This window comes from Lethenteron reissneri, chromosome 19, assembly GCF_015708825.2.
Source record: "Lethenteron reissneri isolate LAM-NWPU_2019-01 chromosome 19, ASM1570882v1, whole genome shotgun sequence".
Lineage (NCBI taxonomy): Eukaryota > Metazoa > Chordata > Hyperoartia > Petromyzontiformes > Petromyzontidae > Lethenteron > Lethenteron reissneri.
This window is the reverse complement of record NC_083797.1, coordinates 2,830,678-2,974,856: the sequence shown is the minus strand read 5'-3', so window position 1 is coordinate 2,974,856 and position 144,179 is coordinate 2,830,678. Positions and strand designations below refer to the sequence as shown.

The following is a 144,179-nucleotide window of genomic DNA, read 5'->3' as shown; positions in this document are numbered from 1 at the left end:
TGGAAGAAAGCACGCACGCACACATACACGCATAGGCCTCAACAGTGATTGATTTGACAAAGTGCTCCATATTATATGATGCTCTGCTAAACTAATTTGATCACTTCCAGGATTCACTATAATATTGCTCGGCTTTGCCACTCTAAAGGCACTCAATAGACAGCATTTCCCCCGCCCCCCCCCCCCCCAAAAGTTATTTTTCATGCAAATGAAAAGTAGGAATGTCAACGTTTATCGCCTTGCAACAATTGCCTGAATAAAACTAATGGTGATTTCCGTGTGCTTAATGGCTGAGCAGGTGGATGTTTTTTTTTATATACATCTTCCAAAAATTCAGCTATGAGATTCTTTTATGGCCCATAACCTCTAACATGGAAGCCTTGGATGCAATTAAGTTGTCAACAAGAAGATAACGAGTGAGCAACAATGAAATCGTCACGCTTTTGGATGAGTTGCTTGCTCGTGAGATTTGCGATCTGTCTACGATAATTGCAAATTAAATGTTATTAATGCAAGCGTTATTCAAATAAACGCCAGCATTAGAAATCCAATGGTTTTAAAGAGTGGCTGCTTTTTTTAATGATGGTCAAAATTGGACGTGTTCATTTTAGCCTGTGACGTCCCAGCAAAAAGGACTATCAGTAAGACGATTCACCTTCCTGGTCTCGTCCAAAATAGACTGCAGGTCTGATGAATGAGAACCACTCCTCCCCCCAACTCCCCACCACCACCGCCACTCCTCTACTCGCTCCCGCTACCGCAGGGCCCAGACTGAGGTCAAACACCCAACTCTCTCTCGAGCTAAATCAGATGTAGCCTTTTAATGAGCAAGCTGCCAGACCTGACCAGCCGTTTAACATAGGGATGGCCTTGCGGACTAGTAATACGATAACAACATAATGCATCGCCCAGCGTCAGCCAGAGGGGAAAAAAAAACTTTACTCGAAACGGAATTCGTGGAAACGATTTTATTTATTGAGACCAAAAATGAGATAATGTCAAAGTTTTCATGTTCACATAATGAGCGTCCTTCAGATAGTAAACGCATTATCTCAGACTATGACCCCGACAACCTTATTCACATTCTCAAATACTGCAACATTGGTGGGCGTTTTTTTTTCATTGTAGCAATTGCATAACATTTAATCCAACCGATCTCAAGGAGAACTTGTTATAGGTTGCATTGCAGACCAAATATATTTAACGAACAAACAAAGTGAAACTAAATGCTTCCCATTGCCCATGACAACATAAGTACGAAGCAATAGATCAAATCATTCTGCCAGTGCCTCTGATGGGTTTCTCAAATATAATGATAGTGCCACAGCCTTCACACAACGAGCTCCAAGCTGGCAGCAGTAAATGAATCGCTCGGGACAACATTGTCCTGTCGTGTCTGCCTATAACACTCTGTTACGTTGCCAAGAGACACATTTGTGTTTATCCCTTTTTTGTTTTACCACCGTGGATATTTGACAGCTGGTTAGCGTGTGTACGCGGGGCGGAGTTGTGGTGCTCCAGCACGTGCCGTGACGGGTACTGCGAGATCCGACCGTGTCCGTCCAGTGCTCGCCAAGCTGCCGTTTTGCCGAACGAATACATTATGAGGTTCGCACTCATTGCACAGACAAAGGGGCCGTTCATAAATGACGTCACGCACCTAGGGGGGGTCAGACATTTGTGACGCCGCGTGAAAAAGGGGGGGGGGGTCAAAAATCGTCCAAAATTGCATGACGTCATTTATGGACGGCCCCAAAGTGCTTGCCACGAATTCACCACAATACCTCGCCGATGTCGTCAAGGAGCGAAAACCATCATCACGCAAACTCCGCTCATCCTCGCAGAAGCAGCGGCTTTTGGCGAGCCATCGGACAAAGATGGTAACCGCGTCGGGCGCTTTCATATGCGCTTCTGCGGCCGTCTGGAACGCTCTTCCCTGATATATTAGGAAGCCACTGGAGCTATACACTTTTAAATCATCTAAATTGAAAACTAATTTCTTTAGAACTGCCGTTTGTGTTTAGTTTGTTGTCCTTCCCCTGCACCTCCAATAATAACGGTTGGCTGCGTGCGGTGCGAAATAAGTTCGGCATACACATACATACATACAAGCACGCTGCACTATCAACTCGGCCTGGCCATGGCTGACATCATTGGCAAGCGAGGTCTAAACTGGTCCTAGCCAGAGCCACCTCCTCCTGCCCCTCCAACCTCCAACCACCCCCCCCCCCCAAGTCCATCAACCAGCTCTGACCAACGTGGTGAAGTATGGTCAAACAACCTGCATGGCTGACATGGCCTTCTTCTAGCAGTGCGTTGACTAAGGGCCGGTAATGAGTGTATTATGTTTACGTGTGCGTGTATGTACGAGTACATAATGCACATCTTTGCAAATGCGCTTTACCCATTAAATTGTGTATCCTTATTTAATTATTTGCCTCCCAACGAGCATTCCTCAAACTCTCTCTCTCTCTTCCTTGAAAAAAACTGCCCTCCTGCGCCACGTTGCAACAAATCGCCCACCGATTTTGACAGCCTCTTTGCAGCCAGTCACTCGTGTGCGGTGGCAGCACTAAAGACTTCTTGACTTTTAAACAACTTTTATTGCCGCCAGCAGCAAAAGCACTGGAGACGATTTCAATATGAAATACACAAAGTCACCAGCAAACAAGAGAAAACAAACGTTACCAATCGTTACAAATCCACGCGCTGTGGTGCTGAAAGCACCGCGCACAATACAAAAGAAAAGTCACGTGGTTGTGGTGTCATCGCGCACGCCACGGTGACGAGCGAGCGCTTCAGAAGGTGAACACGAGGGTGCCGTCCACGCTGGTACAGAGAGCCTTTCCGGCTCCCCAGCGTCACTAAAGAGAGCGGTCGTGGCAAGCTGGTGGGGTTGGGTCAGGGGCGGTTTCTTCATTAGGGCGATTGGGCGACGCACCACCAATGTCATTCAACCACAGAGTCACGCTAGCCGTCACTGTGCCTCTGGATATAGTCCAATCAGCGTCATGTCACGTTCTGTGGAGTACCGCCTCTTTTTGGGCGATTTCACTCCGGCTGAGAATCGCTCCGAGTGGCCCCATAGACTTACATTCAAAGATGTTTTTTTTCGAACGGCGGGCGCTCCAATGCATTCTCTATGGCTTCCGGGAGGGCATGCACTAACGTGCTCACGTCATCATACGTGCTAACGTCATCATACGTAAGCACGTTTCATCCAACAATATAATTTATCGCCACCTAGTGGAATCTTTAATAAAATAAACTTGAGTGGGTTGTTTTAATAGTGAGTATAGAAACAAACAAGATGTATTGTAAGAGTCACTTTATTTTTCATTAATATTAAAGAAGTGAAGTTGCCTTTACATGCTTAAGCTGTTAATTTATCCATTGCATGGGTGGACCTTATCCTTATCAATCATCCAGACATTTGCCCCCCCTGAGAGATTTTGCAGGAGCCGCCACTGGGTTGGGTGGGAGGGGGTCACAGAGATGGAAGCTTCCTTACACCCCCCCCCCCCCCCCCCAGCAAATGCATCGTTGAGTCTTCACGCTATAGAAAACCAGCCGCATTGATCAAGGGTCACCCAAAAACACTTGGAAGACCCAAACCAGAGCAAAAAAAAAGGACCGCTTGCCAAGGCTGCTCGCGAACGCATTTGCCGTGACAGGTACCCGTCAAGCTGCCGTACTGCTAATTTGATCAGCGCGAAGACGAACTTGCAGTTGAAGAGCGTTGCGTTAATCCACGCGTGTGCACGGTTTTTCTTCCTTATCCTCCCTCCTCCTCCTTCTCGATCACTCCATGGCAGCCATTCCCTATGGGTGACCCTCCTTCCCACCCCACTCGAAACGCGACTTTCGCTGCCTCAGAGAAGTTATGGTTTCTGTCGCTCCCTGTTCACGCTGACCCAGCGCTGATCGCAGCACTGCAGATTAAATCCCCCATTGTGCGGAGCATTATTTACAATGTTTGCGTCGACGCCTTATTTGCAAGTGCCCTCCACCCTCCTCCTCCCCTTCCTCCCCCTCCTCCTCCTACCCCCACCCCTAATATGCGTTAAATCACGGAACGGCTCATTCCGTAATTGGGTCAGTTTCGCTCCCCCCCCCCTTCAGGGGATTCATTCGTTGACTTCCGAGTGCTCTCAGTGCTCGGAGACCATTTGGGAGATATATTACCCCTATAAACCTATAAAATATGTTTAAAAACAAAAAACGGCGAAACAACAGCCGTATATGCGATGGAAATCACCAAATGAATGCAAACAAAGTCACGACGGATACTGTTGTACCGCAGTCTCCTTTTTTTTACTTGAACTGACGATGCTGCTATTTGACACGGGGCGCTTTTTTACATGATATTGTAATGATGGCGCCCATAAAGTGTCTTTTTTTGGGAAAATGTTTTGAAGGTTGCATTGGGTTGTTTTTTTCCCCAATCGCTACACCAAGGCTTCCGAGCTATGAGAATGCAGTGCCACGCGTTACACGAGCCGGCAAAGAACAATATCTGCACAGTGGCATGCGTCTCTCCCACCAATGGAATCGTCACAGTGATGGTCACAGTGAACGTTTGCAACACAAAAAGAGATCATTCCATCTCCTACCAATTTCGCCTTTTCTCCCGTAAGGCTTGTTGCGTGTGCTTGTGGGGGGGGGGGGACAACAAGCGTATTTATTCCCTACAGGACATATTTATAAATATACCGTATGCCATATTCGGAGAGAACTTCTCTTTGCAAACTCTACATAGTAAAGATATTCATTTATATATCTATTGTTTTGATACGTGAATGATAAAGGTGAAGCCCTGTCATCAAAAAGGCCTCTCCGGAGGGAGCTCTAGAGGGCCTCTTTAGAGGGTATCTTGGCCTCCTCTTGCACACTGGCCAGACTCATCGAATAAAATGGGAACACCCACTCTTGATCCCACCACACACGACCCACTGATGAACTAAATGTGCCTGTAAGCATTTATACTGACCGGGTGGACAGAGGCGGCGCGATTTCAGAAATTTGGAAATGTTTGCGCTCCAAAGATCAAACCGGCGACCTCTGAATTAACAAGTCGAAGTGTGCTTCCCGTTACATCGTGGCAGCATCCCCAGCATCACAACGGATATCGTTTTCATTTTAATTTGCAGAACCGTAGAGGGTGGCGATAGAGTGATAGAGGTAACCGCTTCATCGGCGCGGTGGTTTGTGCAAATGCGCTCTGAATTCGGAAACCTGAATTCAATTCTGAGCCACGACCAACGCCAGTGGCAGAGTGAGACCCAAGCTGGTCCTGGGGCCTCCCTGTCCCCTACGTCGTGCGAACTCATTCGTTGCACGGTGGCGACCTGAGTCTCAAGACCCCAACTAATTTCAACATCAGTGGCGAGTGTTGTCTGAACCGGTCCTGAGGATCCCTCCCCTGCTTCCTCGATTAAAGTGCATTAAGCAATAAGCACGTCTAGGTATGGTAACAAACAACTGAGATGGCATGGAGATGCATCTGTCTGACAGTGAATGGACATTAACCTGAAAATGAATGAAATACTTGTTTTTAAGGTAGAGCATTGATAAAAAAAAACAGGCGCGGCAAAAACTAAAATAATAATGCCAGCCGTTTTTCATTAAAATCGGGAGTAATTTTTTATGATCATTTAAGTACTGCTCATCTCTTAAATATTAAGCTAACACAAAACTACGCTCTAAACAAACAAAACTCCAATGTCCGCACTAGCACGATTTTCTTTTTCACTTGGATCGTGCCCAGGAATAAAAAAAAAATTCTCAATGACCAAATCACCCGTCTTTAAACACACTCTGAGCCACCTTATTCAAAGCAGAACAAATACGCGGTGACAGGCCCTGTCATTGTTGTCGCCGTCTTTGTACTTTCTCTCCGGGAGTTATGCGCAGAGGAGAGAGCCGCGGCGAAGTAGAGGATTGCTATAGCGCATTGCAGAGACAGCCCTTTGTGTTTCGACAAACGAGGCACGTCACCTGGGTTCAATTCTACAAAGGGGAGGGAACCCCCATTATTTAACACGTAGGTGGGGGGGGGGGGGGTTAGATCGACAACTCTGGCAGTCGCCTGATGAAGCAAGCTGGTTGTTGTAATCAACAGCGAAAACGTCGAACTCGAATTGTAAATGTTGTCGTGGGTTTACTCTTCAGCCATGGTTCTGTCTTGGGGTGAAGCAGAGAAAGCTGCTCAAGACCGTCCGGCATGACGTGGGCTTGTTGCGGCCTTATGCTCCACAGCGAGCTAAGAGGAGTAAGTGGGTTACTCTCCAACACACCGGTGTGCTGAACGAGTCACTAATTTGTATGTATTGTATTCTGTGACAAACCTTACTAATTGGCCGTGTCGAGCGGTGGCGGGTTTAACGACACATTTATATTTACGCGATCTAACCCAACATTTTTTTTTATTATGCACCCTCATTGCATTGGAGGTGTGGGGGGGGGGGGGGCTGGAGAGTGTTTAAATGTTAATTACCTCGCCTGGTATGCAGGGGGTCGTGGGTTCGATCCCAACCTTGACGCCTGCTGTGTATTTGGAGTTTGCGCGTCTCTTTTCCCCATGGTCGCGTGGATTTTTCTCCGGATCCTCTGGTTTTCTTCTCTACATTTAGAAACGTGCACTTAGAGTGTTTGTGCTGCTATACATTTCCATGTGGTAATTCACTTCGTTGAGCTATCATTTGTGGCCAAGTCGATTCTGAAAGAGAGCTAGATAGCTCAGTCGGCCTTACCCACCATAAGAATCTTTATTTACACTGGTGGAATCCGATAAGCTATGAAGCTCTTTTCACAGATGTGCCCCCTTGCTAAAGGTTCGGCCAATGACTGTGTTGCCCCCCTCCTACACGTTTAGTTTTTTTTTAATGCCCTCCATGTAATACGGTAATGTCACGTGATATGCTAGGCATGATGACCAATCGAATGGTCACAATCGCACCCTTTGCTGTCTAGAAACCACATTTTTAATCTATAATTATTATTCATAATAAAGGTTTTTGGGTTAGATCGCGTTATTTATAAATGTGTCGTAACCCTCCACCAACCGACACGGCCAAACAGTAAAAAATGTGTCACGTTTACAAAAGGCAAATAGTTCACTATTTTAGCCCACCGGTGTGTTGAAGAGTGAATCAAAATCATTTTCATGGTGGAGGGTTACGACACATTTATAAATAACGCGATCTAACCCAAAAACCTTGATTATGAATAATATTGTTCGCGAAAGCCTCCGTGTTAAACTATAATAATTATAATTACCACTACAGTAGCCTCATTTGCTTCCAGCCTGCATGTTCATTCCTGTCTGATGATGAGTTTCTGCATAATTTACAGAAGGTGTTGGGATTGGTTTAGAGGCGACGACTTCCTGCCTTCTGCCTGCTAACGGGCCTCAACACAGATGACGGCTCTGCTCAGCGGCACAAGAATTAGCCTCCAAGACCATTTGGCCAGTCCAGTGCATGAGCACCACATTAGTTCTGACTGGTGCAACTAAATATACGCTTACAATATAATTTGCATCGTAATTTTCTTCAGGGACCAGAATGTGCAGTTCACTGTGTCGAAGCTGTAAGTTGGCAGAGCTGCTGCCTAATAAACAAATGCACAACTACTTTAGCATTTTTATATATATAATCAGACAAACTACAGCTGGGAGGATTATGTTTAAACACCATCATGAACGACCTTGGTCCATCCACCGCTTGGATAAAGGCTTCCCCAAGCTGCCACCATCTCGCACCATCCAACAATCTACCCTCAACACCCCGCCCGAGAGCGGATTTCGTCGCTCCATCTCCTTAGTGGGGGTTCCTCTGGGACGAGTTGAATTCCTTTGCGGCCGCCTCTCCGTCATTATTCTTGACCAAGTGGCCTGACGTGCAATTAAAGAATAAAACAAAACAGCACCGCAGTAGAAATAGCTGCGTCAGCATACAATTAATAATAAACAGCAATATAATAACAAGGTCCCACGCCAGTGGTTTTTGAAATTGGTGAGATGTCTTCAACACTTTGGGGGGGGGGGGGGTCACGTGTCCCCAGCAGAACGGTGAAGACTACGACTCTGAGCATTAAACAAAAAAATCTACATTTTACGCTGGCATATGATACGGTGATTTTACATTTTAAACTAATTATGAATTTCACCATCTCACGTCTAACCCGGTGTCAGACAAAGAAGTGTAAAATGGCAACAGTAACAGTAACACGCGCTACATTTATACCCTCCTTGACCCTGTACTCAAAGAATCAGCCTGTGCCTTGAATTGAATTTTATGCTTCTTGACTGCGGTGGAGCAGTACGAAGCAGCCTCTCATCGTGTGTGTGTGTGTGAAGAGAGCGGTGGTGCAACAGTTCGCGCGCTGTGCTACAAACCCGGCAAACCGAGTTCGATTCCCGCTCACGGCCAACACCAACCGGTGACGATTATCCAAATCGGTCCTTGGCCTCCCCTAGGTCGACTCAGCCTCAAATGAGTACCTGGTACAGTGTGTAAACATCGCCACTAGGAAGACAAAGGCGGCCGGCGCGTGGTGCTGGCCACCCACCCCCTCGTGTGCCGTGCCGGCCTTCATAGGTGCTGCTGTTCGCTAACAGCGCTTGCCCCAAGAGTCTGTTGAGACTAAACGGGTTCGCACACAACGGATAGGAAGGACCCGGGACCAGTTCGGATGACACTCCGCCACTGATCTTAGTCGCAGCTCAGAAATGAACTCCAGTTTGCCGGTTTCCGAGCAGCACGAACCATCACGCGTGGAGAGGTCGTCCTCGCAGTGGCTTTTGACTGCCATCGAACAAAGACGGTGGCCTCACCGCGCGCTTTCAGATGCGCTTCTGCGGCCAATCGGGGACATTCTTGCTTCTGATATTTTCAAAACACAAAAAATTGAAAACAAATTTCCTTTGAAATTATTTTAACGTTTGGTTTGTTAGTCCTTCCCCTGTACCTCTGCTTAGCACGGTTGGCTTTGCTACGGTACGGAACACGTGCAACATTCATACATATACAAACCACTGCAGAATGAAGTGGACACCTCTGTGGCTCCACCTCTACCATTTACTGTTCCCCAAATAAAGCACGTATTCACATGATAGAATATCTATTCACAACCGTGTTGTGTAACATTGATTGATGCTGCCGTGGTGTGACCCTAAGCACATTGGCCTTGCAATCCAGATGTGGCCAGTTCCATCTCTTCACACAGCTGTTTGAACAATGAGCAAGTTTCTAAAATTTCTCACCTTTGTCCACCCAACAGCATGAGTGTATACACCGCAGTTAGTCGACCTGCAGGCTCCACGTGGTGGAATAGAGTGTGGGCACTCCAACCTCTTTTTTATCTTCAGTTTATTGTCCTTCCCCGCACCTCCGATTAGCATGGTTGGTTACGTATGGTGCGAAAGAAGTTCAACGTACATACATTAAAAGACAAACTGTCCGGCACGGAAAGAGCAGGCCAAAATATCCTCTAGAGCAGGGCTCGGCAATCAAAATAACAAGAAGAAACATTTAATTATTTCGAATTAGGTTAAAAAAAATCAACATTTCAGGAGCTGCAATGCACTGTAGTGAATGCCAGTTGGGGGTCCTAAATAATAAAATGTCACGAAGCAGTCCACGAAGAGCCACAGGTTGCCAACCTCTGGTCTAGATGAACTCTCTGCAGTGGAGGCCCTTCCACCGACAGCTTTGCATGAGTAATCAATTGCAGGGCTGCACCTTTACCGTTTCATTATGGTGCCAAGAAGCCATTAAAAACCCATGAGCGTGGAGAGGTGAGCAGGGATTATGCACAAGCAGCCCCTGCCTTTGTCGATCGAGAGTAGTGCTGTGAATGTGTTGGGTGGCTTTAAGTGCATTTGGTTCCATAAGGTGATACACATTGGCAGCTCTATTCAAATGCATCCAAGACCGTGGCTACTGCATTCCACGCAAACAACTGGCGATAGCAAAATGCCGAACCGAACCTGTCTTTTTGTTTGTTTTTTCGACAAAAAAAAATCCAGAAGAAGCCATACCCAGTAAACTTTTCGTCAAAGCCTGACCCACCAAGAACATTTGAGGAAGATCTATGAAAAGACAAAAGACCAGGAGGAACCAGAAACTTCTGGACACGAGTTGGAGAGCAGGCACGCAGGCACACACACACACACGCTCTGTGCTGTTAACTTTGACTTATTGTACTCAACAGGAGAGTAGTGTGCTCACATTTGCCACACCAAGCAACTGGACATCGTCTTCAACACCTCAACGAGGAATGTCACCAGCACACGAAATTCAATACCTTTCACGCTGGCTATCTGCACCATCAAATATCTCTCCTCCTAAACACCTGCAGACAGCAAAGAGCGTTCCATGAATGCAAGCCAATCTAAGTCTGCTCATCCATGGAGCTCTACAAAAATCTAACAAACCACCACCTGAAATTACGCAAATAATTGTTTTCTTTCAGCCCAACCGATACCTTTGTAAAATGTGAGTTTCATCGGCTCAGAGAAACGGCGACAGATTTTGGTGCGAGCACAAATATCCCAAATGAGCCCATTCCGCGAAAAGAACCTCCGAGATTTCACGTAACTCAAAAAAACAACGGAAAAACATTAAACCGAATCCACACGTTTCACAGCACACCCATGGTGACCTTCACAGGTGGCAGTTCAAAGAGAGGCCCCACGTGAGATTCCCGAAACTCCGACCAGGCCATCGGGCGCACAGCGCACCACCGTGAATCTCCGCAAATGCAGTGGAAGCATTGAAGCAATCCACCGCACATCCACCGGAGCCATTTCCTGGCCAAATGATTTTAAGGCGTAGATTTATGAGTTGATATTCATGAAGCCGTACACGCGCAAGAGAGATATGATCATGAACCCATAGACAATGGATGTGGCACAGTTGTTTATATGCTTTCATTGATATTTGCTTCTTTGCTGTACTATATTGCACTTCTTTTATTTTTGATATTTCAGTGACCCGTGTTGCTCTTGCAAAACGAGACTCGTCCTGGTCTCTCTGGTTCTCACCGGATTAAACAAATAAACTCGAACGTGAACCTGGATGGTCATTGCATTGAGAGCGCAGTGCTGCCCATGTGAGCTTCGGCATGCGTGTGTCTTGAGACCACGCTGAACCTCATTGTCACCAAATACACATACGTTTACGTATCAAAAACTATTACAATTAATATTATCCAAACAGCCGACCCCCCCCCCCCTCTTACCTCCCCCCTCCCCTACCCTAGCGAATCATACTTGCAGTCTCCCGCACAAAAAAGCAGGCCTGGCGTTTATTAAGCGGTTGATCTTCTACACCAGGGGTCCCCAACCCCCGGGCCACGGACCGGTACCGGTCCATGGCCTGTTAGGAACCGGGCCGCACAGCAGCAGGAGGTGAGAGCGGTGAGTCCGCGTGTGTACACACTCTACACACCGCATAGTGGTGAGCGGTGAGTCCGCGCGTGGCCCGCCGCCATTATTTTATTATTTACCACTTCCGTCCGCGCCTCTTTCCCGCACTGCGCACTTGTCTCAGTCACAGTGTTGGTAAGCCCACAAGCTCTAACCCCTAGTAGCCACAATGAGTAAAAAACAAACGTCGCTGGAGAGCTTCTTTGAAAAGGGGGAAAGACCCAATGATGAACCCCCCCCGCCCCCGGTCCGTGAAAAAATTGTCTTCCACGAAATCGGTCCCTGGTGCCAAACAGGTTGGGGACCGCTGCTCTACGCATCGAATGGTCTGGGCCATGGCGCCTCCTGCCTGCCGCAGGGGAGGGGGGCACGATTTGTGTAATCGCCCCCCCACACTTCCACCTGTCTTCACGATGTTGACTGAAGCGTTTCGGGCACAAACGAAACGGGACAAACGCTGGTCACCAACCGCTGCCTGCGCCTCTCAAAGATGTCCCCTTTGCTGGTGCCTTTCGTAGGCAGAGCTTTCATGAAAACCCATTGCTCTTTGGTTCTTTCCGTAAAGTCACATGGGTAGAAATTAAATAAAATAAAACAAATCACGACGTTTCGATCGCAACACATGCAATCTTCTCATGAGGTGGAACAACCACAGCAAGAAAATGCAAGAAAATGCTGTGGTTGTTCCACCTGATGAAGATTGCTTGTGTTGCGATCGAAACGTCTACCCACGTGACTTTACCGAACCAACCAAAGAGTATGGATTCCTGCAGTCACGAAAGCTTCAAATCAAAATTGAAAATCCATTGCTTTCACAGAGGTCCTTCGTCTTCAATCCATGTGCGATGCTGAGTTTGGGGATGACCCTGATGTTTTGTGAGTGACAGAGGTTATAGGCATTGTCGCCGCGTCATTTTGCATGCGGTCCTGAGACTTTTGACAGACTACCGTCTGTGACGTTTCTTTGCATCGTGACCCAGCCATTGTAATCTTAAAGCGCGCTGAATATATTTGCAAAAATGTTTGTTTATACCGAGTACATTTCCAATGCAATTCAACGTTTCCCCACCGATATATGTCCAGTTTACAAGCTGGTTTCACAAACAAAAAAAAAGCAATAAGTACCAAGGCTGTTTTGTTCACAAACAAAATGCATGCTTTCGTTTATAAATTGCAGGTTTTGCAAACAAAATACCTTTTGGAATGTAACATCACGTTCGTTCCACGGCACACCATGTATTCAACTCGGGCCTTGAGACACGAAAATAATTTTTATATATATATAAAATGAGGACATCACGGTCTCCGACCAAGATTTGTGCACACTACACACTGCCGTGTAACAGAATCAGACGGGAGTTATACATTATACTTTCGTTTTCCTTTTTTCGAATGTTCTTGCATCGGGAGCACCTGAAGCCCGTAAATGCCAAAGCTCCCTGCTAAGGGGCTGTCCATAAATGACGATTTTGACCCCCCCCCCCCTAGTCACACAACGTCACAAAAGTCAGACCCCCCCCCCCTCAAATATGACGTCACAAAGCTCTGCCCCCCCCCCCAAAAAAATAAAACTTGCTTCAAATCGCTTTAAACTATTGTCATTGTAGTGCGTATTGAATGTGGCGCTGCACTCTGATGTTGTAGAAGAAAACATTTATTAAAAAGTCTATTTGATTAAGTAGAACGTGTTGTCTATATTTATTGAAAGTTGCGCATTTTGATGTGACGTCACATTTCTCACCCCCCCCCCCCCCCTCGTCACACATCGTCACAAATGTCTGACCCCCCTCCCCCCCCCCCTAGGTGCGTGACGTCATTTATAGACGGCCCCTAACGCAGCATCTATTATTGTGTACAAGCGCCTTCACGATGCCGATAATGATGAACAACCACTCGCAGAACAACAGGGTTCCAAGCGACACTGTTGGAATCACGATTGGACGTTGTGTCGACTCGTCTGCTGATCTCCGATTCTGAGAGGCCCTTGTTTTCCATTGCCCGCTGGTATGAATCCATCAGTTCTCGATTTGAAGTTTTCGTGACTGTAAAAAAAAACACTTAAGCCGTTGCGCTTTCGCTACGTTGTCCCCACTCGAAGAAGGATGCTTGTGTTGCGCCCGAAACGTCGTGATTTTATTTAGTTGTTTTTTTCATTAATTTGTTTTATTTATTTATTTACCTACGTGATTTTTTAAATTTCGATTTAAAGCTTTCGTGACTGCAGGAATTCATCTTCTTGGTTCTTTCGGTAAAGTCACGTAGAAGGGAAATAATAAAATAATAAAAATACAACGTAAAAAAATTGTTTCTCACGACGTTTCGGCCACAACGCAAGCAGCCGTCTTCAGGTGAAGACCAGGTCTGTCGGAAAGACAGCGTCTGAATGTGACTTTACCGAAAAAACCAAAGAGTATGAATCCATATATTGTTTATAACAAAACAAATATATAAAATATGTTGCATCCAATCTGTACTGTACGTTAGACACAAGTTTGTAAATATTTTTTTTTGGTTTTGCAAAAAATTCCAGATTCGATGTGAGCTGAAAATTTCCGTCAGAACGATCCGGCCACATTTTTTTACAGAGTTTTTTTGTTTGTTTTTATAATCTTGATTCATAATTACACGCTTTGTTGGGTTAGATCACGTAAATATAAATGTGTCGTTAAACCCGCAACCACCCGACACGGCCAATTAGTAAGGAATGCCAATTCGTCACTAGTACAGCACGCTGTTGTGTCGGAGAATAACTCCACAGAATTTACAATTCGAGTACGACGTTTCGCAAAGTTATTACAACCGGCATCATCAGGCGGCTGCCAGATTTGTGTCGTGATTCTTGGGTGGAAGTCCCATCTCACGAAACAACCCCCACAGCAAATCAGAGGCCGGGGGAGAAGTGCCGATGGGAATTGGGGGGGGGGGGGCAAACGATGTGACGTCATCACCCCCACCCAATGCCTTGAGCTGACAAAACGAGGCCCTATCCATGTCATAGACGCAAACACGTGTCTTAGTGGGGGGTTTTATTGTATTTTATTAGGTAAGGCCCACCGAGCTATATCGAGCTCTCCTTCAGAAGCGACCTGGTTATCACAAATGATAACTCAATGGAAGTGGCTTATCGTCATTGGGAAATTTAGAGCAGCCCAACACTCTAAACGCGTGATGTCCATTCTAAACGTGGGGGGGGGGGGGGGGGGGACCGGAGGACCCGAATCTACGCGACCACGGGTTGAGAGAGAGGGAGAGCGAGACACGCAAACTCAAAATATGCAGGCGTCAGGGTTAAGATCGAACCCACGACCTCCTGTATACCAGGCGAGGTATTTTACATCTCGCAACGTGGTGTATGTGAGAGATTTTCTGTGACCCTCCATAGGACCGTTAAACCAAAGACAGATTTATGATGATGGCAGTTTCAATGGTCATTTCAATTATGATGATGATGGTAAAGAAGTTAATGATGATTGATGATGATAGAATTAGTGATAGCGGTTTCGATAATGGTGATGATAAATGACGACGATGAATTATGATATGCTGAAAAAAATGACGGCACTGCTGCTGTACCAAGCCACACACATCTCTATTCTCTGGCGATCCACCAAATCACATGGTGCAGCATTGAATTACATCGCACAATGAATCTTAACCATTGGCCGCAGCATGGCAGTCCCGAGAAGCAATAGGTGGTCCATCGAACATCCGCAGCGGGGTCTAGAATCGCCAAAAACTATGACCACCCCGTCCTGTTTCTCACGCAGGCGCCGGGAAGACATCGCAGGCTGCACATGGGGCATCTCATTGCGAGACACAGAAGACACGTGTGGCTCGAACGCAAGCGACATTGGCCCCCTCGCGCACAAACTAGATTGTGGGAGTGAGCTGTTCGCTTTTCGCGCACTGCCCGAATTCACTGTGCGCATGCAGCGGGAGACGCGCTTCGTTCCAAAGTGCGCCGCGCCTATTTCATCCTCTGCTCAAACAGTTCCACTGAAAGAGTTAAATGTTTTCCCGTGAGACATGCCAATCTAAATCAGTCTGACAGGCCATCCCTGGAGTGCCAGCTGTTCTCAGCTATTAATGCCTTAATTAGCTTGTTTCAGCCTTCACTGATCACCAATTCCCTCCCTGGGGAAGCATGCGGCAGCATTAAACGAAGAAGGCCTATCATTTGCATTTCATGGATATTACAGCAAGGTTAAAGAAACTCCAAAGTCATGAGGCTGCAGAAAACAAAAGTAAGACGGAAAGCGGACGAAGCACTAAGAAGCAATCTTTAAACAATTCTGCCATTGCTAATAATGATGATGATGGTAATGATCAAATAAAAAAAATGGAGATATACTCTGAACGATGTGGCGACAAGATCGACACGGCCGGCTTGCGCACGCTGAGTCGCAACTGCTCTCCGATGTGTTTACGGCTTACGGGATGTACCTTGCCACGTGGTATGTTCGGCGCGGTTGTCTGACATTTCGCTCCGCGCGCTGGTAGCGTCTTTTTCGGGAATGTCTCATTGTGATTCAGTTCATGAAGAAGCTCCCACCACGCGGAACGGCGCCGCGTTCTTCGTTGCCCGGCGGCGTAGCACGGGGCAAGAAGAGTGAGCCAAGCGGTTGTGTTTCGCCACCGTGGGTGTCGCGGTGGCGAAATGTTAACTCCCTCGCCTGGTATACAGAAGGTCGTTGGTTAGATCCCGACCCTGACGCCTGTATATTTGGAGTTTGCGTGTCTCTCTCTTTCTCTCTCTTTCTCTCTCTCCGTGGTTGCGTGGACTTTTTTCCGAGTCCTCCGGTTTCCCCCCCCCCCACATTTTAAATCAACACGTGTGTTTAGAGTATTTTGCTGCTATAAATTGCCATGTGATAAGCCACTTCGTTGAGCTATCATTTGTGGCCAGGTCGCTTCTGAAAAAAGAGCTACATTGCTCAGTGAGCCTTACCTGGCAAAATAAAAAAAACACAGTTTATAGTTGATAAGTTTCCGACTTAAGGGCTGGTTAAAGGTTCCAGGGCTTTTGTCACGGCAGGGCAGATAATTATGAGACAATTAAAATAATTGGAAACTCAGTCTGTGGGTTGGGATTTGAAAAATGGATCACTGTGATATTTGAGAAACACTGCACGCAAAAGCAATGCTGCCATTCCACCCACTCCCTTTGGAAGTTGATGAACTTAATTTAGAATGAACACACTCTTCTCGATTCCTCGTTAATTCTTATTTAATTAGTTTCGTAATATAAACAAGCATTGGATTCTATCCAATTTTTTAATCGAATGATATTATATTATTAGTACACATTGAAGTACAGAAACGCGATTAAACTGTTCCTGGGGAATATGTGATACATTAAAGACTGTTAGACAAACGTCCATTACAATTGTTGCTAGGAAACAGTTTAGGCCTGCTAACTATCCCTCCCCAAACCATTATTTTGAGTCGGGCAAAAAAAAAAGAACGCACATTTGTGTTAATCTGCTGATAATTTAAGCGTTCTCTTTCCTAAGAATAAATGAGTGAATGCACATTGGTATTAATTAACCGCCATAAATGAACAACATTTCATCCACTCTCCAATGAAATCTCATCCTTGAAGCCAATTTGTTTCAGAAAACCTGCTTCGGCTCAAATTCTCAGGGGGCTTGCGAAGCACAAAAGGGACATTAAGCAGTTAATGGCTTCAGCAATAGGCTATGAATGTCATTAATAAAATGTTACCATTAACTGTTTTTATAACATAGTTGTATTATCACTTTTACATGTATTATTTATATATATAATATTTGCATTTGTGGTGAGCATAATGGCAGGAAGTAACTGCATTGGTGTCCGCATTTAATGTTTCTTGGACTGGCATCCAATGAACAATGTAGCTTCGCGTACACTGATTAAATATGAAATAAATATTCCAAAAAGATGTCATTTATTGTCAATATCACTCCCCTGTTTATATCTAATCATTGAAAACAGTGGGAGTAGTCATGCAGATAAAAGTGCGTTTAATTGAAAAAGGTGTCGACTTTAAATCGGGGAGCAAAAAAAGTTATTATGGATTTAGTAAAAAAAATATTTATATAACAAAGTATTTTTAGGTTTTTTTCGGTAAAGTCACGTAGGTAAAAAATTTAAATTTATAAAAATAAAATAAAACAAAATAAAAATAAAATAAAAAATCACGACGTTTCGGAAGCAACACGTGACTTTACCGGAAAAACCTAAGAATATGAATCCTTGCAGTCACGTAAGCTTCAAATCTAGAATTATATAACAAAGATACAATAATAAGATAAAGGTGCAGCCCTGCAATTGCTGTGCCCATGCCACTGCTGGTGGAAGGGCCTCCAACTCGACGAAGCTCTTTGAGAGCCCCTCCAAGGGGGGGGGGGGGGATGGTGGCCCACTCTTCCACACTGGGCAGACAAACCACAGATCGTGCCAATACACGATCTGTGGTTTGCCCATGTACACTACTGGGTGGATAGAGGTAATGGGGGATTTAAAAAACTTGCACCATTAGTTCAACTGCTATGCCAAGCGACCTCTGGATCGCACGTCCGTTGTGCTAACCCTACATCATGGCAGCATCAACAATACAGTAAGAAGCCAGTATTAACTGAGATTACAGGATTTCAGCGCTGCCATAATGATGTCTGTATATATATTTTAAAAAGTTTTTTTATCGCTTATTTAGCCCACATAGGAACTAACCCGTAGCAATTGTATTCCCCTGCACACTAGCAGACAGCAGCGGTAGACTTTCAATATGTAATGCAGGTGGCTCGCAAGTTATTGCCTACACCTGCAGTGTAATAGCATCACTTAGCAATGAGCAGAAAAGCATGCGATTTTGTGAGCTTTACAGAGGCATTACTTAGTTCCGTTGGTGTGCACGTGTGTGCAATTACATGATCAAGAGGATGATGTGTATCGCCACTCAGTATTCTCGCAAGGAATTGCCCGTCCATCTCAGAAGGCAAGAGTCCCGTTTCACGTGTGTTTATGTGATTCTGAGATTGTACTGTGCATGTGTGGATCATATATTCTTCTTCCCACAAATGCTTGATTCTAATCATTTCCCCCGTTTGTAAATGTCACTTCCAGCAGTCACAATGCATGAGTGCCAATTTTATTTAAAGTTTCATGCGCGTCACTGCAAATTGTCGGCATCGCATTTGCAGAGTGGCAGGCGAGGAGAAAGAAAAAAAATAATCCGCTAGATTTGGCACAGGTCACTGCATAATAACGCGAGGCACAAATTGTCGTCCAGACTAATCTCTTACCCCAGATTGTGAAATCATCGAACGCATGCACGTTCACGGTTTGAAACTCAATCATGGCATTGGGATAGCATTTTAACCTCCTGACACTCGCAGTCTCACTTCATTTGTTGTCGGGTTTTTTTTTACGTATTGCTGAACAAATTGACTTGTTAAAAAGAGAGATTTAATTACTTTCAAAGGCAACCCAAAAAATTAAATAAGTCTCGCAAATGTAAACCACAGTAAGCGTGACATTGACAATTTATGTAGAGATGCGTTTTCGGTATTGACATTGTATCATGGGGTGCTGCATTGGAGGGTAAGCTTCTCTGAGTACTGCACAGAAGAGATAAGGGTAATTTACAGTCACTGTTTAGCTGAGAAATCACTTGGTGACAGTACCATTACAGGAACCTATTTGTATCGTTACTGTGTGGATTTTAAATGTGTATTAAACTATTTATCGAGCTGCAAGAACCCTCTTGCAGAATCCACTGCGACTTCCATTCAACCTCCGCTAAAACCCACGAGCAAGGAAAATATGGGGTAGGATTATTATATTTCCCCCCATCACATCGCGGAAACAAAATATTGCAGCCCCGTAATATATTGCTCATGCCACTGCTGGCAAATAGGGCGACCAATCCCTCCGAAGAGGGCACTTGGTTGACTCATCCGTGCTGGCTAAGAAGAGGTGGAAGTACGCACACTTTACTCCAGCGCACGAGACCTTCCAATCGACTGCGATGTAACCATTTATACTGCTGCGTGGACAGATCAAGATCAAGACGTCATTGTGGACTAAATCCGTTGACGCCACCACATCTCTCCAACATTTCGATTTAAAGCTTTCGTGACTGCAGGGATTCATCTTCTTGGTTCTTTCGGTAAAGTAACGTAGAAGGGAAATAATAAAATAATAATAAATAAAACATAATAAAATAATTCTCACGACGTTTCATTCTTCACCTGAGGACGGCTGCTTGCGTTGTAGCCGAAACGTCGTGAGAATTATTTTATTATGTTTTATTTTTTTAATTTTATTATTTCCCTTCTACGTGACTTTACCGAAAGAACCAAGAAGATCTCTCCAACACTTTCCAACCCTCTGCCAAAATTCGCAGCTACTGCACAAGTAGACAAGATCTGGTCTGACAGTCTCCCACCATCTGGTCTTCTTCTTGGTCACCAGACTTCTGGAGACCATTCCAATGTCTAGCCTTGGCACCATCCTCCACACATATGTCGTTGTTGATCTTTATTGTATCTAAAACTCTGGCCTGTCGTGTCCTCTTCTCGACTTCTGTCTTGTTTATGCTATCTTGCCATACCATTCCAAGCATGCGTTTCAAACACCTGTGCTAAAATACCAACAGCTGGTTTTCGAGCTGCTTAGATAGGCTCCAACTTTCTCTGAGCCATTCAAAAGTACAGACAGACAGCACTCCGACCCGAAACACTATTTTCCTTACACTCGGTCTCATCTCTCTTCTCTCCCAACGTGGTTTACATTTCCCAGAAGAAGAAAAAAAATCTGACCTACTAAAGCAATATGCCTCTTGACCTCCATCTCCCAAACCCCTGCATTATGGACGTTACTGGCTAAGTACAAAGTCCTCTACCACTTAAATAATTCCTCCTTCCATGACTTTCGGACCTACTATGGGAGTCCCATTTATAAAAAAAAAAACCACCATCAATATTGTCTTCGGAAAAAAAAATTGTACCTTGAGACCCCAGTGTCCACTCTCGGTGCCTAAGAATGCCAATAGCATCGCCATTCCAGCTAAAATCATCATCAACAAACCTGCACCAACAGCGTACTTCAAGTCCCAAACATTCATCTTTCCCGTATTCATTCGTGGCTTTTGAAGTGTGCTAACCCTATCGAATGTGTCTGTATATGCACAATCGATGATAATATTCAACAATGTGGAAAAACAAAATACAACCTTGATGAATGCCCGTCCTAGCGTTAAACCATTCTCAACTTCAAGTCACGTAGGTAAATGAATAAAATAAAATAAATGAAAAAACAACTAAATTAAATCACGACGTTTCGGGCGCAACACAAGCGTCATTCTTCAGGTGGGGACAACGTAGCGAAAGCACAACCACACACTTAGTTTTTTTTTTCGATTTAAAGCTTTCGTGACTGCAGGGATTCATCTTCTTGGTTCTTTCGGTAAAGTCACGTAGAAGGGAAATCCTAAAAAAATAAAAATAAAACATAATAAAATAATTCTCATAATATTTTATTATATTATATTTGTATTATTTTATTATTTCCCTTCTACGTGACTTTACCGAACGAATCAAGAAGACACACACTTAGTTGTTTTCCTTTATTTTATTTTTTACCTACGTGACTTTACCGAAAAAAAAACAAAGTATGAATCCTTGCAGTCACGAAAGCTTCAAATCTAGAGTTATTCCATTTATTTGTTAACCCGGACATAAGGGCCGTCCATAAATGACGTCACGCACCTAGGGGGTGGGGGGTCAGACATTTGTGACGATGTGTGACGAGGGGGGGGGGGGGTTGAGAAATGTGACGTCACATAAAAATGCGCGTCTTTAAATAAATATAGAATTGTTATAACAACACGTTTAATATTTTCAAGTGAATTTTATGCAAAATTTAAGCTTTCCAACGCCTCCTTTTTAATACGTGTTTTCTCCGACAACATCAGAGTGCAGCGCCACATTAAATACACACTACAATGACGATAGTTTAAATCGATTTGAAGCATGTTTTATTTTAAAAATGGAAATATGGTTTGGGGGGGGGCAGACCTTTGTGATGTCATATTTGAAGGGGGGTCTGACTTTTTGTGACGCCGTGTGACGAGAGGGGGGGGGGGGTCAAAAATCGTCCAAAATCACATGACGTCATTTATGGACGGCCCCATAGCATATAATAAAATATAAAGGGCATATCTCAATTCAAAAAAATAATGAAAGTTTCCTGTTTAAAAAAAAAAGTTTTTATTTTTTTTGTCACCACAATGTTCTTGTCAAACTCAGGAGAAAGACTACAGATAAGGTCAAAAGCATCTTTTAGTTAAAGATTTATCACACGCGCCCACACCAAGTGCTATTTATCTCGCAGTATAAGCCTGGGACATTTGATTTTAGGTTTTTTTTTATCCCTCGGGAGTCTCCCCATTTTATGCCGCGCAAGATTGGCTCGCCCGGAATCAGAAATGCACCGCCACCAAACACCACGACCACAACCCTCCCCCCCCCCCCCCTCCCCTCGAGACAATTTTTATACAAGAGATTGTTCCGTTTGCACGGTTTGTAATACATTTTTTTGTAAAAATCGATGCGTCGCCACGAGTGTGCACGCGTCTGTGGAGTGTCCTTGTGCTGACGACGGCGGCGGCGGCGATGGCGATGGAGGCACAACCGAGGCCCCGCTCGTGGGCTAACCTGAGTTCAACGGTGTCAGCGCAGCGATAACAAGAAGGGACTGGGATCGATTCCCGACTCGGGCACTTTCCTCACGTCGTGTTTGTCTGTTCTCTGCATCTCGTATGTTCTCTTGCATGTATGTTGTATGTTCTCTGCAGCTTGTATGTTCTCGGTTTCTTCTTCATGGGGCTTTCTCGGGTTGCTGTGGGTTTTCCAAACAGCACGGTTGGCTACGTATGGTGCAAAAGAAGTCGACCATACAGATTGAAAGAAATAGAGCAATGTTTTTTTTCTTCTTGGTTCTTTCGGTAAAGTCACGTAGAACGGAAGTAATAAAATAATACAAATAAAACATAATAAAATAATTCTCACGACGTTTCGGCCACAACGCAAGCAGCCGTCCTCAGGTGAAGACCAGGTTTGTCGGGGAGACAGCGTCTGAATCAGGGGAGACAGCGTCTGAATCAGATGCTGTCTCCCCGACAGACCTGGTCTTCACCTGAGGACGGCTGCTTGCGTTGTGGCCGTAACGTCGTGAGAATTATTTTATTATGTTTTATTTTTATTATTTTATTACTTCCCTTCTACGTGACTTTACCGAAAGAACCAAAAAGATGAATCTCTGCAGTCACGAAAGCTTTAAATCGAAATTTAGAGCAATGTTTTGTTTGTTGAGATTTTGAACCAGAGGGCAAGGATCGGGCAGGGACCATTGCCTCTGGTCTCCCAGTAAACCCCAATGACGACAAACAATTACATATATATGTAAGAAAGCGCAGAGTTTAAAACACTGGAATGTCGGCGGCATGCGGCCGTCTTATTCTGGCTCCTGCCTGCCAGAGAAATCTGGACTCTATTGTAAGCATTGTGTGGATGCATCTGTGCCTACAAAATACATTACGGGTTTTGTGGGGAGGGAGGGGGTCGACAATTGTTGTTAACCTGTTAGATCAACTTTTTACCCCCATATCTGTGGGGGGGGGGGGGGGGGGGGGCGGGTTCCACTTTCTATAACTTTGTTATTCAGGCCTTGTGAAAGGCTCTCTTATAATTTAGTTGATGGACAAATGGAACGCTGGGCTTTCATAAAAAAATACAATTGAAAAGAAGAGTTAAAATAACGTATTTTTTTACTACAAATCTCATGAATTATTCTCATACTGTCTGGAACACTATGTCAATGTAATTGGAATTGGCCAAACATCCCAAAACTAAATAAAAAAAATTACCTGCAAATGCTTCAATTGGAATGACACGTAACAACATGAAAATTGAAAACATGGCAGGACCCTCTTGAAAATAAGTTTCGAGACTCAACGAGACTTCCCTGGGTGAACAACCACAATAATAAACTATTATCCATAATAGAGGTTTTTTTTTGGGTTAGATTGCATAAATATATAAATGTGTCGTTAAACCTGCCACCATCCGACACAGCCAACTAGTGAGGTTTGTCACGTAAACAGAACGTGCCAATTCGTTACTAGTACAGCACACCAGTGTGTTAAGTTAAGAGAGCAAAGCCACAACATTTACATATTAATCATTATTATAACACTGACGGGTCACCTGAAGGGAGGCAGTGGTTGGCTCACATCAAGATGTGAGCCCTGTCACTGCACATCAATGGCGTGCTGTTGGGAGTGACGCGTGATCGTAAATCACATCATAGACGTGAACCAATGTCTTACGGAGCACCAATCAGCATTCAATGCACCCGACCCGAACACCTTTTAACCCCCAGCGGCAGACTCCTTCGATTCACCTTCCGATTAGGACGGTTGGCTACGTACGGTGCGAAAGAAGTTCAACATACAACAACAACCGCCATTCGCCACTAAGTGGCGGTGACGTCACCACGACGCTTGTGCCAGACCATGTGCACCTTGAGGCCACGTGAAGTGTCGAACGCCCGCTGGCAGGAGGTCACGGGGCAGACCCAGGTGCTACGGGTCGACTGACTGAGATGACTGAGATGACTGGCTGATGCACCACCTGTGCCCCCTACTGTACCAACTTGCTGTGCTTTATCCACCCGGCGCTCCACTCGTTGTTGTGAGCGTCGCTCCTCCGCCTTCCGTTGTTGTTGTTTTGTCCGTACAAAGATCCCCCCTATAGCCTTAACAGACTGTAGGGGCAAGTGCTGTTAGCGAGCACCTATGAATGCCAGCACGGCACACGAGGGGGTGGGTGGCCAACACCACGCCCGGCCGCCTTTGTCTCCCCAGTGGCGATGTTTACACATCGCACCAGGTACTCATTTGAGGCTGAGTCGACCTAGGGGAGGCCCAAGACCGGTTCAGATAATCGTCACTGGGTGTTGGCCGTGAGCGGGAATCGAACCCGGGTCGCCAGGTTCGTAGCGCAGCGCGCTAACCGCTACACTACCGCTCCCCACTTGTCCGTACACACACACACACATGCATGTGAACGATCCGCATGCGTTTACTGGCTGTACCGCGCGCTGTTCGGCTCCACGTCCGACGTTTCGCTCCACGTGCTGGCGGCTTCGTCGGGAACTGGGATGTTGAGTTCCTGCGTAAGCTTTCAGCGCAATCGCAAACTCGTGTGCGGTGCGGTGTGGTTGTACACGACTTTGGAGATGTCTTACCCTCGCGAGTTCAGGAAGGAAACAGGCAGAGGTGCAGCCCTGCAGCTGCTTGCTGACACCACTGCTGGTGGAAGGGAGACTCGTATCAGAAATGGGCTCGGGCGGATATTTGACCTACTCCCAAACGCTGCCCATGAACTCACATTTTATCCCACCGCGGGCCACCTGCGGATACCATTAACTGCTGCGCGCCGACAATCGACGACCTGTGGGTGTCGATGGGTGCCTTTGACGATAATCACTGCGAGTGTTTGGATCCGTCACGCACAGTCTGCTTCGGAGTGGGACGTTAATGGTCCCGTGACGTCGGTCGCATTGTGTGCAGCCGTTGGAGTCCAAGTTTTGGCAAAAATTTCGGAAATTGCCCACAAATTGCTCAATCGGAATTACATAAACGCTCCCCTCGCTGGCAGACTAATTGCACAGGTCACTCTTGCAAATGAGTCAAACGTGATCTCTTAATTTCACAAAATATGCTTGAAACGTGTACCCCTTTATATACTGCTGGAGGTAGGGGAGAGCGGGGGGGGGGAATTTAAAACTGAAATAATGTTCCATTGTTTTGATTGCTGTGCCGTGGAATGAAACTGAACCGACGACCCCTGACAGTGCGAGCCCCGTGTGTTAACAGCATGGCAGCATCCAAAGTTCAGGTCCTTTGATCGAAATCTGGCACTGTTGAACCAGAAAATCAGCATGTGCCCTATGTGTAATCGGTTCTCGTTTTAGGGGCATTGAATGCCATGCTGCTGTTATTCACACGTTTTACAAGAGCAAGGGTACCAAGACTCACCACGAACAAAAAATATCTGTTCAAGTCTGAGTCCATTTTATTGCTGAGTATACAAACACAATTGTTCGTGAGAAAACCTAATTTAAGAGGTACCAATAGGCGATACAAACAAGATGACAGTGTGAGGTTTCAAACAAATTAGATGTCATTATGGCTGGTGCTGCACAATGGAATGACAAATGTTGTAAGGGACACGTGCTTTTTTTTTATAAAAGGCGAAACAGTGTTGTGTTATCTTGCGTTACCAATAATGCATTTATCTTCGAAACGACGGTGCTGTTTCTCATTTCTTTGTTAAGAAGTAATATTTGGGGAGTGAGACCGAAATAGATTAATCGCCGTGACATGAAAACTGCTTCGATGTTTATCAAATATCGTAGACGATCCATGACCCTGTGTGCAATGATTTCTGCTAAAAGATATAAATACAAATGGACTCGGCTTTTAAGTTATTGTTATTCAGTGATAATGTATTGGCCATTCCTACATGCATCAAACTGTCCTCCAGTTCCTTACAAGGAATTCCACGAGCCATTGCTTTTACAAATGACTGGCCGAAGCCCTTCCCATCTGTGTGTTTGCACAACGTTTGCAAATTTGCAATAACGTAAATGGTTTCATGAAAAATGCATGCTATTTGCGGATGCAGATTTGCAAAATATTTACCAAAAACACACCTAATCTTGTCCCCGCCAATTTACACACGTGCTTTGTGAGGTCATGCGGTTCGTGATTATTTTTTTGCTCCGTGTAAAAAAAAAGGAAAATAACAGTTTCTAAACGTTCCACATGAATGTGACCTGTATTCCGTTATCTTTTTTTCTGAAATTGCTTCTGCTTATTGGGGGGGATTTGTCTTCGAAATCTTACCAACATTTTACAAAAAATGCTAAAAATGAAAAACCAGGATATTTAAAATCAAATAAACCACTGCAAAACACATTTAAACGTACACACATAGTTATCTAAACGTGAACAATATTGCCTCATAATTAGTCAGTGTTACCAAGTGAGCAAAACAAACTATGTGACCATTTGTTTCAGTCTTTAATACAAAAAACACCCATTTATTTTATATTGGCGGTCACGTGTAGGAGTACATAACTACTGGTGAGTACAATCTATATTAAGTGGAAATTGTGTGGGAACACGGCACTGTGATACCCACACATACAAGAGCACAATCAGAAGTCGGTATCTCCAGGTGAGTCAGTGTGGTCAGGAGGTCAGAAAACCGACATACCATTCTAAATGTCAATAGTCAATATGCTCGCGTACTGAGGAGGATTATTTCAGCGTGGTGACTGGTCAAGGAAGAAACAGAATTTAAATCAGATGTTGAATAAATGACAGCTGACATATAGATTTTGTGTCATCAAAGTCCATCTGCGTACCCTGATATAAAATACATTTTACTCATTCAGGCAGGAACTTTGACACTGAGATGTGGACAGCTGCTGCACTGGGTTTTTTTCTTTACATTTTACATAAAACCAAGGTTGACAAGCCAGTCAATGTAATGGGCCCTCTTTTTTTACACGGACATTCAAGTTAAATTGAGTGCAGGTTACGGTAACCTGGAAACCCGTTAACATTGTTCGAACGGAGCACGTCATGCTAACAAACATCATCAGTGACACGGCCGTCCAATTAATGCCAGACGTAAATTTAGCAATCACTTTTTAAGGCGTACAACATTACTCGACTAAATTGTGATCGGTTTGTAAATGCACACCTAGCTTGGCAAGCGTGCCACGTGCCACACCACTCGGCTGAATCTTTTGGCCGGCTGCTGTTGTGTGACACCGTTAAAACAGCTCTCACAAAGCAGACTGACAGCCATTGTCATTGCCGAGTCGTGTGGCTTCGCATTATATAAGCAGGCCCAATTTTAGCGGGACTGAATGAAAGGATCACATCCACACTGCGGTGGGCAGTGTGAAGCTGATGGCACCATTTATTTTGACATCACCATCAGTTAAATAATAACCTATTCCCCCTCCCCTCTCTCTCTCTCTTCCAAATGCGTTGTCTAATGTTGGCACTCTTGGAAACAAAACACCTAGCTATCAATAACGAAGTGAACACATTTATATAAATACGTGCGTTTAGAGTAGTTGGCTGCTCTATATTACCACGTGATGATGATGATGGACGACTTCGTTGAGCCTCATTTGTGGCCAAGATACTTTTGAAAATAATCTACGTAGCTCAATGGACCTTACTTGGTAAAATAATAATAATAAAAGTTTAGTTTTAAATAAACACATTTGTCATTTCCGTTATGAAAACTTTTCGTTATATTTATCATATGTTAAAATGTGTAGCCCTGCAATTGCAGTACTTGTGGCAGGACCTTCACGAGAAGGAATTCTACAGAGCCCCCTTACAGCACTAAAGGGTATTTGGCCTACTCGACGTTTTGAAAGCGGATGGGAGTACCCACACACAAGACCTTCGGACCGACAAACTGTTGCTGACCCACTTCATACCGCCATGCTGGACAGAGGTGAGCCCCCATGACAATTGCAACGTTGTTTCAACCGTCGTGCCAGCAGGTCGAACCAGCAACTAAGTCAAGTGCGCAAATATATAAACAATGCCGTGGCGGCATCCATCTGTTTTAACGATTTAACAAAAGGGCGGGGGGTCCAGAGTCAGTAATTCTGTTTCAGCTTTAGAGATGAAACTAACGAACTAAAAATCCTCATCGCCAGTGTGGACCCTGTCGCGTTCATACTGCTGGCAATGCAAGCTCGTGTCCCTCGAAGCCATCCATGACCGTGCCCTCATTTCTGTTTTTTGAGAACGTTCAAACACAATACTCCACTATATAAAAAATAAACTCACACAGACACCCAAACATTCTACACTGCTGTCGCAGAGTTGGCTGGGGCGTTGCACTGTGACCTGCGTAGACGACACCGAGACACACCGACGGAGTCCAGGAGAGCAGTCAATAACAGAACGGAGACGCTCCCCTTGTCACGGCTGCATGGAAGTTACGGTACATTAGCGGCTGGCAACTTCTCTGTACACGTTGCCGCATAAACAGGTCGAGGAACAGAGTGCCGCTTGGAGAGCATCGGCACCATTCGGGCAGCGGGAGTTACTCATGCCGCGTAAAATCGAATCGTTCGGTGCGCCTCGCGCGATCAATAACTAATGTGCGCCTAGTTAGGCTCGCTTGCTGGCCCTTTAAATGGCACCAATTGATCACGGGGAAGCCAACAGAAACGCGGGAACTTTGGACGCACGCGGCTGGGTCATCGTGACTGGAGCCGCAGTGGCGGGAGGGCGGGCGGCACATTGACCCATCGGCGGAAGAGTGATGAGCGGCGGTGTGGTCGTGACAGTTCAGGTTGTAATCGTAATTCAGACGATTCAATAGAAGAAGAAGAATATCACTGAGATGTATTTCTCGCTCCCCTTGACTCATAACAATGGGAGAAAGCGAGCACTGGGATTTAGCAAAATCGTTGCGTGCAGCACGCTGCACAGAAAAAAAAACACATGACAGAGGGCTGTAGATGTCGTTCACAATTGATGTTTTTGAGTTAGATCGCATTTAATAAAACGTATTGTGAACCCTCCTCCACCGGGCACAGCTAATTGATAAAGTTGTCACGTGAACAAACGTGCCGATGCAATGCTGCTTCAGCATCGCTGCCGCTGTTGGTGAGTAATGTCACAATGTTTACATAGGTACGGACGTTTTGCTGATAGTTGCATCATCAGACAGTGGCCACTATTGTGGGTTTACGACGCGCATTTGATTTCCATTATCTGACCCACGAAAAAATAAATATATTTTATGGATCATAACATTGGTCACGAAAGCCTAGGTGTTACATTTAACTGTGGATATCGTTCGTGGGGAGGTGAATGTGGAGGCCTAACTATGAGACAACAACAAAAACCGCATACCTACGGATATCAATATGTAAATATTGCTTGTAGGCAACAAATATTGAACGTCACTTTCCTCGCTTTTTCCATGCATCGAAATAGTTTGAGCTTGAGAAAAAAAAACACAGCGGTTTAAAACACAATACAAACCATTGTATGACTACTATTGTGAGAGAGATACAGACGGGGGGGTTGGAGGGCGAAAGAGATGTGAACATGGGTATTGAGAGTCGGGATGGTTGTCGTTTCATCCGTTGCCGCATTACCTTTTCAAAACTGAACGTTTTAATTTCACCACGAAAGGCCCACTGAGATATATAGCTCTTTTTCAGAAGCAACCTGGCCACAAATGAGAGCCTAATGAAGTGGCTTATCATGTGGAAATGTATTGCAGCCAAATACTCTAAACGCGTGATGTTGATTCTAAATGTGGAGGGGAAAAAACAGAGTTCCCGGAGAATAATCCACGCGACCACGGGAGGAGAGAGTCACGCAAACTCCAAATATACAGCAGGCGTCGGGATCGGGATCGGGATCGAATCCACAACCCTCCTACTTTACCCGGCGAGGTAGTTAGCATCTCGCCACCGCGGCGGGAACAAAAGCCCCAGTGAATGCGTGCGTCCAAAGTCCTCGCAGAGAAACCCACGCATCCCGGTGCGAATACGCAGCACGGCTGCCATCTACTGGCCCACGCACTCAAAAAAAAGGGGGCTCGACTTTTTTCACTGCCAAATGTTCTCATTTTTCTCCGACGCGTCTTTCGGATCGCACCTGCATACGTGCGGCAAGTGGCTACGCGCGTAATTTGACGTTCCGCTCCACGTGCCACGCGCGGGGTAGGAGTCTCCGGTCCCAACTGTCTCTCACGTTGCTCGTTTATGTACCGCTCACCAAAAAAAAAGTCACGGCCGCTCCACTTTGATTTGTTGCAAAACCACCCTTGCTCGGACATCAGACGAACAAAATAAAAAAAATACGACAACAAACTCCAGGGGGCTTTAATAACAACCCTGTCACGCGCCGTATTGGGCATTAGGGCACAAACGGATGGCTTCCGCGGCTCCGCTAAAATCCTTGCGATGGCTCCACATAAAATCGAGGATGCAGTACACAATCACTATCCTGTGCCAACTTGCTTTCGTTCAGTGTCTCCCCATTAGCGCATTCCTCGCCCCCTTCTTCTCACTCCAAACTGGCCAGAGCAAAGAGCCACTTCCTACGGAACACTTCAACAAATCTGCTGATCGTCCCCAGAACCAAGACCGTTCTTGGCTGAGTTGAGTTTTTTCTGTAGCTGCACCAGTCGTCTGGAGCTCTCTCTCCACTGCACAACACGCAGCAGAATGCAAACCACATCCACATTTAAGCTGAAGTTCAAGGCCATCACCTGCTCGGGCTTTCACCTGTGCGGGCTATCACGTGTTCAAACCCTCACCTGTCCAGGCTGTCACCTTTTTTCGATTTAAAACTTTCGTGACTGCAGGGATTCATCTTCTTGGTTCTTTCGGTAAAGTCACGTAGAAGGGAAGTAATCAAAAAATAAAAATAAAACATAATAAAATAATTCTCACGACGTTTCTGCCACAACGCAAGCAGCCGTCCTCAGGTGAAGACCAGGTCTGTCGGGGAGACAGCGTCTGATTCTTGGTTCTTTCGGTAAAGTCACGTAGAAGGGAAGTAATAAAATAATAAAAATAAAACATAATAAAATAATTCTCACGACGTTTCGGCCACAACGCAAGCAGCCGTCCTCAGGTGAAGACCAGGTCTGTCGGGGAGACAGCGTCTGAATCAGACGCCGAAACGTCGTGAGAATTATTTTATTATGTTTTATTTTTATTATTTTATTACTTCCCTTCTACGTGACTTTACCGAAAGAACCAAGAAGAGGCTGTCACCTGTTCATGTTCTCATCTGTCCAGGCTGTTATCCGTTCAGGCCCTCACCTGTTCAGACCCTCACCCGTTCAGGCCCTCACCTGTTCAGACCCTCACCTGTTGATACTGACGTAGGATAGACTTTTGAGCTTTGCCTTCGTGCACGCGAGTTCTCGATCGATCATTGCGCCAGATACGAGATATATGGGCGTGTTAATGTTTGCATTTTTTATTGTTCTTTCGGAACTGAATGAAGCAGCCGAAGTATGAGCACCCATTGCTACACTACAGCCATTGCTACCCTATTGTTTTTTTCTTATAAAATTCTAAAGCTACCTTAGAGTATTGATATATATATACACACACACTGCAACAGTCCTTGAAGTGTTACACTGTTTATGCTCTAAACTAAGGTTGAAAGCTTAAAAGTATCGGCTCCATCCATCTGCCTGTCTGCAACATGGGGTCATAATAAAATCTCATAAAGATGGCCCATTATGAACACGACTCTAACTCAATGTTGTGTTGATAGTAGTGTCTTACTCTTTCGGGGGAAAAAACCGGCCACGTGGATCGAAGGCTTTTCTGCGTCCTTCCCGACACAGCCGCTATCCAAACCGCATTCGTTTCATCACAAGGCAAAGGATCTGCTTGCTTTCTGTGCACCAATTATATGCTTCCAAGGACAAATGCATATTGGAAAGCATCACATAATCCACGCGCATGCAATGCCTTTTCTTCATTTGCATTAAATATGTAAACTATTTCATTGTACGTTTCATGTGATTATTGTTATTGTTGATTTCATATCTCCCATTGGGCAACGTCCGGTAATTTGCAAATGCAGGTGATGTTGCTTCCCTTTGAAGCTGCAAAACTGCTCTAAAGGAGTTGTACACCCCGTAGCTGCCACTGCAATTTAGTGGCCAAAAATACAATGTTTCGCTCCGGATGATCGCTGCAAAGTATGCAAAGTATGCAAAGTATGATCTGTGTTTTGATTTAGTGCGCTGATCTTAAAGGTGCATTGAAAAATGTTGATACTCCGACTGGTGCTCCTGCTGTTGTGGAGTGACTCATGCAGCCAGCTATGGCTGCAGAGTTTGATAGTACATGGTGTTTACGTCATTTATTGTGAAAATTCGGTCACAGTTCCTATGACCACTGTTTCATTGCTTTTATGGCTTTATTTTGGTGATTTTCGAAAAGTTTTTTGGTTTGGCCATGTTTGTTTGTTGTAGTAGAGAGTTAGACTGATGGCCTTAATCTAAGTTGTCTTGTGGTTGTGGTTGTTGTTGTTTGACTTGCATCCCACTGGGATATTTGCACAGGGTTGGTGTACGGTGATTTTTTCTGCAATATTTTGCTGTCTTTTCTTGGATTTTCTGTTTGCACATAGTCACTTTAAGATGTTTTCTTGTTCATGTTTTTGTTTTTTGTTTGTTGCGGTTGCACCCGATTCAAGAGCCGAATGGCTCACAGGGCTATACCTAATAAATTAACTTTGAACTTTGAAGCGGTCCATTGTTTGTACAATTTGGTCCACGCGATCGGCGAAGGGCTATTCACGAATTCAACATAATAAAGTAAACTTTCATGATAGAAATAATATTTAAAGATCTGTATTGATATAACATATCATAGTACAAAATACTACTTGGCAATGGGTATAAAGTCAGATTTTATTCATCACAAATAATCCAAGGAAACTACGGCACTGGTTTTACATATTTTATTCAAGGATCATACGTAAATGAAGCTCAAGTATGCACACATGGAAACAAACAATCTCAATAACTCTATCCTTAAGGACCTTTGCACGCAGTTATGTTAGCGAGCACCTATTAAGGTCGCTGTAGAACGTGAGGGGACACGTGGCCAACACCACACATACCCGTCCACTTTTATCATTCAATCTTCTGACATTTACACAGCAGGTACCCCCATTTCAGAGCAAGTTAATATAGGGGAGCACCAGATCAGCTGAAGGCATGATTTACTCTGTCGTGCATCCTATTTTACCATGATTATAATGCAGTGTGCTAACCAACGTATCAACTAACAGAGTCCATTGGTCATTTCATAAACGGTCTCACCTTTAGCTTAAAAGAACCAGCTATTATGAAAATTGGCGGCCAGTTAAGAAAAAGAGCATTTGTTACTACAAGCAGTGATATTTAAACGATCAAGGCACCGCATGTTACTAGATTCATTAATGCTACGCGAAAATAACTCGGAAATATTTCAAATACAAATTTGACCTTTTTTTTAATTTGCATTCAAAAGAAATGACATTTGCTCTCACGTTTTATGAATGTTATCTCTGGCAGGCCATGTAAAATAATAATAATAATAATAAAATGAGCCACACTGGTGGAAATGTAGAACGGTCCATTGTCTACAAACACGAAAACATAAGGACACACTTTTTTATAGGACCTCGTCGTAAAAATAAAAAATATATATATATACACGACTATAATGGCACTTTTTACAGGTGTTGGCTTGTAATAGGTATTGGATTTTAACGAATTCCTCGATTAAGAGGGAATTGTTTCATGCACACTACAGCAGGTAAAATATTTGCAGTAAGCATCACAAACGCTGCAGAGAAATATCATTACTATGCTACACGGTTTAAGATGACGCAGATTGATATGCTGTACGATCCATTTTAGGATATTGTAAATATATAAAACTCTGCATGAATATCATGATTTATATGAGATTTGTCACCTTACAATGACTGATGTAAGCACGCTACGTTTTATCAGATAAGAGTGGTTCTTATTTGTTTTTATACCAACTTGTACAAATTGTATACATCTCATAAACACGAAACAAACCAATCTCAACACTAGAGGCATTAAGCTCATTTATCCACTTTATTTAAAGTGAAGCAGACATAAATGGGTGGATAAATCAAGTACCCAGCATGTTACTGAATTTAATAGAAGCACTGTGTATACAAATATATTATCCCTATGTTTATATATGAAAACAAACGATTTGTATATTTCAAAGAAACACATGCAGGACTCGAGCATTTAGACTGATGTGCTGACGTAGATTCATGATCATATCCCCATGTTATTTTGTATATTGCAGAGGGTCGTTGCTTGTGAATAATAATGTTCATCTTCTTGGTTCTTTCGGTAAAGTCACGTAGAAGGGAAGTAATAAAATAATTAAAATAAAACATAATAAAATAATTATTTTATTATGTAAAGTCACGTAGAAGGGAAGTAATAAAATAATAAAAAACATAATAAAATAATTATGTTATTACGTAATTATTTTATTATGTTTTATTTTTATTTTGTTATTACTTCCCTTCTACGTGACTTTACCGAAAGAACCAAGAAGATGAATCCCTGAGGTCACGAAAGCTTTAAATCGAAAAATAATAATGTTGTATAATTGGATCAGAACTTAAAAATAGATGAGATTTTTTTGGTTCCTAGGCACCAATGAATGTGAATTCAGACAATTAATTCAGCTGCCACGGTGACCCTGCTTGAGCCTGCAGGCCATGCAGCAGTTGAACTGCTTCCTGCTGTGCCTTCAAGACACTTCACTACATTTTCTTCTGGCTAAAAAATTCGAACTTTGACTGTCACCTGGCAAACATTACCCTAATACACAGAGTGGCGGGGAAATGTATGCCCTCTCCTGTGTGGATCACAAGGATCTCAAGGAATAGCTGTGACATGCGCTTCTGCAGCCCATTCTCTCACCTGAAGGGCTGCTAGAGATACGCATGGATTCTTGATCTCATGACATGACACCGAACTGGCACAATTGGGGTAAAATCACCGGCAACAAAACGATGCCGAAGCAACGTATCGCTTGATTGCAAGTGGCAAAATATGTGTATAATGGAAGGCGGTGAAAGCTTCTGGACGCCGAGGATGAAAACGATGACCCCTCTCAGACATCGTCTATGGCACGAGGAAATCTTCTCCGTGGAGGCCTCACAGAATAGGGGCGGAAGAGTGGACCCACCGCAGGCCACCTTGGTTGGTGGAAAGGATGAAACCAGCGTGGATGGAATTCCTGAGCCAAGTGGTGGAAAGGCATCCGGGCAGGAAACCTGGGCCGAGGGTCGTAGTATTCAAAGAAGGGTTGCTCAAACGGCGGTGGCTCCAAGGGCGGGAAGAGGCCAATTGGGAATGGAGGCGGACCTGGAGGGCACCTGGGAGGAGGGAAACCAAAACTGGGGGGGCTCTCCAGAACGTCGGGCGGCACATGTGAATGTGGTGGAGGCGTCGGAAGAAGAGCCTTCGTTTGTCCCAAAGCTTCTTCGGATGGCGGAGGCACGCGGGCATTCACCGGTGGCGATACGCCGCCACGGGTAGTGGCAACAGCGCAAATCTTTTCCATCGGCTCGCACTCAAATACTCTGCCCGCCTCTGTCGGTTCCTGCGCCGAGGGCAGCCGTGGTGCGCTCACACGTTTCTGAATCGCGTTCGACAAATGAGGCACATTTGGGGGCGTTGTAATCAGAGGGTTGGAATCGTTATTTGCTCTGCAACTTTGAACATCGGCACACCCTCTCACGGACAGACCTTCCGTGACATTCCGTGGCACCGTGTCGCCTTGACCGTCTTCCTTCACCGCTCCACGCACGGCCGCTGCGTGCCGCGCATCCGTCACCGGAACGTTAGGAAAAGCGCCAGGCCGGCGTGTGCGTGGGTCCCTCGGTGCCCTCGCCGTAGCGGCGTTCGGTGTCGAGACATCCGTCTGGCTCCGCGTGGGGTTAATCTCCGTCGAAGCAAGGCCGTGCCCTTTCTCCGACAAGGCTGCGGTGGAAAACAAGAGGCGGCGGTAGACCTGACCGCCCGGGTTGTTCGCCATCGGCACTGGCTCCCTTCGGACTTCCGCGCGTTTGTTCCCCTTTAACGGTTGCTTATTAATTATCTGGGATGCGTCTTGATTGTGTTGGATGACGGCAGAGTGCGGGAACACCTCACCGGGGACGCCGTTAGATTTAGCATCGACATTTTTGCCAGCGAGACCATTTTTTTGGTTTAATTTGAAATTTAAAATTGGTGTCTCGTTATTAAATTTTCCCGTTTGTTCTCTCCGAACGGGATTGCTTCCACGAGTCGATGTTTTCACCGAGTGGCCCCTTTGGGCATGTTCTTCTGAACCTAAGATTGAGCTGTTCTGTGGTCGATCTGACGCTGCGGCGGTGCCAGTCAGAGGCTGCTGCTGACTCAGCTGACAATGACCACGTGCGACTTTCTGCAGGTCTGCCGGCTCGCGTCCACCGCCGTGGTGCGTTGGTTCCGCGATCGGTGAAATTTTCCCAGTCGAGGCACATTCAGCTTTGGAATTGTTGTCCGAATTTTTGCGCGCAGCGCCGCCTTGATCGCATTGACTCTCTGGGCCGTTCTTTTCCGCCTTTGGATTCCTCGCGTCGGCGGAGTGAGAGGCCCCCGTGCACTTGAGGCAGGCGTTGGGAGGGTGCGCTCGCCTTTGAGCGTCGCACGTCTTCGTCGCTCGTTGTTCCGCGCGACAATCGGCAGGGCCCTCACGGATCTGCTCTTCGGCTTGCTGCCGTTTGACTTTCTGACGAACCAGCACGCCCACAATTGCCCCTGTCTCTGTGTTGTTCAGTCCTAAAAAAAAAAGAGTAAGACCGTTAGTGTAGTTAAAGAGCCTTCGGTTTGTATCAACTTATACGTGCAAGTTATTTTTTTTTCACAACAATTTAAAGAGCGCAGCCCCATTGAGCCACGTGCAAGTTGTATTGAACTTGCAAATGTCCTTGAGCACTCCATTGGAACATTAATCCTGAGTTCAGAAAAAATGTGTCTTGGGAATGTAACTATTTTAAAACAAATACAAACTATGAACAATACATATTATGTTTTACACAATTAAAATAGGGAACGGTAAAGGTGCAGCCCTGCAATTGCCTGCTCACGCCACTGTTGGCAGAAGGGCCTCGACCAGAGGGAGCTCTAGAGAGCCCCTCTAGAGGGTGTTTTTGCCTACTCTTCCATACTGGACAGAGCTCTCGGAAGAAGTGAGAGTCTCAACACTTTCACCCACCACACGTAACTACCAATTAATTGTGCTGTTGTCATTATTTTTGTCTGCGTGGAGAGAGAGAGGTGGTGAAATTTAAGAAACTTACTCAATATTTAACTGGCACACTGGGAGAATGAACTGGTGACCTCTGGGTCTCAAGTCCAGTGTGCTCACCACTAAACACCACGGCAGATTCATTCCGAGGGAGCAACCATGATATTAACTTAGAACGTAGGATTCTGTAATCAATATAGTTATCCATATTTATTTTTGGGTTAGACCAATCCAAAAACAACTACGGATCATCGTGTTCATTAGGAAATGAATAAAACCCACGTAGCATATGATTTCCTGTTCAAGGATAACAATCAGTGTGCCTGTGTGTTGGGGAAATGCATCAACAAACAGCGCTTCATATAACAATATAACAATAGGTTTTACCCTTTCTGGCAATAAAACAGGTGTCAAGATGTTAAAACACCAAACAGAATCTGTGTTAAAGGAATCCTGTCTGCATTAACCACACGCACTTGTGGTGAACATGCAAACTAAAAAACATGCTCTGATAATTACATATGCATTGTCTTTGAAACTGATTGGTCCACACCAGAGACAGCTTTCTTTTGAGCCTCGTCTCAAACGGTGTTAGACCAGAGGACGCCAATAAGCTCGAGACGAGCAGCTACAATATGGTGACCTTTCTTGCCAGTATCACAATCTAACAATACGTTTTACTAAATATAGCAAATAAAACCGGTGCAAAACAAGCGCCTCACCTGGGCCTAGCAGAGAGAGCAGACTGCTTGGGAATTTCTGTCCGGCTCCCGTCGGGATGATGTACAGGTCTTTCACCGAGTGTGAGTTGTTGGAAATTACGCCGTAACGCTTTCGGCCACTCAGGTACGAGAACACGGACTGGTACCCGTCGCGTTCCTCCACGGATGCCGGGACAAAGCGGATGATGCAGGCCTCCTTTAAAAAAAAAGACGTCAACAAAAAACCCAGTCGGAGCAACCATTTGGATTACATTTTTTTTACCTTATACGTGTCAAAATATGCTCGCATTTGTTACGCGAACGATCAGGTATGCAACAAATCACCAATCCCCCCCTCCCCCACCCTTCAACCCCCACCACCACCTTCCCCTCCCCAAAGCGATTCAGTGAATTGTCGCAATTAGCCGTCACGATTTGATTTAAGAATCAAAACGTTTCTTCTCTTACTCATACCACCGTAATTGTCTGGTGTGTTTCTTCGTGCATTCTGTCTGTGTCATTTGCATTGCGTGTCCCATTTGTCCTCTCTCGTACGCTCTGTCTTGTTTAGCTCTGCCTCGTGTGTAATGCACGCTTGCACTCTCTGTCTCATATATAATGGCTGTCCCATTGTTATTGTCGGTCTCATTGGTTTCTCGTTAGCCTACGAGTAGCATTATCATTGAATTTGCATACTTTGATTATTAAATGCACGTTCCAATGGATATATCTCGAGCGTACAAATCAATCTTATTTAATGAGTCAATATCTATGTATGTTGAACTTCTTTTAGCATCCGAACGTAGCCAACGTGCTGAACGTGTCCACTAATGAGAGATTGAATGCCATTTTGGTATTTGCAAGACGTGGAGAAGTTGCGCTGCTCTGTGAGAATTACGGAACTGATCCTTCACCTCATGGCATGACACCCAATTGCGTAATGGAAGACAGTGTGTAGAAACCAACAAGCCGGTCTTTTTTTCTGTGAAAGATCGCTCAACGTGTAAGAAGCATACGTTTGTGTGATTATATGAGTATGTGTGTATGTCCTCTGTTTGATCACAATACCTTTGAGGGAGTTGCTTTGAGCTTATAAAGATAATCCCAAACCACCTGCGGATGAATCCTCCCCCCAATTTGAATTGAATCCGGTAAATCCTGCAATAGATGCACATGATATCGCAGGATTTAAAAAATATATATACCGCTTGATATTATTTGCCGTCGAACAAACAAGCTTCCGTGCATTTTGAGCGAATATGACAACAATGCACTGTTACGTGAATAACCTTTGAAACACGGTGACGCATGTTTATGTGAACATTACAAACCTCAGTGAGATTGTCTGTAGGGCCGGACACAGGATAGGCCTTCATGACAACCTTGGCCACATTGGGAAGCCCAATAAACCCTTTCCAGATCTCTGCCAGCAAAGATGCAGCTTTCGCATCTTTACCTTTCTCCGGAGATCTGAAACGAAATTGCAAAAATCCATTTTACCGCGACTACTAATTCAAACCCCACATCAATGCTGAGTCATTTTGCCTTTTAAAATGACATTCATTGTACGCATTTAATGGTGGCTATTTTGAGTTCAATATGACACAAATGAGGTCCATTCAACACAAGGATACCTGATGTGTGCCAGCTGCTGTGTGTCGGTGACAGGAGATGAGATCCATTTCTCTTCACAATCAGATTCATTCAAAGGCTTGCAAGGCAACTCACTGACATGCACGTCGACCAAAGGCCCCTGCACAATCTCTGGCATAGCATCACACAAAGACTGGCTTCCTCTGATCTTTTGGATGAGCCCACAGCTTTCTTCCATCGGCCTGCGTGTCGGCTGCCCTCCTGTGGTGTCCTGCTGAAAACCCGGCGCGGACCCTCCGCTGCCGTGGGCGCACGTTGTTTCATCCCCATCGCGATTAACGCCGTTGTCGTCGTCGTCGTCATCGCCATCATCATTGACAATAACCTCGAGACTGTCATTAATGTCATCATTGTGCAACACTTCAGTGGGCGCTGGTGAAGACAAGGTGTGCGGAGATGCGCCGGAGACCCGAGGGGACTCGTTCGAATGTGCCGCAGCGCTCTCAGCCGCCTCGCCTCCGTGAGTGTCTCCGGCCTCTCCGTTCAGTGGTGGTCCTGCATCAGGCGTGGAGCTGTGCGTCATGTCAGCCGAAGCCGGAGGATGCTGGGATGCCCTCTCACCCAACTCTGCCTGTTGGGGGCTGGCGGCAGGCTGGGCCTTTTTTGAGGACGGTTCATCAGTGTCCTTCACTGCAGTTCCATGAAATGCAATTGACAAATAAAAAACACCAATCGTCAATGTGAAAGCATCAATGCTGAAGCCCAAAGCAAGCTGCATTTGTAGGTTATATGTGTTAGCTTAGTTAACTGATACAAATATTACAATAATTTCATGACTAAAAAAGTGGAAGGAAAAAGATTTTACACGTTTCATCCAGAACTCCATCTCCACTCATAACGTATTCACCACAAAATTATGGCAATGTGTATCCATGCTGTCAAAACATGTCAAAACTATTTGACAAATGATCCTTGCAAAACACCAATAGCTTTCTGTCAAATTAAACTGTACATACCTGTGAATGTCTGATGGCGATGATGATGATGAAGGTTGTCATGATGATGTTTAATTGGTGCCGAGTGTTAGTACTTCACTTGTTCCCGTACCTTTGCAGAATTTCCAGTTGTGATCAGACAATTGAGACGCGCCTTGCTTGGCTGCATCCAGAAGCGCAGGCCTTCTCTGAAGAAATGCTTTTCTCCCGCTCCTTTTATCTACTTCCCTCTCCATGGTAGAGTTCTGTGAATTTTAAAGGCAACGTGATTGATTTTTGTTATTTTTCTCGGCAATCCCTTCCTCTGCAATATTCTACAAAAGTTTTTGGGAAAGTTGTTGTTGTTGTTGTTGTTGTTTGTTTGTTTGTGATTGTTTCTGCCTTGATTTGGTCTGCCAGTAATTCCTTCTTATTGAAAAAGTAGTGGGGGCGTGGGGGGGGGTGCTGAGGGGTGGGCATTCTAGCACGATAACCCAAAGAAATGTCACAGGAGAGGCCTAACATTTCAAATCATCGACCTGAACTATTTTCAAATGAAATACCACATCACAAAAGCCACAAACGCAATTTGACTTCAATAGTCACTGTCCATTAGTACACAACAATCGTCCGATGGCTGTTTGTAAATAGTTTTGGCATGAGACTTTTAAAACGGCGATTCTTCACATCTAAAGTTAAACACCCTCTCGGCGAAACGGAATGAAAACGCTCATTTAATAATATCATATTCGGGGGTTCGATCCCGACACTAACGCCTCTATATTTGGTGTTTGCACGTTCTCCCAATAGTCGCGTGGATGTTTTTTCTCCGGGTCCTCCTGTTTTTCCCTGCACATTTAGAAACGTGCGTCAAGATTATTTTGATGATGTTGCTGCTCTACATTTCCAGGTGTCTTCTGAAAAATAAGTTAATAGTTCAGTGGGCTTTAACTGGCCCGATAGAAAGAGCGTGAATCGAACTCGGGTCGCCCGGTTCATAGCGCGGCGCGCTAACCACTACACTACAATGCGTTACGCTTCCACATGCGCGGGTCACATGACAGATGTGACGTCACAGCTCACTTGCCGTGCAAAAAATATATGCATTATTGAGCTCCCCCCCCAAAAAATATATATATAAAGTGTATTTTTAAAATGTGTGCATGGTGTACAGTCTGGAAAGTACCCACATGGCAAATGTCAAGTTTGTTGCATGTCGGGAAGTAGCTAAACATTTTGAAAAGACACACATAATCACCACTTTTCCTTTTATATATATGGAGATATTCTGATTTCATTCCGCAGAGGGAATACTCAGAATCTGTCGTGCGATATTTTACCTGCATGTCCACCAGAGAGGTGGCGTCACCAATCTCCACGAGTCCTTTGTGCGTGGTCTTTGTGATTGGCCTTTTCTCCATTTGCTGCTGCTCTCTCTCAATCAGTTCAATCGTCTAGGCATTACAAATATAAGTAATAAGAAGAAAGAAATCGTACATTAAAATATTGTACTTTTTGGTTCTTTCGGTAAAGTCACGTAGAAAGAAAATAAATTTAATAATAGAATACGACGTTTCGATTGCAACAAAAGCAATCGTCATCAGGTACGAATGAATTAGAAAAAAACCTAGTAAACTTAGAAATACAATGCAATACAACACAGAGAGTCGGCTAACATAAGTCAACATCCTACCTGGTTATATTACCAAAAAAAACATTACAAATCTCGTACGTTCACATTGCCTCGTTTTGTCGGCATGTGGCAATGCATTGCTTAATCGATTGAGAATGTTGATGGAATCATAACTGTAATAATTGATCAATTAAAATATATATAAATTATTAGTGAATTCTAAACTGTTACATTTATTCAAATAGCGCAAAGGCTACTTACAAACAATAAAGAACAAATAACATGCAATGCAATGGGGATGATAAAAACGAGACCAACATGTTTTTTTTCCCCCAGAATCAATCCACTACCCCAAATCATGACAATTGTTTGAATCTCTGGGGGGGGGGGGGGGTGTAGGAGGTGATGGTGGCTTGAATTATACGATGCATATTTGCTTGGCTTTGGGCTGGTGTGTGTGTGTAGAACGCTTGGCCGTCACATCCAGTAATCCTACACGCTTGTTTTCTCATGCATTGTATGAATACTTGCTTAGCATTTGGCCGATGTGTGTGTGTGTGGAGCTCCGAACCAGTGACCCGAGTTCAATTTTCGCTCACGGCAAATACCAGTGACGATTATTTAAACCGGTCCTGGGCCTCGCCTAGGTCGACTCAGCATCAAATGAGTACCTGGTGTGGTGTGTAAACATCGCTACTAGGGAGACAAAAGCGACTGGGCTTGGTGCTGGCCACCCACATCCCTCGTGTGCCATTCCGGCCTTCATAGGTGCACGTTAACAGCACTTGCCCCAACAGTCTGTTAAGGCTACATTGAGACCTTTGTCTTTGTAGAATGCATGCTAGTTGTGTCCCGTAATCCTCGGCCTGCTTGGCTTTGGGTCGGTGTGCGTCTGTGTGCATGTGTAGGAAGAGTGGCTGCTACATGTGTAACCGTACGTGCTTGTTTTCTCGTGCCCGCCACTCTGCCAGTTCCTGGGATGCCATTTGCTGGGGACTCATTCTCACCACAGTGTGTGGGCTCACTTCGCCGGCCAGCACCTGCCCGCAGAGCCCCTAAACAAACACGCAAAACACAACATATTTACAGATGACGGGCCCAGTTGATTCAACCGTCATACACGCTGAATGTGCTGTACATTGCTAGTATGTGTGATGACGCAGCAATTACAATACCTTGTTTTTTTGATCCTTCAAATTAAAACTCAAGGTTCTGTATTTTGTCTTGTATTTGCTTTCAGCATGGCCTAAGAAAGCGTACAACTCTTTCTCAATTTGAAGAGCAAGCCTGGCAACATCTTTCATATTCACTTTCTGTCCTCCCATCTCTTTAAACCTAGTTTGTTTGGAGATAAAAAAGCGGACTTTAATATACAATGCAGTTTATATTATAGATGAAAAAATAATCGAGGTCAGGCAATCAGTGTTCAGAAAATTATAGAGTCGGGCGCACAAGTACGCGGTCCCCGTGCATCGAAGATGGATAATCAGAGAACCTTGGCATGCCAATACATTACTGCCTTAATACTGAAAGATATATACAAAAAAAATAACAATGCAATAATGTCATTATTCAACTAGTTAAGTGCTCACTGATTTCAAGGCTCCTCTTTTAGAGGTTCTTGCATCGGGATATTTATCCATTTAATTTTTTTAGGAAAAGTTTTCTTCTGTTGGAGTAAATCAGGGTACCTGGATAAAACCAACACAAATGAGGGGGCAACTGGCCACCGCTCAGCTCAATGTGTTTTTGAGTTTCGCAGATTCGAATAATCACTCAACCCTTTGCCACCGACGCGCTTGATTACAGGCATGTGCCATCACAAACCCAGCTAAACATTGCCTCCAGTACAACTCGTGAATTCATAAATCCATGAAAGATCCATCAATACAATTTTAAACCAATAATTTTCACCCTTCTACGGGGAGCTGTCGTGCAGTGGTTAGTGCAGCGCGATATGAATCCAGAGACCTGACCTTGATTCCCACCCAAGGCTAACATCGGTGGCGAGGGATATCTGAACCAGTTAATGAGTCTTTGCCAACCCGCACAAGCCAGCGTGGTGAAGTATGGTCAAACAACTCCCACGTCTGATTCGGCGTGTAGCGGTAGATTCAGAAGGGGCTTCAAATTATTTGCAATTACTACATTTTAACTCCAGCGTGTGATGCTTACTCACAGTAATGTGCAGGGGAGCTCACCTTTTCAGCAATGTATCCCTGAAGGCCTTCCTTACTGTCTGACGAATTTGCCAGTCAACCGCTGCAACCTTGGCGACTTTCGCTGGGTTGCAGTGCTGCTGGGCCTCGCCCGCGATTTCATTTGAATTCTGATTTTTCATTTCCCTTTTATCCCTCGCCTCTCTGGGCGCCAAGCGGCGCTTCTTGCCGGACGCGAGCGACTGACGCTTGTCCGCCCTCTCTTCGCGCAGGATGTGCAGGGTGTCACGAAGGCGAGCTTCTTTGTTGTCGTTTGCTTCTAGGAAATTGAGGTTCAAGGCAGACGTGTTTTTAAATCCTTTATATTAAGTTCACTTGCTTGCTTGCTTGCGCGCTTACTTGCGCGTTTAAGACCGTGCAAATCTTTGGGTCGTTTTTTAACCCACTTCCCGTGATCCAATCGAGCTGACATTTTGCACACAGACTCGTTGTGCGTGACAATTTATTTTCGTGAAATTTTTTTTCCATAACTTTACACTTTTTAGGAAACATTTTTTTAAATTTAATTAACAATTGCTTAATGGTGGCAGGCAATCATCTGACCCATAGGTGGCAGCCATCTCAAGCCAGAGGACGAGAGGACTCTAGCCGCCACGCATATAAAGGATTTATAGTGAAAAACTTAGTTTTTACGGGTTAATTTTTTTAGAGTCCGTATTCACAACCTCATTTCTCGTCATTCACTTGTTTTATGCGGGCGCGATACGGCGTTAGTAGCGGGGTGAGCAGTTGATTTGTGCGCCCAAACGAGATTGGCATGAAGGTAAATTAGCGGCTCCCCTCCCTCCCCACCCCAGCACCACACATTTTCTGTGAGGGGGAAATGCAGCCTGCAAACATTTCTTTTGTCAACGATGCCAAACCAAAGCCACCCTCCCCCACCCCACTTATTGCACTGCCATATTTCACCCGGCTAGGGTCCACAATTCCAGTAATGACACTAGAAATCTCTCATGCTGTCTGTTTATTGTATATCATCATCGTATACCAAATCAGCAAGAAATATAACTCTGACTTTAAAACTATATATTTTTAAAAAACGCGCGCTATGCAACCAGTTATGTGTGATGCACTTTGGGACATTCTTTTATAGTGAAGCGCTATAAATTGAGAAGAAGAAGAATGAGAAGAATGAGCAGAAGAAGCAGTAGAAGAAGAAGAACAATAAATCATAACTATTAAAGTCGTTTGTGGTGTATTTTTATATCCTTTATATTGAGTTCACTTGCTTGCTTGCTTGCGCGCTTACGACCGTGCAAATATTTCGGTCGTTTTTTAACCCACTTCCCGTGATCCAATCGAGCTGACATTTTGCACACAGACTCGTTGTGCGTGACAATTTATTTTCGTGAAAATTTTTTCCCATAACTTTACACTTTTTAGGAATTTTTTTTTTATATTTAATTACCAATTGCTTAATGGTGGCAGGCAATCATCTAACCCATAGGTGGCAGCCATCTCAAGCCAGAGGACGAGAAGACTCTAGCCGCCACGCATATAGAGGATTTATAGTGAAACACTTTGGTTTTACGGGTTAAATTTTTTCCGACCACCACCACCACAATGCCTCTCTCCGTTTCCTACCGGGCTTGTAGAAGACGCCCGATGGGATGACCCCTCCCTCGTGAGTGGGCTGAGCCTTTCGATCACGAGTTGATCCCTCGTCCGTCTCAATATTTAAAGCCGCGCGCCTGGGCTCTAGTGGGATAATGCTTTCCCCTTTCTCACGTTCAACATCATCGGGGACAACGCTGCTCCTCTTTTTCACCTTATCATTTGCAACCTGAAAAAAATAATCATTTGTGTGTGTGTTGTTAAAAAGTGGTTGCGATATTTTATTTTTACTGCATCAAAACGTGTGTTCGTCCCGTCCCCCACCTCTTTAAAAAGTCATGAATAAAGAAAGGCGTTACAAAGCACTCGTATTTTAAAAGCAAAAAATAATAATCCGCGCAAACTTCTGTCAATTCAGCTGTGCCTCGGACACAAAACTGCACTTTGTTTACGGATGGTTGCACAAAACAAAGACATCACATCCCCCCCCCACTTCGAGGATATGTTTTTGTCTGTGAAGCACAGCTTTTATCTTCAGCACGCGGTGTGTGTGTGTGGCGCTTTTAATTAACGGCAAGTTTACAGCGGATATGCAGGGGACTGGGTTTTTTGTTGTTGCTGCAATGCCATAAGCTTGCGGGCTCGTCAATAGGACACCTCCAAATCCTTCAGTAAGTCCAGAGGATTGATGGAACCCACAAGGGGATCAGGGGGGGGTGGGGGTACCACCAGCTGAGAGTCCTGTATTTGTGGTGGTGGGGGGGGGGCACCACAGGCTGTGCACACCTCTACAAAGACAAAGAATCCCCCCCGCCGTGTAGCCTTGGCAGACTGTTGGGGCAAGTGCAGTTAGCGAGTAGCAACCTGTGAAGGTCGCACCTCTACCCCACCACCGTGACGCTCACGTAGCACACGCGGAACTCATGGGTTCGTTATTGGGAAAAAAAACCCATTCGACCAATTCTGTTATTTCCTCTGCGATTGCCGCTGTCGTGTTTCCGTCTTGTTAACAGTGCCGCTCGCGATGTTTTGTTGGAGGAAATCGTTCTCTGGGTCCTCCGGGTTTTCTCCTCCACATGGGGATCTATACATTTTCACACGATGAGCCATTTCATTGGGCGATCATTTGTGGCCAAGTCGCTTCTGACAAAGAGCGATATATGCCAGTAGGCCTTACCTGATAGAATAAAAAATTGTTTAAATATTTCCATAAACACAGGTAACCCTTGACTATCCGTGTGCTGCAATAACCATTGCTTCTGCTTGCGAAACCACAACATATATTTACTCGTGCAGTCGTATTGGTGATTAACTGCTCCTCACTCGTCGAGGGCAAGTCACTCAGTGCCAACATGCCCGCCCAAATATGTTGGCAAGCAAACAGATTGTATTATCTTCTTGGTTCTTTTGGTAAAGTCACGTAGAAGGGAAGTAATAAAATAATACAAATAAAACATAATCAAATAATTCTCACGACGTTTCGGCCACAACGCAAGCAGCCGTCCTCAGGTGAAACCAGGTCTGTCGAGGCGACAGCGTCTGAATGAAACAGCACACGTGCTTGGAGCATATATTAGTCGGGCAGCCGTAGCTCAAGTCTGTAATCCAGCACTGTGCCGACGAGGGTAGGTGGATCACCGGCACAGATGTTGTGAAACTCCCCCGCAAATTTCGATGTAAAGCTTTCGTGACTGCAGGGATTCATATTCTTGGTTCTTTCGGTTTTTACACCTGATGATGATTGCTTGTGTTGCAATCGAAACGTCGTGAGAATTGTATTGTTTTATTTGTATTATTTTATTATTTCCCTTCTACGTGCCTTTATCGAAAGAATATAAGCTCCCCGCAGTTATCGAGGAGGTGCCGCATACCCTGGCTTGCCAGGAGAAGACGGCATTAATGCAAGAACTTGAGTCATCTTTGTTAGATGATAGAGTGTTTGCCCCGTCACACATGCCGTGTTGTGTCCGGGTGCTGAAAATATTCTTAAAATGAAATCCCAACGCAAGACCCTCCGGAAAAAGAGTGCTAAGACTCGGCATGGTTTCCCTGAACGGATGGATAGCTAAACAATTCTATACCCTGATATTAACCCAAATAATATCATAACAACAAATACATACAGATGACACGTTCAACGTTGAAAGACAATAAAGTACAGTACACTTTTAAAGCATAATTTACATTTGTTTTGCATTGTCTGTGCGTTATAGTTTTTTTTTACCTGGGCCACACTTCCCCTTTATCCCCCCCTCCCCCCGGGATAACCCAAGATCATCGAGAAATCTGCAATCGAAGCCACGATTATGAACTCCAGCAGTGAAGGAGCCTCACCACGAAGGAGATGATTTCCTGCTTGACCGACACGACCGTCGTGGGCTTCCCGCCATTGGCGTGCATCTCTCGGCTCTTCTCCAGCCGCTGGATGGCATAGGCCGCGTGTTTCAAGATGCAGCGGTTGCTGCAGTAGATAGAGCCAGGCACAGGCGCGTGGATGCAGCCAAATCCCACGCAGCGCAGCCCTGATCCCATTGCCTGTTCACGGGGGACATCGAGTTTGAAGATAGAAAGAAGAAAGAATGAAGGATTGAAAATTCAACAAAATAAATACCCCTAATTTTCCATTCCAGATATGCTATTTTGTACAAAATGAATTATAAGAGTAGTTTCATTTGCAAGGAAATAAGATGATTTTTTTTCTAAATACCCTGCCTGCTCTTAAAGAAAAGGAACACGCAGTCATTTATTTTCCAGAGCGGAGAGGCGTCAAGGTTGGCTCTGTGTGCCCAGGTGTGAAAAATAAACTGATTAACTGTGAAGTTTTTCCATTTCACTTATGGTTTGTTCCATTAATTATCAACCTCCACCACACACACACTCCAGTCAACACCCCCCCCCCCCCCACTCAATCTGCCACTGTTAAATGAACAAATGTATTAAACACATTTTAGATTGTACAGTCTATTGCAATGCAGTACACTCACCACATGCACATGAAATTTCATTCGACACCGAATTGATAAATTTCTCCACACTATGTTTTCAATTTTTTTAAATCACAATTGCTAAGCAAAGACCAAAAGCCCAAATTGTTAAAACTGCCAGCAACAAACAACACTGTCGAAATAGCAATAGAGGAGAGTTACTACGTTTCTTGAATTCAGCAAGGTCATAATAACGTGAGAAAAGAAACGATGTGAGGGAATTCAAAATGCAAGCAGTGCAGAGGACGAAGCAGAAAGAGCAGTGTTTTGACCTGCAATGTGATGGTTGACAAGAGAGTATGAATGAGATGAAACGCTTTGGTTGACCGAGTTTTTTACATGGGATTTAAGAATCAATTCGTGAAGTTCATGGGAGCAGACGCCATAGCAGTAGAGATAGGAGAGTGATGAAATGTCCGAATAGCTAACCATTGTGCTGCTTCCAGCCTTCGTTGTATCTTCAGTTTGACCACGGCCTGCATTCCCAGTGGCCACTAGTAACCTGTTATCATCCTCGTCCATCGTTGTGTGGTCCGTAATCTTCGTTCCCGTTAACGTGCACTGGGATGTATTCTCGGACTTGTCATGGACCTGGCAAGAATATTCTTTTCTGCCAGTTCTGTCAGAGCAGAGCTCCTGGGTCCCGTCTGGTTGTACTGATTCATGAGTCATCTCTTCCTGCTGACATGCAACTTGTTTGCCAAATTCACCGGTACGCATCAAATGACGGTCACCCAAAGGGTGGCAAGTTCGAACCGGGCTGCCTTGCGAAGTTGTGTCGTTATTGCCCTTCTGGCACGGCTCTTCTTCTAGTGAGAGTGGCAATTCCTTTGATTTTTCAGCCGATGGCCTCTGATTTTCTATACACGGAATATCACCGTTCTGCTTCTCATTTGGTGACTTTGTACTCTGCTGTCGACGATCTCGGAAACTCAATTCTGGAACAAATTCTTGATGGACACCGCATGTGGACAAGAGATTGCCACATTCTTGCCCCGTTTCTACCGCAGAAGCGTGACCGCCTTGTCCGTCCAAAGAAGTGTCTGGGGAGGCTGTACCCATAGAGGTCCTTGGAGACTGGTCGCGTGACATCGTTGTCCATTCTGATTCATGGTCAAATCTGTCATATTGGGGGCTTACTGTTCCATTCTGCTGGCTGTCATTCTGAGTGTCAAACTGACTTTTATGAGGCTGCGTCACTGCAATGTTTTGCCCGTTACCGTGACTTGAAGCGCTCCAGGCATAGTGGGGGAAATGTTGATAGTTTTTACTCATTCTTTCCTGGTCACCTACATTGGTCTCATTGTTTTCTGCTGTAATACAAATGCACACACGGATTTATGTAAAGCATACTACAGCTGTGCGTATATGTGTGGCTTCACAATTTTTATTTGTAGTATTTACAGAAATAATTTTAACGGGCATTGCAACACGAAATACCAACCGGAGGTCAATTCACTTAAACAGCAACAATACCATACCATCAAATCATTATTTCGGCAGCCTCACACTTTCAAAAGACCATTTATTACCTGTGGCATGACTAACAAAGCGTGGCATTTGCATTACGTGATGAACCGTTTAATTACAGCCACCGCGCTGACAATAGCATGATGCTTTTGTGCATGTGATTTGCGACTGCGCATTGACTCACTGTGGAGTTGTAAATACGACTGCTTTCTCTGCTCGTGCTTGCTGGACGGAGGAGGCAGCTGTACACTCCCGTGCGACATTTTAATGTTAGACCCAGCGCAGGGATATGGCTCCTGTGAAGTGCAGTCCTTTGAAACGCTTCCATTTACCGCATTTCCATAATCCAAATTAGACAGGGCTTCTAAAGGACACATTGCACAAAACACAAAACAATGCTTCGCAAAAACTGATGATACATCGTGAAATTATTCGCCGGATTCATTATTTTAAACCCAGTGACCTCGCCAAAGAAGGTCAAGTATGTAGAAAAGATTTCGAACTCTGCCGCACCAAAAAAATTATTGCAAAATTGTATGGTTGAATAACACATCACGACATTTAGTTTCCAGATATGTCTACCAAACAAAGAGTGCTAACAACCTTACAGGGGTGACTCACCTGCATTGCCCATGAGGTATGGATCATTTAGACCATCAGGAAGCGTTGTTCTGAAAGGCGTGCTGGGATAAGCAAACATGGGCTCTGCTTCCGTGAGCAGACCTGTGAATGGCCCTTTGACCTGGCAAGGCAGAGAATCCTGGCTTTGCTGGAATGAGCCCCCAGACACAGGGTGCTGTTGGCGAGTGTTGTTGAGGAAAGACTGCAATTGGAAACGTCCGGGAAAGAGAGAGAGAGAGAAAAAAAACTAGGTCAAACATTCACAAGCGTATATGGTACATTTTGCAAAAACGGAACGGACTGCCAGCGTTATCACTGAGCCCAAAGAAGATGTTTCAATCGATTCCTGTCGATGCTTATTGATTAAAATGCAGCTGGTTTTATCTAAGTTTACAATAACTGCAATTCCAACTGGATTTGTTTTCTCGCAGCCTGGGGTTCGTTTCTAATGTTTATGTTTTGAAAACGCGTTTTAAAGCACGTTCACATTTTAAGAGGGGCATGACTGATTTGAAGCTTTGCAAACATTTCTCACAGGTAGTAATTAATCTTGGTCCTAATTATCTCGGATTGGGACATACACCTCCGCTCAATTACCCAATTATGAATGCACACTATGGATTTGTTTTAAGTAATCACATTTTTTAGAATATATTTTCAACGGAGGCATAATTAAAATAATAAAAATGTATAATTCAAATCTGAAATAAGTATGCTTAAAATTAGACAAAAATAAATATTTTAAAGCTGATACATTTACATTTCAAGCAACATGTGTCCAGACCGCTCACTTCCTGCAACTATTTCTATTAATCTGGGTTTAAACTCAGAGATGTGTATTTCTGTCAAGCACATTAATGACGATTAATTAACACTTGGATAACATCTAATTACATGCATTTTTCAACACAACCATTTCGCATTTTTAATGTTAAACATTAAATATTTGAAAAATTATCCACTTACGGGACTATTACACTAAAGTGAATCATTCATATTTTTGTAGGCAATTAGTGTTATGTTATTGCAAATTAAATCTGCCTTTATAACCAATTCAATTGACTCGCTTCTGAATTTTCAATTGTGACTTCACGATCAACCCTCTAACATTTGGCAGCACACACAGCACACGCACGGCCGCTATCTCATTGTCTGGGCGACGCGATGGCAAGATGTTAACTACCTCGCCTGGTATACAGAAGGGTGTGGGTTCGATCCTGATCCCGATCTTGAAGTCTGTATATTTGGAGTTTGCGTGTCTCTCTCCCCATGTTCGTGTGGATTTTTCTCCGGGTCCTCCGGTTTTTCCCTCCACATTTAGAAACACGCTTTTAGAGTATTTGCCTGATATAAATATCCACGTGATAAGCCACTTCGTATAGCTTTCATTTGTGGCCAGGTCGCTTCTAAAAAAGAGCTATATAGCTCTGTGGGCCTTACCTGGTAAAATAAAAAATAGTGTATTTTTTAGTTTAGTCTGACTCCCCTTTTAAGTAAAGGAAAAAGCTGCAGCCTCTAACATGTCTTGCTTTCTACCACTGCTGGCGGAAGACTCTCCACAAGAGAGAGCTCGAGAGAGAGTACAGGCTTCTCGAGATATGCTCTCTGAGGTGTGTTGGGTGTTGTTGCCCTATGTTCTTCTTTCACCGTTTGGCGCACATCTTGGAAGAGGTGGGAACATCCCACACTTTACGCCTCCACACGCGATATGTTTGCTAATCGACTAACTGTGGACGATCGATGAATACTACTGGGTGGACAGAGGCGAGGAAATTAAAAATAAATGTTCCCATGGTTCAAACTGCCGCGCCGAAAGACCATCACACCAGAAACCATCACACCGCGGCAGCATCCTCCGCCTGTTAGTGCGCGCGTGTCGAATTAGTATGCATGTGTGCAATGTGCATTCCCGTCAACGTTTCATTTTCATTCATTAGGTATAGCCATGTGACCCATGCGGCTCTTGACTCGGGTACAACCGCAACAAACAAAAACATGAACAACAGAAAAATCTAGAAAAAAACAGCAAAAACTTCCAGAAAAAAAACACCGTACATCAACGCTGCGTGCAAAAATCCCAGTGGGATGCAAGTCAAACAATAACAACCATAACGTGTGGCAGACCTCTTCGAAGCTTGACATCTCGGGATGACCGAGCGGTGGGAGGTCCCAGGTGTAATCGGCCACCCCTGGTGGTCCCCCGGGTGGTCGTGGTGAGGTGGGGTCCCGGCTGGACATGTGGCCCATCCCAGCAGCTAGCAGGCTCAGCTCACTGGCCATGATGGTTGCCGCTGGATACACAGGGCAAAGGATCAGTACTTAATTTGAAGCTTTCGTGACTGCAGGAATTGCTCTTTGGTTTTTTCGGTAAAGTCACGTATGAAGAAAAAATAATAAATTAATATTCTTAGGTTTGTTTCGGTAAAGTCACGTAGGTAAAAACATTAAAAAGTAAAATAAAATAAAAAATAAAAAATCACGACGTTTCGGAGGCAACACAAGCTTCCGTCTGCAGGTGGTACCGTCACAGCCACGACAGCTGTATCAAGTAAATGAGAGATTGCAGGAGCTACCACTCCGTTTATATATAATGGTTAAATTAAATACTAGCATACGACGTTTCGATTGCAACACAAGCAATCATCATCAGGTATAAATGAAATAGAAACACAAATCTAGTATACTTAGAAATGTAATGTAATACAACAGAGAGTCGGATAACATAACAGTCAACACCCTACCTGGTTGATTATGTTCTTCCTGAGAAGAACATAATCAACACCTGATCTATTATTTGTTTCTACCTACGTGACTTTACCAAAAGAACCAAAGAGTATGGATTCCTGCAGTCACGAAAGCTTCAAATCAAGACTCAAACGTTTATTTTACATTTTTTCCTGAGACAAAAAGTTCAAGTGGTGGAATCTCAATTTCGTAGCTTTCGTGACTGCAGGAATTATTCTTTTGGTTCTTTCGGTAAAGTCACGTATAAAGATAAAATAATAAATTAAATAATTGCATACTACGACGTTTCGATTGTGCTGATACGTGTTCTCTCTCTCTCTCTCTGTGTCTTTGTGATGTCTGTCTGCTTGTATGTCTGTCTATAGTTTTCTGGTTAGATTTTTGTTGCTATTTCTTTTATACCTGATGATGATTGCTTGTGTTGCAATCGAAACGTCGTAAAGTCACGTAGAAGGGAAGTAATAAAATAATAAAAATAAAACATAATACAATAAAATAATTCTCACGACGTAGTTTATACTTTAGTTTTCTACGTGTCGTTGAGTAACTGCAGCTACATATCATTAACATTCCTTTCCTTTGTTACTGCTAATCCCTGCACCCCCCCTTGGTGCTGCTGATCCTGCATAATGCATGGGCATAATATGACTTTGAAACCCCCCCGCCCACCTCCTACGCATTTTCCATTAATATGCTAAATTCCTCTTCATATGTACATTCTTTTGTTAAGGCGCTCTTCTTCCACCTCCAACGCAGCTTATATATAAGCTCCTAGCTTGGCATTGTTTCATTCTTCACCTGAAGACGGCTGCTTGCGTTGTAGCCGAAACGTCGTGAGAATTATTTTATTTTATTATGTTTTATTTTTATTCTTTTATTACTTCCCTTCTACGTGACTTTACCGAAAGAACCAAGAAGATGAATCCCTGCAGTCACGAAAGCTTTAAATCGAACGTCGTAGTATGCTATTATTTAATTTATTATTTTATCTTTATACGTGACTTTACCGAAAGAACCAAAATAATAATTCAAGTGGTGGACTTCTCTTTTTCAGCCACACGAGGGCAGCATTCGCCACGGAATAGGTGACGAGGCTTCAGTGATGGATAACACTGGTCAACACACTTTTCTGGCATAAGGTATTTCAACGCTTTTAAGGTAATTTTGGGGTGTTGATTCCAAATCTGGTTTTTTGTCTATCACATCAGGTTTTTGAGGTATCAAATATTGCATTTTCAATAAAAACTGCAGAAGAAAAATATTAAATAAATGTGAATATCTACATAAAATGATATTATAAACACACTATCCTAAAAATACAGCACCATATTTTAACACTAAAGCAGTCACTGACTCGCAACAACTTGCAATCATAAGTGACAGAGTTAATTTCGGGTAAAATCAATGAAAATGGGGTATACCGATAGCATAAAATGAGATGTGATAGAGCAAATCTGAGATGAGATTTGGAATCAGCACCCTGAAATTAGTCTAAAACAGCTGCAAAAGTCCAGACCAGAAAAAAAAGTTTTTTTTGTTGACCAGTGTAATTGAACGGCGTGTATTGACTAGGATTGCCTCCATATGGGAATTGAAAGAAAAATCCAAGATAAACATAACGTCCGTTTCGCAAATAATAGTCATGTGATGATTGATTTTGACATGCACGATGTGATGCATGTATTGTGAACGGACGAATCGATTGTAATGATTAATGATTGCATCGGTACATGCTGAGTCATGACAAATATGGATATGTAAACCAGACATTTGTCAAGGTTTTACAGCACAATGTGAACTATTATTAATATTCATGCACAGTCGGAAAGTACCTGCCACAAATCATATCAATAAATACAAATGTAGTTGCTTAGCCTAATGCTTTGTTAACATCTACTCTTCACCAAACCTTATCTAGTAGACTTTTTCAACCCACATCATTACTTGCAATCGGTTAAATTTCGTTAGCATGTTTCATCGCATGTCTATTTGAATGTTTGTATTTGCATCATCAGAAGCCGACGTTTTAAAAGTAAGTATTTACACGTGATTTGAAAAGTTTGTCTTGGCTCCAGTCACCTTTGAAAAGCAAGAAGCTACAATCTACTTAAACGACTTGATCCATTGACTAATTAGACTGGTGACAAAGACAAAGACCCCCCAGCCTATTACCAGCCTGTTGGGGCAAGTGCTGTGATCGAGTAGCACCTGGATGAAGAACGGACCGGCGCACGAGGTGTGTAGCCAACACACCGCACCAGATACAAATTTGAGGCTGAGTCAACCTAGGAGCCCGCCCGTGACCGGTTCGTATAATCGTCGCCGGTGTTGGCCGTGAGCGTGAATAGAACTCGGATGGCCGGTTTCGTTACCACGTTGCATCGCGATTACCTGCCAAGGAAAGAGAGGCTTCCTCCTCCAACGACGCCACGTTGACTCCGCTGCAGCAGCCGTGCCTCCTTTTAAATGCCCAGAAGCATGCGGCCACTGCCTCAATGCCAGCCACTCTTCCAAACCGAACCCCGCGGCTGGAAAGCGATTGAGGTTTTGGTTATATTTTCCCGCCATCAGCAACCTTATCGCTTGTCATCGATATGGGCTGCCTTCAATCTTGACTGCGACCAATCTACGATGTCCATCTTATAAACAAGGACCTCGCGTTTTCTTAAGTATCACTAAAGAGCTCAGTTGGATGGATTCAGACAATGTAAAACTCTATCTCTTAAGGTGCACATGATAAATATACGTACACGAAATATAGCACAATAAATGATTATCCTGTATTTTAGCTTGGTTTATATACCCTTATGTGCTTAAACGTCATCATTTTAGCTCTAAATGTAATTTTTGCACTAGAACAAAAATCCCTGCAAGCCTTTAACAGACTTGTCAAGTATGCACACACATGCATAGAGAACACTTTATGGAAACGTAATTGTTTCGTGTACCTCGCCGAGTCAGAATGTTTTGGCAAGTTGAAAGACGTAATTAATCCATTCTCATTTTAAATCCCTCATGACAAATAGTATTCAAGCTTCACAACACTCAAAATAGCAAAACAAAGTAACGCATTTATTACTCAGACAATTATTGTAAAAAAAATACACTCCCATATGGATATTCGTAAATTGTTAATGAACGTACGCAAATACTTTTGCATTCCATTTACCCCACAAGCTCGACTGGCACGTGACCTCACAGCCACAAGGTTGCCATTACGTTTTAACAATAAGTCTTCAACACGGACATCTGCAAAGCTTGTATAAGATAATTATACACTGCACCTGCATATGTTAAAACGAATACGTTTTTTTTTTAAGTTCCATCTTCAGTGCACGTGTAGATTTTGTTTCCAGAGCTTAACCACCAAATCTTAATCTCTCAGGGTTGGCTTGGTTGCAAGGCCACACTGTGGAGATGGCATGATAACGAGATGACCACAACCCCAGCTTTGGAAGGTAAGCAATCTTTCTGGCTTAACTTTTGCCGCGTTTTTTTGTTGTTAAATGCTCCAATTATCAATCTGGACAAAATGCATGTTTATGGAGATAAACATTTAGAAAGAATTCAGCGGCAAGGACATGAATGAAAACCAAAACGTGGAATAACATTACAGCCGATGATACATAGTTTATTCCATAATTATTACACATTCACACCAGCAAATCTTACTTAATACTCGCTAGACATCAAGTCAATTTATTGGGGGATGTCTAAAAGCCATTTATCCTACAAGTAATTTATCATTGGCTCGCAATTACTACAGCAGGTCAATCTGTTCACGCTACTCAATGTGGAACCCTGCGGAAAACAACAATGCATTCAGAAGACAATTTCAGCACCAAACGTAAAGCAAATTGCTTTTACAGTATTTTATTCAGGCTTGAAACTTCACTTATTTTTTATTAAATATTGCCAAATACAACAAATTCACTACAGCTGCTCACTTAAACAACATTGCACTTCTAAACATGAAATCTACAATTGCCAATAAGCATGCAATAACAACCATCAACCAAATGTTGCTTACAACAGTAATTAGTAAGTAAAATTGTAATTTTAGTTGAACTCGTATAATTTGTACTCTGTGTTAGTGTAACATTTGGTTGCCAATTGGGAATCAAGTGTACAAAATCCAAAGTAGGTGAATTCCAAAAATACGTCTTAAATTGTATAGCAAAAATGCTTTAATTTCAGTGTACACAAGCCAGGTTTAATGACAATTTTAGGTTAAAGATCAGATGATTGACCTGTCATATCTGCTACAGGCAAAAAATTGTCCAACATTTTTGAAAGAAAAAAAACATGTTTTCCTAACCAATATTAACAGAAATCATCATAAAGCTTATATCAATGAAACACTCTTGTGCCCGATGTGTGAAAAGTGCAGCTGTTCTGCAAAATAGATTTTATTACATATTTACCACTTTAAATAAACGTTTTGGAAGAAGCAGGAGTTGTGCAAAAAAATGTTTACACAAATATATCAATTATGGCAGCAGGTACAAATAATAACTAGTGATTTAAAGTGATAGGTAATGGACGGAAGGCCAGAAAAGTGCTATATTTTAATGTTTGCCCATAAAAATTACACGCACACATAAGTTATAAAGTGAAATTTGTTTCTGAAAAATGGCAATGACCAAGTTTAGGCAACATGGAACTGTAGAAAGTTAGAAAAAAATATAAAGACCTTACAGCATTGTAAATTATACCTGGTAAATAACATTATTCAAATTGTCATTGTATATGTAATCCTTGGGGTCAATTTGCTTCTTGATTTCAAAGTTTAAATAGAACGATAAACAACCAACAAACACTTCAAAGCCCTACTTTCACTACAATGCCCCTAATCCCCAGGACGTGTTTTTAAACACATCCCAATAAAAATTACTCATGCTCCAATAAGTAACCAGCCAGGCACGTTGTACACAACATCGAACCACACATCAATCTGAATGGCCAACAGTGAATTATAGCAAAGCTTGTGGCTTGGCAAGTCTGTTAAGGTAGAAAGGAAGGTACAAAAAATATAATTAACCAAAGTCTCCATGCCAGGGCAGGCCAATATCATCTCTTCTAAGAAACAGTATTACCAGCAAAATGTTAATATTTGGGTTAGACTAGGCATGGCAACTTTGGTTAAGCAAGAGGTGGACATCAAGTAACTTCCACTCTAGCCACTCCACTTTACACAACAATACCAGGCTGTGGCATTTTTGATATGCAGATAATGCTGATGATTTAGAGGGCATACCGTTACTGCAATGTCTCTGAGCAAGCAACTCGCCCACTTAAAGATGCATTACAATTTACAAAACTGGCATTTACTAACTTCACATTATGTGCCAACTGTTACACCACCTGTTTGTAATGTACAAATATAATTTGACAAGTTTACATCCGAAGCAACTAAAGCCAAATAGTATCCCTTAGTCAAGCCACCAACATGTGCAAATGTCAATGTGAAGTATGATGTTACACATACACATTTGTGAATAAGCACTTAAATTTAACCGAAAGACCCAAAGAATATTTAAATTGAACACTAACGCCACGGTCCTAGTACTGTCTTACTAATGCAAAGTAAACATTCCTGTAAAACGCAAATGTTCATAGTTTTATTACACTACAAAATGTGTACAGAGATGGAATCATAAACCCCTTCTTGGACAACCTTCTTCTGACATCCTGTATGCAACAGGCTGAGGTATGACTTATGGGTGATGATGCATGGCAACTGACTACAATGATGATGGCAATGACCATGCTTTAATTAAGCGAATCTATTGAATGCAGCAGTTACTCTTTTGTCCATTTGTATCCTTAAATCGAAGACGCATCTTAGAACGATACTTCTCCAGGTACAGAAGCTGCTTGCTGTTGATGGCTCCTCGACGCTTCCTGTAATTGACAAAATTTAAAGGGGGAGGGGCGTAGGGGACTTGCTCATTACCGATGCAAAATTAGTACAGCAATGTTGTTAGCAATGCTTGGCGATATTTAATTGTGCGTGCGATCATGGCCATGCCGGTTAATGTATGGTGTTCAGATAAATTATTGCATTCAAGTCGAATGTGATAATATACGTACTGCCTAATGAAATGGACAGCGTCTTCATACTTCATGCCACACTCAATCAGAGCCAAAGCCACCAAGACCGGTGCCCTAGAAACACAACGGTTCATTATTAACACAACACAATTGTTGTCTAGAAGGACGTCAATTTCAGCACAAAGATTGTTTCTACTTATTTTATATTCGCCTTCACATGTTAGATGGTTTACTGTTTACCTGAACCATTTACCAAGCCACTGTTATCTGCAAGCAGGTGACGATTCGGCGTTTCTCAATACAAATGGACTTCACCTGCCAAGTCCAGAGACACAGTGCACAGCGATGCAACACCCCGGCTCCTCTCTGAACTTGACCTTGAGAAGGTTAATCCAATCATCGACCACTTTGCCGGGAGGAGGTGCTCCATCGTCAAAGGCCCAATCCTGCACGAAACACAGGAAGGATATCTCAAACAAAACAATTCACGTAAAGGGGTTACAGAGTTTTAAAGCTCACGATACAGTAAATAAGCTTGTTCTATAACTCGTATTTGTTGTCAGCAGTACTTTCTCAACCACATAATTGCACCTTGCAGCATGCATAATGCATTACAGCCGGTTCGTCACTCCGCTACTGGATGAGCGACTGCCAATGTGGTGGAGTCCTTGAGGGTTAATTGGCAATATGCCACGATGGTCAGTGGATGTTGGAGATCGGGGGGTGTAGAGCGGCAATGTATGTTGCTTCAATGACCTCTACGGTCCACAAAACCTACTAGACGAGTTTTTGGATGCATGGAGGTCACCCATCCAAGCACTATTCTGACTCATCTCTTCTTAGCTTCCCGACCCTGATGCCTGCTGTACATTTGGAGTTTGAGTGTCTTTCTCTCCATGGTTGGGTGGATTTTTCTCCAGGGTCCTCTGGTTTTTTCCTCCACATTTAGAAACATCTGTTAAGAGGATATGGCTGCTATAAATTTCCACACAAGCCACTTTGTTCAGCTATCATTTGTCCAGATAACTTCTGAAAAAGAGCCACACAGCTCAGTGAGCCTTACCTGGTAAAATGAAACGTTGTTTAGCTTAGATCAGATGGATTCTGGGTGATTTTATCACACGCAATGCATGGTAATAAGTTAAAATAACGTGGAAAAGCAAGCAGTCCTTTATACATTCCAAACAGGTCAATTTGAAATACTAAATAACTAAATTTGTGCCCAAATGATTTGCACGTGTACATTTTCACTTTTTAATCTGATTATATAAACACTGGTACAGTGAGACCACCTGCAGGGCAAGGAATTCGTTCAGTGCAGTGAAAGTTCAGGCCAGAAAACCTTGCGTACAACAAACCTATTGAGTTACATTTAGACCATATCTTGGCATGATTAACACTGAAATTGAGGAGCTTAACTTCAAGCAGCTGCACTTGGAAAAATAGTAAAATCAGTGCTGGTGGCGTCTGTGTGTGGGTGTGAATGAATCAGCTAGCCATAAGTGTTTAAAAAAAAAAATACCAACAGTAAAGAATCCAGATTTTTTTTTAAGTTCTACACCATACATCGGTTAGCCAAGGAATTTTTAGGGATGATAAATGCACTAATTTAAATAATGCATGCTGATGCGCTTTGTAGCAACCAGTATTTGGCAGCTAAAGTAGCCAAAAATAATGCACCATTAAGCAGACAAATCAGCTTAACAGTGTGTGTACAGTGGTTAGAAAACAATGCAGGAATTAAAAGCCTTAGAAAGAAAATGCATGTTAATCAACATTTTGGATGGGATTTTCTTTGTGCTGCCAGCCTTAAAAACAACACACACACAAAAGCAATCAGAAACTGGATAAGGCTGTACAGTGCTGCATTGATATATTCGACATTTCATTTCTGGGCTGTAACCTACCACAAGCAAAATCCTTTCGCAAATGTTATGAAATGAGCGTCCAGAATCGTAACATCAACACACTCAGAATGTCCACTGCAAGGCTTTAATATTTCATAATTTTGCAGAAAACTTCACGAAACACAAAACGAGAAAAATGTTTCATCTCTTCAACTTTTACTTACTTACTTACCAGTACAGCGATTCCTTCTTTTTCAACAGGCACCTTGTCATAAGTAGCTTCGCAGACTCTGACTACAGTGGTCACACCACATTTTTTAAGCTCCTGAAAACACAAAGGAAAATCAATAACACAAACAGGGTGCTTCTCTCCTGCACCGTTACACGCCTCCCCCAAAGGTAAAGAGGCTGCTCCAACTACTCATTAAATAACACATTTCTCGCAAGCGCTTACTCATTTTTTGACAGCTGCCAACCCTTATTCTGACCGATAAAATATGTATGGATAGTGTTGAAGTCCTTCAGTGAGAGCGCAAGAAACTTACTTCGATGAATTTATCGAGGGTGACGTTGGTGGGGTTGTGGGTGATGAGAAATCGCATGTTCTTGTAGGTGACTTCCACCGCTGCAGGCCGGTTGAGGCGTGCCATTGCTGTATCTTTTCCTATGTTACACAATATCCAAATGTGGCTCTTGGCTAACACCTTAGGTCTAAAAAATAAAAATCTGATGACCCACAGACAAATTGCAACCAACACTCCCACCTGTGCTCTTATGGGTGTAAACAAATACAAAACAGCACCCTATCACGACACTACCCCATTCGGCCAAAATTATTGCACCAGTGATGGCTTTGAGCCGGTCAGAGGCAGCAGGGAGGGAGCACCCAACACTGGCTGCCAGCTGCACGGTTTAAGCCAGCACGGTTGCAGCGACACGAAAGTGGGAGAAATTATCAGTTCACTTGTCTGCAAAGACCTCGTGCTGAGCCTGGCAATACTCGCCACGTCCCTTCACAAACTCCATAAATGTGCGACCAAGAACACCGCAGAATTGCTGTAAGAAAAAAGGAAAAACGAAGCATGAAGACAACGATTTCATACCAATTAATTTGACAGAAATATAAAGCACTAGTATGTAACAGCAAGTCACATTAAATACATTTTTTACAAGATTTCTCAAACCCCCACAAAAAAGAAAGCAATTATGCACAAGTGTCATTTGGAAGTATACGAGCACTTTCTATATAAAACAATGTTGGTAAGGAACAGTGATGAACATGTAGACTATCACATGATTATGTTCTCAAGACACAGCATATCTGATGTTGGCACTGTGTCTTCATAGTTATGTTCCAGATAGTAATTAATCGTTTCAAGTCTATACTTATACTCAAAATATAGTCTTAAACCATGTGCGCGAATCATTTTTAAATTATATATCGCAATTGTCTCACGTAAACCCTGCAACGACTTCAGATTCTACATTCATGATAATGGACACTAATATAAAATTGTGATCATTATTCAAATCGTGGAGGGAGAATCGTAACGTGTCAAGATGTGAATACACGGCAGCCATTGAAGTGTGACTTAGTAGAACAGAGATGGAGGCTACTGTGCTTTGTTAGCACAGGAAATAAGGGGTGCCAATCTGCTTGTAGCACAGGAGGACAATGGGTGCCATATTCTTAGGTTTATTCTGTAAAGTCACGTAGGTAAAAAATTAAATTAATAAAAGTAAAATAAAAACCAAATCATGACGTTTCGGAGGCAACACAAGCTTCCGTCTTCAGGTGGAACCGTCACAGCCCGACTAGCTGTATCAAGTAAATGAGAGATTACAAGAGATACCACTCCGTATATATAATGGTTGAGGGGGGAGGGCCCTTCCCCCCCCCTAAGAATATGAATCCTTGCAGTCACGAAAGCTTCAAATCTAGAATGGGTGCCATGCTTAGGAGATAAGGGCTTCAAACACTGTGTATAGCCCAGGTGACAGGTACTGTTGCGATGTGTGTATCCAGGATGCTGACAGGTGGTGCTGGTGCTATTTGCGATTTCCTCTGAAAGAGGTGATGTGTATAATCCAAGAAATAAGTGTTGCAATGCTCTGTTGTGTCCAAGTAGACAAAGTGTCATACTGGTAGCCCCTGCCAGAGAGGTGTCGTTCTGTGTGTGTAGCCCAGGATACGGAGAGGACGTGTCACGTAGCCAGGAGACAAAAGTGCACTGCGGTGTAGTCCAGGAAATAGAAGGTACAAAACTGTGTATCTGAGGAGACAGGTGCTGTGCTAAGCAGTTTGCGCGACACATGGTGCCATGCTGTATGACCGAGGATTAAAAGTAGTCTTGTGTCATACAGCCGATGGGACAATGATGCCATACTACCTGTGTGTAGTCCAAATAAAAAAAAATGGTGCCTTTCTGTATTACCCTAGAGATATGTGGTGCCATGTCTGGTTGAGAAGGCAAGTGGTATGGTTTGGAGCCAATAATACAAGTGATACTATGTGTGTGTCCTGCGTGCTGTGTGTGTGCACATGTGTATGCAAACTCCATTTGGCCATGTGGAATGCATGGGCCAGATCATCTCAATAACACTGTAGAAGGCTGCTCAACTTTTGTGTAGCCTATGGGCTTGTAATCACCAACACACTGTTCCAGAATCAGCGTATCCACACATCATGGATGCACACCGGGTCCATTAAAGAATATATGCTGAACTATACAATGATGGAACGGAGAATGTAGGCCCATGTCCTTGACACCAGGACCTACCGTGGAGCTGATCTGCCCAATGACCACCGGCTTATCATCTGTAAGATGCACCTGCCATCCTTCCACTGCGGTGGTGGGTGTCCACCGAGGACCGCATTCAAACCCACAATAGCCTGGTCTCGGCTTGCTGATGGAAGGTTGCATGTGCAAACTTCATGATCGTTGCAGCTGGGGTTGGCATCGTCCCCCCCTCCTCTTGATGCCAAGGGGAAATGGGTAGGTTCAGGTGTGTGACTCATCTACTATGGCTGCATTGGGTACACAGTCCAGACCTCCCGAGACAGCCTGGCTGATGAAAAACTACCTGGCCTATCTCTCCATACGAAGCTCCGGGTTTTCTCGGCCACAGCATTACACTCCATTTTCTATACTTGCGAAAACGTGGACCCCCTTTGAAGGAACATCTGTGCCGGTGTGAAGATTTCAGGCTGGCCTGCCTAACATCCATCCTGGGTTTAACCAGACTGAATTAAGTGAGCTTACAGATCCTTAAAAGATCTGGACACAGTCCCATTAGTGATCTCCCTCCAGCAGGCAAGGTTGCGTTGGCTGGGTCGTGTAGCCCGCATACCCAGCCAATGCATGCCCAAGAAGCTTCTGCTTGGCCGGATAGACGGGGCTAAACGTGCGTGGCATGGGCAAGATAATAGATGGTCTGATTGGACTTGCAGGTAACTGGTACCAGCGGTGTCAAGCTCGGCCCCTATGGGGAGGAAGTCCGTGGAGGACCCTGCATGGCAGCTGAGAGGCAACCGCCCTCCAGCAAAGATAAGCAGAAGGGCGATGCTCAAACCAAGCGAGTGCATTGCGCATAAAACTCAGTAAGTTGGCACAGTGGGGGCACTGATGGTGCCACTCTGCTGGTCACGTCAATCAACCAATGGCACGGGGGTATGTCCCGTGACCTCTTGTCGGCGAGCCTTCGACACTTCGCGTGACCTCAATGTGCACCTAGCCTGGTACACACACCGTAGTGGCGATCGGCGGCTCATATCCCAAGTGTTATGTGCGTATCCTTTGTGCTGTGTGTGTATATATCCCGGTTGTTGTGTGAATCACTCGTGCTGCGTATGCATCCCCAGGTTTATAATGCCTGGTACTGCGGTGTTGTGTGTGTGCGGTGGATCCCTGGAGAGGCGGACGCAGCAGTAAAGGAACCCGCCGTCTCCACGACTCCCTACCACCGGGCACATCTGTGCGAAAAGAGCTTTACAGCTCATCGGATTCCTTCAGGGTTAAAAGACTGAGATCCTACGGACGCGTTCGCCCATTGGGGAGAGCGGCTCCAATTTCCCACAACGCTTTAGCTATCCGGCGCATTTTACGCGCGTCTCATTGGCTCGCGCGCCGCCCCCCTCCCCAGCCACGTGACCGACCCAGGACCAATGGGCGAACGCGTTCACACCAAACAGGCGCCTTATCCGCTCTAGGAAATACAAAGCGGTTCCACCCCCCCCCCCCCCCCCCCGTCATCTCTTTATAAACAAATAAAACCAACAACGAACTGCGCGCGGATTCCCTCGCGATGTATTTACCAAACACACGCGCACGACAACAAGGACGGCAACAACAACAATAAATAACCCCCGGCTGTCACAACGAACGAGAATCGACCGCCGTCTCCACCCCCCCAACACCCCGTCCGGCCTGATTTCACCCCAAGCAAGCAAAGCCGCACATTTGTGTTTGTTTGTTTGTTCCTTAAAAAAAAAACTCGGGGCGTGTGTCGTGAGAAGAGGTAAAAAATTCTTTTTTTTACCGACGAAAACAAAAATAACTCGCACGGTAACGAGAGGCGCTTGCGTGCGTGCGTGTTTTTGTGCGGCCGCGAATCTTTTACTCACCGCAATGTGCCTATTCATTGAAGTGAATGGGTTAAGAACCACGGGGAAATCTCTAAGGGATGAAATAATAACAATAACAACAATAACAACAGGAGGAGAGGGAAGAGAAGCGCGCGCCGGACCGCGAGCGAAGCAGCGAGAACTCGCTACCCAGTAGCGTCACCTAGCGGCGTCGTGACGTCACCCAGATACGTGATGACGTCGCCTAGAGGTGTGGGTGGACGTCGCGCAACGCCGTGATGACGTCAGCCAGCGACGCGGTGACGCAATGAAAACGGGGGGGGGGAGGGGGTAACGGTGGGACGATCCCCACGCCGCGTGACGTCACCGCGTCGCGTGATGTTTCACCGCGCGGCGTGACGTCACCGCGTTGCGTTTCACCGCGCGTCGTGACGTCACCGCGCAGCGTGGAGCGACCACCGCTTCGACGTGACGTCACGGCGTTGCCCGGCGTTTCATCACGCGCGTGACATCACCGCGCGACGTGACGTTTGTTGCGCGGTTGTCAGGGTCGCGAGCACCCCCCCCCCACCGCCGCTCGTGACGTCACCCAGCTCCTCCCCACGCCACTGGGCGATTGACGTCATCGAGCGGCTGACGCTAATCCGCCCTTGGTGATGGTGGTGGGGGGGGGTTGTTGCCATGGTCACGCGAACCCCCCCCCCCAACACGCCCCAGCTTGTGACGTAATCTGTCTCGTCTGGTGGGAGGAGGGGGGAGGGGCAGGGAAGCCCACCCCCCCCCCCTCTGTCACCAATATTATCCATAATCCATAATATTGGTCGCGGGTTCGATCGCGTAAATATAAATGTGTCGTTAAGTCGCCACCACCCGACACAGCCGGTCAGGAAGGTTTTTCACGTAAACGAAACGTCCCCAATTTCGTAACTACTTCAGTAAACTCGTGCGTGTGTTGGAGAGTGGACCCACTGCAACATTTACAATTCTAGTCCGACGTTTCGCTGGTGATTACAACACCCAGCTTCATCGGGCGATCAGCCAGAATTGTGAAGACGTCTTCTTGTTTTGGGTCCCGTAATAACTTAAGATTGTAGTCTTGGTTCTTTCGGTAAAGTCACGTAGAAGGGAAAGAATAAAATAATACAAATTACAAAAAAAATCTTGCTGTGGATTTCACACCTGATGATGATTGCTTGTGTTAATTTTCATTTTTTACCTACGTGACTTTACCGAAAAAACCTAAGAATATGAATCCTTGCAATCACGAAAACTTCAAATCTAGTACGCATCATACCTGTCAACCCACACGGTTTACCCCGTATTCTTGTACAGGGAAATTGAGTTCTCAGCTCCATGGGACGTTGTAGGATGACATTTAAGATTTATAAGGGCACGGGGTGACCAATAAGGTCTGAATTGGTTTGTAACAAGGGAGGGCACTGACAAGGGGTTGATTTGTAACAAGGGAGGGCACTGACAAGGGGTTGACGCAGCCAACCTAATCGGAGGTGTGCCGTGTCAGCGCCTCCGTAGGTGCCCGCTAACAGCACTTGCCCCAACAGTCTGTCACAGGCTATACGGGGGATCTTTGTCTTTAGTACTCGCTAACAGCACTTGCCCCAACAATCTGTCACAGGCTATACGTGGGATCTTTGTCTTTAGTACTCGCTAACAGCACTTGCCCCAACAGTCTGTCACAGGCTATACGGGGGATCTTTGTCTTTAGTACTCGCTAACAGCACTTGCCCCAACAGTCTGTCACAGGCTATACGGGGGATCTTTGTCTTTAGTACTCGCAAACAGCACTTGCCCCAACAATCTGTCACAGGCTATACGGGGGATCTTTGTCTTTAGTACTCGCTAACAGCCCTTGCCCCAACAATCTGTCACAGGCTATACGGGGGATCTTTGTCTTTAGTACTCGCTAACAGCACTTGCCCCAACAATCTGTCACAGGCTATACGGGGGATCTTTGTCTTTAGTACTCGCTAACAGCACTTGCCCCAACAATCTGTCACAGGCTATACGGGGGATCTTTGTCTTTAGTACTCGCTAACAGCACTTGCCCCAACAGTCTGTCACAGGCTATACGGGGGATCTTTGTCTTTAGTACTCGCTAACAGCACTTGCCCCAACAATCTGTCACAGGCTATACGGGGGATCTTTGTCTTTAGTACTCGCTAACAGCACTTGCCCCAACAATTTGTCACAGGCTATACGGGGGATCTTTGTCTTTAGTACTCGCTAACAGCACTTGCCCCAACAGTCTGTCACAGGCTATACGGGGGATCTTTGTCTTTAGTACTCGCAAACAGCACTTGCCCAACAATCTGTCACAGGTTATACGGGGGATCTTTGTCTTTAGTACTCGCTAACAGCACTTGCCCCAACAGTCTGTCACAGGCTACACGGGGGATCTTTGTCTTTGTTGGGGTGGGGGTAGTGCGGGTGGCGGTGGTGGTGGTGGGGGGCTCTGAAGTTTCATGCTCGGTGCGCAGAGCACGCGCTGTGCAAATTTGACGAGAAGGGTTTAGTGGCCACGTTGTGTGCTGTGTGCTTAGCGTGTCTGTGGGGGTGGGTGGGTGGGTGGGGGGTTTAATTGCCTCCGTCATGCAATCTCACACCTTTGCCTTGCCTGCCAACAACAGCCCTTTGCAGGTTTCAAACTGGGATGGATAAGCGTTCGGGGTGATGGAGTGACGATGTGAACGCGAAGCCCTCGCATCGTGGCCAGCAGATCTCGACGTTGGCATTTTATCTCCACGTGCCGTACGCACGAATCGAAGAAGAAGAATAAAAAGAAGAAGAGGATTTGGAGGCGTGGGCCTTGTTGCCAAGCTGTCATTGCTGTTGGAATTACACGCGTACAACTGATGAGTCAAGATTACAACAACAAACAACACAAAAGGTAACCCGTAGTCTAATTACGAATATATCGTACAACATGCAATGAAGTTGAACTCATAATTTAGTTATTTTTAGAAAGGGGACTTTTCTAAATAATTGAGTTGCAAAGTAGACTGTACTTACAAATGCTGTTTGGAATATCTAAAACGTGAACAACATGCACGCTATTTCTTAGTCCACATCCGGAACATTGTGTACAAATAATAATAATTTACAACACTTTGTAAATTCATAATTTGATCAATTCCTCCCCATGCCCTCCATCATTCATGGGGGTGTTGCTTGCCCATACTTATTGGCTAGTGCACAAAACACGACACACACCATGCTGTGTGCAAATTTGACAGGGAGGTTTTAGTGGCAACGTGATAGATACACACACGCGAACTCTGGGGGTGTGTTTCGTGTGTCCGCGGACGTGTGGTGCTTGTTGGTGTCACTGCGTCTGTGCCACGCATCTGACTCGCACGTTGCCCTCACTTGATCAGCGCAGTTTCTTTTTTTTGTTGGAACTAAAGCTCAAAGTTGCGGCGGCTAATGGGATGATAATTTGTGCCGAGTGGCCTTTGTCCGGTGCTGAAGAAGGGATTGTTCTGTCACACGGGCGTCAGATTGTCTCCATGACCACTGGGAGGTTTAGAAGCTCAACTCGAGAGGTAAATGTCTGAACAATATATGTAGAGCTCGTTCGTAAATCAATAACATTTAACGGGGGGGTTCTTCATTTCTAATTGTATATGTTGCATTATTTAGTTGAAAAAAATATGAACACAATTTTTGTATGAAAGATCTAAACATTAAAAACGTCAACAAGAGCCGAGACAATGGCTCAGCAGGTAGTGAGCGGCTAGCAAACGGAAAGTTGCGAGGTCAAAACTGTGCCCATCATCCTTCATGGTCGATAAAATATCTACCACTCTGCGGGGATGTCAAGGTTAAGTGTCATGTGGATAGACTTACCATAGGAATGTGGGAATGTCACTACTGGCTCAGATCTGTAAACCGTTGAGCACCGATGCTCATATGAGCAACACATCACTTTAACTTGTTTAACAAATTGCATTCAACTTGGTTTGAAGTTAAAGTAATTGTAGGTATGCTTAACCATTGCCATAATACGTTGAATGTGGGAATGCGTGGCGGAACAGCAGTTTGCGCACTCTTCTATGACTTTGATTCCTGGTTATGGATAAGTGGCAAGTCGTATCTGAATCCGTCCTGACCTCCCCCCACCGTGCCCCTCCATTCACCAACCCACACCGAACCAGCGTGGTGAAATATGGTCAAACAGCTCCCAATGACCGACACGGTGTGGGGGGAGGCCTTCATGCAACAGTGGATTGACAAAGAGCTGTCTGTACATGCGCATTAACTGTACAGTCATCCTAAATTGATAACGGCTGCTCCCTGCTGGTATTGTTTTGTGTTTCGGTCCATACAACTTGTACTTGGGGCAACATGTGGGACCGAAGTGCTTGCCGATGTAGTGATTTTGCTGTGGGGGGGGGGGGGGGGTCAGTGTATAATAATTGAGTTGCAAAGTAGACTGTACTTACAAATGCTGTTTGGAATATCTAAAACATTAACAACATGCACGCTATTTCTTAGTCCACATCCGGAACATTGTGTACAAATAATAATCATTTACAACACTTTGTAAATTCATAATTTGATTAATTCCTCCCCTGTAGAGAGTATTATTAAGGCCGCGTTCTATGTTGTCCACAGCCCTTAGCTGGGATGATTTGTCCAGCCTAAATATTGTATGAGGCTACACGAGACTCATGTAAAAGACCGGTTCACAGGCCCTGCACACCGCTGTTAGGGACTGCATTGGCCGGTCAACGTCAGCCAGGACAGGCGTGATAAGGCACAGTTTTCACCGTCTGCATTAAACGTTGTACGCAGAGAAAGGTCGCGATGATGTTATGTAATACAGAAATACTATTGAGTACTTGAATAAAAGCATGTCAGCAAATATGACTTGAAAGTCAAATGGAACAAACATAAGCACCATTCGGTTTGTTGGCAGATTAGCTGTGAAATGCTTAAAATCACTGTCGAAATTCTCAATGTAAATTGGGCATGTCTGCACTTGTAATCGAGATCGCTTAATAAATGCTGTTAGCCTTTGCTATGGTAAATGTTTCCTTTACAGCGTGTTGATTTCACAATTGTATGTACAAAGCGCACTGCTCTACAATGGGCCATCTATTCAGCCCTCTACAGTGTGTATTGTGTACCCCAGACTCGGCTTGCACTTAAGTTGCTAGGACATCTAAAAACACATACTCAGTCTTTTCAGATTTTTTTTCATACATACGTTGGACAAATGCCAGGATAATGTGCCTTCCATGGTCACGAATCACCTTGAGGTAGCAAAGTACATTGATGTTTTAAATATTGTATTTTACAAAGCCTGTTTTACCATACCACTTGCAAGCGAAAAAAAGTGTTAATGTATCAGCCTGGAACTGCCACAGTAAGTACAAAATGTTAAGAATTCTGATCACATTCAAGTTCATGTATTAACTCTTTCACGCCAATCTGCCGATTGTATAATGCATGAAGATGGGCTTTGACGTAAGAATTGTCTGAGTTACCTATACCGTGATAGGTTTAGTATAATATTTAGTATAAAATCCTGGACATCATCATCATCCAGTCAATCCACTTCTAGATGAACGCCTCCCCAAGCCACTGCCATCTCCTGTGATCCTACGAAATATATTTCTACTCGGCACCTACATACGAGCTTTTTTCGTCACTCCATCTAATCCACGAAATCCTGTCGGACGCGTTCCATTCGTTGGCTATCAACTTTGTCACTAAGCGCACTTTACTTAATAACAGTTTGGATTGTCTTCCACCTGCGTATGTTCCCTTAATCCATGTTCCTCACTCTTGTCTTTAAACGTAATTGTACAGTTCCGTATATGAATTCAAGCCTTGCCGAAAGACCTGATTTTCGCATGTTGAATGTGACAAATATTGCCTGTGCACACATTTGTAATACCAGGTGTAACTTGTCTGTTTGGACAATAAACAAACGGACGTATGAATAGTCAACAAACCGTACGTATTGCACCGATGTGACCCGATCAGCGAAATGTACTCGTTGTGAATGACCATATTCATACAATATTGGATACACAATGTTATTGTAGAGAATATGCAGGCACATTATTAATCATTGATTTATGTCCATCATAGTGGCTTAGCCACTATATTGAAATGTTTCTTGGTGCAAGATATTTTGTGTCCAGTTTGCATTTGGTAAATGCAATACATCAGTTTAACACGTAGGCTTTCGCGACCAATATTATTCATTCATAATCAACGTTTTTTGGTTAGATCGCGTTATTTATAAATGTGTGGTAACCCTCCACCACCCGACACGGCCAATCAGCAAAAAAAGTGTCACGTTGACAAAGGACAAATAGTTTACTACTTTAGCCCACCGGTGTGTTGAAGAGTGAATCCACAACATTTACAGTTTTTGAGTACGCTGGTATCATCGGGCAATTCGCCAGAATGGTGAAGCCCTCACTTGCTCCCGTTCTTAAATAGAGCAGCTGTAAATGTTGTGGATTCACTCTTCAACACACCGGTGGGCTAAAGTAGTGAACTATTTGTCTTTTGTCAACGTGACACTTTTTTACTGATTGGCCGTGTCGGATGGTGGAGGGTTACGACACATTTATAAATAACGCGATCTAACCCAAAAACTGTATTATGAAATGCAATACATGTCAATCCACTACTGAAAACGTGCCTCCCCATGGCATGGTATATACGGATTATTATTGAATCATATTTCACCACACTGCTCAGTGCGGATTTGTGAAGGAGATCAGAGGTGAGAGTTGAATCGCAGTGTAATAACTTATGCTTGCACTGCCCTCTGCTCAACAACAACTAGGTCCGCCGCCATACAAATGGTTAATGCATAGATTGGCCAACGCACATGTCGCAAAGAAAAACGAGCGCAATAACTGCAGAACCCATTAGTCTGTTAGTCAAGCCTCAGAAATGTTCCTTCACACATCAGAGAGTCAACTCAAGCGACGCTGCGCCACGGCTTAACGCATTGTGAAAACCTAATGGAGCCAAAACGTGCATTTCATTGCAAATTTTCCATCGCACTGTGCGCAGATTCATTGTCCGTGTGCCAGCGCGTCTCGAGGACGGCAATGGACGGGACTGCGGAAAGAACGACTGCTCACAGACCGGTGAAATCGGCACTCAAACAGGGCACTCCGAGACACGCGCTGCTGCCTCCTCGCCGAGTCGGCTTCAACCTCGCGCGCACGCAGATCTTCTACGTGCCCCGGGACCAGCCGGTCACTCCGCTCGCTCGTCCGCTGCAAGAATATATCCGTCAGGTGTATCCGTCCTATGCCCTGCCGAGCTCCACGCTCCGGGCGCGGGGAGAGCGCATCGGCCCTCTCTCAGCGAGCTCATCATTGAGCGCGATCAGACCGTCGACCACGCAGTGGGCCCCGCTCTCCAGCAGCGGAACGTTTCGACCGGCGAGCAGCACCTTTGCGTCCCTTCAGCGCGGCAGAGAAAGAATGAGAGGCGACAATAAGAGGATGAACTACGAGGACATGGCCATCATTGCGCGAGGCTATAAGCCGATGCTGAGCAGGTCGTGTGAAAATGTGTTCTCGAGCCGCAGTGATGGAGACAATGAGGTGAAGTCGGTTTTAAGTGAGGACTTGGTCAAGAAGGAACTGTTGCTAGGTTCATCTCTGTGGGATTTGAGGTCAGCACCTTTCCGCAGGTCCATCTCCACAGGAGTGAGCTCCTTTCCAGGCTTCTCTCGCGGGCTTAACCAACACTCAAGGATCACATCCTCTGGACAGGTACATCTATTTTACAATGTTATTTCTTACATAAAGGGGTTCTCAATTTTCAATTCGGTCGTAAAAGCTTACGGAAAAAATGAGACATGGCTCAGTTGTTTGATGGTTTCGATTTAAAGCTTTCGTGACTGCAGGGATTCATCTGCTTGGTTCTTTCGGTAGTCACGTAGAAGGGAAATAATAAAATAATAAAAAACATAAAATACAATTCTCACGTTTCAGCCACAACGCAAGCAGCCGTCCTCATGTGAAGAACTGAGCTGTCAGAAAGACGCTGAGGAAGGCTGCTTGCGTTGTGGCCGAAACATCGTGAGAATTGTATTTTTTTTTTTTTTATTATTTCACTTCTACGTGACTTTACTGAAAGAACCAAAAAGATGTTTGATGGTTGTTCCGCTTGTTGCTTAACTTCTTCTGTAACTAAATTGATTCCGCACAAGTACATAAACATGCGCAGGAATGTATTTTTGTTAAACCATACATGTGGCTAAAAACTCCCATCAATTGTGAGAACAATGTCAAAATGTGGTTAATTTTAACAGGATTGTATCTTTTTAGCTGGCCCTCCATCCCGACGAGAGTTCTACATTCCTGGATTCTCAATTCTCGGTGGCTGATCTTCTCACCCGGCGAGATTTGACCTTTGCTGCCTTCGTTGATCGGACCTCGGCGACAGGAAGACCAAGCCTGCGATCAGAACTTGTGAACACACAGTGCCAAGTGGGAAATCTAACACCGAGAAGGCACCAGCTGTCATTTAACACGTGGACATAACACGTAGACATAATACGTACCTTCCTATAGATCATAGGTTTGTTGGCAATGAATTAAGAGCACTTAATTGTTTTATGTACTGTGTTTCATCATTTTGTGTGCATCTGAAGAGTGAATAATCCTGTCAGAAACATGAATGTAAATCATTTTATTGAATTTTTAGTCATTATTGCATGCTGAATTCTATCAGTTGCTTACCTAACAAAACATATGATATATGGAGAACACAACAATGTTAACATTAAGGAGTTTTTTTTTATTATACAGTAGAATGGAAATCCCTATACATTACATTATAATTTAACGTACGTTTTTCAAATGTTACAAAATAATGAAAGTTTCAAAACAATATGTATTTGAAAGCACTGTTAAACCTGTTTGCTTTAATAAAGTGTGCTAATATTTGCCATGTAGTTAAAACGCAAGGCAAGGTATAAAGATTTACAATTGTTGCAAATAGTGTAACGTTTGCTGGGAAGACCCTAATAAAAGTGGCACACGCCATGTGTAATATTCTTCATCGCCGTTACCTTCCCTTAATTAAAACCGTATACAACGCTCCGCACTTGGACATTACGAAGAACTCTGCCCACTCCTCAGCACGACTCATTACAGTATTAAGGCAATCTTCCAGTTTGGTTTTCAAATGTTGCATGATAATGTTTGGGGAAAAACAAAACCACATTTGTCATTGCCAATCCCTTGAAACAGAACAATATATTGCAGGCTCGCGTTTTTTTTGGCAACGGTCCTTCTACCAGAACACATAAGAGGGTAGAGAGGTGTGTATTGACTTTGTAGTTGGAGTCCACTTTACATCGTACGGCCCTGAGAACACTGAGAAATGTTAAGTCGACAAACAGTTTTGAATTCATAAGTCAACACTTTGCTAATAATAGACAATGTGCTTCAAATGATTATGAAGTAAAAATACATGCACACCCTTGTTTAAATGATAAGTATTAAAATGTTCATATAGAACTCCACAAATGGAAAAGGTAGAGTTCTTTTTCGTTTGTGCTCAAGCCCCACTGCCAACAGACGCTCAGTTGAGTTTTTATTAAGTTAGGGAAACCAAACACAAGGCAATTGTTATGACATTCAGTAAAGTATTCAGAGAGCCAATAAACCATAATCTATACTCTCAAAAAGCCAATAAGATGCAAATTGACTTTTACCTCATCTGTATTTCTCAATGTCATTAAGGTCCACATGCAAATATATGGAATTACGTTTTTTTAATGTTTCTAACTACAATTTTGAGGTGATGCATCTTTACACCTCTTGGAAACCTGTTTAACAAGGTATATACAAATAAAACAAGGAGAGAAGAACATATGTGAAAGAGCAGTGCTGTTTAGACAAGACTTGCTTTCAAAAAGTGAGAAAGTTGGCATAAAACAGCCCCATGTATGTACAGGTACATTGCAATTCTCTTCATCGTCCCAATTGGACGCGCTCACTCAGCAGCGGCCCCCGCAGGCCAAGTTGGCCATTCGACCACATGGCTAGGAGGCGTGCAGATGACGGTTGAAGGCATTGTAGGCGGACTCCAGGTCAAAAAGCATCTGTCGCACCTGTGAGTCGTCCAGCTCGTCTGACGCTGACATGGTGCCCAGTGTCTGCAGCCTGGAGAGATGGATACGGTAGAGCACACATGTAACTACATCCCATTTTTACCATCCACCTGTGTTTGTGTTAAAACAAGACGTATATTTCACGGCGCAGTGTTCTTCATTGCAAGGCCCGCAGGAAAACTGGCAGCCCCTGGTGGCCTTTAGTGCAGCCCCTGATGTGAGGCCCCCGACAATAAACAACATGTGAAAACACCGCCCATCATCAACATCGTGCTGTCAAACCCAATGGTTTCAAATGTGCGGCGGCCCTCACACTGATGTCTTATCGGCGAAAGTGGCTCCCCCCATTGAAAATTGGTGAAGAACACTGTCACAGCGTGAACTCCTACAAGCTACCCATCACCATTGGTGGTCCTGAACCACCAGTGGAAATTATACATTACTTTGTATTATTAATTCTTTAACTTTAATACAGCCAGGCCTCGCGTAGCGCTCAAGACGCGTCCCTTGAGATGTGAGCCCGAATCAAATCGGTGCTAAAAGGGGTCATTGTAACCATTGCATTAATAAACTAAACTGTATTTCACCAGGTAAGGCCCACTGAGCTTTTTCGCTCTTTTTCAGAAGTGACCTGGCCACAAATGATGAGCTCAATGAAGTGGCTTATCATGTGGAAATGCATAGCAGCTGAATACTCTAAACACATGTTTCTAAAAATGTGGAGGGAAAAACCGGAGGACCCGGAGGAAAATTCACTCCACCACAAGGAGAACATGCAAACTCCAAATATTAAGGCGTCAGGGTAGGGATTGAATCCAAATCTCTTGTATACCAGGCGAGGTAGTTAACATCTCGCCACTGTGGCAAGAGGGTGCTCCTAGCCACGTTATTACTTTCATATGAGCAATATATGAGGGCTTCATTGGGGTATCGGTAATAGCGCTAATAAGAATACAGATGGTAATTGATCAACATGTAAATTATGGTGACAAACGATCACCCACCCTTACGCGTTCTTACCAGGTTCTCACTTTCTCTTTTCCCTCAAAGTCCGACGGAATCGAACTCATGCGGTTCATGGTCTCCATGAGCTCTCTCAAGTCAGGATGTATCTGTGAATATTTCAAAACACGTGGATTATCAAGCCACCCGGCCAACACATTTCATCGTTCAACTGCCTGTGACCCAAACAATGAAAAGCTAATTTAAATAACCAGCACTGTAATTGAAAAAAAAATTAAGGTGATTGCCGAAGTTGACCAAACATAAAGCTTAGAGTTATAAATATACTCATGTGGACACGTGGTTCCTTCAGTACATACCTCATCCATGGCTCTTATTTCCAAGCGAAGTTTGTCCATCACTGTGATGAAGAGCTGCGGTATCAAAGATCACAATTGAAATGGTTTAATGCTGAGAATAGTGCTTAACAGCAGATTTTAGCATGTTTAAGAGCATCAATATTATTTTCGTATCCGTCCACCAAAGTCAAATGTCCTTCAAGTGGCGAGAACTTTTCAGCGCTCGGAGGTTGCGACGCTGCAAGATCTTGCACAGTGCAGGGGCCTTGAGCAGGGCTGTTGTATGGTCTGCGCACTCGCCGCATTCGCAGCTCTCTGGTCTGGTGGAGTTCTGCCATTTGGCCACGTTGGTGCATCTTGAGCATCAATAAAAGGGGACATTTCTAGCTCTGACTGTACAATGTATCAATTTTTTCTGTCGCTTGGAATCTGATTGTTTTTTTTTGCAATTGTATACCAATTGTGCTATAAGTGTTATGTCATGGGGTAAAAAGTGTCCATTCAGAAATCTTGCAGAGCAATGTATCACCCCATGCAGGAGGGGGAGTCCGTAACTTTCTGAGATCCATTCAGGTAACATCTATTATTCACAACAAGGGGTGTTGCTCTCTCATACCCGGTGAGATAAATATTAATAAATATAAAAGTTTTTGGTTATTTTTTGTTATTTTCTTTGAATCCTATCTACGTGACTTTACCGAAAGACCCAAATAATATGAATTCCTGCAGTCACGAAAGCTTTAAGTCAAGAGATAAATATTTGTCATGTACAATTTAAATCTGCACTTTACACATCTGTACCGTCACAAAATAGTGATTATCAGAAGATGTGTAACATGCTTGTAACTAAGAATACTCATTGTTAAACTTACCGAAACAATGTCTGCAATACATCTGTTCAAATTTCCTTTATCATCTTTGATGGTTATCGGTCGATCTTCCTTGATTCTTTCCATTGCAAGTGGGCAATCAAGCTGTAAATACAAAATAGTATAATTTAGCTTTCTCCATAATGTATTTTTTTGATGTAATCACAACTTGAATGTGTTCTGAAACTGACATGTTCAAAGAAGTATGGAAATGAGGTGCTCTATGAAAAGGTTTTGCTAAATTACCACAATAGCTTGTTACATCTGTACATACCCTGTACTTCCTACAGAATTCCTCAATGTTCTGAAATTCAGAGCCCTGCACTTGCTTGAAGGCAGCTTTGTACTGCACAAGTAGCCGAGAACAGGCTGCGGTGTACCTGCCAGCACACATCACAAGGTCAACTAAATCTTACAACATGCAAAAATACACAGTATATTAAAAATAAAAATACGTTTAAAACAACGCAAGTATTAAGCAGGACTCAACTGTTTCACGAATACAGCATTTGTATTTGACATATATTATTAGATCATACATTTGTTTGATATATATATTTATGTTAATTAGCTTATGAGTGCCATCCCTGCACCTCAAGACTCACTCATTTGGAGTCACGCAGTCCTTTATGTAGGCTTTCTCAAGAGCTTGGAGTGTTTTCACAACAGCAAAGAGCTCTGCCATGTTGTCAAACCTTATACACGAACAAAGCACAAATGGGCACAAATGAATCAGGTAATTTTGTGGTTGCCGTCACATTAAGCCGAATAAATGTAAAATAAAGGAGTGTCATTTAAACTCCAACAACAAATGCACAGTACTTACTTTTCTCGTTCGCGCGCATTTTTGTACAGCTTTACTTCCTGAAAATAAAATTAACATAAAAAGTTCAAGGGCATTAAACGATGCATCTATGTGAAATTCAACTATGAAGGAATGTATAAAAAATATGGATAAACATTGAACACTTACCTCATACAGCTCAGGATTGTTGGCAGGGGCTGTTGAAATAATGCCAAAATCCAGAAAATCACCAAGTTATCAAAAGAGTATCACAAATAACACACGTCCTGAAACACACATGATACTGTGAAATCCTTGCCAAAATTTTATTCAATCTCATGTGAGCGTACAGATACCCTCGCAAGGGCAGGAGTGCTTTTGAGTTCTTGATCGAACAATAACTTGTCCGTTTCATAAAGATTTTACACTCAAAACAAATATATTAATGCTTTTGTCTTATTCTTCTCAAAAACAGCTTTGTAGCTCGAATAGATTAATTTAAAGTCCCCAGTGTAGACAATTGGTAAATTATGCTTCAAACAATCCAATGATAATTCACTTATTTTTCATAAAATTAGTGGAAAGGTCAAAAGGTGACGTTTTTAGCCATCTGCAAACACAATTATATTAATCTTTTTGTAAGCGAGACCTAAGATAAAGCATTGTGTAATTCGTGGTTCACCTATATGAGTGTAGTACATAAAATGTAAGCGTGTATATTAAATGTATATAAATGTACATAAATATTTAACAAAGTACAGTACTGTACAGTAAACGATTCACTAATCATCGTTAGCATCCGGGTCAGATGGAACACGATATTTATTTCCGACTCGTTTCTTGCACGGGCGATACAATTACACGCCGTCAAATAGATCGTTCACGTGATGGCGGGCAGTGAGATGTGACTCGTTTCTCAACCCGTGCGTGTAGTGAAAGTACAAGTCACAAGTGCAAGCATGAATCGGGGTCGGTCGCGTATGAGCGGGGTCCGCATACTCTTAGCCCGTGTACTCTGAGACCTTACCGTACTCAGTAAGGTAGAATACATGTGTAGTGATGTAAAATGGATCACTACGGCCCGTAGCACCGAGTGCAGTATAACAAAGAAATACGGGGACAGAGGTTAGCACACCGTGCAGTACCATAGTGGGTCACTGGGGGCGTGGTACCGGGTGCTCGCAAAGAGGCAAAGGAGCCCTACCGACAGAATAGGGAATAGCAGCCACTCCGCCAGCGCAGCGAGTAATTGCCGCATAATGGGTCACGAGGGAACGTGGTGAGGACTGCTGGCAGAGGGGGATGTGAGGACGAGTCACCCCGGCTCCGGGTGAAGCGCGTGATGGGCCGGGGTGAGGGGTAGGGGGAACATGTGACCGAGGGGACACGGGTAGTGCAGCCGAGAAGCTTCTGGAGAGCTCCTGAGGGGGGCGTGGTTAATGGGCGGAGCCGGGCAGGTAGCATTTGTGAAGTTGTCGGGAACCTTCGGGAACATTCGAGAAGGGGGGCGCGGCCAAGGGTGGAGCCAGGTCGCGCCGAGAGGGATAAAAGTGGGAGCCCCGATTGCATATCGGGGCTGTCCGTGGGTGAAGTGGAACCGAGATGCTACGTCTTCGACATCGTGGGTCAGACAGCACGTGGCTGCTCTGACCCGATTGTAGTTATCCCGTATAGGAAAGAGATAGGAGTATTATAGTCCCGTGGGTAACAAGAGTGAAAGACAGGCGTATTAATCCCGTGTGTAACGGTGTCGTGTAAGGTGTAGAATAAACGTTGTTGCCTCCTAATAGTGTATCTGAAATGATTTACTACACATGTTTCATTGGGCCCTTACCAGCGTTTCCAGCAGCAACCCCACGAAACATGTCGCCTGAAATTCTGCCTTAGGCAATTTTGGTGAGGGCACAGAGCTCGACCCTGAAAAGAAGCACACATGTAACAGTATGTTAGGACAACCGGGAAATATGGAGTACAATTCAAAACATGAATTAGAAGCGAGGCACTGGTTAAGATCGTGTCTCTTTGGGAAGATAGCCATACAAGTCATGGCTCGTAGCGTACATTTTTATACAATGGCTACTTCTAACTCATCTTTATCTTACTTCATTGGTAACAAAAAAACACGATGCCATTGCTAACACATGACAATACATCAATGCAGTGCAGAGTCTACATGTTGCAATACATGTTACACAACTATATTTAGAATGTTACAAACAAGCTCTACTATTTATAACACTGTATGATACAGTAATGCTGGGTAATGATAATGATGATTACAAGGTTAATGACCTTTAAAAGTAAGTTTTCCAGGTCCTTAGCAATTGCTGGACTTAACCACATTCCGATGGCAGGGTTAGATGATTCTTAATACAAGTGTTGTTGACCTCCCACCAATGTGGCAATTCAATGTTTTATGGCCAATAAGTCTGTATTTAATGGTAATAAACTCGTAGTCTTACACACCTGTCAATGAAATGAGCTAAGTCCCAGCCAATGTTTGTACTTCTCCCACAACTACTGATGACAGTGCTAAAAGTGGTTGTGCGTTAGGCAGATTGAGCAATGCTTGTGTAGCAACAGGAATAATTATAGTGCTCTATTAACTGGTGAAGGCCGAGGTGGTGGGGGGGCAGATACTGGTCATTGAGTTAAATGCAATGTATGGAAGAGGCTCTGTCATTGAGGTGACAGTACTATTAACAGTAGTGGTCATGATAGTAATACTGTATCGTAGCGTGACAAAGGGATGCTCTGCTTGTAAGGCGACAATAACAACTGTGATATGTAATAATGAGACTGCATAGTTGAAGTGCTTTTAGTTCTATATTGCCTATTACTGTTAATAAAGTTATATTAAGAGTAATACGCAATACATTAATCCAAGGTAATACTCTGCTAACGTTGAGATACCACCAGTTGCAGTTGGAGGCTTGCCCCCCACGTTTCTCTCTGCCTGATGATTACCGCTTGTGTTGCGATCGAAACGTCGTGAGTGTTTGGTTTTGTATTAATTTATTATTTGTATTTGATTATTTTCTAACTACGTCACTTCACCGAAATAACCACAGAATATGAATTTCTACTGTAGAGGTGAGAAATAAATACAAACATCGATGCACGTTATGGATAACCAGGTGAGAGCCCACTCGAACAAAGTGTCTTTGGGGAGCGAGACCTACAATTGTATGATAGGAGTTAGAATATTAAGAGTAACATGATACAGTTACATAAATGCTGAACAAATAATAGGCGCACCATTCTACATTAAGCCTGGGGTGGGTCTCTGCTGACGTGACATGATTAATTATAATCATAACAAGAAGCAATAAAATTCCTGTACGTTAACCACTGCTGAAGAGACACACTAGCTAGAATAATGTGATCATAAGAGCAATCAACGATACAAGAACCAACAATAGCATCAAGGGCAATGCCAAGATGCTATCGAGGGTAGATGCTGTTTGCTTTGATAACGTCTTCGCCACATTCCATAGTTGCTTTACAAACACCTGACGTTCAATGTTGTAGCACATTAAACCCAAGGGAGGTCCTTTTGATAACTACCGCGTACTTTTAATGTACTCATCACAATGACAGTAATACGTGGAAACAATTGGCTACGTACGGTGCTAAAGAAGTTCAACACACATACATACTTTTAAAACTTTAAGCCATATTTAAGCGATATGAATGTAAGTTTAACTAAACAGTAAAAAAAAAATACCCAATTGTTAGCACTGTAGAAAAACAATAAGCTTAATACCAATTATAATAAACTATCATCGAAAGCAATAACGCTATACAGTCCCGAAGGCCATGTTACAACGCTTCTGGCAAAGTGATGTTAATGTATTTCTATACCAATATCAAATCATCGTGAACATATACAACTGTAAAAGGAACACCCTGGATCAATGTTAATAATGTACTGTAGTTTTAAGTGGTAACATTAATGAGATAAGAGTACCAATGTACTTGGACCGCATTAAGCCACGGTATAACTAAACATCGTAGTCAAGTTAAATCAATCTAGTTATACGATCTCAGCGGTAATGATGCTAAATAATACATACTTCTGTCGTGGTGGTTGTGAAAAGAATATACTCCAGTTACAAGACAAACAAGTTATAATAAACAACAATAACACGATCAATGCGAACATTTTAAACCAACGCCAAGGGGCGTGAATACACTTTTATTTAACAAACACAGGCCCTGTAGTAGCTTGACTACACTAAGCCACGGCGAGTCTGCGCTCGTTAATGTAGTTACAGACAAAACTTAACAAATAATTGCATTAAAATCGGCGAAGGAATTCCATCGCTCCCGCGCCGAGACCCAATCTCAAGGGGCGAAGCCTGCGGCTTGCCTAGCGGCGGCCGCCGCCTCCTCTCGCCTAGCGGCGGCCGCCGCTTCTCGTCGCGATGCGGCCCCCATCACCTGCTGGCGTCGGTCGCTCCCGATCCAGCGCTGTCCCTGCCTCTCGCTTCTAAATCACCCGATCAACAAAAACAACAAATAGTGACGACGACAACGATGAAACAATCCGTTCGGATCGGCGACGAGCGGCTGCGAGCGGTAAACGCGGAGGTGGCAACGGCGGCGACTTCCGCGGTTGACGCGCGGGGTGGGCGGGGTCGGGGGTGGTGACGCGCGTGCGGCACTGCCCACGTGCCCGTCGATCGATGAGTCGTCGATGAGTCGTCGGTCGGTGAGTCGTCGATTGGCGAGTCGTCGATCGATGAGTCGTCGGTGAGTCGTCGGTGAGTCGTCGCTCGATGGGTCGTCGATTGGTGAGTCGTCGATCGATGAGTCGTCGGTGAGTCGTCGATTGGCGAGTCGTTGATCGATGAGTCGTCGGTGAGTCCTCGATCGGTGAGTCGTCGATCGATGAGTCGTCGGTGAGTCGTCGATTGGCGAGTCGTTGATCGATGAGTCGTCGGTGAGTCGTTGATCGGTGAGTCGTCGGTTGGTGAGTCGTCGATCGATGAGTCGTCGATTGGTGAGTCGTCGATCGATGAGTCGTCGGTGAGTCGTCGATTGGCGAGTCGTCGATCGATGAGTCGTCGGTGAGTCGTTGATCGGTGAGTCGTCGGTTGGTGAGTCGTCGATCGATGAGTCGTCGATCGATGAGTCGTCGGTTGGCGAGTCGTTGATCGATGAGTCGTCGGTGAGTCGTTGATCGGTGAGTCGTTGATCGATGAGTCGTCGATCGATGAGACATCAATCGATGAGAATGTACCCACACTTTATCCCACCTGACGTGGGACGCGAGTGCGCGGCACTGCCCACGTGCCCGTCGATCGATAAGTCGTCCATCGAGGAGTCGTCCATCGAGGAGTCGTCCATCGAGGAGTCGTCGATCGATAAAGTACCCACACTTTACCCCGTCCGTAAGTGGGACGCGAGAGCACGTGCTTCCGCACCAGCCGCATGCCCATCGATCGGTGAGTCGTCAATCGATGAGGAGCCACCCACACTTTATCCCACCGCACGTGACCTGCCCATCGGGAGATGGAATCTTAATCAAGTCCAGCGCGTGCTAACAATTTACACCACCATAGTAGCTAACCTTCGTTTCTAAGGTACAATGATTGGGGGGTTTTTAACGGTATGTTTATTGCTAGACATTGTGAAATGTGCGACAAACCGGTAATAATTTTTACCGTTTATGTGTTTCATGCGGTTATCCATAGGACTAGGATGTTCATAGGACGACCACTAGCTGTAGACTCTACACAAAGTAGTTAGTATTTTATAGACCCCAGAAGTATGATGGACTGAGTTGTACCCCAATCCAGGATTTTAACTTTCAACCTTCTGATTGCAAGCTGCTCGCTCTACTACTGACTGATCTTGCCGATTATTGTCCAGGCTTAACAATGCATTGTTAATACCTAATTTACAATTCATAGAAACAGTACAATAATTCGTTAGTCTTTTATTCGTCCATTAATTTCCAGTTCATAATTTGATGACAATTCCACATTCTGTAATTCATTTCAAGTGCCGTATTAATAATTCGTCCACACGAGTCAACCATTATTCAACAACACATAATTTACCGATATTCTTTGACTATTCATTTGTCTATTATCTTAGTATCCTTCAAAAGTGGAAAATCCATCGCGTTTATTGATATCAGGATCAAGGACCGCATCAAGGCCAAAACCATTGATGCAACCACCACCGACACCACGCCTCGCCAACGCTTTCTCCCCTCTGTGAGAACAGGTATGTTGAACAAAGAGTATGTTGAACTTTTTTCGCACCGTACATAGCCAACCGTGCAAATCAGATATGTGGGTGCAGCTGCTGCACCGTAGAGACACGCGATCTCCATGATCTGCTCTGACAGTCTCCCACCATCTATCCGCTCTCAGATCTTGCCTTTGGTCGCCAGAATCGTGGAGACCACTCCCAATTCACCAATTGGGGCGCAATCAATTGGTTATCATCGGTACACAATAATCAACACATTTGGTACACGTATTCGGTTCAATCGTGCACAATTCATCATAAGGCCACCTTTCTTCAAACCACCTCGTCCACAATTAACCGTCATCGGTGAATGATTTTCGGCAAGTGCCAACGCACCTGGTCATGCATTTGCACCACTGACATTTTTTGTTACGAATGAGAGGTTTACTGCCTACTTTTTTTACAGGCATGAGAAAGACGCACTGAAGTCAAGATATCAAGGCAAGACGAAATAGGACAGCAAAATAATTTCAATGAGTGGAATTCATAGCACAAGTTGTGCATTCTTATATTTTACCAATGGTCTCATTCCAAGAAGTGCCGTTATTCTAAATATTACTGTAGTATACAAACTGCACTCATTAATTGTATCGTTATATTCTGGTTACTACTTTTGCACGGTTATATTGTTTGGGCAAAAGTGGCACCATAATGTTTGTTTCACAAATGCCTACCCAATATTTCTACAGAACCATTTAAAATCAATGCGATCTTTACTTCGCTTTAATGCCTGCTAATGCTTAGCTAATATATGCCTTCTATTATAGGTTCATCATTTTATGTAATATAGTAGTGCACTTAAATTATAACTCAGAGTTTAAGGCAGAATGCATTTAACTGTGATTTTTTTTCTAGGCACAAAACCACGACAACATAATGCTCTATTTTTATGAAAAGCAAGTTTTGCATATATCCAGCTGATTGTGTTATAAAGTGTTAAAAGTTAGGTTATGGTTTTCATGAATGCCGTTACCATGTTTTAAAATTAATATCTATAAATACTACCATATAGCTTCTACAGAGCTCGTTACATTTATGTATTGCTTTCAGTTTTTGTAGACAGTATTGCAAATCCTTCACGTTACAGTTCACCGAACAATATTTGGATGGATTCCTTAAAATTATAATAACGTTTAAAAAATATATATGCTGTTTACAGAAAAGCATTTCAAATCACAAAATGCATGACACTACATTATTATATATTTTTGGCAGAGCAGTAATGTATATTCAAATAATAATCATAATAAGAATAATCAGGACCACTTAATAAAAAATGTTTAAAATATGTTCAATGTTAACGAGGCAACAAACTGTAATATGAGTAAATACTTATACACAAAGGTATTATCAGTTATATCCAGGCCTATGTTCAATGGTTACACAACATGGCAACAGCTGAGTTTATGCTACACAAGAGTACAGTCTAAATAGCTTAGTGCAGGCTAATTCCATTTGACATGATGACCTTCTGTCGCAGTCTCATGAGGAGTAGATACCAAGGGGAGGCATAAGAAGCAGAGGAAGACAGCGGAAGGGATGGCAAGATGAAAATCGCAGTTTGGAGGACACTACTGAAGTTGAACTCAGCAACGGAAGGAATAGAAAACATTAAGGAAGTCTTTTGACCAGCGGTGGGAAGTTATATGCTGACAACGACAACAAACAACAACAAATAAAGCCCAGGGGTCACATTTTATAGTCAACTGACCAGAGGATTAGTTCGTCAGATCGTTATACTGTACCTTGGAGATCACGTACATGCACCTGAATCAGAGAGAGTTTATACCCTTACATTCAGCTGCTATTAGACCCGTAACTTCTTCTTGGTTCTTTCGGTAAAGTCACGTAGAAGGGAAGTAATAAAATAATAAAAATAAAACATAATAAAATAATTCTCACAACGTTTCGGCCACAACGCAAGCAGCCATCCTCAGGTGAAGACCAGGTCTGTCGGGGAGACAGCGTCTGAATGAAACACCACCACGCTTGGAGCGTATATTTAAGGGAAGGGCGCCTTGACAAAATAATTTGCATATCTAGAGGAATTTAGCATATTTATGGGAAATGCAGGTATGTGATTAGTACTACTTGTGAAATGCGTAGGAGGTTTGGCGGGGGGTTTCAAAGTCATATTATGCCCGTGCATTATGCAGGATTAGCAGCATCAAAGGGAGGGGATAGGGGTAGCATTAATAAAAGGAAGGAATGTTAATAGTATGTAGCTGCAGTAACTAAACAACCACGTAAAAAACTAAAGTATAAACTACATAGTATCATCAGCTTAAATATACGCTCCAAGCGTGGTGGTGTTTCATTCAGAGACCCGTAACCTGCATGTGTGCCCAATCTCACCAGAGCACAGAAGCTAAGCAGGTGCTAGCCTGGTTAGTACTGCACAAGAGTGGAAGACTGCCGAGGAATGCCAGTGGCATGTACGCTCGGGCGAGCAAGTGGCCTGGTGGTGGCAGCACAGCAAGCAGTTCTTGAATATAGCTGTGCGGTGCTTTGAGTGTCGCCTCCTCGTTCGCGTGAACTTCATCTGGGGGTCTCCTGTCGTCCCACACCTTTGTGGAAGTGGGTACAAAAACAAGTGTCGGCTTCAGATTCAGTGAGACTTTCCTTGACAAATAAAGATAACGCTCGAACATCTGTTGACGGATTATCTGGACTGTAGATAAAAAAGAGAAAATATGGTGTTATTGCACTCACTCTCCGCCTTTGATTTCCCAATGCTCCACTGGTTCTATCATTACACTATGTAACACGATTTTTGTCCCTGGGTAGTAAGTGTTATTTTTTAATTGCTTATGCCTAAAACGTATAAAAAATGGCTATTATTCCCCACAAACTTTGCTTTTGTGACCAGGACTTTAAGTGAAGGAATTACACAAATGCACACGTTTTCTCATTGAAAATACAGTATATCACTGTCCTGGTCGCAAAAGCAAAGTTTCTGGGGAATAATAGCCATTTTCTGTACTTTTGAGGCATAAGAAATTAGGAAATAACACTACCCAGGAAAACAAAATTGTTACACAGTGTTATTAATCGAGTGGATTATCAACTTTGCTCTTGTGTCCTGGTCACAAAAGCAAAGTTTGTGGGGAATAATAGCTATTTTCTGTACTTTTTTGTTACACAGTGTTATTAGCAGTTGCTCACCCTCGACTAAGTGACCGCTTTAATAAAGAAAAAAGAAAACAACACGACCACTTCCACCTCTTCACCCCCATTATGCTTAAGTAAAACAATCAAATGAGATCTTGCAGTCTATTTTACATCTGATTTGCATCATCCATGTTTTGTTTAATCCACGCTATGCCCCTCCCCCTTCTACCAGAAGTCCATTTTTGTCTCAACCATTGCGGTGTTCGACACCACACTGGAGGTCACAGCACTGAGCCCATTCTTTCCATGCACTGCTCGACTTGGGAATTCCCTTCCCACCATCGTCTCTTTTCCCAAATCCATATAACCTTTTGTCGATCTCAAGAAAAGTGTCACACGCGTATCTATTACACCTTCGCTCATGCTGTTTGTTGGTGGCTGTTTTGGTATTTCGAGCCGTTAGGCCAGTTTTTGGGTTAGATCGCAGACGATTAGTAGGGGTTGTCACATAAACAGAACATGCCAATTTGTTACTAGTACAGCACACCGGTGTGTTGGAGAGAAATCCACAACATTTACAATCTGAGTACAACATTTACAAGTGTTTAACGCCACATTCATTTTTAGGCAATCTAACCCAAAAAAAACTATGTCATGGATGATATAGGTCGCGAAAGCCTAGACGTTAAACTATGATACAAACAAAAATCCCGGATAATCGAGATTTGACTGTTCCAGGATTTATCGTTGTTATTTTCCACGAAACATTAGTGCAAGCAAATTCATATCGGGTGGGGAGATAGATTGGCCATGACACCTCTTCAGTAGCAGCCACGAGGATTGCCACCTCTGTGGTTCAAAAAACAGCACTTATCATGGGAAGGGGAATATCTCACGTTATCGTAAGACTGGAGAACTACACGTAAATACATTGTCTCGAGTGGTATATTCAGGGAATTGTATCAGCCAAAGTTACCTGGGGCCGAACTTTGCAAACTATTTCCTCCCCCTCCACTCTCCCCACTATTGGAGCGCCCGGTGGGGGGGGGGGGGGGGTCTGCAGGGTTTGGTGGGCCCTAGAAAAGATTCTATTGGAAATTAAGACCCGGGCATGTTATCATAACCGACAAAAACCTGGACTTCATGTCTCGAGAAGACTTATGGAAATGTCATGACAGCGATGTCAAAAAGAGGATTATCTTGGGGTAAAAAAAGAGGATTATCTTGGGGGGGAAAAACAGGATCGGGGGTGGCAACCCTCGTCGTGGCCATCCAACGTCCTTCGTCACACAGCGGGACCGTAGCAAGCCGGCGGTCATCTACATCAACCCATGCTCCTCCTCCTCCTCCCCATTGTTTGGGTCTGCTTGTTGGATCTGGGGCCTTGTGCAGAGGCATATGGGCGCGATGACGGCGTTGGGCATGGAGCGCAGGGAGCGCAGCGCCAGCAGGCAACAGCCACGCAGCAGTGTGGGCAGGCCGTAGAAGGGCTGCCCCACGGCCACCCCGACGGCCGCGCCAGCCTCGGCGCCGGCGGCCCCGGCCGCCGTGCTTCCGGGCCGCCGGAGGAACCAGGCGACCGTGGGCAGGATGGGCCCAGCGAGCACCAGCGTGTCCAGCAGGGCGCTGCTGCTCCAGTAGCTGGGCTCGGGCGCCTCCGCATGGGGGCAATCCTCGGCTGCAAGCGGAATATGAGCAGAATGTGGGGGGGGGGGGGGGCACAACACGCTGATCCATGCGGCCAGTAACAAACAGCACCATCACCGTTTAATGCGTAGGCTTTCGTAACTAATAATATTCAAAATAAAGGGTTTTTTGGATTAGATAGCGTAAACATTAATGTGTTGTTAACCGTGGCACCTCCCGACACAGTCAATTCTGGCAAATCAACTGATGAAGCTGGTGGTAATCACCAGCGAAACATTGTACTCAAATTGTAAATGTTGTGTATTTTCTCTCCAACACACCAGTCTGCTGAAGTAGTAACGAATTGGCATGTTCTGTTTACGTGACAACCCCTACTAATTGGCTGCATCGGGTGGTGACGGGTTAACGACACATTTATATTTACTCGATCTAACCCAAAAAACCTTTACTATGAGCGCTATCACAGTTGTAAAAAAATAAAAAGTTAATGGCATGCCTCAATTTACCAATGTCAAAAGAACTTGGGCAAATAGACAACAAGATGGTGTTTCAAAAGTCGAGCAGTGTAAGGAAAGAAGCAGAAAGAGGAGTGAATTTTACACTCAGGCTTTTGGACTTCCTGGTTCTTGTCCAAAAGTCGCTTCGCGTGATTTCAAGCGAAACGTCGCACCTAATTGCTATTTGCGACAATTGGTTCGTATGACAGAGATTTGTCCTGATCATTACATGACCTAACTCATAGTTATATGTATGCATTATTTATTTTAAAAAATATGTAAAGAATCACTCAGTACAGCTGTAAAAAAACACACGAAAATGACACGGAGACTAATAACAAGAAACCACAATGCATGTCCTTTGCAGAAAAACTAAAAAATTGGAGACATCCTTACCAGCTTCCTCAGCCAATTCCACAAGGCTCTGAAGGCTGCTGTTAGAATGGCTGGTTACCAAGCAGTCAACCGCAGCGTTGTTGTTGTTGATGCCCACTGGCTCGGCCTGTAAGCCGCTCTGAAAATTATCCGAGGTCAAACAATTGCAGCACTCCACAGAGGCAGCGGCTGAGCTGGCAGCGGTTTGGCCCATCCGTGCATCTGCACCTGTAGCAGTTGTCTCCACAGCTGACCTATCAGACACCTGCACCACCGTTTCAGGGTAGCAAGCGCCAGAGTCAGACTTTGCGTCGAGTGAGCCTCGCTCTTCCGAGGTCAGGGACGACAGCGACTTCCGCATTTCTCGGTTGCATTGAAACTGCAACAACTCTATGGCGCTTTCCCTGAGTTCATCTTCTGCACGTTCGCCATCGGCTATGGAGGATGCATTCGCCTGCGACCATTTGTGCAGCTGCGAGAGGATCGGGCTGGAGGCCTGAGATTTGAGCACCCTCGGGTCGGGCGCGTTTTCACCCGTGACCTCGTCCGTCTGCACGCCCTCCTCCTTGCTGATCCTCCTGACCCTGTCCACGTCCACCTGGGAGAAAGTCAGAACGTTCTCTTCCACCGGACTCGCAATGATCAGCTTCAGCAGCGAGTGCTGAGACTGCGTCTTTGGCAGGCCCTCAGCCGACTGCACGTGAATGGACAAGGTCGGCGGTTTGGAGTCGCTGAGCATAAGGCTCAGGCAATCCTTGGACGTGTCCCGTGAAATGCCGGGGCGGACGTTGTCGTTGCACGCGTCCACGGTTGCGCCATTTTCTTTGGTTGCGTGTTTTTCCAACGTCCCCTTTTCCGCCTCGGCGTCCGTGTCCGTGTCCACGCCGTCGGAGCTCTCGCCTTCATCCTCGGAGCCCTTCGTGAACGCGGAGCTGCGGGTAGCCGACTCTGGCGGCGACGAACCCTCCTCCTGCCCCTCCCCGGCTACGCCATTCTCCGCCGCCTCCTGCCGCTTGAGCAGAGCCTCCAGCTTCTTGTTTTGGATGTTGATGTCGATAAAGTACTTCTGCACGCCCTTGCCCCCGTCGGGCTCCTTGTCCACCAGCATGTTCTTCATCGTGTCGATGACCGACTTGAGCTGCTTAATCTCCTTCTTGGCCTCCTTGAGGGACAGCTGGGCTTCCAGACGCTGGTACTCCTCCTCCACCCAGTCCTCTTGCATCTGGCCCAGCTTGAGACGCAGCTCCTCCATTTCGCCCTCCCTGCGAGCGAGCACAACGGCGGCCAACATTTATGGCCACATTCGCCGGCCTCTTCTCCTGAGCAATTCCCAAGGCAGAGCCGCCTCCAATTAGAATGACAGCACCTCCGATTAGCACGGCTGGCTACGTGTTGTACGAAAGAAGTTCAATGCATACGTACATATACAGGGTGCTTTAAAAAAATGTTAAAACTTCCGAGAATTTGCAACAATACCACAAGACATGTGCCTTCGGGCTCTGGAGACCACCTGAGAAGATTACAGACAATGATGATGAACAAGTGGAGACTGACTTTTTGAAGCTATTAACATACATTTGTTATCATGTTACAGTGTATTATCCATTCTTTTCCATTAAAAACGATAGTCCCATATAAGTGTTAACATTTTTTAAGCACCCTGCAATTGTTTGATCACGCCGCCGCCAGCATTGGAGCGTGATAAAACTCACCGGGTGTGCTGAAGTAGCAAGTAATTGGCACATTTTGTTTACGTGATGAGCCTTACCAATTGGCCTTGTCGGGTGGCGGCGGGTTTAAAGACACGTTAATATTCACGCGGTCGAACCCACAAAATAAAAACCTTTGTCGTGAATAACATTTGGTCGCGATAGCCCGACGCGTCAAACCTACCAGCGTAGGGGCCCTCTGCTCTAGGGTGTTCTGGAGAGCCCCCCGAGTGGAAGCCATTTTGGCCAGTGGTGACGCGAGAAAGAAACCGCGGGGCTGCATGTTCGCCGTTCACGAGCGCGTATTGAGATGGGACGCTCGTTTTGGGATCAGGGCGCCTTTTGGAGAACAGGGGTGGGGTGTTGGGGTGGGGGTTTCATCACACTGCCCTCTTACCTCTCCTGCATGAGCCTCTGCGAGTCCTTCAGCTTGGCCCGCAGGTGCCTGATGGCCACCTCCTTCTGCTGGAGCGGCGTGAGGTACGGCTCGGAGGGCGCTCTCATCCCAGACGGCTCCACGGAGGCGGCTGGCTTGGACCTCCTGCAAAGCGAAACGTTCGTGTTGTTGCACGTACGTCAGTGGCGTAGCCGGTGTCGGGGGCAGGGGGTGCCTTGCCCCCCCCCACCTCTTCCGCCGTGGTGGCCAAAGCTACGAGTTGGTGGGGCGCCCTTGGCAACCACCATGAGATATGTTTTGAACAACTTCGTGTTAAAAGTTTTTGTTTACCTTAAAGAAAAAGAACATTGGACGTAGAACTCCGTTTCTGGGATATTTATTTAATTAGATACACGTCAATTATATGGCAAAGAGGTAACTATGGAGCTGTGGTGGCTGCATTTGGCGAAGACGGAGCTCCCCTACAGCGTTACATGTTCGAGACCGTGAGCGTAATGATGATGTGATTCGGCAAGAGGAGCCGTGATTTAGAATAGCCTGGGTGCAACCGTGCGAGACAAATCAAATATTGGGGCCTCACCTGACCAATTGCCGCACCCCCTGATCTGATAATCTCGTCACACCACTGATGTATATATGTTGAACTTCTTTCGCACCGTACGTGGTCAAATGTGCTAATCGGGGGTAAAGGGAAAGGACAACAAACTAAACACAAAAAGTAGTTCTAAAGAAATTAGTTTTCAATATCGTTTTAAGAGTGTGTGGCTCCAGTGGCTTCCTAATATCGGACAGAGGAGCGTTCCAGACGGCCTCAGAAGCGCATCTGAAAGCGCGCGATGCGGTGACTGTTCTTCTTGCCACGGTGCGTTCCCGGTAGTGATCAGTAGGATTCAATTATACAAGGGAGACTCTAAAGGTGATGCTTCACATTTTTCTGAGGAGCTTTTCATCAAACCAACACAACATGATTTGAGTTGACCTCTCCGATTATTTAAGTAACCGATCATTCTACCTCTGTTACCACGTGTGTGCCGCTGGATGGGAGTTTAAGGGGGGGTGGGGATGCTTGGTCATGTCATTCCGCATTATCAGCCATCAGCCACGTCACGCTGGTTGTAGATTGTAGGGGTTTCCTGCCTTCGGTAGGCAGGTTGTCAAGGCAGCCACCATTTTTAAAAGTGATCAACCACAACTAACGCAGTCGATTACAGCGTTTAGCCAATTAATCAAGTGAGCCGGTCGTGTTATTCATTCATGTGAATGTCATTTCATGGACGTGTGTGTGGCAAAATCCCTCCTCATCCTCCCCAAAAAATGGGAGGCCACACACAAGCCTGAGAACATCAGAGGCCATTGTACAACATGAGTAGTCTTCACTGCCCCACCCACCAGAGCCCAGATCTGGCACCTTCACACTTGAATCTGTTTCAGGTCCCTTGAAGGATGGTGGCTTGGCTGTGTGGGTGGGCATCGTTTTGACAACTACGCTGCTGTACAGGATGCTAATTTGTAAATGGCTCTGCGATTCAGATGAATCGTTTTACCGTGATGGAATGCTCGCCCCTAGTTCCAGGTTGGCGCAAGTGCATAGACTGTGTTTAAACCAAGCCAGACATTCATTACATTGCCATGGATTCATATCTGGCCAGGTACACTAGCACAGTGCAGTACTATGATAATGCAGTGGAGGCTGGATAAAAGCACATCTTATATAGGCATGGCTCTGATATGCTCGACGCACGCTTACATTACACTGGGGAGAGGAGAGGCAAATGGCAACTTCTACACACTACTTCGAACATAAGCACAGCTGGCCTTCCTGCAAAGGGTATTTTTTATCTACCCTCTCCTGTACTGTATCGTATTGCATATTGAGACGCTCAGTAACTCAAAGTACAGTAGTAGCATTGCGAGATGACTACAGGGACTCCTCTACTTACGAACACTCGACTTACGGACTTTCAGAGATACGAACAAACCTGTCCGTATGTCTGGTTGCCTGTTTGGACCGAGAGTCGTAAGTTCAACCGCCGCACAATGGATGGCGGTGGTGCCATCTACATCTGCAGATCGTGAAGAAGCAGTGGCATCTATATCTACAGGAGATTATACAACTTTTAAAGCCATTCCCCGTGTTTAGTGTGCATGCCGTACAGGAGTAAAGTTGGACTTACGAACAAATCGACTTACGAACAGATCTCTGGAACCTAACTTGTTCGTAAGTAGAGGAGGCCCTGTATAATACGCCTGCGTCTGTACATACTTGGCGTCGTCTGTACTTGCATCATCCACTTATTTATCCCACCTCTTGTTGTGCCGCTCTCCAATCTGCGGAGCGCTTCGCCCGGTGCTGTTCGCAATTCGGAGACAAACGGCGGTGTGGTCTATACCCCCGCCTGAATGCCAACGTTTATTCTCTCTTGCTTTCGGTTCTCTAAATCAGCTCCAACGCTTCTTCGTTATTCCATCGCTTGACCAGCCGTGTATTTAGTTATTTCTGCGATGTGCAGCGCTCTGAGTGCCTTGCACGTAGGCACTTCGTAAATGCAATTTTTGTATCATTATTATTGTTAACGATTTAAAATGTTTTAACTATGATGATGACGGCCTTGTCTTGTATAAGTTACCGTTAACTGTACCACTGAGCCCTTCATGTTGGCTTGTGCTAAGGCTCCTTGTCGGGTAGCCATTGCGATGAAACCCAAAACTCCAGACTTAGGCGAATGTAGTCCCATAATGGGTGGCTTCTAACAATCTCAGCCATTTTTGTTTGTACATCTGATAAGGTCAATTAACCCCAGGGATTTGGAACCCAATCAATACATTAGCTCACCTTTCATCACTCAGGACAATGCATTCACCGTGTAATTTTCCCCTCTACTAGTATTGTGACATATTCTTATTCCCATGTATATGTCCTGCTTGTTTTGTATTTCAGAGTTAGCAACCCTAGTGGTGAGTAATATTAGAAGCAGTGGGCCTCCCCGAGATTCGACTCAATCTTAATCAAAGGCGTTCTATAAATATAAAATAAGATAAGAAACGAGTACCTGGTGCAAAAAAAGACGAAGGCAAGCCGTGTGTGGTGGTGCTGGCAACACGCAACTTAGCAATCGCACACAAGGGCCCCGTTTGCACCACCAAAAAAAATCTAAACGTCAATTTAATCCATCAGCCTATCCGCCAACTGGACCAGCAATTGCCAGCAGCATCCGTCTGTCAAAGTCTAAAAGGTGGGGGGGGGAGGGGGGGCAATCATTCTCTTCCATTTACCTGTGTGTGGGGCTGCCCTCTCCAGCCCGGCTGTAGGAAAAGTTGCTCGTGCAGCCATGGGACGGTGTCCCCGAGTAGGGCCTAGGCTGGGCGGCGGTGGCACCGCCGCCGCTGCTGCTGCTGCTGTGGAAGGGTGCCCTCTTCCCCGGAGACAGGAGGGGCTCCGGTGTGGCCTGCCCAGAGCCGGTCGGAGTCACCACCGAGAAGAGGGCGCTGCGACTCTGCGCACACGACCTGCGCACCGCACGTGCAGACCGCGACGACCATCATTCAGAGGGGGGGTTGTGACTATTCGCCGCCAAATCGCACGCCCTGGCCCCCATCCCCTGCAGTAATGTATTTTTTTAAAGAGCATTTGTTACTCGCACCATTCTACGCACTCGACCAGCGGCGCAACGCGTACGGATCACGCCGCTACAGTTCATCGTTACCAGCGCAAAAAATACTGATAAGAGACTGATCATTGTGACAATTCACCCCCACATCACACTTCCTGGCCCCTATCCCCTGCAGTAGTAATACTAAGTAACTCATGTTCAGAGCATTTGTTACTTGCACCATTCTGATGGCACAAGGTGATCACGAAGGTGCTATGCTTGGCAGTCGTTTCACAGTAAGGAGGGAATGTTGCTACGTGTAATTTCAATCGAGTAATTTGGAAACATTTTCAAGTCGGTAAATGTGGACCATGGTTAACGAAACCCGCAGTAATAACCACGGCGGCCTGCCGGATTCGAACCACGCACCTATCTGAAGCATAGCAATTCATAGAAGGGGTCATAGATTCTATTCAAGGTCATGATTCCATTCATTAATCATTCAAATGGATTCTCTCACATTGCAGCAAGTGTAGATAGCTCTGGTTGTATGGTCACGTGAGCGCAGTGCGGATGTTACACATGCAAATCGATGTATTGTGAGCTTGGAGAATCGATATTGCTCCACGGATCGTTAGACCCCTCGAGTTACAAGAAGTGCTTGCATTATGGTCACAAACACACTGGGGTAGGGATTACACAGGGAAGGGGGCGCCACGGTGGTGAGATGTTAACTACCTCGCCTGGATCGTGGGTCCGATCCTGACCCTGACGCGTGTATGTTTGGAGTTTGCATGTTCTCTTCGTCTGCGCGTGCATTTTTATCTGGGCCCTCCGGTTTTTCTCTCCACATTTAGAATCAACATGCATTTAAAGTATGTTTAGCTGCTATAAATGTCCACATGGGCCACTTCACTGAGCTATTATTTGTGGCCAGGTCGCTTCTGAAAAAGAGCTATGCAGCTCAGTGAGCCTTACCTGGTAAAATAAAATAAAATAGTTGAAATCGTTGTAGTTTATAAGGGAGACGCTTCACTCTGCTTGTCTCCTTGCTTCGACAAACCATCGTAAAACTACAAAATTACATCCACATGTTCAATCTCACAGACTTCTCACAGCCGAAAAGTTATTTCTTTAAAGTATTGCTAAGGGGCCGTTCATTAATGACGTTACGCGATTTTGGACGATTTTTTACCCCCCCCACTTCGTCACACGGCGTCACAAAAAGTCAGACCCCCCCTCAAATATGACGTTACAAAGCTCTGCCCCCCCAAAAAAAATTAAACATGCTTCAAATCGCTTTAAACTATTGTCATTGTAGTGCGTATTTAATGTGCCGGTGCACTCTGATGTTGTAGTAGAAAACATTTATTAAAAAGTCTATTTAATTAAGTACAACGTGTTGTCTATATTTAAAGTTGCGCATTTTGATGTGACGTCACATTTCTCAAACCCCCCCCTTCCCCCTCGTCACACATTGTCACAAATGTCTGACCCCACCCCCACCCCCCTGGGCGCGTGACGTCATTTATGGACGGCCCCTAAATAAATGTTTAAGCCCAACAGTGATGAATGATACACTGCAATGTGGCACAGCTGAGGTCGCAAACGGGTTTTGATTCCTTACCCGTACCCGTACCCGGCCGCACCAGGATCGCAAATGGGTACCCGTACCCTACCCGGCCGGGTACGGGTTCCCGTTCCCTACCCATACCCGTACCCTACCCGAAATGAGTGACAAACGGTTACTCACCAGTGACTCACGGCCTACCCGTCCCCGTACCCGGCCGCACCAGGGTCACAAACGGCTACACGTACCCGTACCCGGCCGGGTACGGGTAGCCGGGTATCGGGTAGGGTACGGGTATCGGGTACCCGGTTGTGACCTCTGTGGCACAGTAAGAACAGGGACACGGGGTGTCCGATTTGAAATTGACCTTGAGTCACACTGCAGAATCTGGTGGTGCAGAATGAATTAGAATTGAAGTGGTGACATTGGTCGTACGAAGGTGTGAAATTACAAACGTTTCGCACGCATGAGTAAGACATTTCTAATGTTTTGGGGTATTTTGCATACATTACGGGAGTACATCAAATTTTCTCTCAAGGATGGAAGCATTCGTTTACATTCTCACGATATGGCTAGCGGAAATTACGTGACGTTTTTTTGACGATTTATTTTCTTTCATTATAAAAAAAAAAATTACGCGATCTAACCCAAACAATCCTTTTTCTTATTTACCCGAACACTTGAGGTTGGGAGGAAGGGGTGAAATGGGGAGACGGAAGGAAATGGAGCTCAACCACAGGCTATCAAAATCATTATAATTAAAGGTGATCGGTGCTTAAGCTTTGTCACAGTTATCAGGCCCTGAAAGCCAATTTCCTCCATAATCGCACATTCACATCGCGGAAAAAAAACACTCTCCATATATTGGGTACGTACAGTGCTTAATTTCAGTCGGAACAGTGCGGAACATTGTTCCAATAATAATGTTGCCACCCGGTAACATTCTATCTCACCTTGTGTCGTCCTTGTGATACTCCGTAGAATTTCTATGAACAACATCATAGGATTGTAGGAATATGGGGTAGAATAATAAGTTATGGATAGGTTCGGTTTATCTTGAGCTCGACTGGTAGTGCCTTAGACCGATAATCTCGATTCCAAGCCAGCATTGCAGCATTCCGGAAAATATCGAGGAAGAAATAAAAAAACACATGAAACTCAACAATTTTTTTTTATTTTAGCAGGTAAGGTCCACTGAGCTATACAGCTCTTTTTCAAAAGCTACCTGGCCACAAATGTATAGCAGCCAAATGCTCTAAACGCGTGATTTCGATTCTAAACGTGGAGGGAAAACCCTGAGGACCTGGAGAAAAAGCCACGCGACCGCAGGGAGAGAGACAAGCAAACTCCAAATACACAGCAGACGTCAGGGTCGGGATCGAATCCACGACCTCCTGCATATCAGGCGAGGTACTTGATATCTCCTAGCCACCGTGAGTGTCTACGGTGACGCGATTAATCCATGGGTACAAGGATCAAAACAATACAAATTTCGATTTAAAGCTTTCATGACTGCAGGGATTCATCTTCTTGGTTCTTTCGGTAAAGTCACGTAGAATGAAAATAATAAAATAAAACATAATAAGATAATTCTCACGACGCTGTCTCCCCGACAGACCTGGTCTTCACCTGAGGACGGCTGCTTGCGTTGTGGCCGAAACGTCGTGAGAATTATCTTATTATGTTTTATTTTATTATTTTCATTCTACGTGACTTTACCGAAAGAACCAAGAAGATGAAATAATACAAAGTTGGGCAAAGCTCTGTCTGTTGTTGTTGCTGTGGGCAAACAAAGCCTCCCCCCCCACATGGCATAGCTCCCGAGGAGACAAACGCTGCCACTGCATCTGAAGACGACGCAAACTGAGCGAAGCGCTCGGCTGCAATAAGCTCCATCCGTACCTGAGAGACGTCCGCCGGCTTCCACTCGTGTTGGACATGGTGGTGCCCGGGACTGCCGCTCAGCCACCGCCGCCACCAGCACCCTGCTACTGCTGCCGCTGTGTGGGGTGGCACGCGGACCCCGCAACCGATCCGCGGTGCCGCAGTCTCCGCTTTCCCCGTCACAGGCGGTCTGGACAATGGAGCGTCCGTCAGGTGAGCCGCGAAAAGTCCAGGTGGCACCGTCTCAGCGCTCGACGCCTTGTTGCCGGAAGCCCATAGCGCACCTCCAATTAGCGCGGTTGGCTACGTAGGGTGCGAAAGAAGTTCAACATGCAGTACATATATATACAGTCACGTTTATAGACAAAACTCATGGGCGTATGACAAACAGGGCTAGATTAAGTTTGAGAGGTTAGCTGTGGTGGTGAGTGGGGGGGAGGCCCTCTTGATGATCGCAGCTAAAATCGACCATTGTATAACATGTGTACAGTCGAAGTGTCCGCTTTCCTTTCACGACCACCGAACAATGAGTGTCAGGTGAGCCGCGAAGCCAGGTGGCACCGTCCCAGTGCTCGACGGCTTGGAGCCCAGAGCCCATAGTGCAACAGCCACCTCTAATAGGTGAAACCCGTGGACTTCCACAACGTACGTATGACAAACAGGGCTGGTTTACGTTTGAGAGGTTATCCATGGCTGTTACAGTTTTTTCGGGGGACGCATCTTGATGATTGTAGCTAAGACCTGTACTGTCTAATATCTGTACCGTCGCAGGATACCCGTGTAATGGAGCCTAACATCGTATTGGGCCATTCTTGCTGAAATCAATGAGGTTTAATCTATCAATCTTTGTCATATTCAAATCTTTATTTTACTCTTTTGCCACCATCAACACCTGATGGCGAATTTATTTAAGTTAAAGATTTCAGTGTAATATTGGTCTGGAATTCCAATAGACCGATGGGCCTGAAACCCATTTTAAAAAAATCATATATGGAGACATAGAATGGAGTTCTGCTTATTATTATTATTAAATCACTTGCGTGCCCAGGATAGCCTCACTGCGTCTCAAGACACTGCTCCTGCTGTGTGTGTCCCAATTGGTTAATTTGCGGGTACATTTTTCAGCATTGCAAAGTTTGGCAAATTCCAGTTACCCTCGATGTTAATTTGAGCCATGGGTGGAATCCGCAGAACATGGAGAAAACGCGTGCAGAACAGTTTGGAAGAACATTCGAACTCCACGCAGAAAAGTGACCGAGTCAGTCACCTGACCCAGGAACGTCTTGCTGTGGTGTTTAAGTGCTACCACTGGACCACCTTTATGCAGCAATACCCCGACTTGCCTCTCCCCCCTTTTCCGTCGTTTCGCAAATGCGTCGTCACTTTATTATCAACACCGCCAGCCGATGTGTCGCCTCAAACCCCACACTGCTGGAAATCGTTGAGTGCAGCCGACGAGTTGAAATGAGTATTCGTCATCATCGTCGCCGTCATATATCTCGTCAAGGAGCATGAACCATCATCGCGCGAACTCCGTGTCGTCCTCGCAGCGGCGGCTTTCCGCTGGCCATCGAGCACTTCTGTGGCCGTCTGGAACGCTCTTCCTTCCGATATTAGGAAGCCACTGGAGCTATGCACTTTTGAACCTAGATTGAAAACACATTTCTTGAGAACTGCTTTTTGTGTTTAGTTTGCCGTTCTTCCCCCGCACCTACGATCAGCACGGTTGGCTACGTACGGTGCGATAAAACTTCAACATATGTACATAGATCTGCCATGATAAATCCACTGGCGAATGAAGGTTTACCCGAGCCATCTCCATCTCCCATGGCCCTGACATGTAGACAATCCAACTTGCTCCTGTACATGAGTTGCTTTGATCCCTGCATCTTTGTGTTTGGTAGATCTCTCAGGCGAGTTCGACTCCATCGTCCGGCCCAAGCTTACTCGCTAGTCTCGATATTCTTTGGGTTTTTCGGTAAAGTCACGTAGATAGGTTCAACGAAAATAACAAAATAACAAAAAACTACGACGTTTTGATCGCAACACAAGCGGTTGTCATCGTCATCGACCACTTGTGTTGCGATCGAAACGTCGTAGTTTTTTGTTACTTTGTTATTTTCTTTGAACCTATCTACGTGACTTTACCGAAAGACCCAAAGAATATGAATTCCTGCAGTCACGAAAGCTTTAAGTCAAGATATAGCCACGAGTCTTGAGTCAAAAATTCCTTCTTTAACCCGTGTACTGTATTTCACGTGTCCCCCTTTCTGTCTCTCAACGTAATTGCAAGCATCCACCCCTCGATGCTTCCTTTGCGCGCGTTGTCAGTTTCTTGCGTTGGCTTTTCTTTGTTGTAATCTACGATACAAGTCTCAGGACACTTCTTCCTGGGGCGGAGGGCAAGGGGTGTCACATCGCATGACCATGAGAGAGATGGCAATGGCTTGGGAAAGGGCCTTCATCCGGCAGCGGATGATTTTTCACGGCCGACGATGACCGCTTTGGGATGTTAAGCCAATTCAAGGAGTGCTTTTTGTGCGTGTGGGAGGAGAACAACCCGAGTAGCTGGTAGAAAGCTCACGCACACGGGGTACTCAACACACACCTGCACAGATATGCTCATATGCCAATTTGCTGTACTGCCACATACTCGCCACCTTGCAGCCCCGAGGAGTTTGCGAGTTTCACAAGTCCATGTGTGTACCACCAACCCCCCTAGTCTCGAATGTGCTGCCGCTGGGTTGCAGTCGTGAGTTCGGCTTGGGAGCTCAGCTGTCACGCTTTAGGTTCATGAACACGCTTCTAAAGCTGCACCACGAACAAAGCAGTTAAATACTCTTAGGTTCTTTCGGTAAAGTCACGTAGGTAGAAAATTTATTAAATTTAATCACGACGTTTCGGGCGCAACACAAGCGTCCGTCATCAGGTGGGACAACCACAGCAAGAAAACAATTACTGAAGTGGGCTGTGGCTGTCCCACCTGATGACGGACGCTTGTGTTGCGCCAGAAACGTCGTTATTTTATTTATTTTATTTTATACCTACGTGACTTTACCGAAAAAACCAAAGAGTATGGATCCCTGCAGTCACGAAAACTTCAAATCTAAATTAAAGCAGTTAAATGTTGGCGGTGCATATCATTGTTTTGGCAATGCCTTAATAATAATCATAGGTTGCCGCTCGACAGTAATTCGATTAAAGTAGAAGGAAAAGGTGCAGCCCTGCAAAATATTGTGAATGACACTGTTGGCGGAATGGCATCCATATCGTATTTAGCCTCCTCTTCCATGCTGGATGAAAGAGGTGAAAGTGATGTACCCACACTCTACCCCACGGCACGCAAACCCGCCGATCGGCCGTGGGTGTGCCCGGTTTAACATTGCTGGCTGGACAGAAGCGGAGAGATTTAATTCACTTTGCCCATCGGTTTGCGGAGAGTGCGACTGACGACCTCTGGTATTGCAAGTCCATTACATCCCCGGCAGCATCCCCCTACTCGATTAAATTAGTTCACATATTTCCCCGGGGACTTATAGAGCATGAACAGAGGATTAATCAATCACTGGACGCGAACACAGGCAGGGCCTAGAGTAGACAGAGTTCACTGGTGTTCACTTATGTTGAGTGATTATACAAAATAAATACGATCCATTAGATGCGAGCTTTTGCCGTAGTGCTTCGATTATGAGACCCACTATTTCCCAACCCCCTGCGTTTCAAAGCACGCGTTGAAACGGCGCGACTCGCGTGCAGTTCGGAGAAATGAAAGGAACAGGGACACAATAAAGAGAGGAAGAGCTAACGGAGAATGTCTTGACGAGGATGCAAAAGATCGGTGCCAGAAATTGGTGGCAGGAAGATGTGCGCTCTCCTTGAGCAATAATTGGCACACGACGCAGGAAAGTGGAAACGAAATACGAAATACGCAGCGGACACCGACGGGATATCTGCCCATGGATCGTGTTGCTGCTGATGATCGTACAATAGTGCGACTTCCAATCCAAGAAGTATGTGGGTGCGAGACCAGACTTGTCTAGATTTAAGTTTAAAAGACAATGCATAAACTATCGGAGCCGGTTTATTTGTTTGCATGTTCACCACGAGTATTTGTGGTTAATGCAGACATGATTCCTTGCAAAGGCTTTCAGTTTGGTGTTTTAGCATCTTAACACAGCTGTTTAAGTGGCAGAGATGGTAAATCCTATTCTTATATTCTTGGATCTTTCGGTAAAGTCACGTAGAAGGTAAATAATAGGACGCTGTCTTTCCGACAGCTCTGTTCCTCAACTGAGGACGGCTGCTTGTGTTGTGGCCGAAACGTCGTGAGAATTGTATTCTTTTATTATGTTTTATTTTTATTATTTTATTATCTCCCTTCTACGTGCCTTTACCGAAAAATCCAAGAATATGAATCCCTGCAGTCACGAAATCTTGAAATCGAAACCTATTCTTATATTTTGATACTGACAAGGGAGGTCTCATGAATCGGACTTGTGTAAGTTTATTGACACCGAGCACAAGTTTGTAGTGCGTATTACTTTCTGGAGCGTCTTGCGATCGGGAGAATACGGTACCGTCATGGGGGATGTGATCAAAGGGAGGCGTTTGCAGAATATAAACATTGCCAACAATGCAATTGTCTACAATGAGTAAATAAACGCGTGGACGTCTGAATACCTTTCAGATGCTTTGTGCTCCTATCGTGTTTCTGGATTGTTTCTTGTCGTTGCGACGTTCTGACCCGCTCCAACTGGACATCTGTGGAAAAGAGCTTTATCGCTCATCGGATTTCTCCAGTAATACATTCATATTCTTATTCTAAATAATCATCATTTTAAAAATACTGCCGGTTGAAGGCCTCCCCAACCTCTGTCAGTCATGAAGTTAATTTGACCATATTTCACCAATTTTCGCCTTCGTGAAGGCGATAGGGGAGACCCAACTCGGCTGATTATTATTCAGATGTCCCTCGCCACAAACCAACTTAGGTCGCAGGGTGCATAACACAACGAGCTAATAACCACTCCTACGTATTTAAAAGCACATTACAGGGATTGCAGTACAGTACTCAATTGGGAAATATTCGATCTGCAGCTTTTCATTTTCTAGTATTATACCCTACACAGCAAAAAGGGTATCATTATCCAAAATCACAGTGCTGTCTGCATATTATACGCAACTTAAAGCGAACTATATTTATAATCGGAAGTACATATTTTGTTGTATCAATGAACCAAAACACTGTTAAGAGAAAACAACCTGAGTCATGAATAATGTATTATTATTATGCACGGAATTAATAGGTTTGCATGGCTATAGTTACGCAACACCATGGCATTTACACAGTGTGCATGATGGCATCACATTGTTTTCTTATCTATCTAAACACGACCGTCTCTTTATTTAACAATGCCACATGCGGTATGGGGGGAGGTGGGAAGCACGCAGAATCTGAACATAACCGGACGTTGGGATTGACCTTTTCATATTATCACACACCCGCAGCACGCACGCACACGCGCACACAGAGGTGACGTTCCAGCTCTCTGCCCAACAACACAACAAACGTAACGACGGTGGCACGACTACCAAAACCGTGAACGCAAAGTGAACGGCGGTCAGCCACGCGAACACCCACCACGCACCTGCATTGCGGAGCGGCAGCCACCCCGCTTGCAGCAGCGGCACCACAATGGCATTAAATGTCTCTTGTCGAACACATTCGCGCGAAGTTAAAATACCCCCACCAAAAAAAAAATTGCTCTCTCACCAGCGGATCGCTTCGGCAACCCTCCTCTTTTTACACGATCGCTCCTCCCCATGCTGCGGCAATACTGGCCGTGACGTCGCAGGGCCAATTGGCAGTGTCTGTGCGTGCGTGCTGGCTGGGCTGGCTGTGTGCGTGTGTGTGGGGTGCCGTCAGCGGTGGTGGATGCCCGGGCAAAGGTAAAGGCACCGTAGCCCAAGTGGCCCAAGAGGTTCACAATATTGGATGCATGGTAAATATGTATTTTTCTTCTAGATTTGAAGCTTTTGTGACTGCAAGGATTCATATTTTTAGGATTTTTCGGTAAAGTCACGTAGGTAAAAAATTAAAATTAATGAAAGTAAAATAACAAATATTTTTCTTTATTTCCATTTTTTCCAGCTGAGACCCACTGAGCTATGTAGCTCCTTTTATGATGTATGTTTGGGTGCAGAAAGGAATCAGCTTGAATTAATATTATTTTATACGGGCTGCTTCAAAAAAATGTTAACACTTCTGAGAATTTGCAACAATACCACGCGAAATGTGCTGCCTGCGGGCTCTGGAGACCACCTGGAGAAGATTCCAGGCAATGTGTTGACAACGATGGCGAACAAGCGGAGACTCTTTGACTTTTTGAAGCTATTAACATGACATTTGTTATCATGTTACGGAGAATTATCAGTTATTCTTTTGATTAAAAACGATAGTCCCACATAAGTGTTCCCATGTTTTTGAAGCACCCTGTATATACTGTATATTTTAAAAACTTCATCATTACAATGGCACTATTAAAACATTAATATTATTTGTCATCACTCTGTTACCTTACTTATTTTGCACGACTGTGATTTTAATTTCGCAGCTCGCCCATGATATGCTTGTCTGTCGTGAGCAATGATAACACACGGTGAGGGTTCCAGCGGACTCGAATCAAACCTTGGTACCATCACCACCGGCAACGAACCCTCTGCTTAAACATTGGCACTGTGACCCTGGCACCAGGGCTTTGGTAAATCCAAGCAGGGGCTTTATTTATCATGGAATAATTTCTAGAGCCTCCCCAACACATAAACTGTCACCCCCCCCCCTCCTCCTCGACATCGGGTGAGCGGAGATACCACATGAACATCAATATTTTCCAAAGCTTAGCTGTCTTATGTGTTGTCGGATTATACCACGTGCTGTTTGGCATGACGTCTGACGTTTTCACTGCATGCAATGGGCGTTTCTTCACGAAGCTGACCATTCATCTCCTGAATATTCGTTTTTTTCTTCATGTGTTCCTCTGCTGTCATACATTTCGCTCGACATGCTGGAACCTTCTTCAGGAACTGAACGTGACTATTCAGTTCCCGGTGGAGAGATGCGGTCCAGTATAATGGCACTGATCAGCATGGAGCAGTGTGGTTCAAAAACCCAAATAACTTCCAAGGCGTGGGAAGGCCTTCAGCCACCAGTGTCCTGACAAAGTGCCCGTACATTTACCTTGTTATCCTGCATCTCTATATCTACCAGGAGGATGCGGGTGATCAGTTCGTTTACATTGACGCCGCGATGGGGAGGCACCATGACCCGAGGCAGCTCAAGGGGGCCCAATGCGTCATCGGATGAAACTTAAAACGAGCAACTGATTTCGAGCAGCCCTAATAACCCTGCTCGCCGATTACATTACTGTACCGCGCAGCCAGTAAATTAACGGATAAACGTGACATTACCAATTAGACTCTTCCCGATTCTCCCAGTAATGACTAATAGCCCTCTCAGGCACCCGTGTGATGATGAAGCTAATCACAAATGCCACCCTCGAAGTGGTCAGAGGTCATTTTATATTGACACTGGAACACAGAGGAAGCGCATCACCGCTTCAGCCTGAGCGCACCACCTTAAACTGGGCGGTTGTGGCGCATGCACCTGTGAATCTCGCCCTGTGGAGGTGATGGTTGGTGGCATCACACAAACGTGACGTAACTTCGCCAGGAGAAAGCAGAACAGCAAACGTGGACTCCACGTTCTCCATCCGTGCACATGTGGGTTTGCTCCGCGTGCTCCTGGTTTCCTCCCACATGTGAGCACTCATTCATTGGTCGTTAACACCTTCATGCATTGAGGACCGCAGATCTTGGGCAATTGTTGACGCAGGCTGTGCCTTCCTGCTCGTCAGCGGTTCCTCCCGCCTCTGAGTCGATCTCTTTCTTCGAGAGTGAGCGGAATACTGTGCAGCGTGTTACAAGGTGAAATTAGTGTTGCTTGTACTTCCGTGTTAGATCCAATGAACATAATGCAATCCCAAAATGTCATAAAAATTCGCCAACAATCACGTGCGTTTACACGTTTAATAAGCTCTGAGTTAACACCAGTAACAACTAAATTACATTTGTCTTAATGTTGGGAATGTTAAGGTGTTGCAACAATGTAAACTTTCAAAGCATCACACAATCATACAAATGGTTCAAACAATCAAAGTCATTATTATTGCACTCTGCCAAACAGCACTAACACTGCCCTAATTAGAAGCAAATATTCATCTGCAAATGCGTTTCCACCGCACTATGACATTTAACACAGTGTACTACTTCACAAGGCAAAACAAATAGCTACTATGGGTACTTAATGGAAACGGACAGATTTGGGATGGCCAGTACCTGGTATATGAATAACCAAATTGTTAGGATTTGGAAGTAGTTCTTGACATTTTACTACAAAACTAGCTAGTATGAGACTCCAAGAAAAATACATGCTTTACACTGTCAACTGCACCACACAGTATATCCATGTCAGACCTACTCCAATTTCACATCAGTAAGCTCACTTCATGTAAACCCACGCTTTCACCATGTATACAGCACCACGAATCTATAAGGATAATGAACGTACAGGCAACATAGAACAACATCTAACGTCTTTGCAAACTGTACGGAAAAAACCAGTGCCAACATCTATACATAAGCGATACACTCCAGTTATAATGCACTCAAATATCACCAAGGGCGATAAGCCAAAGTGAAAACTGCTACCTTATTAAATCAATTGGTAAAAGCATTAAACAAATTGCATTTTGCATTGCGCTGTCATTGTGCGTTGAATTAGTATATACATATAAACTATCTCACGTAACAATGTATTCGTACTATCCCTCTTATCCGGGACCATATTACCCCCGACTCCTATTATCGCAAAAGCTGTACTATCTGCCAAAAACCCATATTACCTGGAATTTTTTAAGAGGTCATCGGCAAAAATTAATCCCATTATCCGCAAAATATTTTCCCGCAGATAAGTGGAGAAAAATTAACCCGTAAAAACAAAGTTTTTCACTATAAATCTTTATATGCGTGGCGGCTAGAGTCCTCTCGTCCTCTGGCTTGAGATGGCTGCCACCTATGGGTCAGATGATTGCATGGCACCATTAAGCAATTGGTAATTAAATATAATATTTTTGTCCTAAAAAGTGTAAAATTTCGGAAAATTTTTTTCACGAACATTAATTGTCACGCACAACGAGTCTGTGTGGAAAATGTCAGCTCGATTGGATCACGGGAAGTGGGTTAAAAAACGACCGAAAGATTTGCACGGTCGTAAGCAAGCAAGCAAGCGCGCAAGTGAACTTAATATAAAGGATTTAAAAATCGCGGATAACCCCACAGATGTGTTCAACTCGTTTCTTTAAAACTGCTTTTGTGCTTAGTTTGTTGTCCTTCCCCCACACCCCCGATTAGGATGGGCGGCTACGTACGGTGCGAGAGAAGTTCAACGTACGTGCATTACAGATAATCAGATAAGTCTTCTTGGTTCTTTCGGTAAAGTCACGTAGAAGGGAAATAATAAAATAATAAAAATAAAACATAATAAAATAATTCTCACGACGTTTGAAGACGCTGTCTCCCCGACAGACCTGGTCTTCACCTGAGGACGGCTGCTTGCATTGTGGCCGAAACGTCGTGAGAATTATTTTATTAAGTTTTATTTTTTATTATTTTATTATTTCCATTCTGCGTGACTTTACCGAAAGAACCAAGAAGATGAATCCCTGCAGTCACGAAAGCTTTAAATCGAAATTCATGTTTTATTTGTATTATTTTATTAATTCCATTCTACGTGACTTTACCGAAAGAACCAAGAAGATGAATCCCTGCAGTCACGAAAGCTTTAAATCGAAATTTATGTTTTATTTTTATTATTTTATTATTTCCCTTCTACGTGACTTTACCAAAAGAACCAAGAAGATGAATCCCTGCAGTCACGAAAGCTTTAAATCGAAATTTAATCAGATAAGTGTTCATCTTCTTGGTTCTTTCGGTAAAGTCACGTCGAATGGAAATAATAAAATAATAAAAATAAAACATGTTTTATTTTATTTTACCGAAAGAACCAAGAAGATGAATCCCTGCAGTCACGAAAGCTTTAAATCGACAGATAAGTGTTGTTCTTCCCGAAAATGGCCGCGGATAAGAGTGACCATCTTAAGAGTGGGGTTTGCTCATGACCTCCTGTGCCCGTGAGCTTCGGTGCCACGAGCGTCAATCACCCAACCGCCGCCTCTCGCCGCCGTCATCTTCTGGGTGCTGAAAGCGCTGAGGCAGAAGCCGGACATGGCGAGGAGCATGGCCACCCAGTTGCCCTGACCCAGCGGAACCACGGCCAGCCTCTGGGTCGTCTGGGTCTACAAGATGGGGGGGAGAGGGGGCATAGCGCGCAGTCAACCATCGCACGATGACAGCTCGTGTACGTATGTATGCCCCGTTGGTAGCCAACTGCGTTAATAAAGCTAATGCATGTCAGTAGCTACAGCAACAGTTATTACATTCATTTGGTATCCTACACCATTCTTATAGCGCGAGGCTATACTTGCGAATGCCCTGTTTTAACAGACGAGTATAGACTGCCAGTAGGGGGGCAACGTTGCTTTGTGGTTTACCCAATTAGCCCTTTCCCGTTCCGATGACGTACGTGTATGAGTAATCATGACGTATGAGTAATTGTTCAACGTTGTACGTTTTGACGTACACGTACATCATGAAAACATGTGGCACAGTTTGGCGCCAGCTATCATAGAGTATGGTCGTGTTGCTACAGTTCTCTGCGGGGAGTACAATGTCTTTTAAAAAACATCGGCACTATGCCTCTCTCAATAAAATTAACGCTGAGCTGCTTTCAGAGATTCAGAGGTGACCAGGGACCCACCCTGCAACTTGCAGACGTCTCGGAACGGGAAAGGGTTAAGAGACAGGTGAGTGATTGTTCAACGTTGGGTCATTTGTACGATGACGCCGGCACACATTACCTACTCACATCATGGGATGTTTAACATCCACTGTGAAGCTGACGGCACGTCATTTATGTTTAATGCTTCCGCAGTATTAACCAGGGCAGCCGCTAGGTCTCAAGGACAACCCTCTGCAACGAGGGGCAAAATGTGCTCCCGCTGAGCAGTGTCACCACACAATCTGACAATTCACTCGCCAGCCCCAACGGCAGCCATTTGTTGACTTGTCACAACTTTGGTGATGCAATTCTATTCAAAGATATCTCGCTTGTACTCTCAATTTGTATCCTTTGTACAGTTTCGCTCGGTCCACGAGCCTTAAAGTAATATTATCTTTTCATCTTGATTTGAAGCTTTCGTGACTGCCAGGAATCCATACTCTTTGGTTCTTTCGGTAAAGTCACGTAGAAGGGAAATAATAAAATAATAAAAATAAAACATAATAAAATTATTCTCACGACGTTTCGGCCACAACGCAAGCAGCCGTCCTCAGGTGAAGACCAGGTCTGTCGGACGCTGTCTCCCCGACAGACCTGGTCTTCACCTTCTTCTGTCAGTAGGAATTTTTGGGAGGACATATACTGCACATGCTTCCTATAGCTGTGCAAAAGTGTATTTGACTAAAACATTACTTATTCAAACAAATAAAGTTAATTCAACAGCGGATAACTGGCACTTCGTTCAGTGCTGTTCACAGCACTAAACCGTGTGTGGGCATACGAGTGCTTAGAATGTAACTTTGTGGTGGGCAATTCTACTTTTCACATCCTACATTGGCTGAAACACATTCCTGCGGAGGGAGCTGGTAGGAGCGTTGGGTTGCTCGGTCAATGGCCAGGGTCAATGGCGGCGTGGTGTATTCCGCAAATATGCCCGACTGTGAGGGCGGGCACAAGCCGGCGTGAGTAGGTTAAACGTTGAGTTTTATAAGGGCACCACGGGGTGACCAGCCCCTCCCCACCCAGCCCCACCCCTCCCACCCCCCACCCAGCCCCACCCTCCCCACCCAGCCCCTCCCCACCCTCCCCTCCTCACTCAGCCCCTCCCTTCCCACCCAGCCCCTCCCTGCACGACGGACGGACACAATAATCCCCTGTGGGCTGGTGTAACCTGGAGGTTCCTACCAGTAAAAAATGTGATATATACATTCTTGCATCACCCTGCCAGTGCGATGTTTTATTACTGCACCTCAGTGGTTCTTAACTATTACCGAAGCCTTACACCCCTTTCATTCTCAATCATAAAAAAAAATGTACAATGTTAATAAATACATAGGGGTTTGATGAAACAAAGTCGTCGCACTTACGTGCCCGTGCTGAATTTGTCTTTTCGATGATTTACCTTCGAGAAACATCTGGCATGCCTCGCACCCCCAGATAGAATGTGCGTGCACTCCAGGTTAAGAACCGCTGGTTTATCTGGAATGTCTTCAGTAATCCTCAATGGACTTGCTCCTGCCTGTCCCCTCTCATTTCCCTCTACTCCCCTCCACGCTCTCCTACCTCTCTCCTCTCCCTCGACTCGCCTCCACGCACTCTTCGCTGCCTACAATTAAGTCTTTCTGTCAAATCCCCCAGTCAACCTCTGCTCATTGGGCGATCACTCATTACCCTCTACTGCCCCGTCCTCTGGAATGTCCTTCACCCAGCCGTCCGTGCTGTTGACCCCTTGTCCCTGTTCAAGTCCGGACTCAATACCTTGCTTTTTGCCTCTCATATAACTCACTGCCTCTATATATATAAAACAGAAATGTGCCTATTGTTTCTATACAGCAGCTTGAGATTTGATTAGGTTTAGATAACATATACTTCCAAGTTGTATTGTGGTCTTGTATTGTTATATTTTTACGCACGACTTAAAATACAGTATACGCAATAACAATTCATGATACCTGAAAGGAGCCGAAAGTAGCCCGGAGTCAGTCGCCTGAGTCGCAGAATCATGTTCATCACCCAGCGCAAGCCTCCAAGGTAGTGAACGTGAGTTGTTGTGACAGGGCCTAGAGGTATGACACCTACAGATGTGTGAAGAGGCTCTCCTGCCTCCAGCAACGGCCACCAAGAGACTTTATACCCAGCTAGTTTGATCCGGGTGGCTTTGCCTTATATCTGCAGGGATTTTCACAAAGCCTCACTTTACATCTGCTGGCAAGAACTAATCGGCATTATCCCAACTTTCATGTAACCTTAGTTCATGTTCATTGAGCTTGCTATTTTTGTTACTGTAAAATCTGTAGGAAGCATGGCACACCAAGTCAACAGGGCATCCTAAAAAAATATACGCACAACTTAAAATGCAATAAACGACTTCTGCATGACGAAAAGCTGCTTTCTTTCAAAGGCAGTCATGCCAATTTCGAAATGTTGAGCGTTTCTTTAAATATATTTTGATAAAAAATTTAATTGAGGCCTGTCATTGCTGTACTTGATAAAAAAAAACATTAACATCACAATACTGATCACCATCAGTCCAAAGTCAATCAGCTGCTTGGAAAAGGCATGCCCAAACCGCTGCCATATCTGGCAATCCCATGATATAACAATCCATGCAGTGTATTGGTTTAGCCATGTTTGTTTGTTGTAGTACAGAGTTAGACTGATGGCCTTAGTCTAAGTTGTCTTGTGGTTGTTGTTGTTGGTTGACTTGCATCCCACTGGGATTTTTACACACAGCGTTGGTGTACGGTGTTTTTTTCTGCAATATTTTGCTGTCTTTTCTTGGATTTTCTGTTTGCACTTAGTCACATATTCACTTTAAGATGTTTTTTGTTCATGTTATGTTTTTTGTTTGTTGCGGTTGCACCCGATTCAAGAGCCGAATGGCTCACAGGGCTATACCTAATAAATGAACTTGAACTTGAACCTACACTCGAGTTGATTTAATTTCTCCATCTTCTCAGAAGGACATCCACTCAGACAGATTCCGTCCCTTGGCTGCCATTCCATGATCATTGGTCATCAGCCCTTCAAGCACCGTGTCCTGCACGAGCCCACTTTTGTCGACAGTTTCAGTTGTGTCTTTAACCTTCGAATGTTCTCGACTCCACGTGTTCTTCTTTCAGTCTCTCAATATGATTGCAAAAAAAATATATCTACTCTTCTTTGCCCACTTTTCCTTTATTTGTTTCATTTTTGTTTAATGGCAATGTTTTTGTGATATCAGATGAAATACACTGATAAATAAAATGTTGAGACACATTAGTACTGCGTTTGTCACAATACTGCTGCTTTAATACAGCTCTGTTTTCCACACTTGTCACGGGGTATTTCGCTTTTATACAGCTTAAAGCTCGCTCTGTGCTTGCTCTAGACAATATCAAAGTATGAAGCAGGAACCCTTAATGTTCGCAAAGTCACGCAACACCACCCACGCGCCATTTTACGAAACACAAGTTGCATAACTTGGTGGACCGCTATGTTTAAGAAGCAAAGTTCTAAACTGTTGTCCAAGATTGTGCTACCACTCACATTGAGAGGCATTTAAACCTATAAAACCTCTGGATTTTAAACAGCGAACTCTGAGCAGAGGCCACTGTCTGTACTGATATTATGCAATGTTTCCGCATGGTTGTACGTCGGCAGTGTTGCATTCTAGATTTCTGTGCCAATCTCAACCCTTGAATGCTGCCCCAAGATAAACGCCTTAGCTGTTTGGCCAGATAGCAAGAGATTATGCTTATATAGGCAGTTAAATTACGTAGCTAATAACTGTGAATCCGCATTAATCCATCCGTGGTTTTTTAGCTGAGAATTTGATAACATGTAAACGAAACTACATTTTCAGCAGCATAACATAGGGGCCGTCCATAAATGACGTCACGCACCTAGGGAGGGAGGGTCAAACATTTGTGACAATGTGTGACGAGGGGGGGGGGGGGTGAGAAATGTGACGTCACATCAAAATACGCAACTTTAAATAAATATAAACAACACGTTCTACTTAAATCAAATTGACTTTTTAATAAATGTTTTCTCCTACAACATCAGAGTGCAGCGCCACATTAAATACGCACTACAATGACAATAGTTTAAAGCGATTTGAAGCATGTTTTATTTGGGGGGGGCAGAGCTTTGTGACGTCATATTTGAAGGGAGGTCTGACTTTTTGTGACGCCGTGTGACGAAGGGGGGGGGGGGGTCAAAAATCGTCCAAAATCGCGTGAAGTCAATTATTATGGACGGCCCCATAACCCAAATACCAGCATGCTTTGTTACGTTAAGTTGACATCACCGTTTTTACAATTACTATGTTCTGTTCACAGCCTTGTTAGGAAATCCACTGGAGATGGGCCATCTGATTATTATTATTTCAGTGATTGATTACTCGAAGAAGTTATCAGTTTGCTTCCTTTGCTATTTGGATACCATCAAAGTTTGAAGGAGAAAAAGGTGCCTTCCTCCCTTCCCATGCATGCCGCTGGATGGGAGGTCATTGACCGGACGTGACATCATCGGCATCACCAGTCACGTCACGCCGGGCATGGCTTGTCAGGGGTTTCCAGCCTTCGGGAGGCAGGATGACATGCAAATTGCTCAGCGGCATCGCTGGGATCACAATGTAGGGTGTTGCGATGCAGGCGTGAATTCTGGCCGAAATGTCTCGAGTAGATATATCTTGGACTGCAAATTACGTCTGTGGAGCATGGCACAAAGGGGTCAGGGGGTTCATCATCAGCACATCAGCCTCCAGCACACGGAGGATTGAATTTACTAGTGGAGCAGAGCAAACCCAACCACTTCCTGCCTACTAAAGCCTCACTGCTGCTTTATATAACACTGCACTGTCAATACTAATGCTATGCAGTTCGACGTTGTGTGCCACCGTCAGTATATGACAGGCCCATTCATAGTGTGGCACAGAGAAACGCAGCACCGAAGCTGGGTGATCTCAGTGGGACTCTACCATTAAAGCTGTACTGTTTGCATGCACCCGTGCAAGCGGGCACTTATGTAGCCTCTAATTATTGCCTGGTGACGTCATGCCTCTCCACCCTCCTCCCCTGGAAGGCTGATAGATAAATCATCAGTCGAATAAAGTGGCAGTGGATAAGTCAATCAGCCATCACCTTCAGTCAAAGGTCACTGAAGCTTCGAGACTTGAAGTTTTCGTGACTGCAAAGGTCCATACTCTTTGGTTTCTTCGGTAAAGTCACGTAGGTAAAAAAAGGAAAATAAATTAAATCACGACGTTTCGGAGGCAACACAAGCTTCCGTCTTCAGGTGGAACCGTCACAGAAAAAACCAAAGAGTATGGGACCTTTGCAGTCACGAAAACTTATCTGTTAGAGTTACACTTGATACAGCAATTTTGTTGTGACGGTTCCATCTGAAGACGGATGCTTGTGTTGCCTCCGAAACGTGATTGAATTTATTTTCCTTTTTTTACCTCCGTGACTTTACCGAAAAAAATCTAGAATTAATGCCCTCTACAGGGAGGAATTTCACTTATCTGTTAGAGTTACACTTGATAATGCAATTTTGTTGTGACGGTTCCATCTGAAGATGGATGCTTGTGTTGCCTCCGAAACGTGATTTTATTTATTTTCCTTTCTTTACCTACGTGACTTTACCGAAAAAAAATCAAAAGTGTATGTCACTGGAGCTGTACAGAATAAATATATACTGTATAACTACTACCGATCTGAGTGCATGGTGTTGCCACTGGTGTCACAGAAGTCACAGAGGTAACCAGAAGTGAAATATTAGGAGTGGGATCTCAACATGTGCTGAATAATAATGGGATTAGACCAGATGATGGAATGAGACCTATCATGGCTTTGTGGTCCATTGCGTGACTTCCGTATTGGCTAAGTTTAAGGAAAAGTTTTTGGGATCAAGAATAGAATATTCCTATAGGCAAATTTATTGAAGGCTGAAAAACTCACTGCTTATGCTATATTCATTCTGATATATTATATGTGCTGATTAAATGATGAACAGACCTTGATATTATTTTGTGCAGAAAAGAGGAACATGTTTATCTGTTGGTTTGAACTGCTCTCGATAAACCAGGAAGTGATATTCTAAACTCTCTGGTTCTTTCGGTAAAGTCAAGTAGGTAGAAAAAAATCAATTAAAAAAATCACGACGTTTCGATCACAACACAAGTAGTCGTCCTCAGGCGAAAAAAAATACTCAAGCAGTGGAACTGCTGAGCCAGCGAGAGATCTGTTACAACAAGAGGTTATTTACGTGGCGATGGGCAAGTTAACGGGGTCTGAGCTGGAAAGGAATTTCATCCCCAGACGCAAGCACAGTCAGTCGTATTAATGGGGGAGATTAGGGAGAGAGAGATTAGGGAGAGAGATTCACATGAAATGAGCTTCCGTCGCAGCATAAGAGTATCATCCCCGCATATGCGCACAACAGCAGTGTTAATGGGAGATGAGCACTATGTTGATGGGAGAGGTTAGGCAGGGAGATTAGTAAGTTAATATCATGTCTATGCGTAACACAAGCTGCGGCGCTGCCAACTGCGCTGTGAGTCAAGCACGTCCACGCAAGAGAACCACCGCAACGGTGGTCGCGCCAGTGAAACAAAGCCCATCACACAGCCGGAACCATCGATACATCGAGGCTAAGTGAGCAAAGGTGGCCATGCTAGTGAGACCCCAGCCCGTTAATGCCGAGGCACCTAGCAGGGCAATGCAACTCAGAGAGTCGGAGATAACAGCCAAACGGCAGGGAAGAACGGAAGCACCACAGCAAGTTACGACTTTGCTTGGGTAATAACGTCCTTCCAATTATTGCTCAGCTTATACCCATCTTCTCGGTTGAAATTGTCTCTGTGTTTACATATCTGGATGGATTTCGTGGACAAATCTTTGATGGTAGCCCGAAGGTTTGCAGAGTACCTTGGTCTCGGAAAAAAACAATATCATGCGAGCTCACTGCGTTATAACAATGATCAGCCACTGCAGAGGTATTGGTTCTGCCGTGTTTCAAATCTGCCTTGTGTTCGCGAACACGGTCCGAGATGTGTCGTTTCGTTTCTCCGATTTAACTGCTGCCGCAGACACAACTTAGTTTGTAGACACCAGTGTATTGCATGTCAGGAATGACATCCTTTACAGATGGGATCAAATCACGGATTTTGTGTACTGTATTGAATCGGACCTGGATCTTGTGTTTGTTTAAGATTTTGGAACTATTTTTAGTAACACCTGCTATGTATGGCAAGGTGATGGTTTTGATTGGGTCCTCAGATGGTTGTCTCCCCATGGTTGGGGCTACAGCTTTGCGGATTGTGCGGTCTGAGTATCCATTCATCTTGAGGGCTTGGTGTACGTGCTCCAGTTCACTGGCTAGGTGGCGCTGGTCGGAGATGGTGTAGTGTTTTGATGAGGGAGTTCTTCTGGGCCGGATGGTGGTGGGAGTCAGGCTTTAGATAGGAATCCGTGTGGGTGGCTTTCCTGTAGATGGAATGTCCCAATGAGCCATCAGGCCTCTTCTCGATCAAAACATCCAGAAATGGTAGCTTGCCATCATTTTCCGCTTGCATGGTGAATTTGATGGATGGGTGTATGGAATGTATGTGGTTGTCTAACTGGTTCAGTGCTGGCTGGCCATGTGGCCAGATGACGAGTGTTATCTACGTATCTCTTCCACAGGGAAGGACGTAGGGTGGATATCCGGATGGCATCTGTTTCAAATTTCTCCATGAAAACATTCGCTACCACTGGTAATAAGGGAGAACCCATAGGGGTACCTTTATTTTGTTTGTAGAATGTACCATTCCAGATTAAGTAAGTGCTGGTAAGGCAGTGCCTCACCAAAGTTGGTACATCAGGATTCAGTCCCTGTTGGACCAAGTCTTCAATGATTGCTATGGTGTCAGGTACCTTGGTGAACAGAGAGACTGCATCTAAGCTGACAAGCAAATCATCTTTGCTTGTCAGCTTAGAAGAACAACGCAAGCAGCCGTCCTCAGGTGAAGAACAGGTTTGTCGGAAAGACAGCGTCTGAATGAGACGCTCTCTTTCCGACAGACCTGTTCTTCACCTGAGGACGGCTGCTTGCGTTGTGGCCGAAACGTCTACGTGACTTTACCGAAAGAACCAAGAAGATGAATCCCTGCAGTCACGAAAGCTTCCAATCGAAATTTAGACGCTGTTCGTAAGTGCAGACTGTTCGTAAGTGCGGGTGTTCATAAGTGGGGGTGTTCATAAGTAGGGGTGTTCATAAGTGCGGCTGTTCATAAGTGCGGGTGTTCGTAAGTGCGGGTGTTCGTAAGTGCGGGTGTTCATAAGTGGGGGTGTTCGTAAGTGGGGGTTTTCGTAAGTGGGGGTGTTCGTAAGTGCGGGTGTTCATAAGTGCGGGTGTTCGTAAGTGGGGGTGTTCATAAGTGGGGGTGTTCGTAAGTGCGGGTGTTCATAAGTGCGGGTGTTCATAAGTGCGGGTGTTCGTAAGTGGGGGTGTTCGTAAGTGGGGGTGTTCGTAAGTGCGGGTGTTCGTAAGTGGGGGTGTTCGTAAGTGGGGGTGTTCATAAGTGCGGGTGTTCATAAGTGGGGGTGTTCATAAGTGCGGGTGTTCATAAGTGGGGGTGTTCGTAAGTGCGGGTGTTCATAAGTGGGGGTGTTCGTAAGTGGGGGTGTTCATAAGTGGGGGTGTTCGTAAGTGCGGGTGTTCATAAGTGCGGGTGTTCGTAAGTGGGGGTGTTCGTAAGTGGGGGTGTTCATTAGTGGGGGTGTTCGTAAGTGCGGGTGTTCGTAAGTGCGGGTGTTCGTAAGTGCGGGTGTTCGTAAGTGGGGGTGTTTGTAAGTGGGGGTGTTCGTAAGTGGGGGTGTTCGTAAGTGGGGGTGTTCATAAGTGGGGGTGTTCGTAAGTGCAGGCTGTTCATAAGTGCGGGTGTTCATAAGTAGGGATGTTCATAAGTGCGGCTGTTCATAAGTGCGGGTGTTCGTAAGTGGGGGTGTTCGTAAGTGGGGGTGTTCGTAAGTGCGGCTGTTCGTAAGTGCGGGTGTTCGTAAGTGCGGGTGTTCATAAGTGCGGGAGTTCATAAGTGGGGGTGTTCGTAAGTTGGGGTGTTCGTAAGTGGGGGTGTTCATAAGTGGGGGTGTTCGTAAGTCGAGAACTTCCTTGGGGTGGGCTACCCCGCTCTAGAAACGTAAGAAACCGACCGGCGACCGCTCGGCAAAACTTCGGCTCCGCTCGGCAATCTCCGGCCGAGTCGACGCGGAAGCGCGAGGGGGGAGACCCGAACCCCAGCGCGCGCCGCCGCCGCATTTAGATTCCGCAGTGCAGATGAGGCGCATCGTCGAGCCCCGAAAGAGGCTCCAGCAACCCGATTGGCCGCGCGCTGACCCGCTTCAGCCAATCGCGCGAGGGGGGCGGGAAGACCAGACGCGCGTATCCGTGTTAGGGAATACAAAGTGAGTTGAAAAGGGGGTGGAGCCAACTCGTCGCCCCTCCCCCTCCACCACCCCCCTTCCCCCCCCACTCGGATCCCCATTGGAGCCAGCGGTGGTGGCGATCTGGCTCCGTGTGGTTGGGAGTCGTCGGGAGCTCCGTAGCTGCATGCGTCCAACTCGCCCACCACCCCCACCACCACAATCAACAACAACAACCACCACCACCACTAAGCCACCACCCCCCCCACCTCCACCATCAGTCGCTGGGTTTCGGTAACGTTTTGGGCGATTGGCACTTTTAAGTAAAAAAAAAACGTCGCGCCTGTAAGTTCAGAAGAGTTTGGCGAAGGAACGCCACCGATCGCGAAGGTGAGAGAAGCGTGTGGTTGTTGTTGTTGTGGTGTTACGTGACTTGTACTTTTACTGGCAAAATGTGCGAGTCTCTCGTGTGTGTGTGTGAAAAGTTCGCCGCGGTTGCGAGCGAGTTGGGTTTTCAGTGTGACCCCCCTTCCCAACCCTTCCGTCGAAACTTTCAAAGTTGTTGCCAGAAGAGCCGACGTGTCCGATACGAGTGACACGTGAATAAAACCCCCTCGGATGTGTCGAACAATGATGGAGAAGGTGGTGGTGGTGTTGTTACTGTAGTGTAGTATCCTACAAATGTGTGACCGGCTTTGGGTTTTCACATCGTCAAAAGTTGAAGTTGGCCAAGATGCCAATGCCCTCTTGGTCGCAATGACCTTTAGCGCAAAGGTTTTTTCGACAAGACCACCTTGGCCTTCATGGATAACAACTACTTTTATTTGTTTGACCGGCTAAAAGGCTCTTTTTTTTCAGAAGCGACCTGGCGATCACAAGTGATGATAGCCGAACGGAAGTGGCTTCATCGTCGTGGTGTGCAAATGTATAGCAGCCAAAATACTGTAACTCTGAATGTGTTTACGTTGTTCTGAAATGTGGAGGAAAAAAAACCGGTGGAGTCTGAGAGAAAAATCCACGCGATCACGGAGAAAGAGGGAGACACGAAAACTACAAATATACAGCAGCAGGCATCAGGGTTAGGGGTTGAACCCACAATCTCCTGTATACCAGGCGAAGTAGTTAACATCTCATAGTCATCGTCATGATGACAGAGACACGCAAACTCCAAATATACAGCAGGCATCGTCAGGGTAAGGATGGAACCGACGACCTCCTGTATACCAAGCTAGGTAGTTAACATCTAGCCACCGTCATGATGATGAGAGAGAGACACGCAAACTACAAATATACAACAGCAGGCGTCAGGGTTAGGGGTGGAAGCCACAATCTCCTGTATACCAGGCGAGGTAGTTAACATCTCCTAGCCACCGTGATGATGATAGAGACAAGCAACCTCCAAATACACAGAAGGCATCGTCAGGGTAGGGATGGAACCCACGACCTCCTGTATACCAGGCGAGGTAGTTAACATCTAGCCACCGTGATGATAGAGACAAGCAAACTCCAAATACATAGAAGTCATCGTCAGGGTAGGGATCGAACCCACGACCTCCTGTATACCGGGCAAGGTTGTTAACATCTCGCTATCTTGTGAGCCTTCCAGCTTTATTTCAAGAACGTAAGAACGTTACAACATGAAACAATGCTAAAAGGTACGAGAAAGATGAACTAAAACACTTACAAATAAAACACTAAACCATCCCCCATCCTACCAGGCAAAGTCCACTGAGGTATTAACTTTTCAAAGCGACCTGGCACAAATGAAAGCTCAACAAAGTGGCTTATTATTTGGACGTTTATATCAGCAGAATAATCTAAATAGTCTATACACGCATGTTTCTAAGTGTGGAGGGGAGAAAACCAGAGGACCCGGAGAAAAAAATGTAACGCCACCAAGGCGAGAAACATGCAAACTCTAAATATATACAAAACATGGTTCGGGGTCGAACGTCCCTGGGTTGTTCCAATGAACGTGTCATCAGTTAAATCTTGAGATGGTTAACACTCTCTCCATGTTTGTTTATGATGCCTTTGTTTGGTGAAGACTTCTTGTCAAACTCCCCGGTCTCTGTGTGCTGGCTTGATGGGATTCCTCGTCTCAAACTTTGATCAACCAATGTGTGTGGTCTTCATTCTCAATCGAATTCACTTGCCTTCATCTGCACCTTGAATGTATGCCGCTGTGATTTTTCGGTGATCGAAACGTCGTGATCTATTATTTTTTCTACCTACGTGACTTTACCGAAAGAGCCAAAGACTATGGATTCCTGCAGTCACGAAAGCTTCAAATCAAGATAGAGGTTGGGTTGTACGTTTATTGCAGTCTGAACTGTTTGAAGATAACACTGTTATTATTTGCATATACTCTGTATACAATCTCTACTCTGTATTTGGGGAGGCCTTATCTCTCTTACCCTCTTTATCACTTTAAACAGATCATATATTCTCTGTCTTCATTTTAGGAAAGCCATATTTCCAACCCACAGCTGTTTATAGTCCCAAATGTGTAGAACAGTTTAAATATTTAAAAAAACTTTGAACTTCTCTTTTTCCATTGATTTAAAAAATATATTATTTTGTGAAATTTCCCCTCTACATTTCTCATTTCCTTCTCATGCTCAACAAGATGAATGCTAATTGCTGGTCTCTCCAGCATTATATAGTCCAAGATTGGTGTCTAGATTCGAAGTTAGCTCCTTTGCTTGACAAAAAAAATTGTTCGTGTGAAAATAACATTGCATTTTCTATGACTCTCTAGGAAAGTGGCCCTCTAACTAGAAATATAATGTTATAGCATCTATTCTGTACGTACATATTGACATGAACATTTGTTATGTAGCGAGTGAAGAAGCGTTGACGGTAGTATGCACTCACACCGGCTTTCGACCCGGGGTTACCTAAGTTATATTCCTGGCAGCAGCTGTGACATCAGTGGCAAGTAATAACTGAACCGGTCCAGGGCACTCCTGCTTTTACCAACACGAACTGATGACCATCGTGGTTAAGTACAGACCTCGTAATTTGTATGATATGGGGAGGTTATCATCCAACAGTTGATTGACCAAAGGCTGTAAAATATTAATTGTTACAGTTCTTGTCACGTAGCATGTAGAAACAAGACATGGGTAATAATGCTAGTTGTGATAAAACCAGTAAGGGGTGAGTTGTTTGCATTTTGTCATGGCATTTAGGTACAGTAATACAAACATTTTAAACACAGGGAGGTGGACAAACGGTCAAAATGAATTCGTGAAATAATATTTACAAAACGAATAGAGATGTTTTTTTTACGTTGTGCCCACAGAAGATATCTTTTTTGTTATTCAGCTAATGCACACATCTTGTGTTGTATTACTTGTGTATCAAAGTTTTAGTTTTATTTCTTTGCGTGAATTTGTCTTCAGAGGAAATCTACTGCAACCCAATTTGCCACATTTTTGTCTGGCTGTTCATGTGCGGGGTGTGATGTTAGGTGTACAGTAAGATTTTATCGTGTTTCTGAAAAATAACCTTAATTTGCACAGTACACTGTCATAACCATAGCGATGTTCAATCCATTTCTGGATGAAGCCCGCTCAAAGCCATCAATATCTCTCATGCATATAAGCTGATCTTGTTAATTCATCTCCATGGTAGATATACTCTTGGACTGGCTCTCCCTTGACTGCCAGTCCATGGTTGTTCTCGATCATCATCCTCGACCATGATTTGCAAACATCTGCATATGTTAAATTTCGATTTAAAGCTTTCGTGACTGCAGGGATTCATCTTCTTTACCGAAAGAACCAAGACGATCTGCATATGTTATCTGTTTCAGCACCTCCATTTCATCCATGCCTTGCTTCGGCAATATTTAATTATGAGTATGAAAAATGCATGTATTTCCAATCTTTCGTGTATGGTTAAAGGAAGCATTGAGTCAGGGCCGACCACGTGTCTTCGTGGGGAAGTATTTCTGTGCTCTTAAATCTTTTTTTTGGCAAAACAATAATGGTCACAATGCAAATCTGACTTGCTGTGTAGACAACAATACCATCCGACATTTGTATAATTTAAACTGAGGTTGCAACTCGGTTACATTTGATTTAGTACTGTTGATATCCAGAATGTTACTAAGTCTGTGTAGAAAGTGTGTTTTTGTTGCTGTATTCCGCAGGATTATCAAAACAATCATTTCAGAGTTCTCAATTCCTGAAACTTGACACTGGTAGACATAAACCATCATAAATAATCTAAAATTTTCCTACAAGTCTTGCTTTCATATGTTTAAAACAACTGCATTTATTTAACATGTTTCATGCCATCATAAAAAGGGAACTTTGCAATGTTATTTTCAGAACTAAAATAGAATGGGGAGATAGTCGTCTAGATCACAGTACTTTCATCAACACAACTTTAGTGGGCCATGCTTTACAAATCGGTTGTGTAGACAATTCCACTCTTTAATATCGTAAATCCCCAATATTGAAGTTGCACATACAATTCGGAGTAACGGAACCACGTTTGAATTTGCTTTCACACTTGACGGCTATATACAATGTCTGTTGATTTTTTTTTGTACGGTAGGATGGACGCAGACAAGGTGTTGCCAAGTGTCCATATCAACAGCAGCAAGGAGGACACTGACCACAGGAAGAAGCGCTTCACAGTACGCCACGCACTCAGAGCTCAGTTAAAGTACAATGTGTTAGTTGATTGGAACTAGTATGGAACAATGAAATTTACCATTTTCACAGTGCAGTATGTCGCATATCCAACTGCCACTATTCCATCTAGATTTGAAGCTTTAGTGACTGCAAGGATTCATACTCTTTGGTTTTTTCGGTAAAGTCACGTTGGTAAAAAATCTTAAAAATAAATTAAAACAGTTTAGTTGTTTTCATTTATTTTCTTTTTTATCGACGTGACTTTACCGAAAAAAATAACAGTATGTCTCCTTGCAGTCACGAAAGCTTCAAAGAGTATGCCACTTCCGTTATTACTCAACTGCTCACACAGTGCAGTGTTTGTCGTGGTGTCACGGTCTTTCTCTCTGGTATATTCCCAAATTCAGTTGCTTCGCGTACATCAATTGAATGTTCATCTCGCGTACATTTGCTTTGTTCTTGCAGCGGTTTTGTTTTATTTTCTCCAGTTGCCTACATGTGCATGGTTTAACTGTCATTTTCTTCAGATGTTCACAACATCCAAACTTTTTCATGTAGCCGACTATACCTCAGTCGCCAGTAGGTTAAATATGCGACATTGTAATGTACCAATAGCAGTCACCTCTTAAGTTCCTGATGGATTATTTTTGCCTTTAAAACAAATGAATGATATATCATGGCCAAAAAAATATCCCTGAGAATATTCTAACCAACAAAGAAACTATTGTAAAATGTACACATTTCAGCAACAATTCACGTAAACAATTTTACTGGGGCATGCTTAGTTGGTGAATGTGGCCCACTAAGAAGCCATACATCTCGCATTACTTGGTACTGAGCGTGTTTTTTGTCGTGTCGCACTTTTATAGGTGTACAAAATGATGGTGTGCAACGGAGGACAGTCCTGGTTTGTGTTCAGGCGCTATGCAGAATTTGACAAACTCTACAACACTGTGAGTCTTTGTATCTTGTTGAAGACCGCTTCCCGTACACTTGTCTTAAAATGAGGAAAATCACATTGAACAAGTGCGAAAGATGACTAAAGTTCGAAGCTGAGAGGAAGTGGCTTGGAATGGATTTGATTAATGATAGCATTAATACTGTCCAAAAAACTGTATGACCTCAAACCAGTGTCCACTTCACCACATCATACCCCGAACCCTTCAGCATTAAAAAAAAATCTTTCTGCCTGTTGAGATTGTTTCTCTTGCAGCGTTGTGTGAGTCAAATGCGTATTTGGCGTTCACGAACATTGACATTTTGGAGCAATTCATGTTTTGATGGCGACACATGTTCCTTCTAATACTCAAATATATCAGTTGCATGCTTTTAATTCGCATGGAAAATATGAAAAGTTAAAGTTTTTATTATTTTTTTATTTTAGTTAGCAGGCAGATTAAGACACCACATGACAGAGAGCATTTCCATTATGATTCATTCAGGAATTTTGTGGGTTTTGTATTAATATGCCCATGTGGCTCTTGTGTTTTCTACAGTTAAAGAAACAGTGTCCAAATATGACATTGAAAATTCCTGCGAAGAGGATTTTTGGCAATAATTTTGATCCAGGTACAGATTTCATATATAATATAAAACCATATTTTCATTTATATATCAACTTATTAGATATTACTCTAAAATTAAGTGTTTCATTAACTTTCTGTTAAAACATGTGGTTATTTCCAGCACCGTATATTTGTAATGTATACTTTGATGTCATGGGACCTCCTTTGCCAGTACCAAAATATGAGAATAGGTTTTCCCCTTATTTCTGGCAACAAAACAGGTGTTAAGGTGTTAAAACACCAAACTGAAACCTTTTACAAGGAATCATGTCTGCATTAACCACAATACTTGTGGTCAGAATGCAAACAAAAACATACTCTGATAATATATGCATTGTCTTTGAAACTGCTTGGTCTACACCAGAGACAGCTTTCTTTGGAGCCTAGTCTTAAAACGGTTTTAGACCAGAGGACGCCAAAAGGCGTACTTATACTTTGACGTGTTTACAATATGGGTTCCTGATCCTCAACACATTGTGTGTGTGTGTAGACTGTGTAGGAATCTGGTCAGCTACAGTAGTATCATGTACGGCAATGCAAAAACAAGTCTGCTTAGATTCCAAAAATATCTCGCCTTGTGGACACACCTCTTGAAAACCGCGCTGACAAGAAATAAAAAACATTGAAACTAATTTAAAGACACTGATTTCTTATACGTGTGATTTTATGCTTGTATCATGGCCTTCAAAGTTAATATTAATGATTGCATCCAATACATTATTACACCGGATTGGTAGCGTTTCTTTGAATTTCCATTAAAATTTTTAAACATTCGAACAAGTGGATGAACAAATAAAAAATGTTCTATTTTTTTTAGACACATTTTTACATGCTTTTAATAAGAATGTTGGATTTTTGTTCTAATGTAAGTATGTCAGCATGTAAAGATTGCCCTTTCCACCCAATGATGGAATGATTTGTCATGGTTAGGGTTTATAATTTGATTCGAGAATATTTTTTTTTTTACAGTGTGGTGCATGGAATATCACTCGTGGCTGCAAGTGTCACATGAACCCATTAAATAAAATATAGAAGTAATAACGTTTTTTTGGGTTAGATCGCGTAATTACAAATGCACCGTAAACCTACCTCCACAGACACAGCCAATTGATAAGATTTGTCACGTGACAAAAATGTGCCAATTAGTTACTCCTTCAGCACACCAGTACTCATATACTTTAATTTTATTTATCTTTAGCGGCCTGCTTACCTATTCTCTGCACTCCTATGGTTTTTTTTATTGTTTGTTGTTGAAACTTGCTGACCTACCTCGACTGGACATCTGTGAAAGCGACCTTCATAGTTCATCCGATTCCTCCAGTATATAAATAAATATTCTGATGCTGAAACTTACAACATTTACAATTTTGAGCACGACTTTCCGCTGGCAATTACAACCAGCTTCATCAGGCGATTGCCAGTATTGTGAATAAGTTTTCTTGTTTCCGGTCTTAAAATAGAGTAGTGTGATATCTTCAATTAGAGAGATCTCTTGTGCACCTCCAAGTGCGAATATCCCAGGAGGGTTAATGTATTCGCATACGTGAAAATGGATTAAAGTTAATCTGAAAATATGCACGACATATTATGTGTTGGGTTGCAGTTGGGTTTACACAACATTTATATTTACACGATCTAACCCAAAACAACCTTTATACGAATAATGTTGGTCACGAAAGCCTACGTGTGAAATATATACAAGTAAAAATCAATTCGTATCATTAGCGATACAGACAGATTTTTGACCATAAATCGAAGGATTGTTAAATATCTACTCCACATTTTTCCCAATGGAACTTTTTTTCTTCCAGATAAGTCTCTGAAGGTTTTTGCATTTCCCCAGTTTCATGCCTCGATATGAACTGCGAGGGAGGGCACAATATCAATAATAAATTATGATTATGAAAGTGTTTATCCATTATACATTTGTTATATAATACAGACTTCATCAAGCAGCGTCGAGAGGGGCTCGAAGAATTCATTCAGAAGTTAATGAGCACTCCAGAGCTTTGCCAGACGTAAGTGCTCTCCTCATAGCTTTTAATATTAGCAACAGTACTATGGACATTTGCATACGATGTTAAGAACCACCTTTTGCAGCAGACTGGTACAATAACTAATTGAACTCTAGAATTCTGCTGTGCTTGGTTTGTTGCTGTGCATGGCTATATAAGTGCAGAGTGGCTATAAAAGTTCAAAAATTAACTTGTGTTTTTCTTTGCATTGTAGCACAGATGTCCAAGACTTCCTTAAAATGGACAACCCCAGAAATCAGCCAGACTTTCACGACGTTGGCATTCACAGTGACATGGTGAGAAAAATATTTTATTGGAAGTAAAATGTTACTAGCATAGAGTCCTCTTAATTACACTTAACTATGAGATATTGTGGCACACGGTCTGGCGTTGTTTGTTCCTTTTTAAATCTTTCATCACACGGTGACATTTTGTGATTCTAAATTGGTCAACATTAATTGATTAGTTTGAGACCTAAATCAATACCTGTTGAGAACATCCTTGTGCTAATGGTAATTGCAGAATAGTGCTTACAATCCATCCAAACCTTCCTCTCGACATGGAACGTAAATGAATTTTCCACAAAATTGTAAATGCATATTGTATGAGAACACGGTTTGAAGTTTGTGTGTTCTTGTGGTTACTTTACAGAACAATGGCTCTGAAGAAATCAACCTCGGCCCTTCTGGAGACCCGCTGTATGTCTTGTGCTTTAATATGATGATTTTTTTGTGAAATTTTTAATATTAAATTTTAAAGGTTAGTTTACATCAAACTTGTAATTGGTAAAATTGCCTAACCGTGTCCTTTCTGTATTATAGGGCCAAACCTTCAGACTTTAATTTCCTGAATGTCCTTGGCAAAGGGAGCTTTGGCAAGGTAGGTCCCGTGCACGATTGCATTTCCACATCTTTTATTGAAATGTAAGACGACAAAACAATACAGTTAATATCATACAAAACACTCGGCATTCTGTCAATGTCACACATTTGTCAATACATCTCTTTCATAGGTTTTCTGCCTTTGCGATGAGAATTTCATGACCCTCTGCGTGCATTCACATGCATTGTATCTTGGAGGCGCCAGCTTCAGCATTGTAACGCGAGTAAACCGCTTTTCTTTCCTGGTTAGGTGCTGCTTGCAAGGCACAAAGTCGATGAGAAATTCTACGCTGTCAAAGTGCTACAGAAGACTGTTATATTACAAAAGAACGAGGTACACGGTGAATGTAAAAAAATCCGACGTAATATTTGTTGTTGTAATGCTAATATAACCACTACACTTCTCTCTTTAACACGTAGGCTTTCGCGACCAATATTATTCATGATAAAGTTTTTGGGTTAGATCGCGTTATTTATAAATGTGTCGTAACCCTCCACCACCTGACACGGCCAATCATTTTGGCGAATTGCCCGATGATGCTGGATGCAATTACCAGCGAAACGTCGTACTCAAAATTTTTTTATGTTGTGGTTTCACTCTTCAACACACCGGTGGGCTAAATTAGTGAACTATTTGTCTTTTGTCAACGTGACACTATTTTTGCTGATTGGCCGTGTCAGGTGGTGGATTGGCCGTGACAGGTAAGCTCGAATAATTCAGAGATCTGGATCAATTTGGGGTGATGCGGGGTGTAATATTAATGACGTAACGTGACGGCAGACGAGAGGAGTTTCACTGTTTTGGTTTTCCACAGCAAAGGCACGTGATGGCTGAGAGAAACGTACTCTTAAAGAACTGCAACCACCCTTTTCTAGTCGCGCTCCACTACTCCTTCCAGACGAACGACAAACTCTACTTCGTGCTGGACTATGTGAACGGCGGGGAGGTATGCTGCTTCCGCGCCTTGCGTACGGTTGTAGAGATCAAGGTGCAGCCCTGCAATTGCTTGCTCACTCACACCTCTGCCAGAGGGAAGGGCTTCCGCTAGATGGAGTTGTACAGAGCCCCTCTAGAGCAAGAGTCGGCAACCGAAATTACAAGAAGAGACATTTAAAAAAAAAATTGGTACAAAACGCAGCATTTCAAGAACCGCGATGCATGGGAATGCATGCGTCGCGTCACGAGGCAGTCCGAAAAGAGCTGCATGCGTCTCCGGAGCTATAGGTTGCCGGCCCCTGCTCGCGAGGGTATTATGACCTTCGTTTCCACACTGTCCAAATGTCTTGGAAGAGGTACCTAGAGTAAGACCCCCACCATAAGTGACCTACCATCTATACTGTTGGGTGGACGCAAGTGTATGGGGGCGCGATTTCATAAACCTGCCCATTCAGAATCTGCGTATTTATTTATACTGGAGAAATCCGAAGAGTTTTAAAGCTCTTTTTCACAGATGTCCTAGAAGGGTGGGAGATGTCCAGTAGGGCAAGAAGAACATTTCAAACCGGCAACCTCTGGATTGCAAGTCCAGTGTGCTAACGTATGTAGAACTTATTTTGCACCATACGTAGCCAACCGTGCTCATCAAGGTGCAGCCCATGTGTAAGATACATAATACAATCCATCAGCGGGAATCGTACTTCCTTTTGTGGTCCCTTCTGGCTCTTGCTGAGGTGTTGCGTCTAACCACTTTCCGCACAGACATGCTCCTCACTTAGCCCTGGGGAGCCCACACCTCCAACAGGGTGGGATGTGGAGGAAGGTGATGAATTTGACACCTCTGCCAAAAACACGTAGGGAGATCTTTGGCCAAGCTAGGAGGTGGTTTTTAAAATACCACCTAACGCCTGTGGGGAAAAAAATTAAACACTCGCGCATTAATGCTCACACCTGTGCACGAAGTAGCAGTGCTTTGCGAGTGCTGAATCACAACACATTGGATTCATGACATTGTTTTGTATGGGTTAATGAAAGGCATTTATCACGTGTAAAATTCTTGTTTTAACTGCCTGAGAGCACGTGCTGTGTTTGATGAAATGGTCACACCAGGAAAAATTGAGGAACATTGCAGTATTATATTTTTTGAATGCCTTTATATTTCTCACAAAGTATATAATATTGAGATAATTTTTATTACCGTACATATTTATATTACATACACTGTTAGCGAGTAATCGGTGTACATCTTGACATTTTAAATAGGTGCGTGTTTATTACAAGTATTGCAAAGCATTCCAGAATGGTTTCATTGGAAAGCATGTCATCGTCATCGTTGAATACACTTAATCGACAACTACCGTTTTAATATTTCATCAGGAATCGGTTATACTTTAATAAGAAAAAAATTACTTTTGCACACATCCACTGTGGATTTTAGCCCTTGATGGTTAGAAAATTGCTTGTAAATTGGGATACATGTAAATTTGACTAACATTTTCCAATGTGCAACATAAAACGTCACGTACGGTACAAGTGTGCTAACCTACTGCAATACATTCCAATTTGGATTTATATGAATGTAAATGCGGCCGAATTCTCGCAACGCCGAAATTGCTTTTGCAATTTGATAAAAATTCTAACCTCGCTTTGTTTTGAGCACAGCTCTTTTTCCACCTACAACGGGAGCGCACGTTCCCCGAGCATCGTGCTCGCTTCTACGCAGCCGAGATCGCCAGCGCCATCGGTTACCTGCATTCCCTCAACATCATCTACAGGCAACGCTCGCTGCACACTCTCCCCGCCGAAACATCGCACTCTAGTACAGGGGATCGGCAATCCACGACACCGGAGCTGCACACGGCTCTTTAAGAACCGCTGCGCAACTTTATTTATTAGGGACCACCGTGTCGTATTCACATGCCATGGCGCCGCGGTGGCGAGGTGTTATCAACCTCGCCTGGTATGCAGGAGGTCGTGGGTTCGATCCCGACCCTGGCGCCTGTATATGTGGAGTTTGCGTGTATCTTCTCCCCGTGGTCGCGTGGATTTTTCTCTGGGTCCTCCAGTTTTTCCCTCCACATTTAGAAGCATGCTTTTGGAGTATTTGGCTGCTATACATTTTCACGTGATGAGCCATTTCGTGGAGCTATCATTTGTGGCCAGGTCTCTTCTGAAAAAGATATATATAGCTCAGTGGGCCTTACCTGGTGAAATAAAGAGTAAAAAAAGAATTTAAAAAAAGTTTTTATAGTTTTTCATTGCGGCTCTTGACATATCGATTTGTTTGCACAATAAAAAATGCCTTATTTTAGTTGCCGACCCCTGCCCTAGTGTTTTATTGTTGAGCGCTGTGATTTGAATCCGTGTATGTATGTTGAACGTCTTTCGCGCAATATGTAGCCAATCATGGTAATCAGAGGTGCGGAGGAAGGACAACAAACTAAACACAAAAAAAGCAGCTCTAAATAAATGAGTTTTCAATCTCGATTTAAAAGAGCGTAGCTCCAGTGGCTGCCTAATAGGCATCCCATGCCCTTCTTAGATTCCTGTCGACTTGATGGCTGCAGAGAAGCCGAATAAAGTCTCTCCACTGTTTTTAGTCTAGTACTGGTTTGAAACAAGACACTAATGTGTGTTAAAAGCATGTGCAAAAAAATCGTAATTTCCTTAATAAGTGCATTGTGGTCCTCTTAGATCACCACCAAGAAGAAATTTAGCAAATGTGATCGACTGACATCCACAGTGATAGACAATTGTGCACCTGTTTTGTCATAATTAGGATTCATAAGCACAGTTTTTATTCAGTTATGATGTGTTTTCCTCGTCATTTGATACTAGTACGAGCTTCATGGTTTTATTCAATCTTGATACATTATTGGTGTATGTTCATTGCATTGTGTCTAACCAACACATCCTCGATCATCCTTCATTTATCGTTCCCTACACTTGGGTGTCTATTGCCATGGTGCATCCTTTGTCTATTGTCACAGGGCATCATTTCTTGGGTGTCTGTTGCCATGGGGCATCCTTTCTTGGGTGTCTGTTGCCATGGGGCATCCTTTTGTGGGTGTCTATTGGCACAGGGCATCCTTTCTTGGGTGTCTATTGGCACAGGGCATCCTTTCTTGGGTGTCTATTGCCACGGGGAATCCTTCCTTGGCGTATATGTCCGCCGAATAACGTGCACACATCAGCATGTTCTCATACTCTAGAATTCTTACTCCCATCGTCCATTTAAAGTTGAGCTGTTTGTAAAATAATTTTGTTGAAGAGAGGCCCTCGAGCAAATTACCTGAATAGCCAATTATAGTAGTGGTCAGAAACAGCCAGTTTTGATCCAGGTTACGGATGCAACTTTAATGAGAGGACTGAAATACTCGCTTTATAATACTGGTGCCATTTGTTACCTTTGTCACGTGTGCCATGTTAATGTGAATGTGTGCAAAGGTGCTACTGTTGAGCTTTAGTAGCCTCGGGAATGTCTGATGTATTATCAGAATCGCTATTTAGACTGCAGCAGGAGGAATCCGATGAGCTATGAAGCTCTTTCACAGGTGTCCAGTATGGGCTGTTCAGCAAGTTGTCACAGCAAACAATACGAAATACGATAGGAGTGCAAAATATGCAAAAATGGTAAAGAAGTCACTAAATAGAAATGAATTAATTACATAAATCCAATTTATCAAGATTGGGCAAGGCAGCAAAAACAACAACACACTAAGATAACACACAGTCGTGGTCCCTCAATAAAATTTCACATTAACATTGAGCTATCATACACAGATAATGATCAAAGTTACAAATCATCAGTATCCCCATGCAGATTATTTTTCAATTTTACATCTCGTTCTTCCCGTTGGACATGCGTACCTATGAATGTCAAGTTAAAGGATTCACTGTAGTGGTGCATGCGTCTGAAATTGCATTGCCCTCTGAAACGTTACAAATTATTTATTAAGGCTGTTTATTTATTCTGTATTCCAGGGACCTGAAACCTGAAAACATTCTGCTGGATTCTGAGGTACGTTGGTGAACATGATCAAATTCACATTAAATAACATGCTACAATACCGCCGGTTCAGAGTTTGCTTGCTTTAACAAATGCTGCGAGGTAATTATTGGTCTTGAAAACCAATAGGATGATGGACTGAACATAGTTTTATTTTTTATACTCTATGCGGAGATATTGATTGCGTTTCTGCTTGTATATATGAGAGTATACAATTTCCGCTGTATTTTAGAGGGCCGTCAAATGTTACAGTTGATTCCGTAGCATGTTTAAATTAAGTAGGTATTTGTAAATTTCTGAAATTGTGAAATACTTCTTTCTAAATTTGTTTTTAGGTTGGTTTACGTTAACTATGGACGATAAAAGTTTTGCGTAAATATTTCTTAAAACGGCAGGCTAGGAACAATTTATTTAATTAATTCACCTCATACCAAGGTACTTAGCTGCAGTGCATTATTTGGGTGATTAACCAATTTTTTTAATAACCACAAAATTCACTAGGTCGATATTTGTAATCCCATTCTCAAAGTGTGTTTGCCACATACAGAGAGAAATGACCATAAAAATGAATACTTTTAATAAAGCCCCAGCTATGATTCCCATGATTTGTACGAGGCCTTTAATTGGCGAGGTGTTAACTACCTCGCCTGGTACACAGGAGGTCGTGGGTTCGATCCTGACCCTTATGCCTGTATATTTGGAGTTTGCATGTTCCTCCTTGTGAGCTATCATTTGTGGCCAGGTCGCTTCTGAAAAAGAGCAATATAGCTCAGTGGGCCTTGCCTGGTAAAATAAAAGGTCGTTAAAAAAATTGTTTATAAGTTATTTATGTACCTTCCATTTCCCATACTCCCCAGGGGCACATCAAACTAACAGACTTTGGGCTTTGCAAAGAAGGCATGGAGTCAACGGAGACTACGACCACATTCTGCGGCACTCCGGAGGTAACCGTGTGGTTCAAATAGACGTGCACGGATGTCATGATTACCATTTGAAATTAGGCATGCAATGTTTAGTTTTAATCAATACCAAACACATTTGTCACTAACACTTCCCGCGAAGGAGAATAAAATGTATAAGGGGTGTCGTTTCCGGCATAGCTTGACCATCGATGCTTTTAAGAAGAGCCACTACCAGAGATTTTGTTATTTATGCCTGTGCAGCACTGGCAACTCAATATCAACAAGTTTTTTTGTGCTACATCAAAAGATACTGCCTTGGTGTAATATGGTTAGCACACTGGACTTGCAATCCAGAGTTCGCCAGTTGAAATTGATCTTCCAGCGCAGCAGCAAAAACATTGGACGGGTTTCTCAATCCCCCCACCCCCCCCACCTTTGTCCACCTCAGAAGTGAATGGGAAGGTGACGTGTAGTGGGATGATACAGTGTGGGCATGCCCACCTCGTTCAACGTTCAAGTCGTCTGGAAACATTCCCTATAGAAGATGTCTAGAACACGAGAGCTCCCAACTTGGGCTCTGTAGAGCTCCCTTTAGTGGAAGACCCTTCTGTTTGCAGTGGCATGAGCAAGTAATTGCAGGGATGCACTTTTTTTGTTTAGTCTTAAGGAAGCAATAGACTCCAATGCAAGGCCGTAATTATAATATATATTGGGGGGGACACAACCCCCCCCAATATTCAAATATGCTCAAAATGTCCCCCCCAATATATTGCTATAAAAATATATTTTTTAAAATTATTGCGATGCAATGTAAATAAAAACAACAATTTTTTAAACCTTGACCACAATATCTGGACTTGTCTTCATATAACAATGCATAGATTTCTGTTAATATGATTGTGGTTATGGTTGTGCTTTATAATCCCTAATCTCTGCCATTATATACAATGAAACAAGAAAATGTAAAAAAAAGAAAAACATCAATGTAATAAAATACACTATTAGACATTATTGTAAAAAAAATCATAAAAAGTCCATCCTATGTATTAGTGAATTTTTTTTATATTTTAGGCAGGAAATGAGTTTTCAAATTGAGATTTTTTTTTTGGGGTGTGGGACCCCCAGACCCTCTGTAAGATTTGGTCCCCCCCCAATGTTGACTCCATGGCTACGGCCTTGCTCCAGTGTATTGACTTGTTCTCTCCCCTGCAGTATCTCGCCCCAGAAATACTGCGCAAGGAGCCGTACGACAGAACCGTCGACTGGTGGTGCCTAGGGTCCGTCCTCTATGAGATGCTGTTTGGCTTGGTAAGTCCTTGACACCATTGGAACCTGATTTTCCAGTACAAATATGATAATTGGTTTTTTACCCTTCTATCTGGCAACAAAACTGACACCTTTTTTTACAAGGAGTCATGTTTACATAGACCACAATACCTGCAGTCATAATGCAAACAAAAAACATAACTCTGATAATGTGCACTATCCTTGAAGTTGATTGGTCCACACCCGAGACAGCTTTCCTTAGAGCCTAGTCTCACAGATGACGCCTTTTGGCGTCATCTGGTCCAACCCATGTGAGACTAGGCTCTAAGGAAAGCTGTCTCGGGTGTGAAGTTCTTGACAGTTGCCCTGTAAATGTTTAATGTGTTAATGCCTCAACCAAGTGGGAAAAAAATGCACAGTACATTGAATTACATTCTGTGAATTATACCCCCTTGATATGAGAGTTCTTAAATACGATGTAAAAATATATGGACAAGCGGACGTTATCCTGAGGTACTATTTTATTGGTGTAGTAACAAACTTCGTTCATTGTTCGTGGGTGTGGCCAACGTAACTCAATCATGCATGTGCTTGTGTACGCGTCGATAAGTATATGCATGGTTATGCGTGAATACGTGGATGCTTTTGTGCCCTTGTGTGAAGTATGATGTTGAGCCATGGCATTCATTTTCTTGTGAGCGATATCTATCAATTGATGTCTTAACTAGTCCTGGGTTTCCCCGAGACTCGACTCGGCGTTAAATGTGTACCTGATGTGGTGTGTAAACATCAGTGCTAGGGAGACAAAGGTGGCTAAGCATGATGCTGTACACTGCCTCCTTTAATACGTGCTCATTAACAGCACTTGTCCTGACAGTCTGTTTAAGTTATATGGGTGGTCTTTGTATTTGCGCTCATGTGCATTTTGGTGTAGGCCTAGTGCTGACAGCTGTCCGTCAGCTTCCGTACTGCTAATAAATGCATACGAGGTCCAACGCATGTTGGGAAGCAAGCGTCACGTGATCAACGCCACGTGCATTACGTTTCTTCGTTGCTGTACGCATGCATTGGCCCGATTCTCGCAGCCTCCGTTTTACTGCCGCGACGTGCCAACGATGTACGACGACATCCTGCACAAGCCACTGCTGCTGAGGCACGGCAGCCCCGCCGCACACAACATCCTGGAGGGGCTGCTCCAGAAGGAAAAGCGTTACCGCCTGGGCTCACACAATGACTTTGTACGTTGTGCGCCACGTGCACTACACCTGCAAATCAAATGTAATCATTTGTACGTTTGGTAAACCGTGGTATTTGCCTGTCACAAAGGGGCTCTGTTTAACGGTCGAGCATAATCTGCATTAGTTGCATAGTCACGGGCAATGTTTGCTATGTGGTTTTACCCAATTAGGTAATTTGCAAGTTATTTTTTCAAATTTCGACTTAAGGCGACACTCATGGCCTACTGTTTATATATATTTTTTATGTCACGGAATCTTTGGCGCCCACTGTCAATTCACCTCCAGTGATTAACCAGGGTGGTCGTGGGGCTTGAACGTTCTACGGCTCCAGGTCACTGCACCAATGTTGTGCAGTTTTTCAACATAACGGTTGTTCGATTACGGAATGGATTATCAAAGTTATGGAATTGGTAATCGTAAAGAGTATCATTTTACTAAGGATTGAACACGGTGCGCTGCGAAGCCATCCAAACTGCACGGCACATCCCGCTGCGATTGGTCGCGTGACAAGCGATTAACTTACAAAATATATTTTTAAACACTTGCAGCATTTTGTCATTCCACCACTTAATGAAGGCTACCACCGTAGAATGTTGGTCATAGTCCTTGATTGACTATACCGGTCAGTATCGGTTAAGGTTGGTCAACCATAAAACCTACGTTTTTTTCATGCGATTATTCAAATGCTAAACTTGTAAACAAAATTAACTAGCCCTGTTCAAGACGATTCGTTAAGTGCCCTTTTTATTGAGTAAAGCAGAACGCAACTGTGCATGTTTTAAAGCTGTCCCGTCTACCAGGTAATGGCCATTAAAGCCGGTGCAATTGGTTTCCGTTCAGGTTTTATTAATGTCGATTATTCAGTCAGGGTGTGTGCGCTTCGGATACCATTCCTCCGTTTGTGCTTTATTTACAGGAACATAGCATCACATTTTACTGTAAAACACTTAACATGTTCATTGGTGTTTACCGTTGTTTTTTTCTTGCAGAAGGATATTAAGCAGCACGTTTTTTTCATCTCCATCGACTGGCTGAAACTGGATGCGAAAAAAGTGGTGCCACCCTTCAACCCAAAAGTGGTAAATTTATCCTCCTAATTGAAAGAGTGCACAAATCATTTGCATGTCATTTGTAATTAAAAACACATTAGCACCATTGTACACTATTAAGTTAGGACTCAATATAATTATACTTGTGTTTAAAAATATATATAATTATACTGTAATGTGGACCCTGTTTGCTGTTTTGAAAAGGATGGGCCCGATGACCTGCGTCACTTTGACCCGGAGTTCACGGAGGAGTGCGTGACGGCTTCCATCAGCCAGCCCGTGCGCGTGAGCGTCAATGTGATCGAGGCGGACGATGCCTTCCTGGGCTTCTCGTACGTGCCACCCTCCAACTCCTTCCTGTAGCCCCCTCACCCCCCCCCCCAGCCGCCCCCTTGCGCATATCCAAGATCTGATCCGGCCCCTGGAACATGGACGCTGTTTCAGCAGCGATGTTACAAAAGGCTGTCACATATTCCCTGTTTACTTGTCAATATTTTTTGTATTACACCAAAATCTCACTGCACTGAGGAAGATGACACCATGACACACACCCTTGTATTTTTTGTTTATATCTCAAATGTTGTGTTGATAAAGGCAAAGGAGGTTAAGACTGCCAATTAACGGAACGTCCCACTTGAATGCTCATTGTGATATGCCCCTTTATAACTGGGTTATTAAAGTGCTTCTAATGCTCATAAAAAAGTGCATAGGAAGATGCGTAGGATGTGCGTGCATGCTTCAGCTTGAGCGTGTCTAACTTGCGGGGTTGAGGTATAATGTGCTCCTGTACAGCTCAAAGTCGTCTAAATGCACAATGTGAGGGGGGGCGGTAGAGTGTGCACTCAAGTCCTGTGAGGCGTTTATTTTTGCAAAGCAGTGCTTTGTCAAAGTTTATTAATGATCACATGTTTCAACTATTTCGGTTGGTAATGTGTAGAATGTTGAACAACTTTCTTGTCTGGGTCATGCAGATAATGCTAAATAAGTTGTATTTGATTCGCTTTGCAAACGTATTCCACATATACTGTTAAACGTTTAAATTTCACGTGACGTTAATATGTAAGATATTTGAAAGGTTTACCAGCAATTTAAGCATTTTCAATTTTTGACGATTGGAATGTAATATGCCTCCTTTTCGAGGGTTTGATTTTTTTTAAAGCATTATATATAGCACAAGCTACACAAATAAGTTGAGACTCAATCTATTCCATTGTAGAATTTCTTACGTTCTGTACCACAATTGGCATACAGTTAAAAAATATTACGCATTTATATTGAATGTAAAGAAAACAGTAATAGTTGCTTTTTTTATATATATAAATGTAGGGTACGTTCAATATTGTTTTCATTGGTTGACGATCTTTTAATATTCCTGCTATGCTTCATGTTTTTTTCAAAATATTATGATTTATGGTGGCCAAAATGTTTTGATTAATTTCACTTTTCCAATTAACAGGGAGAGATTATTGATATTTTCATGGTCTTAGTTTCTTTGTATCGTACTAATGTATATTTAATGCTGAAGCTCATTATGCCAGAGAATTATGGTGGAATCACAAACGTTTGAGCTGACAATCACTGTATCATAAATGCATGATAATTTTAGGCTTTGAAAGGGGCGATTTGTGGAATTACATTAATATTTTTTTATCCATTTATGTATACTATATGTGTGATTATTTTAAATTCTCGATGGTTCTTTTGACGGTAAGAGTTTGATATTTTTTCACATTTAGATGGTTTCAACAAAATACTGTTTGAAATGGGAACGGAAAACTTAAGTCCACAATATTGTACGGTTCTACAAGTGGAAAAATATTACGCATTAATGTGCCTTTCACACATATTGCAAGCTGGGAGAGCCCCATTATTTGGGGAAACAGCTGTTTTTGTCTGAATGTTTACTAAAACCAAGCATTTAATAAACTCAAAGACTCAGCTCTATTTCAATATATTTTTTTGCTGTGTAAGTTACACAAATGTGGCAAAATTGACCGTGTGCGCATTGTGATCTTGAATTCCTTAAATTCACACATTCGGTGCCTTACTCACTCTCTATACCCTGTTCGTGACAAACTATAGTCATGATAAAATAGCTGTAAAAAAAAAACCTTTCGACTACGAGTGAACCATATTCTTGAGTTACTACAAAATACCTGTAGTATTGATGTATTTGATTCATTTACAGACTTTCATGAATCTCCTTCATCAAGGCCTCACTCGTCATTGGTCATGAGAGTTATTTGACTGTACCTCATTACGCTGGTCAGTGTGCTTTGGTCGCTAATGTTGACAGTGGCCAGGAATAGTACTGAGGGTCACCAGGTAGCAAGCTAAGTGGTTACCACTTAGCTGTTTTTTTCCCAGTAGAATTTGGTTTTATAAATCCATCCCTCCTGTGCCATGCATGCAATACAGACTATCCCACGTTTATGATTATTAACAAAAGGTGGCGTGACATCGCAGTGAAATGTTTAGTGTGAATCTCTGCATGGAGAGTGTGTGACCAGTGGTTTGTGCAGTCGTTAAGTGATTCTACTGTGCACGTGAGGCTGCCCAAACCCACCCAGACAAGGTGGTGTGCCATCAAAGTGGATGATTGTATAAAACCACTAAGCGCTTTGTTTTTACCTTTCAAATTACAAACTAATCGAAAAGTCAACTTAATGTGTTCTGAATAGAATGTGGGTGGATCCTTTTTTTAAGTATCACAGCTGTTTTCTGTGTACATTGTTGTGTTCATCTCTGCGAAGTGCTTGGAACTGATTTGTTCATCCCTATTCTGGCCATGAATAAGGGTCCATTATAACCGAGTGTTTCTCTATAAGAGTCGTTCCTTTTCTCCCAACAGAAGAAAGTCGTGTTGTACACAAACCTCTGATACTCAAACTGCTTATGTTTACTGGTGTGTGCAAATATGACATTTTCTAACAAGCTTGTTAGTAAATGCTAGCAGGCCTAGCATAGTGCCTGTCATTGTTTTAAAACAAAGCTGTACCAAAGGAACACGCAACAGTTGTTTACAAGTACATAATTTCTGATTTAAGTTGGTTTTATAAAACCAATCTGGCATGCATGAGTGAGGAATCATCAGATATTCTCTTTCAGAATATTTAGATGAAAACCCATCTGATTAGAAATACACGTTATAATAATCAAGAGATTGATTTGCTACAGCACCTTCCCGTAAGCGATGATTGTGTATTGAGGGTTTTTCTGATGGTAGGGTAATTTGTTTTGTAACCATTTTCAATGCGTCTTCATCAAAACAGGCTTAATATTGTCAATTAACCTGCTGCTGCATGTGTTTTTTTGTGGAGTGTTTTTTTATGCATGTCCACTATCCGGTATTTAGAGATAGTGAATTTATAAACTTTATAATTCACCATTGAATTTATGACATTTTGTAAGCAATTTGAGCAGTGGCTGAGTGTGCATCAATGTAGTATTTTGATACATAATTGGTGCACACTAAACAGCAAAGTAAACCAGTGGCACACAGCAGGTTTCCAGAAAGGCCGAGGTTGATTTCTCCAGAGCTGTTATTTTTAAAAGCGTAATTTACAGTTTTTACATATCCACGTTATTCCACCGATTGTTTTGTAATTAAATGTGACGAGGAAATGAAAAATTGCCATTTTGGGGGGGGGGGGGGGGGGGGGCTACTTTACAAAAACGGATTGACATCTCGTGGACCTGACATTGATTCAATGATCCAGATGAGTACACACCTTTCTGGTCGTCTGTCTCTTGATCCAAATGTCCTAAGTGATGCTTAAGAGTAAACTAATCACAACTTTGTTAAAAGTTCGCATTTGTAATCACCCACGTGGTTGTGAAACATAGTAAACACATCTTCTTGGTTCTTTCGGGAAAGTCACGTAGAATGGAAATAATAAAATAATAAAAATAAAACAATAAAATACAATTCTCACGACGTTTCGGCCACAACGCAAGCAGCCGTCCTCAGGTAGAGAACAGGTATGTCGGGAAGACAGTGTCTGAATTATGTTTTATTTTTATTATTTTATGATTTCCATTCTACGTGACTTTACTGAAAGAACCAAGAAGATGAATCCCTGCAGTCACGAAAGCTTTAAATCGAAATGGTAAACACATCTCAACCAAAAAAGGCATTCATGAGAAAAAGTGACGCAGTTTACAAAGAGAGATGTGAAACACGATACTGACCAGGTGTGTTGGCTGAAACTGATATGAAAGCCAAATTCTCTGGCCGAGCCATCCCGTGCCAGCATGGCTATAATGTATTTATGTGAGTGCTAGAAGGGGGTGGGGGATTGCCAGCATTGTTGGCTTTAACTCCCAACAGATGTGAAGCTGACTGTTCGGCTTTGCTGGGAGCCTCATCCAAATACATTTCCCCAAATATAAATATGATTGCGCATGTATTGTACAGTGTTAATCCAATTAAAATTTTAATACAACCATGTAGGAAAATGGGATTTTTATTTAATCACTTCTGCGTTTCCACAGGGAATGTATGCACGTACTTGAGTTCACTTTTACAGAGTTTTGTTTGCCCATATGTTAATGTTAAAAAGGCACGTGTATGGAAAGTTGCCTTGCATTTGACTTGATGGGTTCTGCATTCAGATTAACTTACACAAATATGCACGATACACCTTTGCATCCTCTCCTGTAATTACCCAGTACAGTTATATATTTACTTACAAATTATCATAAATGTTGGTGTGGTGCATTGGTAACCACACTGGACTTGCGATCCAGAAGTCGGCAGTTCTATTTGATCTCTCAAAACAATCGGCAAACTTTCTCAAATCTCACTGCCCTTGTCCACCCA

General features: G+C 43.9%; 7 protein-coding genes across 12 annotated transcripts; 2 read left to right on the top strand and 5 right to left on the bottom strand.

The window, feature by feature from the left end:
• Window positions 1-34,645: 34,645 nt before the first annotated feature.
• LOC133344034 (PHD finger protein 3-like) lies at window positions 34,646-49,567 on the bottom strand. The gene is made up of 13 exons (XM_061553986.1): window positions 49,487-49,567; window positions 48,408-48,608; window positions 46,104-46,302; window positions 44,502-44,778; window positions 43,476-43,635; window positions 43,239-43,355; window positions 42,008-42,121; window positions 40,801-40,933; window positions 39,735-40,383; window positions 39,432-39,570; window positions 39,169-39,258; window positions 38,122-38,317; window positions 34,646-36,930 (listed from the first exon to the last, which is right to left on the bottom strand). The coding sequence occupies exons 1-13, from the start codon at window positions 49,487-49,489 to the stop codon at window positions 35,237-35,239; spliced, it is 3,972 nt and encodes a 1,323-aa protein (XP_061409970.1). The 5' UTR covers window positions 49,490-49,567; the 3' UTR covers window positions 34,646-35,236.
• Window positions 49,568-57,764: 8,197 nt separating this feature from the next.
• On the bottom strand, window positions 57,765-62,508 carry LOC133344172 (protein tyrosine phosphatase type IVA 2-like). The gene is made up of 6 exons (XM_061554182.1): window positions 62,340-62,508; window positions 62,027-62,119; window positions 60,263-60,393; window positions 59,987-60,061; window positions 59,700-59,797; window positions 57,765-58,894 (listed from the first exon to the last, which is right to left on the bottom strand). Exons 1-6 carry the CDS (start codon window positions 62,442-62,444, stop codon window positions 58,788-58,790), a joined length of 609 nt encoding a protein of 202 aa, XP_061410166.1. The 5' UTR covers window positions 62,445-62,508; the 3' UTR covers window positions 57,765-58,787.
• A 246-nt stretch (window positions 62,509-62,754) lies between these two features.
• LOC133344173 (uncharacterized) lies at window positions 62,755-66,568 on the bottom strand (the record flags this gene model as incomplete). The annotated part of the gene is made up of 2 exons (XM_061554183.1): window positions 62,755-62,850; window positions 66,419-66,568. Coding segments are annotated over 2 exons (246 nt in total), but the record flags the coding sequence as incomplete, so codon positions are not given.
• A 2,442-nt stretch (window positions 66,569-69,010) lies between these two features.
• LOC133344170 (uncharacterized) lies at window positions 69,011-74,932 on the top strand. Of its 2 annotated transcripts, none has more exons than XM_061554180.1 (3): window positions 69,011-69,287; window positions 73,442-74,154; window positions 74,713-74,932. In XM_061554180.1, the coding sequence occupies exons 2-3, from the start codon at window positions 73,480-73,482 to the stop codon at window positions 74,926-74,928; spliced, it is 891 nt and encodes a 296-aa protein (XP_061410164.1). In that variant the 5' UTR covers window positions 69,011-69,287; window positions 73,442-73,479; the 3' UTR covers window positions 74,929-74,932. The 2 variants fall into 2 exon arrangements, with proteins under 2 accessions (XP_061410164.1, XP_061410163.1); XM_061554179.1 differs by lacking the exon at window positions 69,011-69,287 and adding an exon at window positions 69,328-69,942.
• Window positions 74,933-75,061: 129 nt separating this feature from the next.
• Window positions 75,062-84,083, bottom strand: VPS28 (VPS28 subunit of ESCRT-I). Its single transcript, XM_061554181.1, has 10 exons — window positions 83,903-84,083; window positions 81,294-81,376; window positions 79,649-79,677; window positions 79,502-79,539; window positions 79,281-79,370; window positions 78,950-79,055; window positions 78,679-78,780; window positions 77,828-77,881; window positions 77,526-77,617; window positions 75,062-76,557 (listed from the first exon to the last, which is right to left on the bottom strand). The coding sequence occupies exons 2-10, from the start codon at window positions 81,322-81,324 to the stop codon at window positions 76,437-76,439; spliced, it is 663 nt and encodes a 220-aa protein (XP_061410165.1). The 5' UTR covers window positions 81,325-81,376; window positions 83,903-84,083; the 3' UTR covers window positions 75,062-76,436.
• A 1,324-nt stretch (window positions 84,084-85,407) lies between these two features.
• On the bottom strand, window positions 85,408-106,439 carry LOC133344169 (syntaphilin-like). 4 transcript variants are annotated; one of them, XM_061554174.1, is made up of 7 exons: window positions 106,152-106,439; window positions 105,184-105,264; window positions 100,522-100,806; window positions 96,733-96,966; window positions 93,460-93,603; window positions 91,375-92,615; window positions 85,408-90,512 (listed from the first exon to the last, which is right to left on the bottom strand). In XM_061554174.1, the coding sequence occupies exons 3-7, from the start codon at window positions 100,557-100,559 to the stop codon at window positions 90,154-90,156; spliced, it is 2,016 nt and encodes a 671-aa protein (XP_061410158.1). In that variant the 5' UTR covers window positions 100,560-100,806; window positions 105,184-105,264; window positions 106,152-106,439; the 3' UTR covers window positions 85,408-90,153. The 4 variants fall into 4 exon arrangements, with proteins under 4 accessions (XP_061410158.1, XP_061410159.1, XP_061410160.1 ...); XM_061554175.1 differs by having other exon boundaries at window positions 100,522-100,693; XM_061554176.1 differs by having other exon boundaries at window positions 106,277-106,375.
• Window positions 106,440-120,963: 14,524 nt separating this feature from the next.
• Window positions 120,964-141,295, top strand: SGK3 (serum/glucocorticoid regulated kinase family member 3). Of its 2 annotated transcripts, none has more exons than XM_061554172.1 (17): window positions 120,964-121,236; window positions 125,416-125,497; window positions 126,365-126,448; window positions 126,992-127,064; window positions 129,003-129,078; window positions 129,290-129,371; window positions 129,727-129,773; window positions 129,897-129,954; window positions 130,207-130,290; window positions 130,772-130,903; window positions 132,556-132,668; window positions 134,878-134,914; window positions 135,760-135,846; window positions 137,017-137,112; window positions 138,156-138,308; window positions 139,298-139,387; window positions 139,562-141,295. In XM_061554172.1, exons 2-17 carry the CDS (start codon window positions 125,417-125,419, stop codon window positions 139,718-139,720), a joined length of 1,452 nt encoding a protein of 483 aa, XP_061410156.1. In that variant the 5' UTR covers window positions 120,964-121,236; window position 125,416; the 3' UTR covers window positions 139,721-141,295. The 2 variants fall into 2 exon arrangements, with proteins under 2 accessions (XP_061410156.1, XP_061410157.1); XM_061554173.1 differs by having other exon boundaries at window positions 120,964-121,237; window positions 125,412-125,497.
• Window positions 141,296-144,179: the final 2,884 nt, after the last annotated feature.

Coding starts and splice junctions, on each gene's coding strand:
- LOC133344034 (XM_061553986.1), bottom strand. Junction 46,303..48,407: donor AGGAAATCATCTCCTTCGTG/GTGAGGCTCCTT, acceptor TATTTTTTTCAG/GTTGCAAATGATAAGGTGAA. Junction 39,259..39,431: donor CTACAGACAATCTCACTGAG/GTTTGTAATGTT, acceptor CATCTATTGCAG/GATTTACCGGATTCAATTCA.
- LOC133344172 (XM_061554182.1), bottom strand. CDS start 62,444: ATGGCACGCCTCAACCGGCCTGCAGCGGTGGAAGTCACCTACAAGAAC. Junction 60,394..62,026: donor AAGAAGGAATCGCTGTACTG/GTAAGTAAGTAA, acceptor TGTTTCGTGCAG/GATTGGGCCTTTGACGATGG. Junction 58,895..59,699: donor GGATACAAATGGACAAAAGA/GTAACTGCTGCA, acceptor CTACCTTAACAG/ACTTGCCAAGCCACAAGCTT.
- LOC133344170 (XM_061554180.1), top strand. CDS start 73,480: ATGGACGGGACTGCGGAAAGAACGACTGCTCACAGACCGGTGAAATCG. Junction 74,155..74,712: donor GGATCACATCCTCTGGACAG/GTACATCTATTT, acceptor GTATCTTTTTAG/CTGGCCCTCCATCCCGACGA.
- VPS28 (XM_061554181.1), bottom strand. CDS start 81,324: ATGTTTCGTGGGGTTGCTGCTGGAAACGCTG. Junction 77,618..77,827: donor AAATAAGAGCCATGGATGAG/GTATGTACTGAA, acceptor AAATATTCACAG/ATACATCCTGACTTGAGAGA. Junction 76,558..77,525: donor AAAGAGAAAGTGAGAACCTG/GTAAGAACGCGT, acceptor CCATCTCTCCAG/GCTGCAGACACTGGGCACCA.
- LOC133344169 (XM_061554174.1), bottom strand. CDS start 100,559: ATGTCCAACACGAGTGGAAGCCGGCGGACGTCTCTCAG. Junction 92,616..93,459: donor CAGAGGCTCATGCAGGAGAG/GTAAGAGGGCAG, acceptor GCTCGCTCGCAG/GGAGGGCGAAATGGAGGAGC. Junction 90,513..91,374: donor GGAATTGGCTGAGGAAGCTG/GTAAGGATGTCT, acceptor TTCCGCTTGCAG/CCGAGGATTGCCCCCATGCG.
- SGK3 (XM_061554172.1), top strand. CDS start 125,417: ATGGACGCAGACAAGGTGTTGCCAAGTGTCCATATCAACAGCAGCAAG. Junction 135,847..137,016: donor CATTCTGCGGCACTCCGGAG/GTAACCGTGTGG, acceptor TCTCCCCTGCAG/TATCTCGCCCCAGAAATACT. Junction 137,113..138,155: donor ATGAGATGCTGTTTGGCTTG/GTAAGTCCTTGA, acceptor CGATTCTCGCAG/CCTCCGTTTTACTGCCGCGA.